General features: G+C 48.3%; 2 protein-coding genes across 3 annotated transcripts; one reads left to right on the top strand and one right to left on the bottom strand.

Annotated features, from left to right (window-relative positions):
• Positions 1 to 53,591: 53,591 nt before the first annotated feature.
• On the top strand, positions 53,592 to 130,912 carry FBN3 (fibrillin 3). Its single transcript, XM_037824424.1, has 64 exons — positions 53,592 to 53,611; positions 55,386 to 55,582; positions 55,703 to 55,785; positions 56,215 to 56,313; positions 56,456 to 56,551; positions 56,810 to 56,905; positions 58,552 to 58,749; positions 59,120 to 59,245; positions 61,490 to 61,642; positions 61,754 to 61,918; positions 62,263 to 62,406; positions 62,503 to 62,622; positions 62,727 to 62,852; positions 64,366 to 64,500; positions 64,762 to 65,037; positions 65,320 to 65,373; positions 66,295 to 66,420; positions 66,509 to 66,634; positions 68,136 to 68,255; positions 68,399 to 68,536; positions 68,720 to 68,770; positions 69,001 to 69,126; positions 71,684 to 71,908; positions 72,150 to 72,275; positions 72,596 to 72,724; positions 73,683 to 73,808; positions 74,466 to 74,591; positions 74,704 to 74,826; positions 74,950 to 75,075; positions 76,254 to 76,379; positions 77,447 to 77,569; positions 77,740 to 77,862; positions 78,378 to 78,503; positions 78,623 to 78,745; positions 79,413 to 79,535; positions 80,672 to 80,833; positions 81,833 to 81,901; positions 82,894 to 83,019; positions 93,749 to 93,874; positions 94,233 to 94,382; positions 95,842 to 95,913; positions 98,861 to 98,986; positions 99,304 to 99,429; positions 99,734 to 99,859; positions 100,220 to 100,336; positions 101,710 to 101,838; positions 102,333 to 102,452; positions 103,470 to 103,595; positions 104,543 to 104,695; positions 104,785 to 104,850; positions 105,039 to 105,164; positions 106,327 to 106,446; positions 106,562 to 106,684; positions 107,447 to 107,581; positions 107,732 to 107,857; positions 108,763 to 108,969; positions 121,649 to 121,774; positions 122,326 to 122,448; positions 122,691 to 122,807; positions 123,625 to 123,753; positions 123,848 to 123,967; positions 125,355 to 125,589; positions 126,309 to 126,459; positions 129,192 to 130,912. Exons 2-64 carry the CDS (start codon positions 55,395 to 55,397, stop codon positions 129,528 to 129,530), a joined length of 8,442 nt encoding a protein of 2,813 aa, XP_037680352.1. The 5' UTR covers positions 53,592 to 53,611; positions 55,386 to 55,394; the 3' UTR covers positions 129,531 to 130,912.
• Positions 130,913 to 131,534: 622 nt separating this feature from the next.
• Positions 131,535 to 135,333, bottom strand: CCL25 (C-C motif chemokine ligand 25). 2 transcript variants are annotated; one of them, XM_037824494.1, is made up of 6 exons: positions 135,234 to 135,333; positions 134,929 to 135,051; positions 132,892 to 133,009; positions 132,647 to 132,783; positions 132,230 to 132,348; positions 131,535 to 131,919 (listed from the first exon to the last, which is right to left on the bottom strand). In XM_037824494.1, the coding sequence occupies exons 2-5, from the start codon at positions 134,999 to 135,001 to the stop codon at positions 132,239 to 132,241; spliced, it is 438 nt and encodes a 145-aa protein (XP_037680422.1). In that variant the 5' UTR covers positions 135,002 to 135,051; positions 135,234 to 135,333; the 3' UTR covers positions 131,535 to 131,919; positions 132,230 to 132,238. The 2 variants fall into 2 exon arrangements, with proteins under 2 accessions (XP_037680422.1, XP_037680423.1); XM_037824495.1 differs by having other exon boundaries at positions 134,929 to 135,030; positions 135,234 to 135,263.
• Between the last annotated feature and the right edge of the window lie 7,288 nt (positions 135,334 to 142,621).

Genomic DNA, 142,621 nt, shown 5'->3' with positions numbered 1-142,621 from the left:
AGGTCCTTTCCATCCTTTGGGTGGAATAGTGATATAAATCGATTCATATAAGCTCTTTGAGTTTTAAAGAGGGACAAACCAGCACATTCCTTTCCTATTTCTTCCCCTGCTCTTCAGCTGAGAAAGAGCTTTGAAATCACAGAGATTTGAAACCCATTCCCTTCTATTTCCTTCTAGTTGTGTGGGGTGCATGGTTTGATTTGTAGATACTTAACTCTTAAAGCCACGTTGGATTTGGTGTTGATTGCTGCATAACAAATTACCCCCAAACTTAGCCATCAACGATTTACGACCTTTCCAGGGTTCTGCGGATCAGGAATTCAGGAGCAGTTTGAGCAGTTCCCGAAAAAGAATCTCATGAGGTTGGATGTCCACCTGGGCTGCAGGGTTTGCTTCCGAAGTGGCCACTCACATGGCTGGCAATTTGGTGGGAGGCTGTTAGTGGGAGGCCTTGGTTGTCAAATGGGGCTCTCTTCGGGGCTGTTTTTCCATCCTAGCAGCTGGACAAACAACACAAATAACATGGTGGCTGGCTTCTGCCAGAACAAGCAACCCAAGTGGCTTGGAGTTGTCAAACTATGGCCTGGGGGCCAAATCTGGCCTGCTCCCTGCTTTTTAAAATTTTTATTATGGTAACATAAACATACCATAAAATTTGTCATTTTAACCATTTTTAAGCATACAATTCAGTGGCATTAATTACACTTAAGTTAATTACATCCACAACCCAAACTTTTTCATTACCCAAAGCAGAAATTCTGTACCCATAAGGCAATAACTCCCCATCTCCCCATTCCTGGTAACCTGGAATTCACTTTCTGCCTCTATGAATTTGCTACCTGTTTTTGTAAATAAACTTTTATTGGAACAAAGCCACGCCCATTTGTTTACATACATCATCTGTGGCTGCTTTCATGCTACAAATGGCAGAGTTGAGTATTTGCGACAGAGGCCATATTGCCAGCAAAGCCTAAAATATTTACTATCTAGACCTTTACAGAAAATCTTTGCTGACCCCTGCAAAAGACCAGAGTGGAAGCTGCAGTATCTTTTAGGACCTAGTCTTGGAAGTCACATGCTTTCATTTCTACAGCATTCTATGAGTCATGTAGATCACCCCACCCCTGATTTAATGTGGGACAAAACTTCTGCAAGGGTGTAACTAAATATCAGGAGGTTAGGATCACTGGAGGCTGTCACGGAAGCTTGCCACCACACAACTGTAATTTGCAGATATTTTTGCAGAGATGCTTGGCTGTCCACCCAGTATTCTTTTTGTTCTCTTCATTTCTAAAGAGTGCTGATTTTTTATGAGGCTCAGTTTAAAACACAAATGTCCCCTAGATTTCCTTGTGGCTAGAAGTGGCCATGTGACCAGTACTGGCCAGTGAGATCAAGTGTTCATTTATGGTTGGGCTCCCTAAAAGTTATTGTTTACTTGAGTAGAAAGGAAAAACTGCCGGGCATTTTTTTTTTTTTTCACATCAGCTTTCTCTTTTCTTTCTGCCTGGAATGTGGTTGTGATGCCTGGAAATGTGGCAGCCATCTTGAGATGCTGAGGACAAAAAAAAAAAACACATGCTAAAGATAGTGATGCAAAAAGATGGAAGGAGCCTAGGTACCAGCAGGCACCATGGAGCCACTGCACCAGCACTGAGCTCCTTACTTTATGACCTCATGTTATATGAAGAATAGTAAAACCCCTACCTTTTTCAGTCACCATTAGTTAGATTATTTTGGGGAGTCATATTGCAACATGCAATCCCAAAGTAATTCAGATGTGGAATGAATTAAGTATCTATTTTTTTCCTCCCAAATAGTTAACTGTTTTATCATTTGTTGAAAAATTCTGATCTGTGATGCCAGGTTCATTATGCAAAAATTATACACATACCTGCAAGACTTTTCTGTCCATTGATTCTATCTCAACTTTTATTGCTGGGACCATACTGTTTTAATTTTTTGAGCTCTATGATGTGTTTTCATATCCATGAGCACTCCTTACTCCCTTAATTCTTTCTCCATCATCTTCACCTTTTTATTTTTCTATGATGAAGTATCTAGTTGATTAATCAATCCCCCCCCCACCTCCTTCCCACAATATCTCAAATTGGGGCTTAAGATTTAAGGAAAGCTTTTTATGTTATTAGGTGTAAGTCAGCGGTCTTCCAGGCCTTCCAAGAGCCTGGCCAAATCGCTTTCTTTCCTTGTTTTTATTTCCTAAGCTATTTATGAGGTCCTCACAGGATGAGTGCCAGGGCCATCCACCAATATCATTTCATCCACGCAGCCCTCTCTGGATGTAAGTACTATTATTCCTCCATTTGACAGATGAAGAAATCAAGGCACCTCATTCCACCCTTTAGGATGCAGCACAATTCTGCAATGATGAGAGGGGCTGCTAGTGGCTCTGCCGCTTCCAAGCTGGGTGCACTCGAGCCAGTTTCCTCATCTGTAAAGGCTGCTCCAAGCCTGGCTTCGTGGACCTGTGATCTGTGTAATCTGTGCTCACAATGGCCCCATGTTTGGTTCGATGCTCTGCGGCTACTATCTGGAAATTCTTAATAAATTTATTTTTGAACTTGTTTTGTATGTGAAATCTGATGGGAACAATGGAGCAGGTGTACGAGCAGAGGAGATATGTGTGTCCACTGTCCCTTGTCCCCACTGGCACCCAGTGATTGCCTTGTGAACACTGAATTCTGGTGGGGAACCACAAAGTGTGGGCGTCCAGCCAGACTCAAAGCCTGGGCAACATAAAGTCTCAAAGTGAGTACAAATTACATCTACCACTGAGAAAGCAGAGATACTGTCTGCAAATTCTGTTTTCCAAGCAAACCAAAATTTACTTCTAACTCTGCAAGGAAACAATGGCATTCTAAGAAATAAGAACAGCCCAGAAACCCTGTCATAGCCTTTCTTAGTCACGTCACTTCCCTGAATTAGCCATCATTACGATTCATGCTGAGAAGGATGGCAAGAAAGGAAAACTGGGAGTGTCTTTTCCTCTCCATCCTCCTGTACCCATCAGTAAGCTGAAGGCAGAGAGTGTTGGTAGTACGTGTGCGTATCAAAAAGTGAAATAAAAAGAGTTGTTAGTTTTGTGCAGCATTTCCACAGTTCTGGTAAGAACAAAATACATATGTATGTCTGAGCTACGAAATGTCAACTGTGTAATTTCCGTGATTGTCCCTATAAGCTCACTGTCCTATTTGCATTTAAAACTGGCATTGCACAATATAAAGGCGAGCGGTAAAATTCATGCTCATAATTTAAAATTTGAATTTTGTGTTACTTAGAATGACCTTAAATACCAAATAGAAAACACCATGACAAGTTCAGAGAGAGACTGTGGAAGAAAGGAAAACACTGTAATTTAGTCCCCTAAATGGGAACTTTTTCCTGCTTTTTGAACAAAGGGCCCCATGTTTTCATTTTGCACTAGACCCTGTAGGTTACCCATGCTGGGGTTATAAATGCACGTAAAGCACTTGACCCAAGCCTGGACAGAGCAGGGCTTCAGTAAAGGTAAGTTGCTATTGCCACCACCACTATCTGTCATTGTCATCATCACCAGCATCATCATCATCACCACCGTCACTTCTCACCCCAGCCTCTCTCTCTTCTGCTCAGAGGGGCACAGTCAGGGTCAACTGAGTCTCCGACCCTCTCTCTAGTCAGCTCCACTCACCTTCACTCACCCCATTGAACCCCCAGATCTCACCGTGCTCCTGTAGTCCCTCCCCAGACTTTTCCACCAAAGACCCAAACGCAAAAACCCTCCTCCAATCTGATATCTCGCTAGCTCTCCACACCCTCTTCCCTTAGCAGCCAGTCTTGAAATAATTTTCATTTAAATTCACAGGCAACAACCTTGTGCTCATTTCCCAGGAAGCCTCCAGTTGCGCCTCTGACCCCCAACCAGCCTCAGTGGACCTTGCCCAGGACCCCTGGTTTCCCCCAGTCTCCAGGCACTCTCTGGCCAGCAGCAGCTGACATCACTGACCCTCTGTGCTGTTGGAATTCCTCTTTTTTCCTTGTGACTCTGCTCTCCAATTTCCTTGCTTCTGCACCTTTTCTGTCTCAGGCCCTTGGTTACTTGCCCTGCTTTAAAGGGCGGTTGGTCTCTGTCCCCAGCCCCGGCAGATCTGAGCCATCACACCCATGCCCGTGGTTTCCTTCTCACCCCTCATCTCCGTCTGCAGCTCCCCACATGCCTCTCGTGGAGACTGGACCGATGCATCCATCCACCTGCTTCCAGGGCATGCCCTGATGGGTGTCCCCAGAACCCTTCTCAACATTGTTCCCCCAGTAAGGGGCCTGAGCCTTGTCCTGGATGTCACCTCCCATATCCCTTGCAGGTGGTCAACCACCCAGTCCTGACTGATGGTTTGAGTTCCTTAATATTTCTCAAAAACTTCCTTTGCCAATTTGGATATATTACGCCCCCCAAGAAAAAGCCATGATCTTTTAATCCAATCTCATGGGATATTGGGATTAGGTTGTTTCCATGGAGATGTAACCCACCCAATGGTGAGTGACCTTTGCTTAGGGTGTGACCTCTGATTGAATGTTTCCATGGAGGTGTGGCCCCGCCGATTCAGGGTGGGCCTTGATTAGTTCACTGGAGTCTTATAAAGGGGCTCCCAAACAAAAGGACCTGAGAGCAACTGAGAGTGACATTTTGGAGAGAAGCTGCAGCTGAGAGACACTTTGAAGGTAACTGTTGAAAGCTGACATTTTGGAGAATGCCATTTTGAAACGCAACCTGGGAGTAAGCAGACATCAGCCACGAGCCTTCCCAGCTAACAGAGGTTTTCCAGATGTCAATGACCTTTCTCCAGTGAAGGTACCCTATTGTTGATGCCTCACCTTGGACACTTTATGGCCTTAAGACTGTAATTTTGTAGCCAAATAAACCCCCTTTATAAAAGCCAATCCATTGCTGGTATTTTGTAAAACGGCAGCATTAGCAAACCAGAACACTCCCTCAGCTCTCCAGCCCCCAGTCCCCAGTCCCCATCTCTCCATTCATTCTCTCAACAAATGTTTGTCAGCCCCCAGCCAGCTTTGAGGGCTGCAGAAGCCGGGACAGACGTGATCGCCTGCCCAGGGAGCTCATGGTTTCTTTTAGTTTCCTGGCTGCTAAAACAAATACCCTGCAGTGGGTTGGCTTAAACAACAGGAATTCATTGGCTCACAGTTTTGAGGTAAGGAGAAATCCAAAATCAAGGTGTTAGCAAGGTGCCTGAAGATTGTGGCGTTCTGGGGCTGGGTGTCAGTGATCCTTGGTCCTTGGCTTCTCTATCACATGGCAATGCACATGGCGGCAACTTCTTTCTCTTCTGGGTTCCGTTGACTTCTGGCTGTGCCCCGTGGCTTCTTTCTGTGTCCAATTTCCTTTGCATCTAAGGACTTCAATCATGTTGGATGAAGGACCACCTCACTTGGTTTGGGCACACCTTAACTAATAACATCTTCAAAAGTCCTGTATACAAATGGGATCACACCCACAGGACCAGGAGTTGGGACCTGAACATGCCTTTTGTGGGGGGCATGATTCAGTCCCCAACAATGACCAAATGAAATTTATTCCAGGGATGTAAGTAACTGGTTCAATATTTGAAAATCAATGTAATCCACCATATTAACAGGCTCTTCTATCCTTGTGAAATTCACAGCAGGCTCAGACCTGTTGCTTTCATTTCTTGAATGTTCTCCTCCCTCCTCTTTGTCCCTAGATATGTCATCATAGGTGGGAACTTTAATGTCATCATCTTGTTGAATGAGTAGATTTATCTATATATCATTTCACAATGTTTGGCACACAAATAATGGGTGTCTTTCTCGGGTTACAAGATATCAGATAGGTCTATGTTATCTCTATGGTTTATGAGGAAACATTAATGGAACTGTTCTTTTTAAAAAGTTTAAAATTTTTTTTTAATTTAAAAATATATTTTATTATTAAGGTCTAGCTCTTGGACAAAATTCAGATCTTGTGTTTTGACAAAGGAACTGTATTTTTTTATTTTAAATTCAGTATTATTGAAATATATTCACATACCATGCAGTCATCCACAGTGTACAATCAGTTATTCACAGTAGCATCATATAGTTGTGCATTCATCACCCCAATCAATTTTTGAACATTTTCCTTACTCTAAAAAGAATAAAAATAAGAATAAAAATAAAAGTAGAAAAGAACACTCAAAACATTCCATCTCCCCATCCTACCCTATTATTCATTTAGTTTTTGTCTCCATTTTTCTACTCATCTGTCCATACACTGGATAAGGGGAGTGTGAGCCACAAGGTTTTCACGATCACACAATCATACAGCGTAAGCTACATAGTTATGCAGTTGTCTTCAAGAATCAAGGCTACTGGGTTGCATTATAAGGAACTATATTTTGTTTCTCTTTTCTAATCCAAGCAGATGCTTTCATAATTACTAAGCTTTGGGTGTATACATAGAAAAAAATTGCTCAAAGCTCCTTATTCATGGACACAAGATTACTCAGAGTCAAGGTCAATGATGCTTTCAGGCAGCAGATGAAAAGTATATTCCAGGCAAGCGCATCATATCAACTTCAACTATAAATTAAAAGGTTGCACTCTTTAGTAGCAAGGAACTGTCCTTTAAGCTCAAGACATATACTTGCAAGGTCTTGCCACTCAGAAACTGGAACCAGCATGTACTGCACATGGTCATACTGGAATAAGGCATGAGAAGTCTCACAGGGTCCCAGTGCAGCCACATCCAAGGTCATGAAGAGAAGGTCCCTCTGATTCTGGACCAGCTCATAGAGCTACTTTCAGAAATCGGCCACGGCCACAGCCATGGCAGCCAGACACCCAGCACTTGCAGTGGGATCGTGTTGCATCTATTGGTCAATTTAGAGAGACTTGATGTCTTAATCATAACAAGTCATCCAATATGTAAACAAAGTTTATATATGTTTCTGCTTTCTTTCATCACTGTTTTATAGTTTCAATCTATAGGACATTATATACACACATATATATATTCTTAAAGTTGTACATAAATATTTCCATTTTTGGTGCTAATGTAATGTGGAGACCCAGGGCCCAGCCTCCACCTACCCCCATAGTGAAAGTAAGTTATTGCACATAGCACCTGCTTGAACAGGACAGATGTTAACGGTCATCCATCAGACCTCCTGAGGGGGTGGTGGGGGGAGAATGTACAAATGGTATCATAACTAAAGCATTAAAACTCCCCTCCCCTGATCACTGTTGAAAACAAATCTCCACACCCCGTGTCACGAGACCCTGCGGAAACTCTCTTCTCACACCCTATGGCATGTCTTTGTCCTAACCCTTATAAACCAGCCCCTGGCACTCCTGCACTTTATGGGGCACTAACTTCCATTTTCCACATCTGGCTGCCACTGTGGAACCATCTCCTGTTTGTAAGTCCTAATTAAAATCATGTTTAACTCTGGGCCTGGTGTGTACTTTGGCTTGGGGGGAACCGACCCAAGCCCTTCAAGAGCTGGGTTGGAACATGTAATTACTGTTTTTTTTTTTAAATTTGCATATTCCAGTTGTTTATTGCTAATATATAAAAATAAAAATTTTTTTTTATATCAGCCATATATCCTGAGACCTTGCTAAACTCACTAATGTTAGGAGCTTGTATTAGTCAGGATTACCCAACATGATACATGAACCGACATGATATATGCATGTGTGTGTGTGTATATATATTTGTAAATATTATGAGATTTATTGTAGGAATTGGCTCATGCAACCATGGGGATTGGCAAATCCAAATTTCATTAGATATGCTGCAAGCTGGGAACTCTGATGAAGGTTTCAAAGAGTACTTTGGGAAAAGCTGGCTGGCAGAAGTAGAGCCGGAAATTGTTCTTTCTGACTGCTGAAATCATCAGTTCTCCCTTTAACACCTCCAACTGATTGGATGAGACCTCTCTCATTGCTGAAGGCAAGCTCCTTTGATGACTGTAGATGCAATTAGCCATAGATGCAATCAACTGACTGATGTTTTAAATCTATGCGATATCCCCACAGTAACCATTAGCTACTGCTTGCTTGACCAAATGACTGTCCACCTATCCTAACCAAGTTGACACATGAACTTAACCATCACTCAGTCCAGTGGAATCCACTCAGGATATCTAGTTCTAGGGTTGAACCTGCTTCTTGCCACCCAACTCCTGGCTCACCCTACCCCCACCCCACAACACACATGGGATACCATCACCCACCCCTGCAGAGTGCCCTGAAGAGATGCCGGGAAGAGGGCTCACACTTCTTACCTCGGAGAAGCAAGGTCCTCCCCAGCTGCTCCACGCTGGCGTTTTGAGATGAGAGTTCCTCATTCCCGCCTCATGGGAGTCGTGAATGTCCGTGCATCAAGCCGAGCCCTCACCAACTCCAGCACCAGCGCCTCCTCGTCTGACCCAAGGCCACCCCCCATGATCCTTCTTGGTATCAGATTGGCAAAGAGCAAATTTAGTGAGCACATAGTGTGGGCGGGCGGATGTGGGGACGCGCCCCCGGGAAGGGGCTCCAAGGAGGGCAATTAGATGACGCTACAAACACTGTAAAATACACAAACTCTGGACCTGGCATTCCCATTTCTGGGTATTTATCTTGAAGATAAACTTGCCCATGAACGAAAATTCACATGTGAAGGAATTCTATACTCCCTCCTTCAGGGTAGCAAAACCAAAATGTCTGTCAGTCGGGGAGGAGTGATATGAAAACGGGGTACATCCATTGCATAGGATGGATGGGAAGGCACAGGTCAAGACAAGGTGATAAAAACAGCTTCTGGGCCCCACCTGAATGTCACGTTCTGAGCTAAGAGCTTTACCGGTTTTTCTGCCTTTTCTTTTATGCATTGAAACACTCATGGCAAGGGGCCTGATTTTACAGACAAGGACAGTCACGGAGGCTGGCTGCACCGAGGGGTTAATCTCCCGAGCCAGGCGTGGGATCCGGGCAATCTGCAGAGCTAATCCACACGCTCCACGTTCTGCCACCGCCATTGGCGAGTTTGGGAAGATGTCCAAAATTGTGACTTTCAAAAGCAGGCTACATCCAATAAAACTTTAACATCAGGGGAAGCTGGGAGAAGAAAATTTGGAGACTCTCTCTTCTGTCTTTGCAACTTCTCTGTAAATCTAAAATTATTCCAAAGTAAAATGTTTATTAAAAAGAAAAAAGCAAGGTCAAGGGGTCTAGGGAGGGCTCTCTCTCTCTCTCTCTCTCTCTCTCTCTCTCTCTCTCACACACACACACACACACACACACACACACACAGAATATAAATTTCTGGGAAAATGGGCAACAGTGGTTTTTTAGAAAGAGGAATAGATAGCCTAGTAGTGAGGGGTTAGGGATCAGAGGGACTTTTTTTTAAGTTAGAGCAGTTATAGGTTTAGAGAAAAATCATGTAGATAGTACAGAGTTCCCATATATAGCCCCCCCCCCCCATACACACAGTTTTCCCCATTATTAACATTTTGCATTATTGTGGTACCTGTGCTGGTTTGGATCTATTACGTCCCCCAGAAAAGCCATGTTCTTTTAATCCAATCTTGTGCAGGAAGACCTATTGGTTAGGTTGCTTTCATGGAGATGTGACCCTGCCCATTCAAGGTGGGCCTTAGTTTATAGGAGTCCTTTAAGAAGCTGAGAGAGATGCGTAGGAAAAAAGACGCCAGACACATTTTGGAGATGGCTGTTGAAATCAGACATTTGGAGTTGCTAAGCTAAGTAAGAGATGAAGCCTAGAGTTTGCCCTAGAGAAGCTAAGTGAGAACCCAGAGATGCTTAAGGAGAAGCCACTGGAATCAAGCTGAAAGCAATGTAACCCGGGAGCAAAGGACCAGCAGACACCAGCCATGTGCCTTCCCAGCTGACAGAGGTGTTCCAGACACCATCAGCCTTTCTTTGGTGAAGGTATCCTCTTGTTGCTGCCTTAGTTTGGACACTTTTATGGCCTTAGAACTGTAAATTGTAATCTAGTAAACCCCCATTGTAAAAGCCAATCCATTTCTGGTATTTTGCATTCTGGCAGCTTGAGCAAACTAGAACACTACCTTTGTTATAATTGATGGAACAATATTATTATGATTACACTATTAACTATAGTTCATAGTTTACATGAGGGCTCACTCTTTGTGTTATACAGTTCTATAATAGTTTTTTTTACTATCTTTTAATTGTGAGAGAGAAATTTTCTCTTCCTTTAAACTCTCTACAGTGTTAAATTTTTTGAGTGCATGTGCTACTTTTAAGCAAATGTCTCACCTCCTCCTGGGAGTCCTGCCTAATTCTGCTGGGCCTTCCTTCCTGCCCTGTGCATCCTTCTTGCTTCCAGTCCTGATGACCCTGTGTCCCCATTTCCTGCCCATGTCCCCACCTGGGCCACCTGCCCTGTGTGAGTGCCACATAGAAGCCAGCTTGATTCTCAGGCCTGACACTTTTTCTACCTGCCCCTGCTGGGCACCTGGCTGGGAGCCCTGAGTGGCCCAGCCCATGCATCTTACAAGGGCATAGGATGGTGCCTCAAGGCCTGGCACCCAGATCAAATCCTTGCCCTGTCACCCTGAACACTGGAACCAGCCACCTCCCTTTGTGACCTCTTTGAAAAGAAGGTGGACTGGCTCAGAGAAGGGAAGTGACTGTCCAGGGTCACACAGCAAGCAGGGTAGGGAGTAGGGGCATCAGAACCAGGCAGAAACAGTCACAGAGGTTGGGGGGCAGTGCACAGGGAGTGGAAGGCCCAGGGAGTGAGCCCAGAGGTGGCTCCTGATTCAGCCTGGGATGGAGGCGAGCAGAGGTTAGGAGAGCTTCCAGGAGGGAAAAAAAGAACTGAGAGCTGAGCTGAAAGGGGACCTGAGTGGTGGGCTCAGCCTGGGCCCACTCCTTCCAGTCAGAGCTCTTTGCTCTTTTTCTGCATTCCGGGAAGACAGTTCCTTCTGTCCCTGCTCCCTTATATGTATGCCTCAAAACCCTGCTTTAGGCAGCAGCTTCTTTCTTAACCCACCAGGCTCTGAGGAGATTTGCAGGCCCCTGGCCTTCCTGTTTGAGGCCTGTGCCTGGACTGTTCACACAGGTAGTTTGGACTCTCCATGCGCATTCCATCGACTCAGCTCCCCAGCACAGGGATTTGACTTGCTAGGGCCTGAGGTCACTTGCTGGAGCCCCTCCTCTGCCCCCTTGGAAGATGGTGTTTGGAAAGCCAATGGCAACACGTATCAAAAAGCCTTTAAAGTGGCATTTGACCAAGAAATTCCAGTTCTAAAATTCAATCCTGTGGAGATTTGGAGCTGTATGTACCCCAGAAAAACATGTTCTTAAACTTAATCCATTCCTGCGGGGGTGAACCCATTGTAAGCAGGACCTTTTGATGAGGTGACTTCAGTTAAGGTGTGACCCACCTCAGTCAGGATGGGTCTTAATCTTACTACAGGAGTCCTTTATAAGAGATTGAAATTCAGACACACAGAGAGAGAGAGAGCCCCAGGAAGAGAGAAGCTGAAACGGAACCCGGAAGAGAAAGGAAAGACCAGGAGATGCTGCCATGTGCTTTGCCATGTGACAGCGCAGCCACGGATCGCTGGTGGCCCAGCATGCCACAGTCTTCTGGGAGAAAACATTGCCTTGAGGATGCCTTGATTTCAACGTTTTCCCAGCATCAGCCATGAGTGAATAAATTCCCGCTGTTTAAGTTGAATCATTTCATGGTATTTGCTTGAACAGCCTAGGAAACTAAAACAAATTCTATGGAAATAATTAAGGATGTAATCATCTCTGTATCTATATCCATAGCTCTATATCTATTATCTATATCATAACGTCTATATGTATGTCTATATCTAATACTGAGAAGTCAAAAGTAGTCTAAATGTCCAATAATAGAATCTTTGTTAAATAAATAATGCTACAGTCATGTGATGGAATACTATGTGGTCATTTAAAATAAAAAGATGGGCTAGGTCTATATTTATTGACATGGAAAAATGTCTACCACAATGAAACAAAAACAAGTGGTTAGAAAAAGAGTCAGTGAGAGACAAGGAAAGTTAATGAGAGGTGGAAAATATGGAAGGAACATTTTAAGGGACATGGAGGATAAATTTGGAGATTCAAATAGAGAAGGTCCCAGAAAGATCTGGAATAGTCAAGCTCCAAGTGGTATGAATTGTCTGATTTGTTCAGTGTTATGTCACCAGTACCTAGAATGACACTTGGCATATAGTAGGTGCTCAGTAAATAGCTGTTATTACTAAGGACTATTGGGAAGAAATAATATTTGAAGAAATATGGGTAGGAATTTCCTAATGGGTTGGAAGCTGATTCTCTGGAGAAATTAGCTCCTAACTGGGAGGTGCCAGTCATGGGAAGAAAGAGGTGCTGTGTTGAAAATAGGGGTGATCAGGTGGAGCTTCTATGTGCTGGTTTGAACCTGTTATGTACCCCAAAAAAGCCTAAGTTCTTTTAATCCAACTCCTGTGGGGGCAGACCTATTGTGGCTGGGATATTTTGATTAGGTTGTTTCCATGGAGATGTGACCCCGCTCATTCAAGGTGGGTCTTAATTAGTTTGCTGGAGTCTTTAACAGAGCTCAGGGAGTGAGAGAGAGAGAGAGAGACAGACAGAGAGACAGAGAGAGACAGAGAGAGCTCAAAGCCGACACAGACCCAGAAGCTTGGAGATGTGGAAAGAAAGATGTTTGGAGATGCTAAGCTAAGAGATGAAGCCCCGAGTTTGCCCTGGAGAAGCTAAGTGAGAACCCACAGATGCTTAAAGAGAAGCCACTGGAATCAGAAACTGAAAGCAATGTAACCTGGGAGCAAAGGACTAGCAGACGCCAGCCGCGTGCCTTCCCAGCTGACAGAGGTCAGCCTTTCTTTGGTGAAAGTATCCTCTTGTTGATGCCTTAGTTTGGACATTTTCATGACCTTAGAACTGTAAATTTGTAAACTAATAAAACCAAGAATTAGATTGTAAAAGCCAATCCAATTCTGGTATATTGCATTTAGGCAGCTTTAGCAAACCAAAACATTCCATATTGGAGAGTGAGGCTGTCCACTCCTTCCCCTGCTGGGCTGCAAGAAAGCAACCTGTCAAGCAACTCCCTTCACAAGCACAAGGCTGGGTGTCTTCTCTGGACATATTGAATGGCCCCAGACTGACCCATAAGAACTGACCTTTTGGGGAGCCCCTGGGAAAGGTCACCTGTAGGGAAACCCCTCAGTGACAAGAACCACCCCCAAATGTACACCTTTCAGCTCCTATATCTCACATTCAAATATAAGATTTAGGGAAGAAACCTCCAAAATAAAAGGCAGAAACCAGAACAAACTGGAGAAAAACAAAACAAAACAATTCAGAGGCAAACAATAAGGCACAGAGAAGAAAACAAAATCAACCCAGCCCCATAATTATCTTCAGAGAAAAAGCAGAAGACACTGATTGCATCAGTAAAACAGTAGAGTGTTTTCTTTTTAATTTAAAAAGGAATAATCAAGTTTATCACATCTTTATTTTGCTTAGTGGGAATTTGGAGGAACCTGGGGTCCAAATCTGGGGGAGTGGATGGAGAAACTGAGGCACATAAGCAAGGAGTCCTGAGCCTCACCACAGCCCAGAGGTGGAAACCAACCAAGTGTCCATCAACTGCTGAATGGATAATAAAATGTGGTCCATCCACACAATAAAATATTATTCAGCTATAAAAAGGAATTAAGCCCTGATCCATGCTACTGCATGGATGAACCTTGAAAACATCGTACCAAATGAAAGAAGCCAGACACCAAATGCTACCGATTGGATGATTCCATATATATGAAATATCCAGAATATGCAAATCCATAGAAACAGGAGGTAGATTAATGGTTGCCACGGTCTGGGGAAAGAGAATGGGGAAAGAACACCATTGGGCATGGGGTTTCTTTTTTAGGGTGATGAAATGTTCTGGAATAAGGTAGTGGTGATGGTTGCACAATCTTGTAAATATGGTAAAACCAACTGAGTTGAGCACTTTAAAATGGTGGATTTTCTGGTATGTGAATTATATCTCAATAAAAAATTGAGAAACGCAGATTCTGGTTCAAAACACTGAAAAAAAATTTCAAGGGGTATTTTGAATGAGTGAAACCATATGCACATAAAATAATGTGCATTTTTGCAGAAGCAGAAACAAAGAAAAAGATACACATGAAACTCCAGAAAGGATGCCTGGGGAGGGGGCTGATAAAGGGAACAAACAAGTAAAACAAAAGTGCCTTCCTGCCCTTGTTCCCTTCCCCTCCACAGGCCACAAATAACAAAGGGACCGATGACTTGGAAGTTAAAAATCTCTGTCCTAGATCATCCTGGTATGAAAGAGGAAGCCAAGAGGGAACTTGTAAATTATCCAAAAAACAGTGAAAAGGAGAATATTTTGTACTGAAATCCCTGAGGGACAGAGAAACTGAACTTGGAGAAATGTTTTGAGCCTTAATTATCCCCTTATTAGAGAAAGCAGAAATAAAGGAACTAAATATTGGTCTTAACAAAATAGACAAAATAGACAGTGGAGCAAAACAAATATAGGAAGATGGAATTTATAAAGATAAACATAGAAGTGACATGAAATGAAATAAGGAAGTGAGAGGGGGCGGAGTGGAAGGGAAATAGTAAACGGGGTAAGTAAAAGAGAGAATTGTTTGAAACGATGAATGAAACATGTGGTAGGGGAAAGTCCTAGTGCAACCTGCCTCCTGTCCCTGGAATCCACAAATGCATCCTGTGCTCAGGACCAGGTAGCTAAAACCCAGTCCCCTGGTAGGTGAGGGACTGCTGGGACATTCCTTCCCCTATTGTCCTGAGCAGGTGTAAACATTTGCTGAAACAGTCTGTGCTGGTTTGAATCTGTTATGTACCCCAGAAAAGCCATGTCTTTTTAATCTACTCTTGTGGGGACAGACCTTTCGTGGGTGGGCTCCTTGCTGGAGCCCTCTATGAGAGGGTAAAAGGCAGATGAAAATGTCCTTGAGAGCTATGGAAAAGTTGTCCTGGATTCATGCTTGGGACAAATTAAACAATTGTAGTCTGTTTTCCAGAGTTTGATAGTATGCTTTTGAGGTTGCTCAAAATTTTAGGATATTATGACAATGAAGAGATATTTTGAACCTCCAATGGGGTGGGGGTGGGGGTGGGGAATACAGCTGCAAATATTGCAGGGACAAAGCCTAATCCTTTTCCTGTTTTTGTGATGAATTTTGAACCGAACAAATACAATTTTATTTTACCTGTGTATGTTCCCCCTAAATTTATACAAGTTTACTGATAAAATAAGCTAGCACTATATTTATTAGATCTTTAAGATGGTGAAAAATGTGTGTGTTTAATGAAATTGTTATTACTTTGACAAACTTTATTTTAAAAATAACCGTGTTTCACAAAATGTTTGAGGACACTTGTTCTAGTTTGCTAATGCTGCTGGAATGCAAAACACTAGAGATGGATTGGCTTTCATAAAAGGGGGTTTATTTGGTTACACAATTACAGTCTTAAGGCGATAAAGTGTCCAAGGTAACACATCAGCAATTGGATACCTTCACTGAGGATGGACAATGGTGTCCGGAAAACCTGTGTTACCCAGGAAGGCACGTGGCTGGTGTCTGCTCCAGACTCCTGGTTTCAAAATGGCTTTCTCCCAAGACATTTCTCTCTATGCTGCAGTTCCTCAAAAATGTCTTAGTTGCACTTGGGATATTTGTCCTCTCTTAGCTTCTCGGGAGCAAGAGTCTGCTTTCAATGACCATCTTCAAACTGTCTCTCATCTGCAGTTCCTGTGCTTTCTTCAAAGTGTCCCTCTTGGCTGTAGCAAGCTCACTCCTTCTGTCTGGTCTTATATAGTGTGCCAATAATTTAATTCAGACCCACCCAATGCGTGGGCCAACACCTCCATGGAAATTATCCAGAGTCACCACCCACAATTGGGTGGGGCGCATCTCCATGGAAACACTCAAAGAATTGCAATCTAATTAACACTGATACCTCTGCCCACACAAGATTACATCAAAGGTAATGGCGTTTGGGAGGACATAATACATTCAAACTGGCACAACTATCAAAGATCTTTTTGGTAATGTGGGAAAGAATGCTGTACCTAAAAGAGAATAAGGCACACATGACTGTGGAGGAGAAAAGAATTTATTCATGATCTTGCAAGAGCAGATGCACAGCCAGAAACACAGCAGGTGCTCCGCGCAAAAGAAAACAGCAGTAGTTATACCTAATACGCAGGTCCCTCCCCTGTTTCCCCATTGGCTGGGTACTCCAGAGGTTACAGCCTATCAGAGAGAGTTAACTAGTTTAAATTTCTCACCAAGAGTTCCCACCTTTGATTATATCCCCACATACCTTTAGGAAACAGAACCCTGGTTATTTTTCCCATATAAGGAGTTGGCGCTGGTTCTAGGCTTACATCATGGATCTCTCTCCTTCCCTTTACCACAGAGCCAGTTTAGGCCAGTTCTGCCACCGAGACTCCATTTTCCCTACTCCATGTTGCCATTGTGTGAAAGCTAAAGTTAACCTTTTCTTACAGGTAACTTAAGGTATGTGGGTATGTAAAGTATACAAGATGTGCTTTGTTAAGCAAAAGAGTGTAGTTTTATCCTCAAGAATGTGTGGGACAAAGCCTGGATAAGTAGGGAAAGTTGAGGAAAGTTTTTGGAAGTGGATTTCCTTTACTGTAGTCAGTGCTGACTAGAATTTGATAAGCTTGTTTAAGGAAGGCTGGTTTTATCCTAAAATAAAACGCCTAGTTTTATTTTTTTATTATTATTTTTTTAAATCTTCATTTTATTGAGATATATTCACATACCATGCAGTCATACAAAACAAATCGTACATTCGATTGTTCACAGTACCATTACATAGTTGTACATTCATCACCTAAATCAATCCCTGACACCTTCATTAGCACACACACAAAAATAACAAGAATAATAATTAAAGTGAAAAAGAGCAATTGAAGTAAAAAAGAACACTGGGTACCTTTGTCTGTCTGTTTGTTTGTTTCCTTCCCCTATTTTTCTACTCATCCATCCACAAACTAGACAAAGTGGAGTGTGGTCCTTATGGCTTTCCCAATCCCATTGTCACCCCCCCCCCCATAAGCTACATTTTTATACAATTGTCTTCGAGATTCATGGGTTCTGGGTTGTAGTTTGATAGTTTCAGGTATCTACCACCAGCTACCCCAATTCTTTAGAACCTAAAAAGGATTGTTTATATTGTACGTAAGAGTGCCCACCAGAGTGACCTCTCGGCTCCTTTTGGAATCTCTCTGCCACTGAAGCTTATTTCATTTCCTTTCACATCCCCCTTTTGGTCAAGAAGATGTTCTCCATCCCGTGATGCCGGGTCTATATTCCTCCCCGGGAGTCATATTCCATGTTGCCAGGGAGATTCACTCCCCTGGGTGTCTGATCCCACGTAGGGGGGAGGGCAGTGATTTCACCTTTCAAGTTGGCTTAGCCAGAGAGAGAGGGCCACATCTGAGCAACAAAGAGGCATTCAGGAGGAGACTCTTAGGCACAAATATAGGGAGGCCTAGCCTCTCCTTTGCAGCAACCGTCTTCCCAAGGGTAAATCCTGTGGTAGAGGGCTCAACCCATCAAACCACCAGTCCCCTATGTCTGTGGTCATGTTAGCAATCATTGAGGTGGGGTAGGCCAATACCCCTGCATTCTCCACAGGCTCCTCAACGGGGCTCTTGTCTTACATATTAAAACTAGGTGTTTTAAATGGTTTATAATGTAGAATGTAGGGGAACTAGCAATAGAGAGCAATTAAGGAAGGGGGAACAATAATCCAAGAAGAACAGATAATCAACTGTATGAAAAATAAAAAAATAATTAAAAAAATACAATAAAAGAACATTTCAAAGATACCATAGCAAAGGAGTAAGAAAAAGACAACTAACCTAAGATAACTACTATACTTCCAACATGTTCCTACTCTACCCCAAGAAAGTTACCTAATACAGCAACATTTCTGTGAACTTGTTCCTACTATACCCATCAGAAATTAATAGACCATAGTCATTCCTGGGCATTCCCAGACCATTAAATTTACCCATGATAGCTTATCTGTTCTTCTTGGATTATTGTTCCCCCTTCCTTAATTGCTCTCTATTGCTAGTTCCCCTACATTCTACATTATAAACCATTTAAAACACCTAGTTTTAATATGTAAGACAAGACCTCAATGGATATGGAAAGTTATAGAGAGTTTTTGGAAGTGAATTTTATTTGTAGTAGTCAGTATGGACTAAAATTTGCTAGGCTTGTTCATAATATTTTTTGAAGAGCTTTTGAATCAAACTGTATATTCATGGAAAACTGGAATTTGGTTTTCTCTGTGTTAAAATAATGACATTTTCTCGGATTATTAGTGTGCTCTTAATAAGAGGTTATAAAAGTTTTTCTTAACTGCCTGTGTATTCTGCATATGTCTTATGAGAATTATATCCCCATGGATGTTTATGTTGACTTTATCCATTACTGGTTTTTGGAAGACAAGTCTCCTCACTTTTACAGGAGCTAAGTCTTCTTCTTACAATCATATGTACCCCTATTTTACTTTTGTTGTCACTTTGGTTAAATAGGAACCAAATATTGTTTCACACTAACCCCCTTTCCTGTTTAACATAATGTCCAAACCTGACAACTTTTGACATTTTGCATTCTCAAAAACCAAACCCTAAAGGATATCTTTTTATTTAGACTGTTGCGAAGGATTTCTTCTTTCGCCTTATAAAAACAGAGGTGCTAAAAATAGGCTCATTTAATATGTTATGAGTTGCATGGGGCATTATAAAAATTAAAAGGGATTTTTCTAACCTTCTTTTAGTTGAATTCATATGGGTGAAATGTTATTCATATAAATATTTTAAATTGTATAAAATTCCTAGAGACTTGACAGTGTTCTCACTGCCATGTTATATCCTGACACTGATCTGCATGATATTAGAGGATAGTGTGGGAAGCCAGAGCCTGGCCTCCTCCCCTCCATAATGAAATTGATTTATTGCATGTAGCTGCCTACTTGACTACTTGACCATGACAGACATTAAAGGTTATCAGATCTCCCCAGGGGGGAAAAGAAAGCAAACAAAGCATTAAAACTCCCCTTCCCTGGTCACTGTTGATAACAATCTCCACGCCCTGTATCACAGGACCCTGCCAAAACTCTGTTCTCACACCTTCTGGAATGTCTTTCTCCTAACCCTTATGGACCAGCCCCCCCCATCCCCTCTCCCCTCATTCTTGCCAAGCTCTAACTTCTATCTATCTTTCCTGGCGGGCCGCCGCCGTGGAACCATCTCCTGTCTGTAAGTCCCATTAAACTCATGTCTAACTCCATGCCTGGCATGTTCTTCAGTCTTGGGGCTGAGCTGGGTTGGAACAACAGTACGGTGTTATTAGTCATGGTTTTAGCTACGTTAAAAAAACTGTTATATGTCACAACCAAGTTTCCTTGTCTTTTACATTGTTTACTCTGATGCGTCTCTGAAAGTGCATGTGGCCAGCTCCAGGTTGAAACTTCATCTTCAGCAAAAAGGGATTTTAAAAGAGAAGCAAGGAAAATGTATAAATTATGTCCTACAACATAACCCTAGTGTGCCAGTTTGAATATATTGTGTTCCCCAAACGCTATTATCTTTGATGTAATCTTGTGTGGGCAGACGTTATCAGTGTTAATTAGATTGTAATTCTTTGAGTGTTTCCATGGAATGTGCCCCACCCAACTGTGGGTGATGACTCTGATTGGATATTTCCATAGAGGCATGGCCGCACGCATTCAGAGTGGACCTTGATCAGTGGAGCCATATCTGGGCTGACAAACAGAGGGAACTCAGTGCAGCTGTGAGTGACATTTTGAAGAGGAGCTACAGCCAAGAGGGACACTTTGAGGAAAGCACAGGAACTGCAGATGAAAGACCGTTTGAAGACAGCCGTTGAAAGCAGACTCTTGCCCCAGAGAAGCTGAGAGAGGACAAATGCCCCAAGAACAACTGCGAGTGACATTTTGAAGAGGAGCTGTGGCCTAGAGAGGAATGTCCTGGGAGAAAGCCATTTTGAAACCAGAACTTCGGAGCAGACACCAGCCATGTGCCTTCCCAGCTAACAGAGGTTTTCCAGACACCACTGGCCACCCTCCAGAGAAGGTACCCGATTGCTGATGTGTTACCTTGGACACTTTATGGCCTTAAGACTGTAACTGTGTAACCAAATAAACCCCCTTTTATAAAAGCCAGTCCATCTCTGGTGTTTTCCATTCTGGCAGCATTAGCAAACCAGAACACCTAGTAAAAAATGTAAGGATAAAAACAAAACACATCAGCTGCAGTCTATAATTAATGACCTCAAAATAAGTTAATTGTCAATTTTTTTAATTTCTAGAAATAACTTCATTAAAAAAAAAACACTCATAAGGGAATTAGGACTTACATTGTAAGCTCTTGCAGAGTGTGATGGTTAGGTTCATGTGTCAACTTGGCCAGGTGATGGTACCCAGCTATCTGGTCAAGCAAACACTGGCCTAACCATTGCTGCAAGGACATTTGTGGCTGCTTGATAAACCAGATGGCTGGTTTATTAAATCATCTGTCAAGTGGCTGCAGCTGTAACTGAAGATGTCAATGAAGGGCATGTCTTCCAAAATGAGAGAATGCAGTCAGCTGGATTTAATCCAATTAATCAGTTGAAGACTTTTAAGGAGACAGATAGAGGACCTTCACTTCTTCGGCTGACCAGCAAAGTGTTTCCTGAGGAGTTCGTCAAAATTGTCAGTTCATTTCCTGAAGAGTTCATTGAACATGTTCATCAAAGTTGCCAGTTCGTTTCCTGAGGAGTTCATCCAACATCTTCATTGGAGTTGCCAGTTTGCTGCTTGCCCTACAGAATTTGGACTTGTGCATCCCCACAGTTGCATGAGACACTTTTATAAATCTTATATTCATAGATATCTATCATTGATTGTTTCCCTAGAGAACCCTAATACACAGGGTCACATTTGTTTCTAAGCTTTAATTATTATTTCTAAATTCTGAGATGCTTTGCTTTGTGTGTAACCTAGTAGCTCCCTGGAACTTTAGGTGCTGGGTGATACCTGAGACTCACAGTTCAGGTTCTCCAGCTCTAAAAGTCCTAAAGAAGCATTATTAATTCTAAAAAGACAACTGCATACAACAATACTTAAAGTAGCTAAAGAATCAAACTTCAATTGAAGAGGTGAATGGAGCTAATCTAATTAAAGGATAAGGTGAGTCAGAATACAAGGTAAAAAGTAGTGTTAACTGTACTTTAAAACTTTATTTTCTGTGAAGAACCAAAAAAAGAAAAATGTTATTAAAAATGCTTAATTTTTCTATAGCACACAATCTAACTTAACCTGTCTAGTCAGTTCATTTAAACAACTGAACTCAGCTTGATTTAACAGAATCTAAGATAGAGAAAAATATCTTAATATTCTGTACAGGTTAATGTAATACACCACCGTGTACACCCCATCACAACAAGAAATTTGAGCCATGTGGTGGTTTGGATCTGTATGTACCCCAGAAAAACACATTCTTAAACTTAATCCATTCCTGTGATGGAACCCATTGTAAGTAGGACCTTTTGATGAGGCTGTGACCCATCTCAATTGAGATGGGTGTTAATCCTATTCTGGAGTCCTTTATAAGCAGAATGAAATTCAGATGTATAGAAAGAAAGCCACAGGAAGGAAGAAGCTGAAATCAAGGAAACCCAGAAAAGAAGAAAGAGACCAGGAGATATTACCATGTGACAAGCTAAGGCCCAGGGGTCGCCAGCAGCCAGCCCCTGAATGCCACGGTCTTGGGGAGAAAGCATCGCCTTGATGACATCTTGATTTGGACATTTTCCTGGCCTCAAAACTGTGAGCAAATAAACTCCCATTGTTTAGGCCAACTCATTTCACGGTGTTTGCTTAAGCAGCCTGGGAAACTAAAACAAGCCATATCCCTGGTGTGAGAATTAAATTAAGTTTAGCTTTCACACAGGGTGGGGCAGCTCAGGGGGATGGCAGAGGGTCAAGAAGCCAAACTGTAATCTGTGGTTTATCCTCCTGTTTATCCACCCACTATCCTTGGAAGGTGGAGACTCTGGGTTAGAGGTTCCTAACATAGCTTCCTAAATTGTTACCAAAACTAGCTCAGACTGGCTCTGCCGTTAAAGAACAAAGGAAAGAGGCCTGATAAGCATATAAGTGGTGTCAGTGCCTTATGGGCGGAACAATTATAGTCAGGGGTGGAGACTTGTTTCAAATGCTCCTTGTTTCAGGTAGGGGCAAGACTTTTTCAAATGTTTCCAATTTGCAGGGGCTGCATGTTTCAAATTTGCATGGGCTAGTTAGGCTTGTCAAATAGAATGTAACCTCTGAAGTATCTAGCCTCTGGAGAAACAGGGGAGGGACTTGCAGTTAGCCATAGGGAATAAATAGTGCTGGGTCTATTGTTTGGTGCACCAATCTCCCACATTTTGGTTGTGCACCCGTTCTTGCAAGATCGTGAATAAATTCTTTTCTTCTCCACAATTGGGTGACCGTTTATTCCTTTTTAGCTATAGTGCTGTTTCTCACACGTGTGTGTCCCTTCCCGCCCCCTCTCCACCACTGAAAGTTCAGAGACCATCCCCCCCACCTCCCACACTGGACTGTTAAGTAAAGTGGTACCATCCCACAGTCAGGGGGAAAACGACTTGACTTTATTGGTTCAGGGCTTGCTGCAGGCAAGAGTGTTCAAATCACCCTGTTGCGGTTTAACAGCCCAGGTTAGGAGCCTGGAGGCTGACAATAGATTCCTGCAGGTTAACTCCTCACCTGGCCTATGGTTCCCGTGGTACCTGATGTTGTCGCTGTCACCAAGGTGGTGGCAGCCCACACCGAGAACTGGCATGCCGTTATGGACCTGGCTATTTTTTTTCCCATCCTCCAGCATATTGGGGAAGGGGTGACTGATACAGCAGCGCTGGAGTTCCCCTGGTTTCTCCTGGGATGGGGATGAGATCATAGGTGACGAGAAATTTGTTCAGGATGTGACTTCCCTCCCTGGACCAAAAAAATCTGGGTGAAGTGACAAGGGCAATGGTCCTGCAGAAGTTTTGGCCTTGGGGTTTAAACGGGCAGCCTGGGTGCCCATCCCCAAATCAGGGTATTGGGCAAGAGCATCTTTGCTCCCGGGAGGTGAGGGGTGGGGAGGGGTTGTAATGTCATCTCTTTCTCTCCCCAGGACATCTCACAGGGATGGAAAATCTGCCTCCCCCGTCAGGACGTATACCTGGTGTGGCACGGACACCACTCTGTCGGCAAGAGTGGTCACCTCCACTGGATGTGGGAGACACCTTTCAAAGCCCACAGGCTCCCTGGAGGAAGTGCCCCAATTTTTTAATAGTTTTAATGAGATATATTCACATACCCTACAGTCATCCACAGTGTACAATCAGTTATTCACAGTCCCATCATATAGTTGTGCATTCATCACCACAATTAATTTTTGAACATTTTCATTCTGGAAAAAAATTAAAAATAAATAAGTAAAAAAAGGACACCTAAAACATTCCATCCCCCTCATCCCACCCTATTTTTCATTTAGTTTTTGTCCCCATTTTTGTACTCATCCATCCATACAGTGAATAAAGGGAGGGTGAGCCACAAAGTTTTCACAACCAGCTTACGTGGTGCTTACCGTGTAAGCTACATAGTTGTACAGTCATCTTTAAGAATCAAGGCTGCTGGGTTGCAGTTTGACAGTTTCAAGTATTTCTTTGTAGCTATTTCAATACACTAAAACCTAAAAAGAGATATCTATATAGTGCATAAAAATGCCCTCCAGAGAGACCTCTCGACTCCATTTGAAATCTCTCAGCCACTGAAACTTTATTTTGTTTCATTTTGCTTCCCCTTTTTGGTCAAGAAGATTTTCTCAATCCAGGTCCCCGGGAGTCATGTCCCATGTAGTGGGGAGACATGCCCCAATCTTGGAGGAGAACTTCTCCCTCTGGATTGAAAACATGAGCAGCCCTCAGGACCCTATCTGGGACAGGTTCCTAATGATGATGGTAACCAAATAATGTGATTTGGTTCTGAAAGCTCTAGAGCCTGAATTTAATGTTACTATGGCAACATGATTGCAGAATATGACAAGGCCGCCCAAGCCACGGTGATTGGTGCCTACGGCTGATGCACTGGAAAATCTAGTATGTGCAGTGCCCCTAGGGTATGCGCCACTGCAATGGTCCCCTAAGACAGGAACACTGCACAGATGCTTGGGTAGACCTTAAGCCTGGCCTCACCTGGCTGGCATTGGCAGCCCCTGATCTAGCTGCATGCCAGGAGGAGGGGCCTTCTCTAACACCTACACAGAAATGTGTACAGTTCAGACAAGGTAGTCAGATGGAGTTTTGGCTGAATGTCATGGGTATTGGTGATGTGCTGATGTTTACAAAGATAGAGATATCCACTCATCACCTAATTGGCGGGGGGGAAGGGAGGTCAGAGGGTTTACATCCACTCTGCATTAAGGGAAGCTGGGCTTTTTATTGTAGCTGAGGATCATTTGTAGAAGGCCTTTCCCCCACACTGGTGGGGGCGATGTGGTTAAGGACATGTGGTTCCCAATATCACTCCAGAAAAAACATAACATCTGTTCTAGTTTGCTAATGCTGAGGAATGCAAAACACCAGAGATGGATTGGCTTTTATAAAAAGGGGGTTTATTTGGTCACACAGTTACAGTCTTAAGGCCATAAAGTGTCCAAGGTAACACATCAGTAATCGGGTACCTTCACTGGAGAATGGCCAATGGCATCCGGAAAACCTCTGTTAGCTGGGAAGGCACGTGGCTGGCGTCTGCTCCAAAGTTCTGGTTTCAAAATGGCTTTCTCCCAGGATGTTCCTCTCTAGCAAGCTTGCTCCTCTTCAAAACGTCACTCACAGCTGCACTGAGTTCCTTCTCTTTGAGTCAGCTCATTTATATGGCTCCACTGATCAAGGCCCACCCTGAATGGGTGGGGCCATGCCTCCATGGGAATATCTCATCAGAGTCATCACCCACAACTGGGTGGGGCACATTCCAAGCAAATCTAATCAGCACCAAAAGGTCTGCCCCACAAGACTACATCAAAGATAATGGCGTTTGGGGGACACAATACATTCAGACTGGCACAACATCCCCTAAAATCCCCAACCTGGGCTCTTTTTTTTTAAACACAGTTTTATTCAGATACCATACAATCCATCCAAAGTGTATAATCACAAAGCTGGGCAATCAGCACCACAATCAGTTTTAGAACATTTTCGTTGCTACAAAAAGTAAAATTCCATACCTTAATACTCCCTATTGCTGACACTTAGCTTTGGTATGGTTCCTTTGTTACAATCGATGAAAGAATATTATAATATTACTGTAAACTATAGTTCATAGTTGGCATTAGGCATACATTTTCCCATTTACCACCCTATTATTAACACCTTGTAATAATGACATACATTTGTCCCAGTTAATGGAAGAACTTTCTTATATTTGTACCATTAACCATCTTCATGGTCCACAACACAGTTCATCGTGTTATAGAGTCCCCTGCTGCATCCTCTAGCTTTCCTTCTAGTGCCAATCATGACTCTAAACTTCCCCTTTCAACCATAATTACACCCATGATTCAGTGCTGTTAATTACACTCACGATAATGTGTTAACGATCGCCTCTATCCATTCCCAAACATTTATAATCAACCTTATTAAAAACTCAGCACAAATTAACAATCAGCTCCCCTTTCTCTACCCTCATTCTATTTCCTGGTAACCTATATTCTAGATACTAACTGCATGAGTTTGCTCATTATAATTAGTTCATGTTAGAGCATACAATATTTGTCCATTTGTGTCTGGCTTATTTCACTCAATACAATGCCCCCAAGGTTCATCTATGTTGTCACATGCATCAGAACTTCGTTCCTTCTTAGTGCTGAGTAATAGCCCACCGTATATATTTACCACATTTTGCTTATCCATTCGTCAATTGATGGGCACTTGGGTTATTTCCATCTTTGGGCGATTGTGAATAACGCTGCTCTGAACTTCGGTGTGCAAATGTCTGTTTGCATCCCTGCTTTCAGTTCTTCTAAGTATATAGTGGGATTACCAGGTCATATGGTAATTCTGTACTTAGCTTCCTGAGACACTGCCAAACTATCTTCCACGGGGGCTGCACCATTTTATGTTCCCACCAGCAGTGAATGAGTGATCCTGTTTCTCCATATCCCCTCCAACACTTGCAGAATCCTGTTTTTTTAAAATAGTGGCCTTTCTAGAAGGGGTGACATCCTGGGCACTTTTTCACACTGCAGCCATTGCACAACACATAACTCCCTCCTGCAACGCAGTGTGCCTTCCACCAGGCAGTGGCTGTCCTGATCCCCAGAACCGGGGTACATGAACAAGAAAAGGCTGCATATAACATGTCCACTGTTACAGAGAGGGGATTTGAGTCCGTTCTTGATTTGTTGGGACTACGCCAATGCGAACTAGACCATGCAGCCATCGCCCTCTAAAACTGCAGAATGCTGGACATTCTTATGGTGCAGACTGGGGGTGCAAGGGCTGTGCTAGGCGAGAAATGCTGCTTTCACATCAATGAATCTGGACTTGTAACAGAGAGGACATAAAAAGTGGAGTTCGAGTCCTCCGCCAGATCAGAGAAATACAATCCTTCGGCTTCTTCAGCTGGTTTGGGCTGGGCAGTGGGTGGGGTAGCTGGTTGTCCTCCCTCCTCCAAGCAGGCCTGAGCACCCCACTGGGGATTATCCTATTCGTAGCCTTCCTCAAATGTTGCCTAAAGATTTTAGAAAAATGGTGCACACAGGTGACATCAATCAGAGCTGTGACCCACTGTCCGAAATGGACCATAGGCATATGAATTTACGTTGTCTATTAGGGTCCCAAGGAAAGCTGGGGGATGCACTGTAATAGGGGGCAGTCCAAGAACAGCTTGCCGCCTTTTCCAGGGACCCACAAATACATCCTGTGCTCAGGACCAGGTGTGCTGCTAGGCAGGACAAAACCCAATCCCCGAGTGGGTGAGCGGACAGCTGTGACAGTCCTTCCCCTATTGTTCCCAGCAGATGTAAATATTCACTGGGAACAGTCTGACTCTGGCAGGCTTGTTTTAGGACATCCAGCTCACACTTCAGGGTTCTATCTGTCCCTGGTGGGGAGGGAGCTGGGTTCCTACACCATGGAACCCAAAAGCAAGAGAGGGGTGCTGTGCATAGAACAAGAACGAATTGAGACCTGCCGGCGCTTGGGAACCAAAGCCCAGTAGTGAAGATGATCCAGCTCCAGCTCTTTGTGTGAGTAAAACCTTTCTCCATCACAGCCTGTGTGATTCATGCTTTGGCTGACACCGGTATTGGAGTGGGTTGACAGCTTTAGATGTCTCCTTCTGATGGACAGATCACCCCTCTGAAGCCTGATTAGATTTAAAAAGAAAGAGCAAAATAAACAAGAAAAGGAATGGCAAAAGAAGTGTGGTTTCACAAAGCAGAGGTCAGAGAACCCAGAGGAAAGAGACGATTTCTGAGAAAATACACATTATTATAATGACCCAAGGGGAACATCTGACTAGATCAATTAACACAGAAGAATTAAAAGGGGATTAAAGAAAAGCCATTAAAAATGCTTTTTCTACACTAAAGCATCATATTAATAATTCCAAGTCATATGAACTATTCCATGGAAAAAAGCTCTCCCAATTCATTTTACGAATTCAATCTCATGACTTTAATTCCAAAACTTAAAAATGACATGACAGGAAAGTGTAGGTCAATTACACTTATGAATATAGATAGAAAAAATTATAAATATTAGCAAAGAGTACTCAGTCATGTACCAAAAGAAGAGCTGCAGTTTGGTACAGTTGGTTTTATTTCTAGAGTTCCAGGGTGGTCCCATATAAACAAGGCAATCAAATGAAATGAGAAAAACCACATGGTCATATTAATATATACTAAAAAAGCATTTGATAGAATTTTGCAGCCATTTCTGATCAAAGCTAAGTGAAATAAAACAGAGAAACAAATCAATTTACTGTAATGTAAGTGATTTTCCTTAAAACAGCGAAACACTGTCCTAAATGAAAATTAGGAAAGAGGCAATTTTTACTGTCATTACCTCACTTTGCCTTGGGAGTTAAACCGAATGCAGTAAACCATGGAAAGAATAAGCCATTAGCAAATAAGGTATGTCAAAAGCTAACCCTTTTTGCTGATTCTCAAAAACTCAAGTGCTTTCTTGGCAAGAATTTGGTGAGGCAGCTGGATATCCCAGAAATACTGTACAAAAAACAATTGCTTTTCTCTATTCTAGCAAAAAAGAGTATGAAATGGAAGTGAGAAAATACTCTATTCACCAATGACAAATTATGAATTACCTGTGAATAATTTAATGAGAACAGCACACAAAGAAAATTATAAGCTCTCATTGAAGGAGATGAAGTAGGATCTTAAGCCATGGAAAGATATACTATTTCTTGGATAGGAGTACATTAATAAAATTTAAGCTATCGACCAATAAATTTATAACTTTATGCAATTGCATTCAGTATTCCAAAAGGGAGATAGTAATGATTTGTTTTTTGAATTGGATAAAATATTGGAATTCATATGAAAGAATAGCCAAGACAGATATGAAAAAAATATATGGGGATAATTTAATCAACGTGGTGTTAAAATACAAATGGTCAAATTAGAGTGGAAGAAGAATAGAAATTCAGAAACACATCCCAGCATGTATGAAAATCTCTATATGACAAAGATGGCATCTTAATTCCCAGGGGAAAAGGTGTTTTTTTTTTTTTAAATGGTGCCGGTCCAACTTGACTATCTGTCTGAACAAATAGGTAGATCCTAATTTTATACAATAAACAAAAATAAATTTCCAGGTATAGTCAATATCAAATATAAAAGATTAAAATTCTTGGTAATAAATCTAAGTGAATACATGTACAGTCTAAGGATAGAAGAGATGCCCCCCTAACCAAAAGTCCGGAAACTCAAAGTTCTAACAGAAAAAAGAAAAAGGCCTTTCCCCCCTCTACTCTAAAATTTACAGTGTGCAGAAGAGTAAATCCAGGTCACTCAAACCATGTGAAAAGACACTCAAATGTGCTGGGGATTAGGAAAAGAAAATTAAGGAACAGCAAGGTACCACTTTTCCAAACTGGTAAAAATTTTAAAAAAGTGATAACGCTTATTGCTGGTGCTGTGTATGTGGGGAAAGGGCACTCGTGCATGACTAGTGGAAATGGGATCCCCCCCAAAAGCCTCGAATACCCCACCCTGGCAACACCTATTTTGGATGCAAGTCCTTTATTGGATACGTATTTTGCAAATATTTTCTCTCAGTCTGTGGCTGGTCTTTTTACTCTTTTAGTAGTGTCTTTCATGGAGCAGAAGTGTTTTTGTTTTGTTTTGTTTTGTTTTAAATGTGTTTTGTTTTTTGTTGTTTGTTTCTTTTGTTTTTTTTTTTTTTATTAACGGAATGAATTCTTTTCTATCACCGTGAAGAACATGGAGACTGGTCAAAGTGTCCCAGAAGCAAAGATGGTTTTGGGCATGAGATTGCAAATGATGATAGCAGAAGTTTTTTTGTTTTTTGCTTAAGTTTATTTCTCTTCCCTTTTTTTAAAAATTCATTTTTATTGAGATATATTCACATGCCGTGCAGTCATACAAAGCATGCATTCAGTTGTTCACAGTACCATTATACAGTTGTGCATTCATCACCAAAATTAATTTTTGAACATTTTCATTAACACACACACACAAATAATAAGAATAAAAATTAAAGTGAAAAAGAACAATTAAAATAAAAAAGAGACACAGCCAAGAGGGACACTTTAAAGAAAGCACAGGAGCTGCAGATGAGAGACAGTTTGAAGACGGCCGTTGAAAGCAGACTCTTGCTCCAGAGAAGCTGAGAGAAGACAAATACCCCAAGTGCAACTAAGAGTGACATTTTTGAGGAACTGCTGCCTAGAGAGGAATGTCCTGGGAGAAAGCCATTTTGAAACCAGAACTTTGGAGCAGACGCCAGCCACGTGCCTTCCCAGCTAACAGAGGTTTTCCAGACACTATTGGCCATCCTCTAGTGAAGGTATCCAATTGCTGATGTGTTACCTTGGGCACTTTATGGCCTTAAGACTGTAACTGTGTAACCAAATAAACCCCCCTTTATAAAAGCCAATCCGAAGATGGCAGACTGGTGAGCTGTATGTTTTAGTTACTCCTCCAGGAAAGTAGGTAAAAAGCCAGGAACTGCGTGGACTGGACACCACAGAGCAATCTGTCTTTGGGCATACTTCATACAACACTCATGAAAACGTGGAACTGCTGAGATCAGCGAAATCTGTAAGTTTTTGCGGCCAGGGGACCCGCGCCCCTCCCTGCCAGGCTCAGTCCCGGGGGAGGAGGGGCTGTCAGCTCCAGGAAGGAGAAGGGAGAATTGCAGTGGCTGCTCTTACCGGAAACTCATTCTACTGATTCAAACTCCAACCATAGATAGACTGAGGCCAGACACCAGAGACTCTGAGAGCAGCCAGCCCAGCAGAGAGGAGACAGGCATAGAAAAAAAACAACACGAAAAACTCCAAAATAAAAGCAGAGGATTTTTGGAGTTCTGGTGAACACAGAAAGGGGAAGGGCGGAGATCAGGCCTTGAGGCGCATATGCAAATCCCGAAGCAAGGCTGATCTCTCTGCCCTGGGCACCTTTCCTTAATGGCCCTGGTTGCTTTGTCTATTAGCATTTCAATAACCCATTAGATCTCTGAGGAGGGCCGTTTTTTTTTTTTTTTTTTTTAAACCCTTTTTGCTTTTTCTAAAACAATTACTCTAAGAAGCTCAATACAGAAAGCTTCAAAGAATTGAAATTTGGGCACGTCAAGTCAAGAGCAGAACTAAGAGAGCTCTGAGACAAAAGGCAATAATCCAGTGGCTGAGAAAATTCACTAAACAACACAACTTCCCAAGAAAAGGGGGGTGTCCGCTCACAGCCACCATCCTGGTGGACAGGAAACACTCCTGCCCATCGCCAGCCCCATAGCCCAGAGCTGCCCCAGACAACCCAGTGTGACGGAAGTGCTTCAAATAACAGGCACACACCATAAAACTGGGCGTGGACATTAGCCTTCCCTGCAACCTCAGCTGAATGTCCCAGAGCTGGGAAGGGGGAGCAGTGTGAATTAACAGAGCCCCATTCAGCCATCATTTGAGCAGACTGGGAGCCTCCCAACACAGCCCAGCAGCCCAGAACTGCCCTGGGGGGACGGCACTCACCTGCGACATAGCACAGTCATCCCTCAACAGAGGACCCGGGGTGCACAGCCTGGAAGAGGGGCCCACTTGCAAGTCTCAGGAGCCATACGCCAATACCAAAGACTTGTGGGTCAGTGGCAGAGACAAACTGTGGCAGGACTGAACTGAAGGATTAGACTATTGCAGTAGCTTTAAAACTCTAGGATCATCAGGGAGATTTGATTGTTAGGGCCACCCCCCCTCCCCGACTGCCCAGAAACACGCCCCACATACAGGGCAGGCAACACCAACTACACACGCAAGCTTGGGACACCAATTGGGCCCCACAAGACTCACTCCCCCACTCACCAAAAAGGCTAAGCAGGGGAGATCTGGCTTGTGGAGAACAGGTGGCTCGTGGACGCCACATGCTGGTTAGTTAGAGAAAGTGTACTCCACGAAGCTGTAGATCTGATAAATTAGAGATAAGGACTTCAACTGGTCTACAAACCCTAAAAGAACCCTATCAAGGTCAGCAAATGCCACGAGGCCAAAAACAACAGAAAATTATAAAGCATATGAAAAAACCAGACGATATGGATAACCCAAGCCCAAGCACCCAAATCAAAAGACCAGAAGAGACACACCTAGAGCAGCTACTCAAAGAACTAAAGATGAACAATGAGACCCTAGTACGGGATATGAAGGAAATCAAGAAGACCCTAGAAGAGCATAAAGAAGACATTGCAAGACTAAATAAAAAAATGGATGATCTTATGGAAATTAAAGAAACTGTTGACCAAATTAAAAAGATTCTGGACACTCATAGTACAAGACTAGAGGAAGTTGAACAACGAATCAGTGACCTGGAAGATGACAGAATGGAAAATGAAAGCATAAAAGAAAGAATGGGGAAAAAAATTGAAAAACTCGAAATGGACCTCAGGGATATGATAGATAATATGAAACGTCCGAATATAAGACTCATTGGTGTCCCAGAAGGGGAAGAAAAGGGTAAAGGTCTAGGAAGAGTATTCAAAGAAATTGTTGGGGAAAACTTCCCAAATCTTCTAAACAACATAAATACACAAATCATAAATGCTCAGCGAACTCCAAATAGAATAAATCCAAAAAAACCCACTCCGAGACATATACTGATCACACTGTCAAACATAGAAGAGAAGGAGCAAGTTCTGAAAGCAGCAAGAGAAAAGCAATTCACCACATACAAAGGAAACAGCATAAGACTAAGTAGTGACTACTCAGCAGCCACCATGGAGGCGAGAAGGCAGTGGCACGATATATTTAAAATTCTGAGTGAGAGGAATTTCCAGCCAAGAATACTTTATCCAGCAAAGCTCTCCTTCAAATTTGAGGGAGAGCTTAAATTTTTCACAGACAAAGAAATGCTGAGAGAATTTGCTAACAAGAGACCTGCCCTACTGGAGATACTAAAGGGAGCCCTACAGACAGAGAAACAAAGACAGGACAGAGAGACTTGGAGAAAGGTTCAGTACTAAAGAGATTCGGTATGGGTACAATAAAGGATATTAATAGAGAGAGGGAAAAATATGGCAAACATAATCCAAAGGATAAGATGGCCGATTCAAGAAATGCCTTCACGGTTTTAACGTTGAATGTAAATGGATTAAACTCCCCAATTAAAAGATATAGATTCGCAGAATGGATCAAAAAAAATGAACCATCAATATGTTGCATACAAGAGACTCATCTTAGACACAGGGACACAAAGAAACTGAAAGTGAAAGGATGGAAAAAAATATTTCATGCAAGCTACAGCCAAAAGAAAGCAGGTGTAGCAATATTAATCTCAGATAAAATAGACTTCAAATGCAGGGATGTTTTGAGAGACAAAGAAGGCCACTACATACTAATAAAAGGGGCAATTCAGCAAGAAGAAATAACAATAGTAAATGTCTATGCACCCAATCAAGGTGCCACAAAATACATGAGAGAAACATTGGCAAAACTAAAGGAAGCAATTGATGTTTCCACAATAATTGTGGGAGACTTCAACACATCACTCTCTCCTATAGATAGATCAACCAGACAGAAGACCAATAAGGAAATTGAAAACCTAAACAATCTGATAAATGAATTAGATTTAACAGACATCTACAGGACATTACATCCCAAATCAACAGGATACACATACTTTTCTAGTGCTCACGGAACTTTCTCCAGAATAGATCATATGCTGGGACATAAAACAAGCCTCAATAAATTTAAAAAGATTGAAATTATTCAAAGCACATTCTCTGACCACAATGGAATACAATTAGAAGTCAATAACCATCAGAGACTTAGAAAATTCACAAATACCTGGAGGTTAAACAACACACTCCTAAACAATCAGTGGGTTAAAGAAGAAATAGCAAGAGAAATTGCTAAATATATAGAGACGAATGATCCTCAACAAAATACTTGCAAATCGAATCCAAAGACACATTAAAAAAATCATACACCATGACCAAGTGGGGTTCATTCCAGGCATGCAAGGATGGTTCAACATAAGAAAAACAATCAATGTATTACAACACATTAAAAACTCTAAAGGGAAAAAAAAACAAAAAAAAACAAAAAAAAAAACAAAAAAAAAAATAAAAAAGAACACTGGGTGCCTTTTTTTTTTTTTTGCCCCCATTTTTCTACTCATCTATCCATACACTGGACAAAGGAGAGTGTGGTCCATATGGTTTTCCCAATCACACTGTCACCCCTTATAAGCTATGTTTTTATACAGTCGTCTTCAAAATTCATGGGTTCTGGGTTGTAGTTTGAAATAGCAGAAGTTTTTAATTTTAGTAAAATCCAACATCATATTTTTTCTTTCACAGATTATGCTTTTGGGGTTGCATCTGAAAACTCATTACCAAACCCAAAGTCACCTAGATTTCCTCCTACATTTTCTTCAAGAAGTTTTATTGTTTTGCATTTTACATTTAGATCTATAATTCATTTTGAGTTAATTTTTGCGCAAGGTGTAAGGTCTGTGTCTCCAATCCTTTTTTGTTTGTTTGCACTGGGACGTCCAAGTGTTTCAGCACCATTTGTTGAAAACTCTCTCCATTCTCCATTGAATTGCCTTTGCTCCTCGGTCAAAAATCAGGTGTCTGTTTTTCTGTGGGTCTTTTTTCAGACCCTCTATGCTGTTCCATTGAACTATGAGTCTCTTCTTTCACCAATACCAGGCTGAAATAGGAGTGTCAGCCTTTTGAATTTCTTCTTCAGTGGTGTGCTGGTTTGGATGTATTATGTCCTCCAAAATGCCATGTTTTTTAATGCAGTCTTGTGGGGGCTGACATGTTACTGTTGATTAGGTTGGAATCCTTTGATTGAGTGTTTCCATGGAGATGTGACTCAATCAACTGTGGGCAAGACCTTTGATTAGATCATTTCAATGAAGGTGTTACCCCACCCATTCAGGGTGGGTCTTGATTAAATCACTGGAGTCCTATAAAAAGAGTTCACAGACAGAAGGAGCTCAGAGCAGCTGAGAATGACATTTTGGGCTGCAGCCAGGAGAGACATTTTGGAGACAGCTGTTGAAAGTAGACTTTTGCTAGTCTAGAGTTTGCCTGGGAGAAACTAAGAGAATATCCCTAGACTCCTAGAGAGAAACCTCCTGGGAGAAAGCAGTTTTGAAACATAACCTGGGAGCAAAGGAAGAAGAGCTAACCACGTGCCTTCCCAGACAATGGAGGTGTTCCAGATGCCATTGGCCTTCCTTCAGTGGAGGCATAGTCATGTTGATGCCTTCATTTGGACATTTTCATGGCCTTCAGATTGTAGATTTGTAGCTAAATAACTCCCTTTATGAAAGCCAATCCATTTCTGGTGTTTGGCATAATGGCAGCATTAGCAAACCAGAACCAGTGGGGTGTTGGTTATTCTAGGTCCTTTGCCTCACCATGTAAACTTCAGAATTGTCTCTCTCTACAACCTGGCAAAAGGTATTAAAATTAAAAACACGTAGAAAGCCTGGTGGTTTGAAGCTCGAGGTGGAAGTGCTGTGGCTCTTTGACCAAGGAAGGGAGAGGAGTCTAGACTGGCTGGTCTGAGTTGCAAATCACCTCCCTTTTTTTAAAAAAAAAATGCAATTTTATTGAGATATATTCATACACCAAACAGACCATCCAAGGTATACAATCACTGGCTCACAGTGAAAGTTCCCTTCTTTTTTGGTGTTTTTTCCCTCTTTCACTTCAGCATTTGAGTAGCTTTTTTTCAGTCATTTTTTTCCCTCCAGAGTTCCAAGCAGGTGGGATTTGCCCTATTTTAAGTCATTTCTGAGAGGAAAGTTGGCTGGGATATCTTAGGTTACCACCTTGATGATGTCATCCTCAGTGTTAAGTTTCCTGAACTGGATAACTGCACTTAAGATGATTATATAAGTGAATGTCTTTGTAGGAAATGTACATGGAAGTAGTATGTTTTCCAGGAGTATGATGTGTGCAACCTGCTCTTGAATGTTCAGGAAATACATAAATAAATAGATGGATGATAGAATGATACAATAAACGTGGAAAAATGTTAAAATTGGTGGATCTGGGTATCTGCAGGGAAGTGAGGGATATGTTGGATTTTTTCATCTGGGTTTGTATTATTTTTGCAACTGTCCTGTAAGTTTGAAATTCTTTCAAAATGAAAGTTAGAAAAATTTAACATATGTAAATCCTTCACCCAACAATCTCCCTTCTGGAAATCTATCCCTTAGAAATAGAATAATGAGTACATGCAGGTATAGGTTTAAAAATACGTATTGCAGCTTTTGTTGTAGTTGGTGTTTGCAGCAGAGGAATAAAACCTGTAAACCAAGTGAAAAGCCATCAGTGGGAATGTGGGTGAACAAATTATGACTCAACCACACAAGGAAGGTTAGCCATTAAAAAGAGTGAATTAGCAGTTTTCATGAGATACATTGAGTAAAAAAGCAATGAAGCCATGTATATCCCATGTGATTCCATAGTTATAAAACAATTGACCCCAATCCTCTACTTTTTGTCTATATGTTTATTACATCAGCCTTTATTTATTAAGCAAGGAAAATAACCTTTTAGGGAACACAAGAGATGGTTAATTGGAAGGATGACCAATATACAAAACTAAAAACAGGGTTGTACATCCCCTAATGACTGATGAAAATAGCAATTCCTCTCTCAAAACCAGCTCCATCTCATTGAAATATAATGAAGACCATATATAATCTTAACTTTTTGGAAGCCACATTTATTGATATATATTCACATAGCACACAATCATCCATAGTGTATAATCAACTGTTCACGGTACCATCATATAGTCGTGCATTCATCACCCCAATCTATTTTTTTTTATTTTATTTTGAAATAAATTCAAAGTTACAGGAACAGTTGCAAAAACAACACAAACCCTATATACAGCATACCCTGACCCCCTCCCCCAATACCCTGATCCACCAACTTTAACATGCTGTCACACCGCCATTTCTTTCTTTCCCTCCCTCCCTCCCTCCCTCCCTCCCTGTCTATCATCCATCATCTATTGCTCTGTCTTCTGAACATATGAGAGCAAGCTGCACACATCCTTGAACAAACAATATAATTCACATATACAATTCCCATGAACAAGAACATTCTTTTATGCAATCCCATTAAGCACAGCTAAGAAGTTCAAGAAATTCAACATTGATACAAAGCTTATATTCTATATTTCCTTTTTTTTTTCCTTATGTCCCAACTGTGTCCCTTTGAGCCTCCTGTCCTCCATCCTCAGAACCCATCCAGGATAATCCTTGGCATTCAATTGCCATCTATTTAGACTTTTTTTTTTTCCAATTATGGAAACATTTATACAGCCTAAATCTATCCATTCCACCCCCTCCCTGGCATTCCATTAGTGGGATTAATCACATTTAGAATGTTACAATGCTATCACCTTCCCACCATCCATTACTAGAAATTTCCCTTCACCTCAAACAGCAACCCTACACTCATTTCTTAACTCCTCATTGCCCCTTCCCCCACTTCTCGTAACCCATACTCTACTTTTCATCTCTATGGTCATATTCTCTGATAATTTCTTTGTGTTTACTGTGGGGCTTAAATTTAACCCCTTAAATCCATTACAATCTTGGTTTTCTTTGATACCAACTTAACTTCAATAGGACACATAAACTACGTTCCTATACTCCTCCATTCCCCCATCTTTATACAGTTCTTGTCAAAAATTACATGTTTTACATTGAGTCCAAAATCACTGATTTGTCATTAGAGTTTATGTATTTTATATCCTGTAGGAAGTAAATAGTGGAGTTACAAATCAAAAATTATTGACTCTATTTGTATTCCATTGTGGTCAGAGAATGTGCTTTGAATATATTCAATTGTGTGTGTGTGTGTTTTTTTTTTTAAGTTTATTGAGGCTTGTTTTATGTCCCAGCATATGGTCTATTCTGGAGAAAGATCCGTGATCACTAGAGAAAAATGTGTGTCCTGGTGATTTGGGATGTAAGGTTCTATACATGTCTGTTAAAATTCTATATATCTCTCTCTCTTTTCTTTGTTTCTCTGTCAGTAGGGCTCCCTTTAGTATCTGAAGTGGGGAAGGTCTTTTATTAGCAAAATCTCTCAGCATTTGTTTGTCTGTGAAAAATTTAAGCTCTCCCTCAAATTTGAAGGAGAGTTTTGCTGGATAAAGTATTCTTGGTTGGAAATTTTTCTCTCTCAGAATTTTAAATATGTCATGCCACTGCCTTCTCGCCTCCATGGTGGCCACTGAGTAATCACTACTTAGTCTTAGGTTGTTTCCTTTGTATGTGGTGAATTGCTTTTCTCTTGCTGCTTTCAGAACTTGCTCCTTCTCTTCAGTATTTGAGAGTCTGATCAGAATATGTCTCGGAGTGGGTTTATTTAGATTTATTCTGTTTGGAGTTCGCTGGGCATTTATGCTTTGTGTATTTATATTGTGTAGAAGGTTTGGGAAGTTTTCCCCAACAATTTCTTTGAATATTCTTTCTAGACCTTTACCCTTCTCTTCCTCTTCTGGGACACTGATGAGTCTTAAATTTGGACATTTTATTTTATCATATCCCTGAGATCCATTTAGATTTTTTCAATTTTTTTTCTCCATTCTTTCTTTTGTTCTTTCATTTTCTATTCTGTGGTCCTCTAGGACACTGAGTCATTGTTGAACTTCCTCTAATCTTTTATTATGAGTATCCAGAGTCTTTTTAATTTGGCCAACAGTTTCTTTTATTTCCATAAGATCTTCTATTTTTTAATTTACTCTTGCAATTTCTTCTTTATGTTCTTCTGGGGTCTTCTTCATGTCCTTTATATCCTGTGCCATGTTCTTCTTCATGTCCTTTATATCCTGTGCCATGCTCTCATTCTTCGACTACAGTTCTTTGATTAATTGCACCAAGTACTGTGTCTCTTCTGATCGTTTGATTTGGGTGTTTGGGATTGGGTTCTCCATATCGTCTGGTTTTATCATATGCTTTAAGATTTTCTGTTGTTTTTGGCCTCTTGGCATTTGCTTTGCTTGATAGGGTCCTTTCAAGTTATAAAAAATACCAGTCTAATTTTTCAGATCTACAACTTGGTGGCGTACACTTTCTCTAACTAACCAGCAGATGGTGTCTGTGAGTCACCTATTCCCCTCAAGTCACTTCTCAACTTTGTCTTTGTGGTGTGTGGGAAAATGATTCTTGTGGGGTTCAATTGGTGCACTCAGTTTGGGTGTGTTGGTGCTGTCCACTCTGAATGTGGGGCGTGTGTCTGGGTGGTTAGGCAGGCAGGGCAGCTTTAATATTCAAACCTCCCATGTGTTCCTGGAGATTCAAGGCTGTTGCAAGAGTCTAAGCCTTCATTTCAGTCTTGCCACAGATTTTCTCTGCCGCTGACCCAGAAGTCCCCGGCTTTGATGTAGGGTCTCTGGGATTTCCGAGCGGGCCCCCCTTTTCAGATGTGATCTTCCAAGACCTCTGCTGAGGGAAGGCTGTGCTACGTCAGAAGTATGCACCGTCCCTCAAGGGAAGCCTTGGGCTGCCGGGCCATGCAGGGGCGTTCCCAGCCTGATGCAAAAATGGCTGAATGGGGCGTCTCAACCCTCCCCCTCCTTTCACACAGCTCCACCTTCCCAGCTCCAGGACAACTAGCTGTGGGTGCACCCAAGGCCATTGTCCATGGCCAATACTGTGGCGTGTGCGTGGTGCCGTGGGATACACTCCCCGTCAGACTGGGTTTCCTGGTGCGGCTCTGGGCTGTGGGTCTGGCCCCAGGCAGGAGTGTCGCCAGCACGCTGGGGAGCCAGCTGCAAGCAGCGCGGTTTCATTCTCCTTTTGGCTCTTCCCTCTGCCCCCCAGCCCTGAGGCAATCAGCAGCGGGCTATCCTCCATGCCAGACACTGAGAGGTTGGCACAGCCAGCTCCTGCCGTGCTTCACTGTGCAGTTCTCACCATCGTTAACTGCAGCTGCTCCTGGGTTTTTGTTTTTTTTTTTTAAATAACTAGTCCATCTCCAAACGCCAACCCCTGGTTTCCCCACACTGCAGCATGGCCGTGGGACTTTCAGCCGGCTCACTCACTCATTTCAGAATGCAGACTCCCAGTTTCACCAAGTGCACGGTCTCTGTGGTTTTAGCAGACCTTGTCCAGCTGGTGCATCGCTGGAACTGGTGTTCTGGGTTACTTTCTGGTTTTTATCTAGTATTTTTCACGGAGGTGTTTTTTTGCCCTGTCTCACCTAGCTGCCATCTTAGGTTCTCCCCCCAATCTATTTTTGAACATTTCCTTATACCAGAAAGAATCAGAATAAGAAAAAAAATAAAAAATAAAAAAGAACAACCAAATCATCCCCCCATCCCACCCTATTTTTCATTTAGTTTTTGTCCCCATTTTTCTACTCATCCATCCATACACTGGATAAAGGGAGTGCGACCCCCAGATTTTCACAATCACTGTGTTACCCTTTGTAATCTACATTGTTATACAATCGTCCTCAAGAGTCAAGGCTACTGGGCTGGAGTTTGGTAGTTTCAGGTATCTATCTCTAGCTATTCCAATACATTAAAACCTAAAAAGTTTTATATGTACAGTGAGTTAGATTGTCCACAAGAGTGACCTTTCAACTCCATTTGAAATCTCTCAGCCGCTGAAGCTTTATTTCTTTTCATTTCACATCCCCCTTTTGTTCAAGAAGATGTTCTCAATCCCACGATGTTGGGTCCAGATTCATCCCTGGGAGTCATATCCTGTGTTGCCAGGAGATTTACACCCCTGGGAGTCCAGTCCCACGTAGTGGGGAGGGCAGTGAGATCACCTGCCACGGTCGCTTAGTTAGACAGAGAGGGCCACATCTGAGCAACTAAGAGGCACTCAGGGGGAGACTCTTAGGCATAATGATAAGCAGCTTTAGCCTCTCCTTTGCAGTAACAAGTGGAAGCCACATTTTAAAAGGAAAGGTAACAGATGAAATTTTAATGATTATTTGTTTAGCCCTAATTATTCAGAATATTTCAGTGTGTAATCAATATTTTTAAAAGCATTAATAAGGCATACTACATTCTTTATTTTCATATAAATCTTCAGAATCTGATGTGCGTTTTCCGCTTTCATCTTAACTGAGACTGGCCACGTTTCATGTCAGCCATGAAGACAATCTCTGGGAAGACTTGAGTGACCTCTAGCGACAGACTCAGTTAACTCCACCCCACTTGGCAACTAAGTCCTCAAACAAGAATCAAATAGCCATGGATCCTTGTCTAAAATCCTCCATGGCTCCCTACTGCCGTGGCACATCCAGCTTCCCCAGCCTGGTTTTCAAGACCCCTCCCAATCTGACTCCTGCTCACCTCTCCAATTCCTGGGTTTGTTGAAATATTTAAAATGTTTAGGCAGGGCTGGCTTCATGAGTGTGTGACTGTGCAGTTGCACAGGACCCATGCTCAGAAGAGAACCTGCTAGATTTAATGCTCCGTGCTGCCGTCTTGAAATTCATAATGAATTCTGGACAAGGGGGTCTGCATTTTTGTTTTGCACTGGACCCTGCAAATTCTGTAGCCAGTTCTGGGTTTAGTTCCCTTCAGTGGCACTCTGCAGTTTCAAGAGCCCTCCCTTATCACAGATCAATCCATCACTAGCCATTAGGAATTTTTTTTTTCAAAACAGCTTTATTGATATAACTCACCTACTATAAAGTTCACACATTAATGGCTTCTAGTATATTTGCAGAGTTATGTAACCCCCGCCACAATCAACTGTAGAACATTTCCATCACCCCAGAAAAAAAAATCTACACCCATAAGTAATTACACCCCATTTACCCCAGAAAGAAATATGTTCTTAAACTTCATCCATTCCTGTGGGTGTGAACCCTTATAAATAGGATCTTTTGATGAGGGTACTTCAGTTAAGATATGGCCCAGAAATGCTTATTGTGATGGTCCCTAGATTGTAAGCTCTTACAGCAGTCACATCTAAACCTGAGTTATAATGATTATCTCTAAATCCTGAGATGCTGAGTTCCTTGTGTATAACCTGGTGAGTCTCTGGAACTTTGGGTATCTGTGTGACACATGAGACTCAGAGCTAGAACTTGGCAGCTATGAATGTCAGCATTACCCCATACGACAGCTGTTGAAAGAGCTGAAAAAGAATTCGGACTTTAATTAAAGATATGAATGAAGAGCATCTGGTTAGGACTAAGGCAAATCATGCCCAAGGGTAAAAGATGATACTGACTTGGTTTTAAAACTACAGCTTATGTGTGAGACCAAGGGAGGAGATGTTTATGTGGTGCAGGATCTATATTTTCTGTAGCACACTAGATATTTTAACTTGTATGATCAGTTTATTTGAACACCATAGGTGCATGGAGCTTTGAATGGGAAGTGGAATTTGGTGAGTTAGTACAGGCTGGGGTGAAATCCTGACACATCCCGGTGTGATATGGGCAGAGAGTAAAAGTGTATTTGTACAACCACAATCCCCCCCAATCCAGGAGCTAGGGAGAAATGCAGAAGTGTTGAACTTCCTCACCTGGGCTATTGCTGATTTTCCTGCAAACATTTAGGACTGCCAATTTAATGGGCTGAACCCTTGATCAGGGGGCTTTCCCCTGTAAGGCTAGTTGCTACAAGGGAGAGGCTAAGCCCACTTATAATTGTGCCTAGGAGTCTCCCCCCAGAGAGCCTCTTTGTTACTCAGATGTGGTTCTCTCTCTCACTAAGTCCATACAGCAGGTAAACTCATTGCCCTCCCCACTAAGTGGGAAGTGACACCCAGGGGTGTAAATCCCCCTGGCAACACTGGAAATGACTCCTGGAGATGAGCTTGGACTGAGAACTGTGGGATTGAGAGGACCTTCTTGACAAAAAGGGGGAAGAGAGATGAAACAAAATAAGGTTCCAGTGGCTGAGAGATTTCAAATGGAGTCAAGAGGTCACTCTGGAGGGTATTCTTATGCACTATATAAATATCACCTTTTAGTTTTTAGTGTGCTGGAATGGCTAGAGGGAAATACCTGAAGCTGTCAAACTGCAACCCAGTGACCTTGATTCTTTTTTTTAATTTTTATTTTTTTTTTATTAATTTTTGAGCATTTTCATTACCACACACACAAAAGTAGTAATAATAAAAATTAAAGTGAAAAAGAACAATTAAAGTAAAAAAGAACACTGGGTGCCTTTTTAAAATTTTATTTTTTATTTTTTTTGACCTTGATTCTTGAAGACGATTGTATAACTACGTAGCTTGCATAGTGTGACTGTGTGACTGTGAAAACCTTGTGGCTCACACTCCCTTTATCCAGTGTATGGACAGATGAGTGGAAAAATGGGGACAAAAATTTGACTAGGGTGGGATGGAAGGGATGGAAAGAGTTAGGGGTTCTTTTTTGCTTTTATTTTTATTTTGGAGTAAGGAAAAAGTTCAAAAATTGATTCTGGTGATGAATGTACAACTGTGTGATGGTGCTGTGAATAATTGTACATTGTGGATGAGCATAGGGTGTGTGAATATATTTCAATTAAACTGTATTAAAAAAAGTAAGTGAACAATGGGGGGAGGAGGGGAATGGGATGTTTGGGATGTTCTTTTTTATTTTAATATTTATTTTATTTTTTGGATAATGAAAATGTTCAAAGTTTGTTGTGATGAAAGCACAACTATATGATGATACATTTCAATTAAACTGTATTAAAAAAAGTAAGTGAACAATGGGGGGAGGAGGGGAATGGGATGTTTGGGATGTTCTTTTTTATTTTAATCTTTATTTTATTTTTTGGATAATGAAAATGTTCAAAGTTTGTTGTGATGAAAGCACAACTATATGATGATACTGTGAGCAACTGATTGTACACTTTGAATGATTGTATCTTATGTGATTATATCTCAATAAAATTGCATTAAAAAAAAAAGATATGTCCCAGGATGGGTCGCAATCCTATTACTGAAGGCCTTTTAGGGAAGGCACAAAGACAGAAAAAAGCCAGAGAGGGAGCATCCAGAAGCTGCCAACGTGAAAAAGAATGAGCAGAGGGCCCAGAGGGCAGACTGTTATAGAATGAGCTAGGTTCCCCAAAATATATGTTGACGTCCTAATCCCTAGCACCTCGCAGTGTGAACTTATTTGGAAATAGGGTCATTACAAATGGAATTAGGCAAGTTAAAATGAGCTCGCACTGGAGCTGGGTGGGTCTTTTATCTAAGATGGTTAGTGTCCTTGTAAGAAAAGGACATTTGGTATATTTACAGCCTCCCCCTCCCCAGCCCCGAGGATCTGGGGGAAGGTGTGGATGTGTTGGACATCCTCACCTGGACTGGTGTTGATGTTGTCACAAACATTGGGACTGGCAGTTTGATGTGCTGAGCCCTCGATCATGGGACTTGCCCTTATGAAGCTCATTACCACAAAGGAGAGTCTGAAGTTGTATGTAATGGTGCCTAAGAGTCTCCCCCTGAGTACCTCTTTGTTGCTCAGATGTGGCCCTCTCTCTCTCTAACTGAGCCATCTCGACAGGTGAACTCGCTGCCCTCCCCTCTACGTGGGACCCAACTCCAAGGGGTGTAAATCTCCCTGGCAACGCAGAGTATGACTCCCGGGGATGAATGTGGACCCGGCATCGTGGGACTGAGAGTATCTTCTTGACCAAAAGGGGGATGCAAAATGAGACGAAATGGTTTCAGTGGCTGAGAGATTCCAAATGGAGTCGAGAGGTCACTCTGGTGGACATTCTTATGCACTATATAGATAACACCTCTTAGGCTTTAATGTATTGGAATAGCTAGAAGTAAATACCTGAAACTACCAACTCCAACCCAGCAGTCTGGACTCCTGAAGACAATTATATAATAATGTAGATTACAAGGGGTGACAGTGTGATTGTGAAGACCTTGTGGATCACACCCCCTTTATCTAGTGTATGGATGAGTAGAAAAATGGGGATAAAAACTAAAGGACAAATGGGGTGGGATGGGGGGATGATTTGGGTGTTCTTTTTTCACTTTTATGTTTTATTCTTGTTCTGTTTCTTTCTGATGTAAGGAAAATGTTCAGAGATAGATTGTGGTGATGAACGCATAACTATGTTATCATACTGTGGACAATGGATTGTATACCATAGATGATTGTAGGGTGTGTGAATGTATTTCAATAAAACTGAATTTAATAAAAAAAAAAAAAGTCACACACGTCAAAACAAAAAACAAAAAAACACAAAAAAATAAAAGGACATTTGGACACAGACAGAGGGAAGAATGTCATTTAATGATTAAGGCAGAGAACACCATGGATTGCCGGCCAGCAGCAGAAGGCGGAAGCATGGAACAGATTTGTGATAGTTAGGTTCATGTGTCAACTTGGCCAGGTGATGGTGCCCAGGTGTTTGTTTAAGCAAGCACTGGCCTAGCCTTTATGCAAGGATATTTGTGGCTGGTTAATAAACCAGAAGGTGGGTTTATTAAATCATCAGTCAATTAATTGCATCTGTGCCTGATTACATCCATGATCAACTAAGGGAGTGTCTTCTGCAATGAGAGAATACAATCAGTTGGATTTAATCCAATGAGTTGAAGGCTTTTAAGGGAGAAGAGAGAGAACCTTCGTTTCTTCCTCTTCAGCCAGCCAGCCTCTCCTGGGGAGTTCATTGACGACCAGCTCACAGTGTGCCCTACAGAATTTGGACTCATGCATCCCCATCGTAGCATGAAATATTTTTATAAAATCTCATATTTACAGATATCTCCTGTTGGTTCTGTTTTCCTAGAGATCCCTGACTAATATAAGATTCTTCCCTACATGCTTTAGACCTCTAGCCTCCAGAACTGCAAGACAATAAATTATTGTTGTTTTAAGCCTCCTGATTTGTGGTCCTTTGTTATAGCAGCCTTAGGAAACTAGGATCCAGAAACTGATGCAGAAATATTGCCAAGATGTACTAAGAAGGGAAAAAAAGCCAGCACAGAACAACATATATAGGTGTTCATATTTGAGTTTATTTTTAAAGAAACAAGAATCTTGATGTATGTATCAGAGATGGACAGAATTTCCCCATCTTCTTCTGCCCAGGAGACCAAGAGGGGTGTGGGGCGGTGGTGAGAGACCCAGCGGACTTGGTAAACATTTGTGGCCTCGGCTCAGATCTGCCTGTGCACTTTACTGGCTGTGGGGGGTGGGGGGGAGGTGAGTGACTTGGTATCTCCATGCCTTGATTTCCTCATTTGTGTAGTAGGGGTTGTGGGGGTTTGGAGCTGTATATATCCCCCAAAAACATGTTCTTAAACTTAATTCACTCCTGTGGGAGTGGACCCACTGTAAGTAGGACCATTTGATGAGGTGACTTTCATTAAGGCATGGCCCAGCTCAGTCAGGATGGATCTTAACCCCATGACTGGAGTCCTCTATAAGTGGAATGAAATTCAGACACACACACAAAGAAAGCCATAGGATGCAATAAGCTGAAGATACATGGAACCCAAAGGGGAACAGAAAGGTTGCAATGTGCATTGCCATGTGACAGAGGATCCCAAGACCAAGGATTGCCAGCAGTCAGCCCCAGAACTCCAGTGTTTGGGAAGAAAGCATCACCTTGATTTGGGCTCTTTTAGCCCCTAAACCGTCAGCCAATAAATCTCCATTGTTTAAGCCAACCCATTCCACGGTATTTGCTTGAGCAGACCAGGAATCTAAAACAGGTGTGTTCCAGTTTGCTAATGCTGCTGGAATGCGAAACACCAGAGATGGATTGGCTTTTATAAAAGGGGGTTTATTTGGTTACACAGTTACAGTCTTAAGGCCATAAACTGTCCAAGGTAACACATCAGCAGTTGGGTACCTTCTGTGGAGGATGGCCAATGGTGTCCAGAAAACTTCTGTTAGCTGGGAAGGCATGTGGCTGGTGTCTGCTCCAAAGTTCTGTTTTCAAAATGGCTTTCTCCCAGGACATTCCTCTCTAGGCTGCAGTTTCTGAAAAATGTCACTCTTAGTTGCTCTTGGGGTATTTGTCTTCTCTTACCTTCTCCAGAGCAAGAGTCTGCTTTCAATGGCTGCCTTCAAACCGTCTCTCATCTGCAGCTCCTCTCTCAGCTCCTGGGCATTCTTCAGAGTGCCCCTCTTGGCTGTAGCAAGCTCACTCCTTCTGTCTGAGCTTACATAGTGCTCCAGTAAACTAATCAAGGCCCATGCTGGATGGGTAGGGCCACACCTCCATGGAAATTATTCAGCGAAAGATTTTGCCCTCAGTTGAGTGATCACATCTCCAAGGAAACATTGAATCAAAAGTCTTAAACACAATCAACACCAATATGTTTCCTGCCCACACAAGACTGCATCAAAGACAATGGTGTTTTGGAGGACATAATACATCCAAACCAGCCAAGGGGTGATAGCAGAGCCTGCCTGGAGATGGGGGGCCCATTGTGAGGATTCAGCCTGGTGCAGAGTTAGTATCCCGTGAATGGGTGTCGTGGTCCTGTCCTCACGGCGAACTGGACGGGGACTTCTCTGCCCGCCCCTCCCCGACCCTGGCCTGACCTCCTTGAGGACTGCTCTGGACCACGTCCCCACCCCCACCCCAGCCTCATTCCCAGGCATCCAGCCAAACTCCTGGCCCATGTGCTCAATCCTTCCCGCGCCCAGCTGCTTCCTGAGCTCAGACAAAGAGGGCTCTGTCCCCGGGCCACCCCACACTCACACCACAGACCGCAGGCTGCCCTTCCACCCCCAACACATCTCTTTGTCTCCGGCCCTGACCCTGTGCTTCCCAACCCCCTCTTCTAGCTGGTGTTAATGGACCTCTGAGGGTCTCCCATCCTGAGCAGACAGTGGAGTCCTGTCTACAAAAGCGGGCTCCGGGGCTGCACAGAAAGTCAGGGCAGTTGAGGGGGTGGGTGTTGCGGGGCTGGAATGACTCAGTGCAGTGGGATAGTCACAGGATCACGGCAGCAGGTGTCTCCGGGGGACATGAACAGAGTAGTGAGGAGACAGTGACAGATGACAATGAGGAGACTGTGAAAGCGGCAGGTGGACCATGTCACAGGGACTGGGGGGGATTTGGAGACAGCGTGACAGCAACAGGTTGACACTAATGAGATAGCATGGCAATGAGTGACATTGTAATAAACACTAAGGTCTGGTGTGAGAATGGTAGGGAGATCGTATCATGGTGACAAATGCAAGGGGACAGTATATGCCATCCCTCGGTGACAGTGGGTAGATAGTGTTGCAGTGAGAGAAGACAAGGAGTAGACAATCTATGATAGCAATGGGTGGCAGCAGGGACACATAACAGCGGCACAGCATAAAGGACCTTGGTCATCTTTTTTGGCCATCAGGTGACTCAATGCATTCCCTATGTCCCTTTCATGAGGTAGATCCCAGCTCCCACGACAGAACCTCAACATGCCAGATCCCCACTTTCCCAGAGGCCCTTGCAGCCAGGAGGAACACATGCCCCATACTCCACCTTGGACTTTAATGGATGCTGGGGTCAGAAATGGGACACCCCCACCTCAGAGTCCGTAAGTCGAGGGTGGCCCTGGTTCCTGGTGCCGGGGATCAGCAAGCAGCACCTGAGCTCGGGGAGTAGAGCGGGATTGGATGGTGCCTTCTCAGGACCAGGTCAGTGGGTCATTAGGGGCAATTTTGCTGCCTGCAGAACCTCCAGGCTTGCTTCTCGGAGCCTCCCAGGAATCTGCACATGACCAAGTGCCCTTTCTGGCAAGACTTGGCCAGTGCTGATTTCTGTCACTCACAGTTTAAGAATCCCGAGTGACAAGTGTTCAGAAATGGATTAATAGACAGAAAAATCAATAGAAAGATAGGCAGACAGATACATAGTTAGGTAGATGAATGGATTGGTAGATTCATGGATACATAAATAGAATGACATGACAAATGTGGCAAAATGCTGAAACTGGTGGATCTAGGTATCTGAGGGGATTGGGGTATGCTGGAGTTCTCTTTAGGGGGTTGTCTGTTTTAGTAACTGTCCATCCTGTAAGTTTGAAAGTATTTCAAAATAAAAGGTTAAGAAAAAAAATATGTGCGACTTGGGATGGTGGGACGATTGTTAACAGGTCACAAGGTGAAGCAACAAGGTGAAGATGTAAAAGTGACAGGTGACGAGAATATCATAGGCAATGGAGTAGCCAGGAAAACAGCAGGTATCACATTGAGAGATGACAAGGAGGAGAGAGGGTGACGGCAACAGGGGACAGTGATGGGTGACCTGGCTGGCACTGCTGAGCTGACCTGCGGGGAGAGAGAGCCTCCATGTCCCTTCATGACAGTGTGAAGTAATGGGTGAGACAGCTTAGGTGACAACCGTCAGTGTGGCCACATCAGAACTAGCCAGCAATGTGACAGCCCAGGGCAGTGGTAGCACTGAAATGCCGGAACTGCCGAGGGCCGGCCTCAGCAACTGTCAGGGTCCTGATAGGGGGCTGGAGTCGGCGAAGGAAGGAGACAGACACCTTGTCGTGTCTGGGTACGAAGATGACATCTCCGACCAAGCAGAGCATCAGAGCTTTATTTTTATAATTCTTTGTAACATACGCACTAGCATTCAGGCATGCAATACTAGAATAGTTTGGCTAAATTTCAGACATTATTTATTTTTACACAATGATCAATGGGCTAGCAGGGACAGACTCCCTGGAGCGTAGCAAGACACAGTGTTTTCAGCACAGGTATAGCAGTTCCTGTTATTTAGTACCAAGCAACATATAACTTTTTTTTTTTTTTTTTTTTAAGATTCGAGGTCAAGATTTAATATTTTTTAATGCTGCATCAACGGCATTCTTTTTTTTTTTTAATTCAGCTTTATTGAAATACATTCACACACCATACAATCATCCATGATATACAATCCTGTCCACAGTATGATAACATAGTTACGCATTCATCACCACAATCTATCTCTGAACATTTTCCTTACATCAGAAAGAACCAGAACAAGAATAAAAAATAAAAGTGAAAAAAGAACACCCAAATCATCCCCCCATCCCACCCCATTTGTCCTTTAGTTTTTATCCCCATTCCTCCACTCATCCATACACTAGATAAAGGGGGTGTGATCCACAAGGTCTTCACAATCACACTGTCACCCCTTGTGATCTACATTATTATATAATTGTCTTCAGGAGTCCAGACTGCTGGGTTGGAGTTTGGTAGTTTCAGGTATTTACTTCTAGCTATTCCAAAACTTTAAAGCCTAAGAGGTGTTATCTATATAGTGCATAAGAATGTCCACCAGAGTGACCTCTCGACTCCACTTGGAATCTCTCAGCCACTGAAACTACTTTGTCTCATTTTGCATCCCCCTTTTGGTCAAGAAGATACTCAGTCCCACGATGCCGGGTCCACATTCATCCCCGGGAATCATACTCTGTGTTGCCAGGGAGATTTACACCCCTTGGAGTCGGGTCCCACGTAGGGGGGAGGGCAGCGAGTTCACCTGTCGAGATGGCTCAGTTAGAGAGAGAGAGGGCCACATCTGAGCAACAAAGAGGTACTCAGGGGGAGACTCTTAGGCACCATTACATACAACTTTAGACTCTCCTTTGTGGTAATGAGCTTCATAAGGGCAAGTCCCTTGCTCGAGGGCTCAGCACATCAAACCGCCAGTCCCAATGTTTGTGACAACATCAACACCAGTCCAGGTGAGGATGTCCAACACATCCGCACCTTCCCCCAGATCCTCGGGGCTGGGGAGGGGGAGGCTTTAAATATGTTTTTTATTATCTGCCCAAATTACTCTAGGATGTGTCACTATTTCAGTCCAGCCTATACTAACCTACCGTATCTCACTTCCTATTCAAATATAACTATTTTTTGTGTTCATGTTTTTGAATCTGCTAATCATTACCTTTTTGTTTCTTCTAGCTAACTCTTTCAAAGCTTGGGAAGGGGATTACCGCCTAGTTGACAGGTGGCCAGTGGGAGTGAGCAGAAAGGGTGACCTATTGTCTTCTAAGAAAGGAGCAGGCGTTGTCACTTACGCTGAAGCTAATGCAGGGTAAGCTGCTGGCTCATTAATGTAGCTAGGTGTGGGAGCATTTCACCACCACAGAGCCCAAAAGACGCTAAATGAGAAAAAGAGGCAGTATGAATATAAGAAACAGCAGCAAGAAACAAACTTCTTTTAGACAGGAGTCATAGGTGCCACTTGATGCTCCGCCTTGCGGAACGGTCACCACGACATGTACTGAAGGCCCAAGGACCGTGCCACTAGGCCGACTGCCGGGTGCTGAATGGGCTGCCCACACCGGAACCATGGTGGGGTGGGGGCACAGTAACAATTCAAAGTGCCAACTCTCTGCTTTCATTGAGTATTTCGGGATGCGAGAACTTCTAAGAGCTCACACCTCCTATTGTGCAATTCCCTCTGTCTGCTCCAAAGAGAGCAGGTAGGGAGGCTTCTAGAAATGCATGAAGCCTGGTCCACCCCTCCTCCAGGAAACCCTTCTTCCAGGCATTGCAGAGCAGCATTGTCATGCTGTGTCCCTGATATGGAATCTTGCTGCCACCCCCCACCCACCTTCTGCACATACCCTGGGCTGTTTCCGGGGCACATGTGGCCTGTCCTCGTGCTGCCCGGCAAGATACACATGTTGTCTGAAGAACGGGCCAGGGTGAATCTTAGCAAAGATTAAGGGTGTGAAGGAGGTGCTAGGGGAGTTGCAATGGAGGCTGGGAAGGGGTGGCAGAGGCGTCCTGGGAAGCTGGCCCTTCCAGGACTTCCCCTGGGCTCTCCCACACTTGAACCCTACCTCTATCCAACATGACCCTGGAGTTCAAGGGGTAGATCCTGCCCTCCCCCTCCCCTTACTCCCCCACCCCTCCTCACCCTTCTCCTAGGCCCCAGAGACCCTGCCCCATCAACCAAGATGTCCTGAATCTTGTCCCTGCCATCCTCCCTCTGCCTCACCCACCCCCAGCCACTGAAGTCCCTCCTTATGGTGAGCCCAACAGGGTTCCTGGGTGCTTCTGGCCTCTGCTCACCCTTCTAGCCTTCCTCTTGCCCCCTCATCCTCTCTCCTCCCCCAAAGCTTCAGCCGTACTAAATTCTGGCATGTTCCATGCTCTCTGTGCTGCTGCTTTTCTGATTTCTTCCTTTATGCTGAGCCTTTGAGGCTGCTACCCCCAGGCAGAGTGCTCCTTCCCACCCCTCTCCCTGGGTCCCTTCTCCTGGCCTGGGAGGGCTGGAGTTTAGGTCTGACTCTCATCACTCTCTCCTGCCCCCTCCACACATGCACATTTTGGGAGATCCTTGGTGCTGGGCCAAATCTTCACCAACCAGGGCAGGACCTGACCTTCACGGGGCTGTGTGTGGGTGGGAGGGTGGGAGCAGAGCTGGGCAGGGGTCAGGGTATCTCATTCTGGGGAGCCCACCTCCCAGCAAATCCCCCTCTCAAAGATCCTCCACAGACCCTGGTGGTCCTTTCCCCACAGTGCAGCTCCCCAAGCACCCACCTCCCTGCCCTACAAGGAGATGGGCTCCTGGGAGCCTGCAGAACAACGGGCACCGGTCTAGCGAGGATTACAGTCCCAGACACACCTGGGTTTGAATTCCAGCTCTGCCCCTGACAAGCTTCATGTTTTTGGACAATGATGGTAAGCTCCGTATGCCTCAATTCACTCATCTGTAGAGCGGGGGTTATGAGAGTATCTCCTTCATAGAGTTGTCAGGGGATTAAACACGATGAAATATATGAAATCATTAGCATCAAGCCCCGCACGCCATAAACACCCAATAAATATTAGCTTTAATTGTTATGTGCTATTTATTTTTTACATTACAGAAGTGCTGTGATGGAGACACAATCAGTACCATCAGCTTTGAGAATTCAATAGGGTAAACTAACAATTCGGGGGTGCAGAGAGTATTTTTGAATTGGGCTTTGCCAGGTGCATAGGAGTTTGCTGGGTGGAGTTAACAGCAATCCCTGATTAAGGGTCACTTGTGCTATTTCTTCCCCAAGGTGGGAAAGTGATGAGGGAGCTTAACAATTTTTGCCTCCAGTTGGGACCCCAGACCGGGAGGTGAAATTCTCACAGGTGGAGAAACTGAGGCCCAGACATATTTGGAAATCTACTCCTTTTGGATTCCTAATCTCCATTTTGAGAATCAGATGAAAAAAACGTGGCCTACTGCTCCAGGAAACGCTTCTTTGACCAAAGTTTCGCCTACAGTTTTAGGTAACTGCAGATTAAAAACACCAGTCCAGCGAAGGAAGCAGGCTCCGGCAACCAGGTGTTTCCACCTTCACCCACGGAATTCTCCTCGCCCGAGGGAGGGGGGCGGCGGCGGACCTGAGAGCACGTCGGCCTCCTGGTGCTGGCTCCAGTCCAGGCCGCCCCAAATCCGAACCCCAGCTCAGGGCCAGTCTCAGCCCAACTCTCCTCGGAAAACCCAGACCCCCACAGCCCCTGCTCGGAGCGCCCCCAGCCCGGAGGCCCCACCCCACCCCAATCCCCGTCTCATTCCCCTTCCTCCCCGCCCGCGTGCGTTTCACCCGGAGCCCCAGGCCCTCCCCCAGCTCCAGCCCCTCCCTCAGCCACGGCTCGGAGGCCCCCGCCCCCCGCGCCCGGAGCTTGGAGGTGCAAACACTCCTCCCCCCACCCCCACCCCCGGAGTGGCCGCTCTCCGCTGGGAAGGCGGCGGGGTCAGCCTCTCCGCCCCGCCTTCCCGCCCCGGCCCTCTCCCGCGGAGCCCGCGCGTCCGCTCGCAGGTAGGTGGAGGCGCGGGGCGCGCAGCAGGGCGGGAAGGGGTGGGGGAGCAGGGGGAAGGGGAGAGAGGGGCCGGGGGAAGGGGGGGAGGGAGTTCCTTTGTCTGCAGCCCCGCCGCCCTGCACCCGGCCCCTCCCTTCCCCGCGTTCCCCTCGGCACCCAGCGGGGCGCGCCGTCCCGGCGGGGTGTGTGTGGAGGCGTTGGGCCGCGCTGGGGTCGGCCCCGGGCCCTGACCCGCAGGTGAGAGCGCAGCAGGACAGGGTCGCTCGCAGCCCAGGGGCCTGCGCCCTCGGCCCTGCCCGGCGGAGAACGCGACCCACGGGCCCGGGGTGCGGACCGCGGGGCCCCTTCCCGGCCGGCGGCGCCTGGGCCCCCAGCTCCCCGGCCGTGCTCGCGCGCGCGGGCGCCGCTCATTCATTCGACCGTCTCCGGGGCGCAGCCGGCGGAGGGACGCACAGCAAGGCGGGCGGAGGAGGTCGGGCTGGAGACCCCCGAGGCGGGCCGGGGCGGGGAGAAGGAGACTCCCGCGGGCCCGGACGCTGCCTGGAGAAAGTCGGAGAAAGCGTCCTCAGAGCCGCACGCCCCGCCCTGACCGGACCCACTCTCCCCCGCCTCTCCAGAGCTGACAAGGGTCTTTTCCTTCCCGGGGTATCTTGGGAGCTCCCCGGTCAGGCTGTCACGGTACTTCAAGGCCCAGAGAGGGACAGCCATGGACCCAAGAACACACAGCATGCCCCGAGGCCCTGTTCCTCCCTGGAAGGGAAAGTGGACCGCGAAGGGCACTTGGTTTGACTTCTCTCCCCTAAGTATTCTGTTCCATTCACCTTCCAAACCTTTGCCTGGGTCATCCCCTCCACCAGGAGCGGCCCTGTTCCTAAATTCCCCCACCCCTCTTTCCTGGTCCACCCTCTGGGGAAACTGCCTCTGATCCTCTTTCCGTCCCTCCCCTCCTCTTGGGCTTCAGCTCCACTCAGCCCCTCACTAAGGAGGGCCTGATGGCCTCGGTTTGCTCTTCTGTGAAGTGGGCAGAAAGCTGTCACTTCCCTGCTGGGCGCAGGGTTGCATCCTGCATTGGGAAACTCCACCCTCTCCCTGGTACCCCTGCCTCCCACAGACTCACCACCTACCTACTAACCCTTCCCTCCCCTATATCAGGGAAATATCCCACCCTCCTCCCCACTCTGCCCAGCCCCTGCCCCCACTAGAATTCTGGGAGTCTCCGCCATCCATGCCTCCCTCCCACCTCCCATCTGGTCAGGCTCCAGCTTCTGCTGCTTCTACACCCCCATTATCCCTGGAATCTCTTCCTTCCTCACCCCTTCTCTCTCCTGGAGGTTTGCCCCAGCCTCCTCACCTGCCTGCCCCTTCCCATTTCCACAGCCCTTTGTACCTTTTCCCTTTAGACCCTTCAAGGGCCCTCCATCACCCTTGAGATAAAAGTGTTAGCTCCGTGACACACTTCCCCACTCCTGCAAAATCCCAGCCTTGCTTGCTTCTCTCACAGCTTCCCTCAACACTCCACACGCTTCTGCCTCTCTTTTCCCTGTATTTGCACCCTCTGCTCCAGCACCTCTCTCTTGTCTAGCTCCATCTCTGTTACATCATGCCTCCTCCAGGAAGCCACCTCTGATTTGCTCACCTTCTCCCAGGTTGGGGGCCTCCCTGCACTTCCCCAGCAGGACACTTGTCCATCCCACTGTTCCTGGTTCTGTGGGTACCCCGTGGTACCCTGAGGACTGGGTTTGCCTGGGGCTGACACCCGCTTCCTCTCCGCAGGGACACGTCATGGCTCTGGAGGGGCTGTGCTCGGCGAGGAAAAGGGCCCTGGCCCAGGGTCCCCTGGCTTGGCTCCTGCTGGCCTGGATGGTTCTTTTGTGCATGGCAGGTGGCCAGGGCCGCTGGGATGGGGCAGCAGAGCCTGCGGTTCCTGGACGTTTGCGGAGGCGTGGTGGTAGCCCGGGCATTCTGCAGGGGTGTGTTTCCTTGGGGTGTGGGCTGGGCTGGCCTGTCTGTGTGTGTGTGTGTGTGGGGGGAGCAACCATGGGATGCCCAGCCTGGTAGGGTCTCACTGGCCATGGCATTTCTCCCCAAAGGCCAAATGTGTGCGGCTCCCGCTTCCAGGCTTACTGCTGCCCCGGCTGGAGGACGCTGCCTGGTGGGAACCACTGCGTCGTGCGTGAGTGCCGCTGCCTCCTGCTGGGGTGGGGGTGGGAGTTCGGACGCTCTTACCCGCTGGCAAATCCAGCCCTATTTTCAGCAGAACTTGGCCAGGGGGCCTGGCCAAAGCCTGGGGATGGCCCTTGCATCAGGTTCCCAGGCCACTTGCCACATTTATTTAAGCCTTCCCTTCTCTCTCGGTCCTCTCGGTCTCTGGACTCTTGACTCTGATTCCAGGAGGCTTCCCCTGGGCACTGATCTGGGGCTCCAGTTCTTTCGGCTTTGTCTCCCAATGGCTCAAGCAGAAGCCCGGAGACTCACCCACGTAAAACAGGGCTGCTGCGTGCCGAGTGGCGCCCGTGGACCCCCAGCAGCGTCTACCTGAGCTGCTCCGAGCCTGGAGCTACCTGGCTGGCGTGGTGACCATCCCCTGCTCTGCCTGTTTCAGCCGTCTGTAGGCACTCCTGCGGCCAGGGCTTCTGCTCCCAACCCAACCTGTGCACCTGTGTGGACGGCAGGCTGGCCCCCAGCTGCGGGGGGAGCCCAGGTGAGCCGCAGGAGTCCCCGGGGTGGGAGGAGAAGCTGACAGGCTTCCAGATGCCCCCAGGGCAGCTCTTAGTCCATGTCACTCTTAGTCTACACCCACGGCTCTGTCCCCTCTGACCGTGTATTCCTCTTCTTGTCCCCAGGGTCAGGGTGCAGCGTCAGCTGCATGAATGGGGGCAGCTGCAGAGGGGCATCCTGCCTGTGCCAGAGAGGCTACACGGGCACTGTGTGTGGGCAGCGTGAGTCCCCCGCAAGATCCCACCACGCATACCTCCTCCCACCCTTGGGCCCGGGGCGGGGGGGGGTCACGGATGGGAGGTCACTGCTCTTCCCTGCCCACAGTTCACTCTTCCTGGACCAGGGATGGCCCATTGCCACTGTTTTATCATTCAGTTGGGGCCAGACTGTGGGGATTGCTGGGTGAAGTTGGGTTTGGTGAGTCCTGGGCTCCCTCTGCTGCTGGGGGGCCTCAGGCCACCTCCCCTGTCCCTCCACAGCCATCTGTGACCACGGCTGCTACAACGGCGGCCGCTGCATCGGACCCAACCGTTGCGCCTGTGTGTACGGCTTCAGGGGACCTCAGTGTGAGAGAGGTACAAACCCCGGGGTGGGAGAGGCTAGGAGAAGGGCAGGCAGATTTCCTGGAAGCCCCCTGAACACGGCCAGGCCCTGGAGGGCTCCACTGGCTTCCTTACTATCCCCCCCCATTCCCCTCCTGCTGGGGCAGATGGGACATTTCTTTCTTTTGCTGGAAAAATATCTGCTACTCACTGGCCCTGAGCGAGACCCTATGTTAATGCCAGAGAGAGGAGAGAGAAGGGTGCAGGCCTTGTCAGTGGATATCCAGTCTAGCGGGTGGGAAAGAAACTCCAGGGACAGAAAATAGCAACTTAGGGGCTTCACTATAACAACAAGGGGCATCCTGGGGGCCGTGAAGGTCCAAGGAACCTCCTGCTCCAGGGAAGGATCAGGGAGGGCTTCCTGGAGGAAGGGACGTCTTAGCGGAATCTCCCAGGAGACGCAGGTGACCAGATGGACAAGTCCTCTTGATTGCACCCTTTACTTTTTTTTTTTTTTTAATTATTCATTTTATTGAGATATATGCACCCTTTACTTTTAAAACTGTCCCCAGGCTGAGGTGGGTGGGGTCATCTGTGGGGAGGCTGTGGCCAAAACTAAGGCATTGCCCAGGCTGGTGGTTGATTGGGATATGGGAGCCCTTGGGATGTCAAGGAAGGCAGAGATGGATGGGTCCCTGACTCACTCAGTGGTGGGTGGTGTTGGGTTGGGGGCAAGGGGTACATCGTGGCCAAAGCCAGTTGGAGAAGGCAGAAGATGAATCAAAAGGTGGAGGGGCTATGGGGTTACCTAGGATTGAGGGTGGGCTTCTGGAAACAACTTTGACAACAAAGTAGCATTGGAATTTCGGCTCTCAGGGGTGGAGCAAGCTTGGGGGTGAACAGCCGTGGGGAAGGATGAGACAGGTGGCCAGGGATGGGTGCAGACGGAAAGACTCAGGAGAGAGGCTGGGCTGGTGCCAAGGTGAGTGGGGTTCCAGAGTTTGGGGCATATAGGTGAGGTTTTGGGAAGTCCTTGGGACCAAGTTGGAACCACCAGGGTTGCTAACTTAGGAGGGGCCTGGAGGGCCTCCTGTCCCTTCCCCCTCTGGGAGGGGCTTCCCTTGGTTAAAATCCAGCTTCTTTGTTGGAAACATCTGGAGAATGGAGACAGGGAGGGCATAGCTGGGCCCCACCCGGTGGTGGTAGGGGGGACCCATAGGGCCACCTCTGGCCAGGCATGGAGATCGGGGATGGGGTGTTCGGAGCCCAGAGGATTTTGGCTGTTGCAGGGCCCCCCCTCCCAAAATCTGGGAGATTTGGCAGGCCAGGCATTCCTGGTTCTCTGTTCGGGTATGTAGGGAGTGTGGGCCTGGGGGTGTGTGGGATGGGGGTGTTGCTCTCCAGATATATCCTGGGTTTTGTGGGCTTGGTGGTCCTGGCCCCACCTTGGAGGTTGTTTGTGGCATGCTTTGGAGAGAAAGTTTTGAAGGGTGAATAGGAGTTCGTCAGCAAAAGGGAGGAGATGTATCCCAGGAAGGGGTACTGTCTGAGTAAAGTCCTGTCATTAGGAAAAAGCATGGTGGGAAGGAGGCTGGGAAGGTGGCTGCTTCAGGGGTGAGGAAGGTAGAGTACTGAGCAGTAGCTGTTTGGGGGCTACCCATATCCACTTTGCCCTGCAGACTACCGACTGGGGCCCTGCTTCGGCCAAGTCGGCCCCAAGGGGTGCTGGCGTCACCTGCCAGGCCTGGTCTGCACCAAGGCTCTCTGCTGTGCCACCGTCGGCCGGGCTTGGGGCCTCCCGTGTGAACTCTGCCCTGCCCAGCCGCTCCCCTGTCGCCGCGGCCTCGTCCCCAACATCCACACAGGGGCTTGCCAAGGTGGGTGAGGTGTGGTCAGGGAGTGGGGGCAGATGCCCCGGGGGGACCCAGGGTGAAGTGGAGCTCTAGGCAGCCTTGGTTCCTTCCTCCGACGGGCGTCTCACCCCCTTGCCAGGCTTTGCAAGGGGTGGTTGAGTGCCAGGCTGTACCAGGCCTGTGCCAGGGAGGCAGCTTTGTCAACACTGTGGGCTCCTTCGAGTGCCACTGTCTGGCTGGACACCGGCTCAGTGAGAGTGGTGTGAAGTGTGAAGGTGGAGGATGGGAGCAGCCTGGGACTTTCTCTGTGTCCTGGGCTTCTCAGGCTCCCCTGCAGGGAGGAAGAGGGGTGGGGGGTGGGGCGGGACTCTGATCAGGGTTTATGTCTCTGCAGATGTGGATGAGTGTCGCCACGTGCCAGGCCTCTGCTCTGGGGGCGACTGCACCAACACAGTTGGGAGTTACATGTGCACCTGCCCCCCTGGTTTTGCCATCAGCCTGGATGGCACCCGCTGCCTGGGTAAGGCGGGGACCCTAGGGGGCCTGAGAGGTCGAGAGCAGATCAGAGACAGACTGATCTGCTCTCAGTCTGACAGACAGATCCCTTGTTCATTTACTTCTGCAACACCTTGGCACTCGGGCCCCTCCAGCCCTCCAATTTCTATGTCCTGTCTTTCTGGACTCCAGTTTCCATCCCCTCTGGCATTCTGACTCAATACCCCTTGACCTCTCTTTTCTTGTGGACCCCAGCCTGTGAGCCCCTCTGCCCCTTGGACTCGGTGCTTTTCTGGCTCACTAGCTTCGGGCTTTCTTGTTTTACTGGCCCCTTTTCTCTAGGCTCCTCTGACCCTCTAGCTTTCAGCTCTGTGCTTCTCTGACCCTCTAGCCCCTATCTCTACACTCTCACCCTACCCCCAAAGACATTTTAAGAGTACCTCATCCCCCTTTGGTTTTGAAATGGAGAAACTGAGGCCCAGAGAGGGGAGGTTTGCTTGAGCCAACTCATCAAGCCCAGGCTGGGGTTCTCTGGGCTGGTGCCTCCCCTGGATGCCCCCCCCACAGCCGGAGGCCCAGATCCTAGATTACCCCCTGCATGGCTGGAGGCCCCTTGGGCTCTCCCTCCCTTTCTTGAGCTGGTCCCCAGGCCTTGGAAGTTGCCCCCGTGGTCAACAGGGCTGGCCAGGAATATGAGCTCTGGTGGGGGTGGGGTGAGCCGCGTGTTGATTTGGGGATGGGGGAGGGGGCTCGGCAGCTCTCCAGAGCCACCCCGGCTCCTCAGGCTGGGCCTCTACCAGGCAGGGCTGGTAATGTGTCTGGAGTGCTGCCAACTCCAGAGTTTCTAGGCCCCTTCCCTCTCGGGGGCCCGTCGTGGCCGGCATGGAAGCTTCCTCTAGACCCCCCCAACACCCCTGCTAACAGCAGAGACCCCAGATTTGGACCAAGGCCAGGTTGCTTCTGAACAGGGGTTTTGGATTTTAGCAGTCCTGGGTCCAAATTGCTGGATGAGCTGCTTGCCAACTCCGTGTTCTTGGGCAAGTGGCTTAACCTCTCTGTGCCTCTGTTTCCCGCATCTGAAAAATGGGGTAACAATTGCAACCCTGTGGCGTTGTGGTGAGAATTCAAGAAAGTAAAAGTTGAGATGGGATTTGCCTAGGGTTGGTACGTTGTAGGCAGCCAACCCGAAGGTGAGGAGGACAGAAGGCACTGAGGCTGTGAGTTCGTAGCAAGGCCTGGCTCACGGGGTGCTTAGTGTGACAACGGAGCCATTAGTTAGGATTCTTACATTCTGTCTCTTCTCTACTTGAGAGGCAGCTGCTTGGTAAATCCCCTGGGGTTGTGGGGATCTGGTTTCCCCTCCCCCCTTAGCAGCTGTGTGACCTTGAACTGGTGGGTTGACCTCTCTGGCCTCTGTCTCCTGTCTGGGCAGGTTCACCCCCTCTCCCCCACTGCGGGGCCATGTCTCCCCTACCTGCTCCTGGTCCAGGTGGGGGTTCCCCAGGTGCACGGGACAGGACCTTGGCAGTGGAGACCTTTGCCTATTTTCCCAGCCTGGGGCAGGGCAGGGGCGGAATTTCCAGCCAGTGGAAGGAATTGCTCCACTGTGGGCCCCCAGCCAGGGTTTGTGGGTTTTTAAACCTGAAGATACATTCTTTGAGTTGGGGCCTGAGAAATTTGATCACCACTTTGAGCCAAGGGCACAGTGGGAAGCAGGAGAGTGTCCATGGGTGTCATACCCGGGTGCCTCTGCCCCAGTCTCCCCAGGAGCCGTGGATCGTCACTCTACCACCTTGCTTCTCAGGGCCCTTCCTCATGTTGGCAACCCCAGTTCCTGGCATCCCCACTCGAGCGTCCGGCCTGTCCTTCCACCTGGGCAGCAACCGCACCAATGAGTCTTCCTAACTGTGGTTGAATACCTGCAGTGACGGGGAGCTTACTACCAGTGTTAGCTTTGGTGTTGGGACACTTATGCTTGGAATGATCCCAGAGCTACCTCTCTGAACTTATGGGTGCGTCTTCGTATTGGGCATTGGCCTTGAGCCAGGCGCTTGAGTGCTTTTCAGGAATGAGGTGGGTGCTCCTGGTGAAGTGGGTGTTCTAAGTATCCTGCTTCCACGGATGAGGAAGCTGAGGCACAGAGAGGCAAAGAAACCTGCCTCCCAGGCATTCCTGGTGGCGCTGGGTTTGCAATCCAGGTTCGAGATCTTCTGCTCTTTACCCCCAGCCGCCCCCGATCTCACTGGGCCTGCCCTCTGCTCTCCGGCAGACCACCGGACTGGTACCTGCTTCTCGGTGCTGATCGGGGGCCTCTGTGCCCGAGATCTCGCCGGCCACTACACTCGCAGGCAGTGCTGCTGCGGCACGGGCAGGTGCTGGGCGGCGGGCCCCATGCCTGAGCTGTGTCCTCCACGGGCTTCTGGTGAGTGGCCTGGGGGCTGTCCCGCTCGTCTGCCACTGACCCCAGAACTTGCTGGGGGTGGGGATCCTGGGGCAGGACTGAGAGCCTGACCTCAAACCCGCTTCCCTGCAGATGAATTCCAACGCCTGTGTGCCCAGGGGCTCCCGCTGGTGCCTTCCTACCCCTTCCCCGTCCTCCCAGGCTTCGGGCCCAAAGGCGTGGGTCCTGGCCTTGGTGGGCTGCCACAGCACCACCCCCATGTCTCCAACGGCCCTGGGGTCCCCAACTCCAACATTGGTGAGGCCTGGGACTTGGAAGGAGGGTTCCAAGCCCAGATGCGGGCCTGGGTCTCTGGGGAGGGCCCAGGGCTGGGGGAGAGGGTCTAGGCCTCAGGGTTAGGGTTAGGGCTTTGGGGTGGGGGCCCTGGCCTGGACTGCAGTCTGGGGGGGTCACAGTTTGGGTCTTGGTAGGGGTATGTGGGCCCAGGGTAAGGTGAGTCTACAGTAGACTCTGGCTTTAGTGGGAGAGTCTGAAGCTTTGGGGGAAGGGGGCACTCTGAGCCAGGGCAGGACCCCAGTCTCAGAGTGGGTGTCCGGCCCCAGGGCTTAGGCCCCCCACCCCTCGCTGGCCCCTGCCTGCAGGCACAGCCACGCTGAACCAGACCATCGACCTCTGTCTACACTTCACCAACCTGTGTCTCCACGGGCGCTGCCGGACCACCCCTTCCAGCTACCACTGCGAGTGCAACCTGGGCTTCAGGCAGGACGTGCGGGGGGAGTGCATTGGTGAGGGCCGGCCGGCCGGCGGCGGGGCATGGGGAAGGGGACATGGGGGGGTGTCCTGCCGGCTTGGGGCTCACCGCCCTCTGCCACCATCCGCAGACCTGGATGAGTGCTCCAGCAGCCCCTGTCACCACGGAGACTGCATCAACACCCCCGGCTCCTACCACTGCCGGTGCCACGAGGGCTTCCAGGCCACGGTCGCCAAGCAGGCGTGTGTGGGTAAGGCCGTCTGTAGGGCAGCAGGGGTACGGATGTCCCGTCCAGAGGATGCAAGAGCCTGGGGTGGCACCTCCTGACCACCCGCCATGTCCTCCGCTCCCCAGATGTGGACGAGTGCGTCATCAGCGGTCAGCTCTGCCGCCACGGCCGCTGTGTCAACACTGAGGGCAGCTTCCAGTGCGTCTGCAACGCGGGCTTCGAGCTCACGCCTGACGGCAAGAACTGCGTGGGTGAGTAGGGGGCAGGTGGGTGGGGGGTTTCCGGTTCCCACTCACAGAACTTTTCCTTTTTTTAACTTCTTATTTTGAGATAATTTCAAACTTACAGAATGGTTGTAAAAATAATACAAAACCTACACAGAGAACTTTGATATACCCCTGTGATACCAGATCCACCGGTTTTGACATTTTACCACATTTGCCATGTTTTTATATCTGTCTCTATCTATTGATGTATCGATCTCATCTGTCGATCTGTCTATCCCATCTATCCATTATCCTTCTGTCTGTGCACCCGTCTGTCCATCTGTCTGCTCTGTCATCTGTGTCTTTCTATCTGCCTGCCTGCCTCCCTATCTATCTTATCTATCTATCTGATCCATCCATCCATCCGTCTATATCTACCTGTGTATCCCTCTATCATCCATGGATCTGTCTGTCTATCTATCCATCTAATTCTACCTATATTTCTCACCTGTTGACCTATTTTCCATCATCTATCTGTCCATCTATCTGTCCATCTATCCAATATATCATCTATCTATCTGCCTGCCTGCCTACCTATCTATCCATCTCATCTATTTATCTATCTGTCCTACCCATCCATCGTGCATGCATGCATTCATCTGTCTGCCTGTTATCTGCCTATATCTATCAGTCTATCTATTATTTACCTGTCCATCCATCCATCCATCCATCTGTTTATTTTCTAAACATTTGACAGTTGATCATATGCATTCTGCTTTCCTGGCTTTTATAGCCACCTCAAACCTTTGCTCTTGCTCCGTCACTACCGTCCCTCCTTATTCTGTGACCTCAGCTTGCCTGCCTGGGCTCAGCAGCCCACTGCATATTCTTTTTGCCCCCTGGCTACTCCCCCACTCACTTCTTCGTTCCTAGTTCACATATTCATCCTGTGAGTCCCAGGAAAGGGCCTTAAGGGCATGACCACACCCTCAGGACACCCCAGGAGCTGCCTGATCCTGTCTCTTCCTGTCTCAGGACCAAGTTGGGGCCACAGAGCCCTAGGAGAGGCTGGCTATGAAGTGGGGTGGGATCAGGACCTTGGAGAGCTCCCGGCCTGCAGCCTCCTTGTGGGGTAGGGGTGGGTCAGCCAAGCTTGTCTAGCCGCAGCTTGTGGCGGCCACTGGGGACCCCCTTTATTCTCTTCCATCACCCTCTCTTCCCTCATCAGGAAAGAATTCCTCTTTTCTGCTTTTATTCAACTTTTTACAACTATTGCCGTTCGCCAGGACCAAAGTTGCAGCTCTAAGCAAACCAGCTCTGGTCCTGCCTCCTGGAGCTTATATTCCCTCAGACAGGCTTGTGAACAAGCAAACAGCATCCCAGACAGCACCTTGTCGTCTGGTGTTGTCTGGCTCCTACACCCAGGGAGGGGTCCCTCGGGCTGAGCCCTTGTCCCTAGAGAGGATAGGCAGGAGGGCTCGTTGACAGGGCAAGGCTGACCCAGGGGGACCCGGCGCCCGCCTCGCCTGCCTGGACCAGCCCCTCCCAGTGCCCGCAGATCACAACGAGTGTGCCGCCACCACCTTGTGCCTCCATGGGGTGTGTCTCAATGTGGAAGGCAGCTTCAGGTGCCTCTGCAAACCCGGCTTCCTGCTGGCGCCTGGGGGTCAAGACTGTCTGGATGAGACCTGGGGCTGGGGGAGGGAGAGGGGAGATGCAAGTGGGAAAGTGGGGAGAGGAGGAGAGGCATGGGGCTGGGGAGGAGATCGGTAATAGGACAGGAGGCAGCAAGGAGGAGACAAGGGAAAAGGAGAAAGAGACAGGAGGTGCAAAAGGAAGGAGAGGAGAAGAGAAGGGTGGGCTGGGAGGATGGGAGGGCAGGGAGGTGGGAAGGACTGGTGGGGGCTGAGGAGGGTACAGCTGGGAACTGTCTCGGTGCCACCACTGCCTGTAGACATCGACGAGTGCCAGTTGCCCGGCATCTGCGTGAACGGCCAGTGCTCCAACACTGAGGGTTCCTTCCACTGCCGCTGCCCCGGGGGGCTGGCGGTGGACACGGATGGCCACATTTGTATGGACACCCACGTGCGCAGTACATGTTACGGGACTGTCGAGAAGGGCTCCTGTGCCCGCCCCCTCCCTGGCGCCGTCACCAAATCCGAGTGCTGCTGTGCCAGCCCCGACCATGGCTTTGGGGAGCCGTGCCAGCTGTGTCCTGCCAAGAGCTCCGGTGAGCGGCCGGCTGCCCACACCCACCCGCCTCTTTGGCTCGGTGCATCTTTAGTCCTTGCTCCCAGTTCACAATCCTCAGGCCTGAAGGTGGCTGGGGTCTTGGCTCCCACAGGGTAGGGGCTTCACTACTCTGGCACATCTCCCCGAGAAGAGGCTGGAGGAGGTTGCTCTACCGCATGGGAGGATGACAGACTCAGGCTGTTGCCCAGTGTTAAAGGGTTGTGCTGTCTGGCCAGGCTCCTTGACTTCTCTCACCTGCTCGTTTTCCCACCACCCACAGCCAAGTTCCAGGCCCTCTGCAGCAGTGGTCTCGGCATCACCGCAGATGGCCAAGGTGAGTGGGGACCCACACCCTCCAAATGGGGGCCTGCGAGGGTGGATATTCTAGCACGTCCCCTCTCCCGATCCCACCCCCTCCATCCCCTTCCCTCCTGAGTTCTGATTTCATGCACACTTACTCTGCAGCCCCCAATGTGATTCTCCCAGTTCCCCTGGGAACGGAGCTTCCCTCCCCACCCCCCAGCTTTGGGGATCCCTGGCCCATCTGCGGCCACCAGGTCTCAGCCCAAAGTGCCTGATCTGTAAAGGTGAAACTTGAAACGAAGTTCCCCGTGCTTGTGCCTCTCTTCTGCTGATCAAACACAGGCACAGATAGACACACACACATGCACACAGCATCACTTCGTGAACAGTCTTTCTGCCTGAGTAGAAATCAAAGGACTCAGAGTACAGTCAAGTTTTCTATCTCTGCTACTCCCTGCCCGCCCCCCCCGAGACTCTGGAGCCAGGCTGCCTGGGTTTGATCCCAGCTCTGCCCTTTACTAATTGAATTACCTTGGGCAACTTATGTCTCCGCTCAGTGCCTCAGCTTCCCTATCTGTAAAGTAGGGATAAGAATAGGACTCATTTCAGGGGTGTTGGCATGAAACGATAAGCACCCTATAAGTGTCAGCAACTGCGATTGCTTTTTAAATCATTGTCATGCTCGTGCTGGACAAATGCCCGCCCTACAGGTTTTCAGTTTTGCCCTCTGATGGACATTGGGCAATGTCTGGAGACATTTTCTGGTTGTCACAGCTGGGACAGTGCTACTGGCATCGTGGGAGTAGAGGCCAGGGATGCTGTTTAATGTCCCCCAAGGCACAGGGTGGCCCCAAGCAGGACTCAGCCAGCTCCAGATGAGGTGGGACCAGCGCTGGTGTCTGGCAGTTCCTGGCAAGGTGGGGCAGACGTTGACGCCCTCCCCCCACCTCAGACATCAACGAGTGTGCCCTGGACCCAGACGTCTGTGCAAATGGCACGTGTGAGAACCTGCGAGGCAGCTACCGGTGCATCTGCAGTCTGGGTTACGAGGCAGGCGTGGCAGGCAGGGACTGTGTGGGTGAGCACGCTGGGTGGGTGTGTGGGCCAGCAGGCGGGGCCACCCCTGCGCAGACTCCTCACCCTGCTCTCCTCCCTCCACCTGGCAGACGTGGATGAGTGTGCCCACAACAGTCTGCTGTGTGACAACGGATGGTGCCAGAACAGCCCAGGCAGCTACAGCTGCTCCTGTCCCCGGGGCTTCAGCTTCCGCCAGGACACGGAGACCTGTGAAGGTACAAGGTCCTGGGCATGCTGTGTGTGTATGTACACACAGGCACACACAACCCCTCAGAAGTACTGCACGCGAGGGTGTACCTGCATCCATACACATTCACACTCAGAGCTATGTGTTAATACACATTCAAAGGCACTTAAATGTGGTACCTGCATCCACACATGCTCATACATTTGCAGTTACACACTCTCAGAGGTGCTTGCACACATGCGTACCTATACCCATGCACTCATGTTCACACTTATTTTCATCCCCTCTCAGAGGTGCTTGCACATGTGTGCCTACACCTATGCACTCATTCACCCTCACAGTTACACACGTGCACCACACAGAAGCTTGCACACATGTATACCTGAGTCCACATACTCATTTTCATATTCACACATACTCACTCTCAGACACCCACACATGTGTAAGCCTGTCCACACACTCATGCATTCACAAACACAAAGACTCACACTCATGCATTTAAAATCAGATACACACAAACACACACGTAGCCACATTTACATGCTCGTGCATTCTCACACTTGTGATCACGGTCCCACAGTTATATGCAGGCACACATACTCGTGTGCACACGGAAGGCACGCTCAAAGACATGCCCACACGGTTACAGACGCACATTCATACACTCACAGGTACACACAGGCCTTTCTCACTCATATGTTCACAAACATGGTCACAGTAACACACACAATTCCATGCACTTGTAGGCACACACACACACACTCTCCCAGTCCATGCACTTGTGTGTTCATGCTCACACACCCACACACACAGGAATGGTTGCCCGTCCCCACTCACACTCATACACATTCATGCCTTGACCCACCACTCTCACACATCACACACACACACACACACACACTAGTGCACCCATGCCAGGGCATGTGCACATCCCCTGTGGCAATGTCTTTTCCCATCATGCAGCCCCACACACACACCCACTTGCACAGATCTGGACTCATACAATAGCGTGACCCACAGACTTCCCTGGTGACCCCACCTCTCCTCTCAGCCCCCTGTCCTCTTTCCTTCCTCTCTCCTCCTCACAGCCAGAGTTCTCCAAAGCACTGTCCTTACCCCCATCCCTGTGTGACACTGTCACCAGGGTCACTAGTGCCCTCCATGTGTCCCTGCTGGGACCCTCTCCTGTTGAACCCCTGTGGCAGCTCGGGATGGCCCCCTGCTTCTCCTGCTTGCCTCTACAGGTTTCCTTCCCATGTGTCCCTCTCAGCCTCGCTCATAGGCACCACCCTCTACTGAGTCCCTGTTCCCCTCTGTGCTTTTCACCCGGGCGTGCTCATGTGGACCCTGCACGTTGGCACACACATGTGGGCACGCATGGCTTGGCATGACCAGACCTGTGCACATGCTTGCCCTGCTGAGCCTGTGTCCGTCCGACTCCCACGTGCTGCACACACATGGACCTGCAGGCCCTCGCGGCTGGGGCTCACCCTCCTGCTGTTGAGGGCCCGGTGGGGTTGTCCTCACAGACGTCGACGAGTGCCTCTCCAGCCCGTGTGTGAGTGGCGTGTGCCGGAACCTGGCTGGCGCCTTTGCCTGCGAATGTGCCCCCGGCAGCTGGCTGGGGCCCTCCGGCACCGTGTGCCTAGGTGAGAGCCCCCCCCAGCCCCTGAGTGTTCCAGGGACCCCCGCCCTGTGGCCTGCCCGGGGAAGGCCCGGCCTCTGGGGGTTGGTGCACAGGCGTGGGCCCAGCTGGGCCTGGCAGGTGAGTCTGGTGGCCTGCTCCCCCCAGACAGCACCAAGGGCACCTGCTGGCTGAAGGTCCAAGAAGGCCGCTGCGAGGAGAACCTCCACGGAGCTTCCCTGCGTTCCGAGTGCTGTGCCACCCTCGGGGCTGCCTGGGGGAGCCCTTGTGAGCCCTGCAAGATGGGTAAGGCCCTGGGACCTCCCCGGTGGCGAGGGAGAGGGGGGAGCACGGAGACCACCGTGCCACTGGGGCCTGCCCCTGCACCCATGCCAGAGAACCAGCCGAGAGGGGGTGCTGGAACAGAGCAGGTCCCCTGAGTCTAGACAGAGGGTGACTCTTCTCCCATTTCTGTTCTCCCAACCACAGACCCAGCCTGTGCTCGTGGCTTTGCCCGCGTGAAGGGTCTCACCTGCGACGGTAACTCCCTGCCCCATTGCAGCTCTCCCCTGAAGCTCTGGGAATTGAGATGCAGATCCCTGCTTCCTGGTACCTGGGTCATTGCCGCAAGTCCCCAGGCCCCCTGCCACCATCCATCTGCCCCCTCCCCAATGACAACTTGGGTTTCCAGGACCCTGGGATCCCAGCCAGTCCCTGCCACTCCTGGGAGCCCCCAGCCCTGCCCTTTCCTCTTTGCTGCCCCTCCCCAGACGTGAACGAATGTGAAGCCTTCCCTGGGGTCTGTCCCAATGGGCGCTGCCTCAACACTGCTGGCTCCTTCCGCTGTGAGTGTCCCGAGGGCTTGACGCTGGATGCCAAGGCCCGGCTGTGTGTGGGTGAGTCTGCCAGGTCCCCACGGGGGCCACGTGTCCTGCCTTTGTTGCCTTGACAACAAAGTTGATGTTTGCTAAAGTTGACGAAATGCAACATACCAGAAACGGGTTGGCTTTTACAGTGGGGATTTATTAACTTACAAGTTTACTGCTCGGAGCCGTGAAGAATGTCCAATCACGAGTGGTGCTTTCTCCCCAAAGACCTGCTACCGGCGATCTTCAGCTTTTCTCTGGCATGGCCAGGCGCACAGTGATGTATGTCCACTGGTCTCTCCCTTTTCTCTCGGGTTTCGTTTCCAGTTCTGGCTTCTGCGGCTTTTTTCCTCTTTGAGCTTCTGTGCGTGTTTCTCTGAGTTTCGTCTCTTAGCTTCTCTGGGGCTTTTTTCTGTCTAGCCTCTGTCTTTTATTCTCCAATAAGAGGATTGAGACCCACCCTGAATGAGGTGGGTCATGTCTCAACTCAAGATCCTTCTCACCCAAAGATCCTATTTAAATGCTGGGTCCACATCTGCAGGGATGGGTCAAATCTACAAACATGATCTTTTCTGGGGTACGTACAACTTCAAACCATCACAACCCCCGTCCTAGGAGAACCCCTCCTAAGGGGTTTAGGGGCCATCTGGGACCCTCTCCTTGCCCATTTCCTGCCTACATGTGTCGAAAGATGTTTGTGTCTCAGTTTTTGCCCCTGGGGCATCCTTTGTCATTCTCCAAGAATTTAATGGCAATGTGGGCTTGTTGGAAATGGTTAAACCTTGTTTAATCATATCTGCAACTAATGAACTTCTGCTTATTTTTTCTTGTTATACCAAATATGGTTTATGCAGGGTGGAGTTGAGGACAGAGCCCCCCTAGCTCCTTGCTGCGAATCTCACTCAGTTGCAAGGGGTCAAAGGCTCACCCTTAATGGCTTGGCATCAAACTCAAAGGCTCTGAAATATTATTCCCCTATATCAGAGTTTCTGGACCTTGGCACGACTGCCATCTTGAGCTGAATAATTCTTTTGTGTGTATGTGTGTGTGCGTTGGGGGGTTTGTCCTGTGACTTGTAGGATGTTGGGCATTGTCTTTGGCCTCTACCCACGAGATGCCACTAGCAACCCCTCCGCTCATTCATAACTGTCATCCCAATAGTCCCAGCAGTGGTGGGGGTGGGGGGCGGCGCAAAATTGCTGCTGCAGGTTGGAAACTGCTTTCCTAGATGTTGGCTCTTTCTCCGTTCTCTGGGTGGAATCTTTTATCTTCCTGTTAAGAGATATTTTCTTAATTTGGGAGCCAGAAGAAGCAGGGCATCTGGTTATCTTAGTTTCCTGTGGCTGCCGTAACAAACTGGGTGGCTGAAAATAGGAGAAATTTATTCTGTCACAGTTCAGGAGTCCAGAAGTTCAGAGTCAAGGTATTGGCAGGGTTGGCGCCTTCCGGGGGCTCAGAATCCGTGCCGTGCCCTTCTCCTGGCTGCTGGTGTTTGATGAGCTTGACGTTCCTTTGCTTGTAGGTGCATCGCTCCACATCGTGCAGCCTTCTCCCCTGCGTGCCTCTGCGTCTCTGTGTGTCCTCTCCTCTTTTAAGGACACAAGTCACTGGATTCAGGGTCCACCCTAATCCAGTATGACCTCATCCTAATTTAGCTAATTGCATCTGCGAAGAGCTTATTTCCAAATAAGGTCAAATTCTGAGGTTCCAGGTTGATGTGCTTTGTGTGGGGGGGGGACACTGTTGAACCCAGGATGCTGATCCACACACGGTGCAAGAGGACATGAGGCACTTCTGTTTATTCTAGAGATTCTATAACAAGCTCTCGCCTTCACATTCACCTGGTTAAACTTAGGGTACTTTTGCACAGAGAGATAAGTGGTTCTGGAGCAGAGTTCAGCAAACCTTCCCTATAAAGGGCCAGAGAGTAAATATTTTCAGCTTCATGGGCCACCCAGGCTCTGTCATAATTACTCAACTTTGCCATGTATTGCAAAAGCCACCACAGACGATATGGGAACAGATGGACAAGCTGTGTTCCAATAAAACTTTATTTATGCAGCCAGGCACCCAGCCCTCGGGCTGTAGTGGCCCAGCCTCTGTGCTGGCTCCGCATCCCTGGTGCTGAAGAGGAGCTGGCTGTTTCCAGATTGTTCTGAGGGAGTTTAAGGGATTAGGTACACGGTGAACTCTGGAGCCAAATGGCCTGCTTTGAACCCTGGCTCTCCCTTTTACTAACCTTTGTGACCTCAGGCAGGTTACTTAACCCCTTTGTGCCTCTGTTTATCTTGCCTGCAGAATGGGCACGATAATAGTATTTTCCTCTGGGCATTATTTTGAGGATGAAAGGTGTGGATGAACTGATGAGTTGACAACAGTGCTTGGCACCCAGAAAGCACTGTAGTGGCAGGAGTTCTTATTGTTAAAACATTTCTATTGAAGACATCAAATCACCGTGTGCCAGTGTCACTCCCACTCCACTCTCCCACCTGTCCCACTGTGCTGGGGAGAAAGTTCCAGATGGGTGCTGCTGTGTCTTTTGCAACTGGCTCACACCGGGCACTGTGTGGCTGTCCCCTCTGCTCAGATGTGCGGCTGGAGCCGTGTTTCCCACATGGGGGCGAGGACGCGTGCAGGGCTCCCCTACCTGGGAAGTACCGGCTGGACGTCTGCTGCTGCTCCATCGGGGCTGCTTGGGGAGCTGCGTGCAAGGCGTGCCCGGAGCCTGCGTCCCCGGCGTTTGCCAGGCTGTGCCCTCGGGGGCTGGGCTTTGCCAGCCGGGACGTCCTGTTGGGCCAGCCCTTCTATAAAGGTGTGGGTGGGGAGGGGAGCCTGGAAGGCCGGTGGGGGGTGGGGTGGGGCACTGTGTGGTCCAAGGCCTGGGAGGGGGAGTGTGGGAAACTGCACGCCACCTGCAGTCAGGAAGAGGGGGTGCGAGAATGCTCTGCAGCCAGGAGCCCAGGGAGGAGCTCATATACGGCTCTGAGCTGGGGGGAAGCTCGTGGCGTTTTGTCTGATGCCCTATATGATGCTTTATATTCCCCACCCCCCAGATGTGAACGAGTGCAAAGCCTTCCCAGGCCTCTGCTCCCACGGTACCTGCCGCAACACCGTGGGCAGCTTCCGCTGTTCCTGTGCTGGGGGCTTCGCCCTGGACACCCGGGGGAGGAACTGCACGGGTAAGCGCTGCCTCCGCTTCTCCCCAGGGAAGGGGCTTGGGCCTGACGTGGAGGCACAGCCTTCTTTAGGCAGCTCTGCTCCTCCCCTCCTGCCTTCTGTGCCACCCAGGGGAGGCCAGCTCCCTCTCTGGGCTTCAGGGACCCCGGCTGTAAGAGGAGGGCTTGGCAGCGGTGACCTCCAGTGGCCTTTGAGCTCCGGAGGATGGTGGCTGCAAGGAAACTCCATGCCTTTGTCCCAGTGTTCAGTGAAGGCTCCTCCACTTTCATGGTTTGGCAGCTTGGGGCTCCCAGGCGCCCCCCTCGTGTCCCTCTCTCTGCAGACATTGACGAGTGCCGCATCTCCCCAGACCTTTGCGGCCGGGGTGCCTGCGTCAACACCCCTGGCAGCTTCGAGTGCGAGTGCATCCGCGGCTATGAGGGCGGCTTCCTGTTGATGAAGACCTGCGTGGGTAGGGTTGGCGGGGCCGGGGAGAGAGGCGCCCAGACAGGGTGGGGAGCCGGTGATCCCGGGGAGGGAGTAGCAGGGCAGGTGCCTGGTCTGGGGCAGGTGGGAGAGGCTGGTGGGAATATGGCTGTGAAGTTGGGGGATGGAGGGGGCAGGCCTGGTTCTCCCGCAGTGGGTTTGAGGGCCTTGGGGAGTTGTCCCAAGGTGGCTGGACGCCACGTCTGGGGACTGAGATTTGGGGGTGGCCAGCACGTCCTGGATAGGTGAGGTTTCCCCGGGAGGATAAAATGTGAGAAGAGGAGAGGCTCGGGAGAGAGAAATCTGGGAGTCACCAGCATTTAAGGAGCCTTCATCACCCCCCCATCCTTTGCTTTTTTACTCATTTAAACAACGTTTTTTGTGCATCTGCCGAGCAGAGAGCTTGTGAGTGGACGTTGATGAAATAAAACCCCAAAGGAATATGAAGTGGGTGCTGCTAGAGGCACTTGAAAGGGCTGTGAGGCCCTGGGGGATATACCCCATTCTGTGGGGCTCGAGGAGGTCCTGGCCGAACAGAGTAGAGTCAACGGGGCAAATAGAGGGCTGGAAGAGCGGCCTGGAGAGGGAACAGCATGTGCAAAGGCCCTGGGGTGGGAGCTGGAGGGGTGGAAGGAGGCGCCTGGGGCTGGAGGGTGAGGTGGGGCTGGGCCTCAGCTTCCTGCTGTGCTCTGTGGGGCTTCTTGGCTTCCTTCAGTAACACCAGGAGTGTGGGCTTTATAGTCCTGATTCTTTTAGAAATTCCAGCTTCCCTCCTGACTTGTCCCTGCTCCTCGGCCTCTGCCCCCAGGGTCACTGAGTGTGAGCCTCCAGGCCTGCCTGCCTTCAGCAGGGGATTGGGGCTGGGGAGAGGGGGCTCTCACAAGCCACATCACCTCACCCTGGGCCCATATCTTCACACCGGCTCTCCCTCTCCACATACCCAGACGTGGACGAGTGTGTGCGGGACTCACAGCTCTGCCAGGGAGGCACGTGCATCAACACAGACGGGAGCTACGAGTGCCAGTGTCCCCTTGGACACATGCTGACAGCCGATGGCACTGCCTGTGAGGGTGAGCGTGCAAGCAGGCATGCCTGGGTGTGAATGGGGGAGCAAGCGTGAGTGTGACTCAGTAGGGATGTGTGCTGATTTGTGTCTGAGTGTGACTGAAAGTGTGCATTTGTGTGTCTGTGTACCTGCACACAAGTGTGCAAGCATGAGTGCATCTGGTTGCGAGTGTGTGAGTGGTTGCGTGAACCTATCCATGTGGGAGTGTGTTTCTGTGTGTGTTTTCAGTGTGTGTGTCCAAGTGGGGAAGCAAGTATGTGAGTGTGGGTCAGTGTGTAGCTATGTGTGAAGTGTGAGAAGGCGTGGGAGTCAGTGGGAGTGTGTGTGTGCATGAGGCTGTGAGCGTGCAAGTGCCTGAGCATGTATGCGGATGTGTATCTCCACAAGGGTGAGGGTGTCTGCATGTGAGTAGGTACAAAGGTTTGTGTCTGTGTGAGTGCAAGAGGGTTTGTGTATGTGTGTGTCTGTTTACCAAGGGCAAGTGTTCGCGTGGGAGTGGGTGTGAAGGTGTGTTTGTGAGTGAGCAGACCCGCACACCTGGGGGTTTGAGCTCATCAGCGTGGATGTGTGACTGAGCATCTCACAGCCATGCAGATGGCAAATAGGAGGACAGGCCCGTCCCTCCCACGGGCCCCCAACTCTGGGCTTCCCCCACCCGCAGATGTCGATGAATGCTCCCTGAGTGACAGCTTGTGCCCCCATGGCCAGTGTGTCAATGTCATCGGCACCTTCCAGTGCTCCTGCCACGTCGGCTTCCAGAACACGCCCGACCGCCAGGGCTGCATGGGTGAGATGCACGGCCCCTGGCTCCACCCCACCAGCCCCTGCCTCCGACCACAGCCCCAGATCCACCCCAACCAGGGTCCAGCCCCGCTACGTCTCTGCCTTGCCCCCTGCAGACATCAACGAGTGCCGAGTGGGGAATGGTGGGTGTGGCACACACTGCATTAACACCGAGGGGAGCTACCGCTGCAGCTGTGCACAGGGTTACTCGTTGACGCCCGATGGGCGGGCATGTGCAGGTGGGTGGGCTGCAGCCCCTCCTTGCTTCTTGGGGTGGGAAGGAGGCAGAGACCCAGTGGGTGGGACCCTGGGCTCCCCCTCCTCTGGGCCACCTGCAGCACAGCCCGTCCGTGCCTTCCCAGACGTGGATGAGTGTGAAGAGACCCCAGGTGTGTGCAACAGGGGCCAGTGCACAAACGTGCCTGGGGGGCACCGCTGCTTTTGCTACAACGGCTTCGTGGCCATGCCAGACCTGAGGACGTGTGTTGGTGAGGAGCTGGGCTGTGGGGGGCAGCCGGGACAAGCACTGAATCCCCTCCTTCCCTGTCTGTCACAGGGAAGGGAGGGGGAGCTTGGCAGCTGCACTTCATCAAATGTCTTCAGGTTTCCAGCTGGTGGTCGGCCTGGGTGGGCCCTCTGGCGCGCTGAGCCTGTGCCCCAAAGCCTGCGGGATCTCTTTCACAGAAGAGCCCCCAAACCTTGCTGTTTGAAACTATGAACACTCACTCCATACTCAGAACATTCTAGAAGGTGGTACCCTGTTCTGAAAGCTGTACTTGCAGATCAGTGTAGACAGTGGTTTTATGCAGATGATCAAGGTGGGAAAGAGACATGGAACCCTGAACCTTGTTCTCTGAGCCCTGCTCGAAAACCCCAGGCTGGTTGGGGAGGGGGTGGTCAGTGCCCTTCTGTGGCCATAGGTGTTAGGGGCCTGGGCAGCAGCTGTGTGTCGACTGCACTGTCAGGGCAGGGCTAAGGCCAGAGTAGGGGAGGTTCTAGGATGTCAAATTTTAACTCCCTCCAAAGAAGAATTGTCCAGACTGGAGTTGTCTTAGAAAGTTCCAGGGGAGAGGGGAAGAGGGAGTTAGGGCTTAACTAGGGTGCAGAGTATCTGCTTGAGGTGATGAAAAAGTTGGGGTAACGGATGGTGGTGACGGTCGCCCAATATTGTGAATGTAATTGACGACACCAAATTGTACACTAGAAGTGGGGAATTTTGAGTTGTATATAAGCTACTGCAATACAAAGTTAAAAAAAGTCCTGCGTCACTTTGGTGGACATGCTGAGTGCTAACTGGAAGCACTTAGGAAAAGTATAACCTAATACATTTAAGAAGTGCTGTTGGCTCCGTGTCCATCTTGCAGATTCAGTGTGTGCATTAAAGGTTCTGATAAGTCCTGCAGTTAAACAACCACTGGTTAGTTTTGTTTAACCCAGTGCTTCCTAAATTGATTTGACAATAAAACCCTTTGGGGGGACCCATGCTGAGTGTGTTCCACAGAATATGCACTGTGAGATGCTGACATGACACTCCTAGCTTCTTGGTTGTGGAACTGCAGGGAGCCCCCCACACCTCGAGGCGTGCAAGCAGAAACCTCAGCAGAGGGGATCCCCGTGCCCCTCCTCCACCCGCTTCCTCTCCCTTCATGTCCTCTCCCCACTGCAGACGTGAATGAGTGTGACCTGAATCCCCACATCTGCCTCCACGGGGACTGCGAGAACACCAAGGGCTCTTTTGTCTGCCATTGCCGGCGGGGCTACGTCGTCAGAAAGGGGGCCACGGGCTGCTCTGGTGAGCTGGCGGTCAGTGGGCAGTGGTGCAGATGAGGGGAGAGGGCCAGTGTGGGGGTCACGGGGATGCTCACCGCCCCCCAACCCCAGCCAGACAGCATTCTTAACAGATTTTGTTGAGTGGGGCCCTTGTGGGGCTCCCCTCACAAATGGCTCGGCAGGGTGAACTGATTTAAAAATTCCGATGGTTCTGTAGTTAATCTTAATGTGGTGTACTAAGAGCAAATGTTACCGAGAAGAGCACCAGAGCTTTGAAGGCTTCAATCTTGTTGGTGTTGATACAAGGTTTTCCTTTAAAATATGTTCATTTAAGTAAAAACAGGAAGACCATTTATAGTTATTAATTAGTAGCTCACTTTGATGGCATCCGAACATGTTAGAAATTGGAAAGGTGATACAAAATCAATGCTGGATTGGAAATGCTGGGGTTAGAGGGAAACCCTTGTTTAGATGTGGCTGGCTCATTAGGACATAGTTACTCTTTTTTGTTTGTTTATTTTATATTTTGACATAATGTCAAACTGTATACAGGGCAGTAGCAAAAATAATACAAACCAATACAGAGAACTCCAATATACCTCCTACCCAGATTTCCTGGCTTTCAACGTTTTGCCTCTTTTGTTTGTCTCATTCTGTCTTTGTCTTTCCTACCATCTCTCTGTCCATCCACCCATCCATCCATTTGATATTTCTAAATATTTGAGAGTAGGTTGTATACATTGTGCTCTTTGAACTCTTAAGACCTGTGTGTATATCCCCTGAAGGACAGAGTTGCTCTTGGTGTCTACCCTAAGTCTCTCATGCTGCTGTTTTGGACCATTTCTGAGGGCTTTTGGGGGTCTTGCCCGTCCAGGTTTCCTCCTGGGCTCTGGGTAAAGGCAGATGTTCTCAAATGGGATGGCGGGGGGCGGCTTCTGCTATCGACCCCCTCCCAGGCCTCTGCTCCACGCCTCCACACCCCACACCTGAAGCCGTATTTCTTTCGGGCCTGGGATTCCTGGGGGAAGAGACCCTGTGTTCTCCCACTGCCCTGCTGATCCCTGTACCACACCCTCCCTCTGCTCTCAGATGTGGACGAGTGCGAGTTTGGGGCACACAGCTGTGATCATCACGCCTTCTGCCTTAACGTTCCCGGGAGTTTCAGCTGCAGGTGCCAGCCGGGCTGGGTGGGAGACGGCTTCGAATGCCGCGGTGAGTGCTGGGGGCAGGGGCCCGGGCGGGGACGGGTGGCAGGGTGGGGAGGTGGGTTCAGAAGGGTGTCTGCCGGGGGCGTCCATGGCTGTGGTGGGGTGGGTCTGCCTCGCTGCAGCCCCCCTCCCCCATGCCCCCGTGCTGTGGGTCCCGGGCTCCGTCCCCTGCAGACCTGGACGAGTGTGCCTTCCATGAGCACCGGTGCAGCCTGCAAGCCCACTGTCTCAACTTCCCCGGCTCTTATCGCTGTGCCTGCCTCCGTGGCTTCACCGGGGATGGCTTCTCTTGTAATGGTGAGATCCGGGTGGCAGGGCCATGGGCAGAGAGGTCCAAGGGGGACACCCACAGTCTGTGGTTGCTGGGGAGGTGTGTTCAGCCCGTAGGGCTGCCCTCTGCCTGCCACAGCCCCAGCCCAGAGCCACTGGAGCTGTCATTCCCCAGGACTCGAAATGCCTGGAGCTTTCTGGCTGGGCTTACCTCCTGGTCCCGCTGCCTGGAGTCTGAGCAAGCAGGAACCTGCATCTACTCCCTGGGGCCCGGAGGGACCAGGCCTCTCTCTGTCCCCCAATCCTGGCTCGACTCTGGGCAGGCAGGGTACCTGTCCACTTCCCGGACCCCTGAGTGGGGTCCACGTGTCCAGGGGTGCCTCCCTGGTGCCAGGTGCTGACTTGCTCACCTGTCTAGCTGACAGGTGGGGTGTGAGTTCCCAGCACTACTTCCCTGGGTGAGGGTGGGGGGCTCGAGGGCCAGGGCACAGTGACCTGGTGCCCAGCCAGCCCACAGCCCTCTGCCCCGTGGGGCCCCTCAGACCGGGACGAGTGTGCGGAGGACGTGGGGCTCTGCAAGAACGGGCAGTGCCTCAATGCCCCCGGCGGGTTCCGCTGCGAGTGTGAAATGGGCTTCAGCCCCACTGAGGACCACCGGGCCTGCCAGGGTGAGGCCTGCGGCTGGGGTAGGGGGCTGGGGGCCAGGTCCCAGGGGCCAGCCTCGCCCAGGGCAGCCGGGGTGGACAGTCCAGGCTGCATGGGGCATACTGACTGAGGTTCCCCACAGATGTGGACGAGTGTGCTCTTGGGACCCTCTGTGTGTTCGGGAGCTGCGAAAACCTACCTGGCATGTTCCGCTGCATCTGTGACGACGGCTATGAGCTGCATCACAGTGGGGACAACTGTACAGGTGGGGGTCGGCGAGGATTGGGGAGAAGGAGTGGGGGTGGGCACAGCTTGCCCCTCGCTGCGCTCAGAACCTCTTAATACCCTGCCCTCACCCCCAAATCTGGAATAGCACCCCCCCCATCCCTCCTTCTCTGTCCTGCTTTGTTTTCCTCTTCTCACCCCCTGAATAAACCATGACCACCAAAAGGCTCTCCCACCTGTTTGATTCAAACAGGAGCCAGCAAATTTTTTTAAGTAAAGGGCCAAATAGTAAATATTTGCAGCTCTGTGGACCATGTGGTGTCTGTCACAGTGACCTGTTATAGCACCAAACAGCTGTAGACCACTTGGAAACAATGGGCATGGCCGTGTGTCAATAAAGCTTTATTTGTAGAAACAGGCGGGGGGCCAGATATTACTGACTTCTGGTTTAAATGCATTTTCTAAATGTTGGCGTGGCCCGTGTTAAGGTGGACCCCGGGGCAGGGAGAGCTTTCAGGGTGCAAACCTCCTTGCCAGGTAGAGCCAGCTAGGGGATGGAGTGAGACAAGGGCAGGGAAGATTCTGGAGCAGGGAAGACCTGGAGGCTCCCGTCCTTCTGGGATGAAGACAAGTGCCCCAAAGCCCATGAAGCTGGGAGGCAAGCGGGCCGAGGAGGTCTCCCTGCTGACGGTATCCTCTTCCCACAGATGTCAACGAGTGTGCAGACCCCGTGAACTGCATCAACGGCCTGTGTGTCAACACCCCTGGCAGCTACCTCTGCAACTGCCCCCAGGATTTTGAGCAGAACCCCAGCAGGGTGGGCTGCGTGGGTGAGTGAATGCTTCACTCTGGGCTGGGATTCCGGGTTCAGGGAGAGCTGGGCCATGCCATGGTTGTGTCAGCTGGCCTGTCTGCCTGTTCAAATGCTCCAGCTCCTGATATTGGGCCTTTGGCTGGCCCCCAGCCAGAGCAGTGGTCCCTGTCTGCTGGGGCAGACACCCTTCCGCTCCTGTCACATGCACATCATCCCTGCCTGGCCTCTGGGTGGTTACACCTGTCTACCACAAGCACACGGAAACCCACAGTTACACACTCACACAGAGACCCACGTGTGTGCACTGTCACATGCATACTCAGAAACACATGTGAAGTCCAAAGCACACACACACACAGATGTGCACAGTCACCTACAGAGGCACACACAGTCACACCTGCACACACAGTCATGTACAGTCACACACACTCAGACAAGAGTCACACAGTCTCACACACACACAGTCACACACATGCACACACACATGGAAACCCACAGTTCCACACTCAGAGACACGTGTACAGAGTTGCATGCATACTCAGAAGCACACATGTGAAGTCAAAAACACAGACACACACAGTCACATACAGAGGCACACAGCCACACCTGCACACTATGTACAGTCACAGTCTCACACAGTCTCACACAGCCGCACATGTGCATATGTGTGCATGCACAGTCACACATGTAGTCACGTGTCTGCGCAGAAACAGTCTCTCACACAGTCATGCACACGTTCACACAGTCAAGAGTCATACAGAGTCATACAGAATCATGCACACGTGGAGTCTCACACAGCACACACAGGGTCACACACATAGAGTCTCACACAAAGTAACCACAAACATGCACATACAAACAGCTGCACACAGTCTCACACCCACACAGAGTCATACACAGACACACAGTCACACACACTGGGTCACACACAGAACCACACACAAATATTCATGTACACACAGTCACATACACAGAGTCACGCACAGTCACACAAACACACATGCCCACAGAGACTTGCACACGTAGACACAGAATCATGTACAGCCACACATGGAGTCACACATAGGGTCACACATGTGCACACGCACAGACACACACAGACACACACAGCTTCTCCCCTGCCTTGCCCACCACGCCTCTCTACCTCTTCAGACACCCGAGTCGGGAACTGTTTCCTGGACACGCATGACCGAGGGGATGGTGGCATTTCCTGTGGTGCCGAGATTGGGGTCGGCGTCCCCCGAGCCTCCTGCTGTTGCTCCCTGGGCCGGGCCTGGGGCAACCCCTGTGAGCCGTGCCCGACGGCCAACACCTGTGAGTCCCCATGGGGAGAGGGGCGTGGAGCTCATATGCCCTGTGGCCTGAGCCAGGGAGTTCTCACGCCAGCCCAGGCCTCCCTGGGGCTTAGGATGTCATCGCTGCTAAGGGAGGGCCTTGGGTGGCAGGAAAACAGACCCAGAGAGGGCGAGGGACCCGTCCGGGTCACACAGCATGTTCTTAGCAGCTCACTGGCTGGGTGTCTCTCCAGGGTCCCATTCTGCCATTCCTTGCTCCAGATTCATCTGTGTTTTGTGTTCACTTGCTCACTCAGTCAGCAAACATTTCAAGGCTCCTCATGCTGCATGCCTGGGGCTGGACCCAGAGAAGGAGGAGCCACAGCCACTGCACACTGCATCTTACCATAAACCAGCGGTCCCAGGACTGGGAGAGCAGTTATCCAAAGTGTCAGTTTGAGGCCCGGTGATGGTGTGGGAGAAAGCCAGGGTGAGGAAGGGGTTAAGGAAGCCTTCCCAGGGGAAGAGGCCTAAATAACATTTTGCAGGATGAGTAGGAGCTTTCCAGGCAGAGTAAGGGGAAGGGTGTGTGGTGCAGTGGGAACAGCATGTGCAAAGGCCTCAGGTGTGAAACAGGGAGGCACGTGTCCACCCGTTCCGCTGTGTATGTGTGACCGTCCATGGTCTTCTTTTCAAGGGGGAAGCCTGCAGACACACCAAGGCCTGGTCTGGGATCTGAGGGAATCATCGTCTTTTTTTCCTGTTCCCAGACACTACCACACAATACATATGCTCACTTGTTGCATGAGTGCTTGCACACATACACACACACAGATACTGGATCCCCTGGCATCTCCAGGACTGGCCAAAGTTTCTTAGCCCTTAGAGGCCAGGGAGACGGGGAGAGGAAGAGGATGCAGGTGTGGCAGAAGATCTGGGACCCACTCTTGGGCCCCTCTTGGCAGTGGGGGGGCTCCCTTTCCCTGCTTTCCCTGACGTCTGCACTCCAGCCCCTCCCAGGAGCCTGTTTTCCTTGCAGCTGAGTACAGAACCCTGTGCCCGGGTGGTGAGGGCTTCCGGCCCAACCCCGTCACTGTCATTCTGGAAGGTGAGTCCCTGGCAGGCCTTCTACCCACCCAATGGTTGACCTTTCATTCCTGCTTCACCAGCTGCAGAACTGGGCAGTTTTGAGTGGGATGGGAAGACCCAGCTCCTCCTGTCTGGGGGCCAGGCAGCAGAATCAGACTCTTTTCAGTCATTTCTTCTTCTGCCTGCTGGTGTATTGATCCATCCTTCCATTCATGCATCTATTTATCCATCTGTCCATCCATCCATCCATCCATCCATCTATGCATTCATCCATCCATCTATCCATCTATGCATCCATCCACCCATCCACTCATCTATGCATTCGTTTGTCCATGCATCCATGAATCCATTCATCTATCTTCGCATCCATTCATCTATCTATCCCTTTATCCACCCAAACATCCATCCACTCATCCATCTTCTCATCCATTCACACACTTGCTTATTTGCCCATCCACTACTTTCATATCCATCCATCCATTCACCTTTCCATCCTTCCATCCATCCTCCCAATTGTCCGTCTACCTATCCATCCACCCTGCAATCCACTCATTCACTCATCTGTCCATCATCCATCTTCTTATCCATTCACCTTTGTGCCTATTCATCTACCCACCACTTTTCAAATCCATACATCCACTCATTCATCTGTCCATCTTCTCATCCATCCATCCATCCTTTTATCCATAGGCAGTGATGAGATTGGAGAAGACATTCCATTCAGAGGGAACTATATGATGGATGGATGGATGGATGGATGGATGGATGGATGGATAGGAGGACAGACTGTCAGATGAGGGGGAAGGGCATAGATTCAGGGTAACATTGACCCAAGAGAGTCCAGCCTCCAAGCTAGGTTTGGGCCTGAGCCCTACAAATGCTCACTAACCATGGGATAGCCCTCGGGGATCCTTGAAGGAGCAGGGCTGGCTACTCTAGGGCCCTGGAGAGCCCAGGACAGCCCTCTGCTTGGGTTTAGCCTAGAAGCAAGGCTCCCTCATTTCCTGATAGACATTGACGAGTGCCAGGAGCTGCCGGGCCTGTGCCAGGGGGGCGACTGTGTCAACACCTTTGGCAGCTTCCAGTGCGAGTGTCCACCTGGCTACCACCTCAACGAGGACACCCGCACCTGTGAGGGTGAGTATGGACCCTCTCTGGGCTGGACCAGGTGCCTTGTCTGCCTTGCTTTGCTCACCTGCCTTGCTGTCTGGAGCCCATTGGCAGGGACAAGGAAGGGAAGGTCTTATTGGAATGTATTTGTCTGCCCTTGGCTCTGTTGCCTTCTCCTCCCCCTTGTCTGACCTCTGGCCCTCCTACTCCTCCAAGCAGCTCAGAAGTGATCTGGCTTTACAAGGGCAGCCATGCCCTTCCTCCCTTGGGCAAAAGCTGACCAAGGCCCAGACCTCCGAATGGGAAGGAAAAGTCAGGGAAGGAACTGCTCCACCTTTCCTTCAGGCACCTCTTCTCCTGCATCCCTGTTGTTCTCATTTGAGCCTCATGGTGATGGCCAACAGCTAACTAGTGTCTGCGGAGTGCCCTCTGGAGGGACGTGTGCCTATTAGGGTCCCCATTTTCCAGATGCAGAAACTAAGGCTTGGGAAGTGTTCTGGTTTGCTAATGCTGCCAGAATGCAAAATACCAGAAATGGATTGGCTTTTATAAAAGGGTGTTTATTTGGTTACACAGTTAGGTAAAGTCTTAAGGCCATAAAGTGTCCATCAACAAAGGGTACCTTCACTGGAGGATGGCCAGTGGTGTCTGGAAAATCTCTGTTAGCTGGGAAGGCACGTGGCTGGTGTCTGCTCCAAAGTTCTGGCTTTCTCCCAGGATGTTCATCTCTAGGCTGCAGTTCCTCAAAAATGTCACTCTTAGTTGCTCTTGGGGTGTTTGTCCTTCCTTAGCTTCTCTGGAGCAATAGTCTGCTTTCAATGACTGTCTTCAAAATGTCTCTGTAAACTGCAGTTCCTCTCTCAGCTTCTGTGCATTCTTCAAAGTGTCCCTCTTGGCTGTAGCAAGCTTGCTCCGTCTGAGCTTATATAGTGCTCCAGTAATTTAATTCAGACCCACCCTGAATGGGTGGGGCAACACCTCCATGGAATTTATCCAACCAAAGGTCTTGTCCACAGTTGCTTGAATCACATCACCACGGAAATACCCAAAGGATTCCAAAATCTAATCAACACAAATATGTCTGCCCACACAAGATTGCGTCAAAGATAATAGCGTTTTGGGAGACATAATACATCGAACTGGCACAGGAAGATTAAGTGACTTGGCCTGGGGCACCCAGCTAGCAAGTGATGGGACCTGCCTCTGAGCTCAGCTATGCTGGCTCTTCAGTCCGAGTCCTTTCGATGCAATGTATCAAATCCATCTAGTCAGTTCATCATCTCATCTATTATTTTATTAAAAATTTTTTTAATTTGAAATAATTTCTATACTTACAGAGCAGTTGAAGGAATGGTACAAAGCCCACACAGAGAACTCCAACATAACCCCCATCCAGTTAGTTACCCAGACCCACCAACTTTTAACAAATTCCCACATTTGCCATTCCTTCCTTTCCTTCCTCCCTCCCTCCTTTTCTTCTTTCTCTTTCCTTCTTTCTCTTTTTCTTTATTTCTCTTTCTTTTTCCCTCCTTTCCATCCTTTCTTTCATTTATCTTTGTTTCTACCCATCCATCCACCTACCCACCTATCTGTTTGTCTTCTGTCTTATCTATTTTCTAAACATTTGAGAGTAGATTGTACACATCCTGCTCCTTGAACACTTAGTATTTCTATGTATACTTACTAAGAAGAAGGATATTCACTTATGTAACCACCTTATCAAGTTCAAGAAATCTAACTTTGATATAAAGCTTATAGTCTGTGTTTCAAATTTTCATATGTCCCAGGAATGTTCTTTTGGATATTTTCTCTTTCATCATTAGATCCAGTCCAGGACCTAATGATGAAAGACAAATGTATTGCATTTGTCATTGTCTCTTTAGACTCAGCCTCTCTCATTCTCTCCCTCATTCTCTCAAATTTTGGAAACATATACAATATAAACTTTCCCATCTCAACCACTTCCAAGCATAAAATTCAGGGGGATTGATCACATTCATAATGTTGCGCTACCCTCACCACCATCCATTACCAGACCTTTCTCATGAATCAAAACAGAATGCCCCTGCATTTCTGTGCATTAACACCATCCATTCTTTTCCTTCCTTTCAACCCGTATTCACTGAGCAGACACTTGCAGCCAGACACCAGACTCAGTTCACAAGGACAAACTATCTTTTACTCTGAGCAGCACTGCCTAGAAACTCAAGGAAACAGTGAAGGAAGGGAGAAATCGAGAATCTAAACACCAATTTTCTTTGTGTGTGGAGGTGGGAAACCTCAGAGGTTAATGAGTGCTATCCAAAGCAGAATCAGAGCCCCAAATGCTTGGAAAAGACTGTCGGGGAAAAGAGAACAGTCCTGTCAACCGACAGGCTGATGTGCTGCATTTCTTGACCATCACAGGGTGGGGAGACTTCACTGTGAAAGTCGATCTTGTATGTGGAGCCTGCCCAGGGCCAGTTCATACACTTCAGCCCTTTCCAGCAGTTAAACTCAGGAGTGTGTAGCTTGTGCAATCACACAGAGCTCTGCATCCAGCTCAGCCCCACAATTGGTTTAATGCTCTGCTTTTGAGTTCTTGAAATTAATATATTTTGAACACGGTGCCCCAATTTTCATTTTACACAGGATCCCACAAACGCAGTAGCCAGTCCTGATCAAACAGTTTTCCTTAGTCCAGGCATTGCTGGTGTATATGGTAATCTGTGATTGACTTTTTGAGGAACTCCCAAACTTTTCCATAGTGCTGGCACCATTTTACATTCCCACCAGAAAATGCTCCAATTTCTCTGCATCCTTACCATACCTTTTATTTACAGTTTTTTTAAAATCATAGCTACCCTAGTGAGTGTCGAGTGGTATCTCACTGTGGTTTTGATATGCATTTCCCTAATGACTAATGATGTTAAGCACAGGTGTCTTAGACTTTGTTCATTTTTCTTCATTTTTTTCTCTTTCTGCTCCTCTGGCTGGACTTTTGCTGTTTCTTTCTTCTGGCTGATCAAATCTGCTGTTGAACCATTCTGGTGAATTTTTCATTTCAGTTATTGTACTTCTCAGCCGCAGAATTTTATTTGGATCCTTTTAGAGACTTCTGTCTCTTATTGATGTACTCTATTTGATGAGACATCATTTGCCTGGTTTCCTTCATTATTCATCCATGATTTCCTTTAGCTCTTTGGCAATAGTTTAGACAGTTGATTTAAAGGCTCTGTCTAAAGTACAATGCCTGGGCTTCCTCATGGACAGATCCTATTAATTTCTTTTTTTTTGGTGAATGGGTCATACTTTCTTGTTCCTTTGCATGCCTCATAATTTTTTTAATTGAAAATTGGACATTTAAAATATTTTTAATGTGGCAACTGTGAAAATCAGATTCTAACGTCTTCCCAGGGCTAGTTGTTGCTGATTGTGTTGGGTTGTTGTTTGCTTCTTTAGTGACTTAAAAACATTTTTTTTTTTAATTGGAGCAGTTGTAAGTTTACAGAAATCAGGCAGAAAGTACAGGGTTCTGATATTCCCTCACACACATGGTTTCTCTATTAGCATTTTGCACTAGCATGGTACCTTTGTTACAATTGATGAAACATTATTATTATAATAATATTAGCTACAGTTCATAGTTTACATTAGGGTTCATTCTTTGTGTTGTAAAGTTTACGAGTTTTAAAAAATATTCTGGTTACATATATACAACCTAAAATTTCCCATTTTAACCACTTCCTATTATACAATTCAGTGGTATTATGATCACAGTATTGTGCTACTATCACCACCATTCTTTTTCAGAACTTTTCTGTCACCCCAACAGAAACTATGTACCAATTAAACATTAACCCCCCATTCCCTCTCCCCACTCCTGCCCCTGGTAATCTACATTCTAATTTATGACTTTGAATTTGCCCGTTAATTATTTCATATAAGTGAGATAATGAAATATTTGTCCTTTTGTGTCTGGTTTATTTCACTCCACATGATGTCTTCAAGGTTCATCCATTTTGCCACATGTATCATTATTCAGTCATTACTTTCAACAACTGAATAATATTCCATTATATGTATCTACCACATTTTGTTATCCATTCTTCTGTTGATGAACACTTGGGTTGCTTCCATCTTTAGGGAATTGTAAATAATGCTGCTATGAACATTTGTGTGCATATATATGTGTTTGAGCCCCTGTTTTCAATATTGGGGTATAAATCTAGAAGTGGGATTGTCAGGTCATATGGTAATTCTATACTTAACTTTATGGAAAACCACCAAACTGTTTTCCACAGTGACTGCACCATTTTACATTCCCACCAGCAACGAATCAATGAATTTCTCCACGTACTCACCAATACTTGTTATTTACCATTTTTAAAATAGTAGAAATACTAGCCATACTAGTGGGTGTGAAATAGTATCTCATTATGGTTTTCATTTGCAGTTCCATAATGGCTAATGATTGAACATCTTTCCATGTGTTCATTCTTCATTTGCATTTTTCATTTGTTACTCTTCATTTGCATAGCTTCTTTGGAGAAAGGTCTATTGAAGTCCTTTGCCCATTTTAAAATTGAATTGTTTGTCTTTTTGTTGTTCAGTTGTATAGTTCTTTATGAATTCTGGACATTAAACCCTTATCAGATAAATGGTTCCCAAATACGTTCTCCCATTGAATAGGTTGTTTTTACTTTCTTGATAATGTCCTTTTTTTTTTTTTTATTAAATTCGGTTTTATTGAAATATATTCATATACCATACAATCATCCATGGTATATAATCCACTGTCCACAATATGATAACATAGTTATGTGTTCATCACCACAATCTATCTCTGAACATTTTCCTTATATCAGAAAGAACCAGAACAAGAATAAAACATAAAAGTGAAAAAAGAACACCCAAATCATCCCCCCATCCCACCCCATTTGTCCTTTAGTTTTTATCCCCATTCCTCCATTCATCCATACACTAGATAAAGGGGGTGTGATCCACAAGGTCTTAATCACACTGTCACCCCTTGTAATCTACATTATTATATAATTGTCTTCAGGAGTCCAGACTGCTGGGTTGGAGTTTGGTAGTTTCAGGTATTTACTTCTAGCTATTCCAATACATTAAAGCCTAAGAGGTGTTATCTGTATAGTGCATAAGAATGTCCACCAGAGTGACCTCTCGACTCAATTTGAAATCTCTCAGCCACTGAAACTATTTTGTCTCATTTTGCATCCCCCTTTTGGTCAAGAAGATACTCTCAGTCCCACGATGCCGGGTCCACATTCATCCCCGGGAGTCATATTCTGCATTGCCAGGGAGATTTACACCCCTGGGAGTCGGGTCCCACGTAGGGGGGAGGGCAGTGAGTTCACCTGTCAAGATGGCTCAGTTAGAGAGAGAGAGGGCCGCATCTGAGCAACAAAGAGGTAATCAGGGAGAGACTCTTAGGCACCTTGATAATGTCCTTTTAATACACAAAGGTTTTTAATTTTGTTGTCTGTTTTTTCTTTTGTTGCTCATTCTTTTGGTATAAAGTCTAAGAAACAATTGCCTAACACAAGGTCCTAAAGATATTCCTTTTTCTGCTAAGAGTTTTATGCTTTTAGTTCTTATGTTTAGGTTTTTGATCCATTTTGAGTTAACTTTTGTGTATGATATGAGGTAGGTGTCCACTTTTCATTCTTTTGCATGTGGATATCCAGTTTTCCCAGTACCATTTGTTGAAAAGTATTCTTTCCCCTTTGAGTGGACTTGGCACCCTTGCCAAAAATCAGTTGGCCATAGATGTGAGAGTTTACTTCTTAACTCTCAGTTTTATTCCATTAGTCTGTGTCTGTCTCTTGTACCATACCATGCTGTTTTGACTACTGTAGTTTTGTAATAAGTTTTAAAACCATGGTGTGTAAGGCCTCCTACTTAATTCTTCTTTTTCAAGATGGTTTTTGGCTATTTGGGGCCCTTTACATTTCCATATGAATTTGATGATTAGCTTTTCCATTTCTGTTAAGAAGGCTGTTGGAATTTTTACTGCGATTGCATTGAATCTGTAAATCGCTTTGAGTAGGATTGATGTCTTAACAATATTGAGTCTTTGAATCCGTGGACACAGAATGTCCTTCCATTTATTTAAGTCTTCTTTAATTTCTTCCAACAGTATTTTGTAGTTTCTGTCTACAAGTCCCATATATCCTTGGTTAAATTTTTCCCTAGTTATTTTATTCTTTTGGATGCCATTGTAAATAGAATATTTTTCTTGATTTCCTTTTCAGATTGTCCATTACAAGTGTATAGAAATACCATTGAGTTTTGTGTGTTTATCTTGTACCCCGCCACTTTGATGAATTCATTGGTTAGCTCTGGTGGCTTTGTTTTGGATTTTCTGGGCTTTTCTATATATAGGATCATGTCATCTGCAAATAAGGAGAGCTTTACTTCTTCCTTTCCTACTTGGAAGCCTTTTATTTCTTTCTTGCCTAATTGCTCTAGCTAGAACTTCCAGCACAATGTTGAATAACAGTGGTGACAGTGGGCATCCTTGTCTTGTTCCTGATCTTAGAGGGAAAGTTTTCAGTCTTTCACCGTTGACTATGATGTTGGTGGTGGGTTTTTCATATGTATTCCTTATCATGTTGAGGGAGTTTCCTTCTATTCATAGTTTTCTGAGTGTTTTTATCAAGAAGGGGAGCTGAATTTTGTCAAATGCCTCTTCTGCATCAATTGAAATGATTATGTGTTTTTTTCCCTTTGTTCTATTAATGTGCTATCTTAATTTTAATTGATTTTCTTGTGTTGAACCAACCTTGTGTTCCTGATGTAAATCCCACTTTATCATATTGTATGATCTTTTAATGGTCTATTAGATTCAATTTGCTAGTATTTTGTTGAGGATTTTTGCATCTATATTCATAAGGAATAATCATATAGTATTTTCTTTTTCTTGTGTAAAATCTTTACCTGGCTTTGGTATTAGGGTGAGTTAGAAGTGTTCCCTCCTCTTAAGTATTTTGGAAGAGTTTGAGCAGGATTGGTGTCAATTTTTCTTTGAATGTTTGGTAAAATTTATCAGTAAAGCCATCTGATCCTGAACTTTTCTTTGTTGGAAGGTTTTTGATTGCTGATTCAGTCTCTTTACTTGTTATTGGTCTGTCTGAATCTTCTCTTTCTTCTTCAGCCACTATAGGTAGTTTGAGTGCTTCTAGGAATTGTTCATCTAGATTATCTAATTTGTGTTGTTATACAATTGTTTGTAATATCCTCTTATTGTCCCTTCTATTTCTGTGAGGTCAGTAGTAATGTTTTCCCTTTCATTTCCAACTTTAGTTATTTGTGTCCTCTCTTTTTTCCTTTGTAGTCTAGCTAAAGGTTTGTTAATTTTATTGATCTTTTCCAGGAATCACCTTTTGGTTTTGTTGATTCTGTTTTAAAAAATCTTATTTCATATATCTCTGCTCTAATCTTTATTATTTCCTTCCATCTGCTAGCATTGGGTTTAATTTGCTCTTCTTTTCCTCTTCCAGGTATGAGGTTAGGTCACTGATTTGAGATCTTTCTTTTTTAATGTAAGTATTTAGAGCTATAAATTTTCCTTTCAGCACCACCTTTGCTACATCCCATAAGTTTTGGTACATTGTGGCTTCATTTTCATTTACCTCCAGCTATTTCCTAATTTCCCTTGTGATTTCTTTTTTGACCCCTTGGTTAAGTGTACATTGTTTAATTTCCACATATTTGTGAATTTTCTAGTTCTCCCTCTGTTATTCTATTGATTCTATCTCCATTCCATTGTGGTTGGGGAAGATACATTGTATGGTTTTCATCTTTTTAAATTTATTTAGACTCATTTTGTGGCCTAACATGTAGCCTTTCCTGGAAAATGATCCATGTGACTAGAAAAGGATGTGTATTCTGCTGCTGTTGGGTGAATTGTTTTATATATGTCTATTAGGTTTAGTTGATTTATAGTATCATTCAAGTCTTCTGTTTCCTTGTTGATCATCTGTCTAATGTTCTATCCGTTATTGAAATGGTATATTGAAGTCTCCTTGTGTTAATCTAGAATCTACTGTTTTCCTTTCAAATCTGTCAATATTTGCTTCATATATTTTGGGGCTCTACTGTTAGGTGCATATATATTCATAATTGTTTTATCTTCTTATTAAATTGACCCCTTTATCAGCATATAGAGTCCTTTTTTGTCTTGTGTAACAGTTTTTGACTTAAAGTCTGTTTTATCTGGTAACATAGCTACCCCAGCTCTCTTCTGGTTACTATTTGGATGGAATATTTTTTCCATTCTTTCTCTTTCAATGTACTTATGTCTTTGAGTTTAGGTGAGCCTCTTGTAAACATATATAATTGGAGCATGTATTTTTTTAACCATTCTGCCAATCCCTGCCTTTTGATTGGACAGTTTGATCCATTTACATTTAAAGTAACAACTGATAATGTAGCACCACCTTCTACCATTTTATTCTTTATTTTTTGTAAGTTTTATACCATTTTTTTCCCTCAATTATTTCATTAATGTCTATTTTTTCCTTTAGTTGATCTTTTGTAATGAATCCTTTAGAATCTGTTTCTTATATCCTTCTGTGCATATTTTTCCAATATTTTCTTTGTGGCTAACATGGGGATTAAATTTAACATCCTAAATCTGTAACAATCTCATTTGATTTGATACCAACTTTACTATATACAAACTGTGTTCCTATGTCTTTCCCTCCCTCCAGCTTTTGGTTCTGGTCACAAATTACATCTTTATACACTGTGTTCAAAACCATAGATTTATTGCTACTTTTTGTGCATTTGCATTTTAGATCCTGTAAGAAGTAAAAAGTGGAGTTACATACCAGATATATAATACATTAATACTGGCATTTATAACTACCCACCTGGTTACCTTTACTAGAGATATTTATTTTTTTATGCTGTTTCAACCTACTGTCTAGTGTCCCTTCCTTTCACTCTGAAGAGCTCCCTTTAGTATAGCTTGGAGAACAGTTCTAATTATGATGAACTCCCTTAGTTCTTGTTTATCTAGAAATGTCTTAACTCTCCATTTTTCTGAAAGACAGTTTTACTGGATATGAAATTCTTGGTTGGCAATTATTTTCTTTTAGCACTTTAAAAATTCCGTTCCACTTCCCTCTTGCTTCCATGGTTTCTGATGAGAAATTGGCACTTAATCTTACTGAGGTTCCCATGTACATAACATGTTGTTTCTCTCTCGCAGCTTTCAAGATTCTCTTTCTTTGGCATTTGACAGGTCTGGGTATGGATCTCTTCAAATTTATCCTGTTTGGGGTTCATTGGGATTCTTGGATTTGTATATTCATGTCTTCCATTAAATTTGGGTGGTTTCCAGCCACTGATGCTATCCCACAGGTCTCTTAGGCCCTGATAACTTTTTTCATTTTTTTTTCTTTCTGCGCCTCAGCCTAAACCATTTCAATTTTCTTATCTTCAAGTTCATTGATTATTTCTTCTGCCAGCTCCATTCTAATATTGAAACCCTCTAGGGATTTTTTTAAAATTTCAGGTATTATGAACTTCAGCTTGATTTGGTTCCCTTTCAATATTTCTTTCTTTCATCTGTTTTATCTGTTGTTGGACTTTTGAGTTGTTTCTGGCTATTATGAGTAAAGTTGCTGTGAGCACCTGAATACAAGTCTTTGGGTGTACATATGTTTTATTTTTTTCTTTATTAGAGAAGTTGTGGGTTTATAGCACAATCTTGAATAAAATACAGAATTCCCACATACCACCCTATTATTAACACCTTGCATTCATGTTTATGTTCATTCCAATTGATGTAATATAATTAGTAATATAATTGTACTATTAACTGTAGTCCTTGGTTTAACTTAAAGTTGACTCTATATTGTAGTTCCATGGATTTTTAAAAATTTTTATTCTGTTACCATATATACAACCTAACATTTCCCCTTTGAACCACGTTCAGATATTACCTTAACAGTGTTGTGCTACCATCACCATCATCCATTACCAAAACATTTCCATTGTTCCAAACAGGAACCTGTACATTTTAAGCCTTAACTTCTCATTCCCTGTTCCAACCCCATCCCCTGGTAACCTATATCTAGATTCTGACTCTATGAGTTTGCTTATTCTAACTCTTTCATATCAGTGAGATATTACAATATTTGTCCTTTCTTGTCTGGCTTATTTCACTCAACATGATGTCTTCATCATCCATGTTGTTGCATAAATCAGAACCCCATTCCTTTTTAATGCTGAATAATATTCCATTCTTTGTATATACCACATTTTGTTGATCCAACCATTGATTGATGGACACTTGGGGTGCTTCCATCTTTCGGCAATTGTGAATAATGCCGCTAAGAACATCAGTGTATCTATCTCTTTACTGATACTTTCTTTGTGTTCATCTATCATTTTCCTTATTTCTTTTAGTTCTTTGTCCATGTTTTCCTTTAGCTCTTTGAGCATGTTTCTGGTCATTTGCTTAAACCTTTGTCTGGTATGTCCAAAGTCTGGTCGTCTTCATTGATGTTTTCTGATATTTTATCTTGTTCCTTTGGATGAACCATCCTTTCCTGTTTTTTTTTTTCAGTTAATTCCATATTGTACCTTTCTATGTCACTAAAATGTCTGTACATTTTAAGTTGATTTTGAAATGAAACTCAGTCCCATGGTGAAGTGACTCCACCAGATCTGGGGTAGGGAGTTGTCATCCAGACAATTCACAGATGCCACCCATCTCCCCATACCCCTCCCTCCCCTGCAGACATTGATGAATGCTCTGCACACTCGGACATCTGTGGCCCTGGCACCTGCTATAACACCCTGGGGAACTACACCTGTGTCTGCCCGGTGGAGTACCTGCAAGTCAACGGCGGCAACAACTGCATGGGTAGGAAGTATGATGACCAGGGGAATGGGAGTGACTGAGTCTTAGAAGATTGTGGAGAGGTGTATTTGGGGAGGATAGAGAGGGAGGCCTTGGATGTAATTAAAGTGCTTGGATGCAGCAGAGAACAAGAAAGGCGAGGCTGCAGGACTCAGGGATGCAGGGCTGCCATAAATGGCTGCCCAGGTTGTGCACTGCCCAACAAAGACTGAAATGTGAAGAATGCCTCCAGGTATCTTGGGGGAGAGACTCAAGCCAGTAATTTCCAAATGGATCTGTGAATGTGTTCCTGTCTGTCTGACGCTCTCTTTCTCTGGCTTGGGAGACCCTGACCCAATCCTCTCTCTGACTCCAACTGCAGACATGAGAAAAAGTGTCTGCTTCCGGCACTATAATGGCACGTGTCAGAATGAGCTGGCCTTCAACATGACTCGAAAGATGTGCTGCTGCTCCTACAACATCGGTCAGGCCTGGAACAGACCCTGTGAGCCCTGCCCCACCCCCACCAGCTGTGAGTGCCCCTCCTCCACCTCCTTACCAGCCTGGCCCTTCTTAACCCAGTGTTGACAGAAGCACTTAGGGTTCCCAGGTTAGTCCTGTTTGTTATGTTGAGAGCTCAAGAGTCAAAGTTATGTCCCAGTGCATGGAAATCAATAATTTTCAGGGTGAGAAAAGCATTCCTTCCATTTTGCAGATTTTGAGAACTTGGGAACTGGTCCATCAGGGTTCATTTGTTGGGAGAGCCCTTGAAGACTCACAGGGCAGTGTGGGGATTGGTGTGCTAGTGGGTGCCTGGCAGAAGCAGGGACCGTTGGGCTAGGGAAGGGGCAGACATGGGGAAGCTCACAGGAGGCTGGCGACCTTGACAGGAATGGAAGTTAGTATAAGGGAGGGCACTCCGGGCAGGGGAGCAGCACAAGCACAGGCCTGGAGGCAGGAGGAGCAGGGCATATTGGCAGCTGGCACAAGACCTGTGGGGATGGTCTAGCAGCCAGCCTCAGGGTCAACAGGCTGCAGAAATGGGGCATGTAAAGCCTTCTGGTCCAACAGGGAAGGGTGATGATTGAGCATCTCTGGGTGCCCGAGTCTTGTGCTGGGTTCTAGGAAACAAGGATAAAGAAGACCCTGGGCCACCTCCCAAGCGATGCAGGCTGGAGGAAGATGCAAACCAACGATTCTGGTCATGGGATTGTCAAGACGGGTCACATGTAGCCGACAGGTTCCATGCTGGGACTTAGGGATGGCCCCTGAACTTGGGTGATCCGAAGGGCAGGTTGAAAAGAGGACAGGACAGAAGTCCATGCCAGCAAAGGGGCTGGCTGAGATCAGTCTGTCTCATCACAGTGCAGTAGAGGGAGAGCATGAGGGCTAGGGCCAGGTGGCGAGGGTGCCACCAAACCCCTGCACACAACGGATGGTTCCGTGGGTCCAGGGAGTCCCGTCCTTTCTGGGGATCCATCTCAGGGTGGAGGGTTGGGTAAGGGAGGCTTTACTGAAGGTGCTGGCTGAGGCCTTGAGGTTGAAGTGGGGTTCTCTAGAGAAGGGAAGGGGGAGCAGGGAACAGCATATGCAAAGGTTTAGAGATGTGATGGAACGTGTGAGTAGATTGGAGTGGCCGGAGTCTAGCAGTTATAGTTGGAGGAACGGTGGGGGCAGGAGATGGAGGTCTTGAGGTCTAAACTTGAGGGCCGTGGGGAATGGTTGAAGATGCTTAGGCCGGCGAGGGATGGGGTAGGTCGGGTCTGTGAGTTGGAAAAGGACAGTGCCCGGGTCACAGCTTTTATCCCTCCTCCCAGTGCTAGTCAAATGGATGGAGAGAGGGAGGGGACAAGGAGACCTGGTAGAAGAGGCTGGGCCAGGACTGGGTGGTCCAGAGGGAGGGATGGAGTGATTGCATAGGTGTGGAGGAGGGGTCCTCGGGGGAGGTCCGGCCTGCAGCCCCCAGCCCCGCTCTGTTCTCCTTTGCCCAGTGGACTATCAGATCCTGTGTGGGAACCAGGTTCCTGGATTTGTCATTGACGTCCACACGGGGAAGCCCCTTGGTGAGTGACTGCCAGCCCCTGTGCATGGTGCCAGGACCCTCTGCCACCATCCTCTCCCCGCTCTCAGTTCCCTTTCCAGCCCTCCCCCAGCACCTCCAACCCACCCCCACCCCAGGCCTGGCCAGGAATCCCAGAAACACTTCCTTTTCAAGTTACATGTGGTTTTGCAGAATTGACTACCTCAGTGCCAAACTTCAAGTATGTGGCATTTAATCGCTGAACCCACTTTTCATTGTTTCAACCCCATGGATGTATTCTCCTTATTAAAAAAGAAAGGGGGATTCGTGACAGATAAGACACACTTTGCCTTTATTCACCTCCCAAAATCATCCCCAGAGGGGCCCAAGGCTTTATGCTTGGAGTAGTTCTTTCTTTCTAGTTCGTTTTTTTCACCCCTGCATTTAAATACATGTATAGGTCCTCCATTGAAAATGTGGTGGTATTTTCTGGGGATTTTTATGTAAATTACATGATACCGTACGTACATGGTCTGCAACTTGCTCTTTTCACCCGGCAGCAGCGTCTTGAAGAAGCAGCCATGCTTTTATAAGCAGTGTTTCTCATTCTTCTGCCCCACTGCGTAGTTTTCCCTGGTGCTACATCCCAGTGGTGAGCTCTCAGTGATGGACGCTTAGGTTGTTTCCAGGTTCTTACAAAAAAAAGAAAAACAAAACAGTCTTACTGAGTTGCAATCCGCATAGCATACCCTTCACCCATTTGAAGTGTACGATTTAGTGGTATTTAGTATATTAGTATATTCACAGAGTGATGTAGCCGTCTCCTCAATCTAAGTTTGAAGCATTCTCATCACCCCAGAAAGAAACCTCATACCCATTAGCCTCCATCCCCCATTCCCCACTCCCTCCAGTTCCAGCTGCCACTGATCTACTTACTATCTCCATGGATTTGCCTCTTTTAGACATTTCATATAAATGGAGTCTACAGTATGTGGCCTCTTATGACTGCTTCTGTCACCTTAGCATCATGCTTTTGAGGTTCATCCATGTTGTAGCATCTATCAGTACCTCACTCCCTTTTTATCAGCTGTGTATATATATATATATATATATATATATATATATATATATATGCCATTTTAGCCTTTTTAAATAGTCATTCAATTCAATGGCATTAATTACTTACGCAGTGTTGTGCTACCATCATCACGGTCCATTATTAAAACTTTTTCATCCCCCTGCCACGGGTTCATCTCTTTATGCCTTAAACCTATGATCTCCATTAGAAAAGGCCAGAGTCTAACCAGATAGTGATTCAATGGGTTTGGGCTTCTTTCAAGCAACCTCCCGCTCAATTAAGAGTATAAGGACAGACAGTAGTTTAAAAGTAAAGAGTAGTCAAGACAAGAATTCACCTTTAACACATTTTTACTAAAGGAGCACTTAAGGTAAAAGGAACAAGTTTACAATGTAAAGATTAATTGATACATTACCAAGCCTGGGAGCCCCCACTCCTCTAGATGCAGCTGGACATGAGATCAGAGAGAGCTCCCCCTTGTCTCAGTTACAGAAAATTTATAGCCCTTGATTTAGAGTAACTTTAAGTTATATTCTATTTTTGCATTAAATGATGCTTCATGAACATGAATGTCTCGTGAAGTGAAGCATCTCAACCCATGAGCTGTTCAAGATCAAAGAAGGCATCCACATTACCAGAGACTTAGCCTTGAAGGCCCATAAAACTCTACTGATAATATTTTTACTAAGCTGCGATTTCTGTAAGAGCAATATAACATGCTTTTACTTGTATAAAAATTAGAAATGAGATTACTTTTACTTGTCTCTAACTTGTTAATACAGTTTTTCTTATTCTATTCTATTGATTAGTTTAGCCATTACCTCATATTGATAAACATACATTTGATTTGGACTGTATTCAACCTTGCTACATTATTTATGATTTCTCTGTGATAAAGTAACAGTTGCAGCCCATCCTGTTTTCACAGAGGACTAAATGATTGCATGTTATCTGTATCTAAGAAGGTTAAGAGGGTCTTTCTGCTTTCTTGAAAAATATTCACAGCTCTTTTAACTGTTTAGCTTGTCCTTCAGTATAATTTTCTAATATGGGATTTGAAGGATATGAACCATCTGTTCCAGTTATGATAGTAAGGCCTTTCCACTTTTTATCATTTGGAAATTGTACTTGAGTGTTTTTAGGTAAAAGTTCTGTTAAATAAGCTTCTGTATCAGAAGGAATAACTGCTTCCTCACTGTCAGAATGGAAAACATCAGGTGGTATATGAGAGCAGCATAGAGAAAAAGAGTTAGCATCCTCATTATCACATTCCTCAGCAGAGATATTATCCTGTGACACCCCCAAACAGAAGCTCTGCAACCACTAAGCAATAACTCCCTGTTCACTCTCCTCCTAGCCCCCTAACCTCTAATCTATTTTCTGTCTGTTTGAATTTGCTTATTCTAGATATTTCATCAAAGTGAAGTCAGACAGTAGTTGTTCTTTTGTGCCTGGCTTTTCACCTAGCATGATGTCTTTGAGGTTCATCCATGTTGTAGCATGGATCAGAGCATCTTTCCTTTTTAGGACTGAATAATATTCCATTGTATGGACACGTGCATTTCCTTTATCTATTCTTCAGTTGACTTTGCCTGTTTCTTGCTATACATTGTCCCAGGACCTCCTGAGACAACTCTGCTTGCTCATGCATGTTGCTGCTTCTTTGCAGTAGGACTCTGCAAGGCAGGGTTACTAGGTCCCAGGAAATGTGTGTTTTTAATTGAGAAAAAATGCACTTCCCCTGCTTTTGTCTCTCTCCCACTTCCCAATCTCTTTCTGCTATGAGTGGATGTATTTGTGCCACATCAGGGCTGGGTCCTCTCCCAGACTGCAGTGCCAGCCAGGACCTTAGCTCAGGGTCCCCAGAATTTCCCTGAGGCCAGGCTGCCCCTGATGCTGATGCCCTTCCCAGACATTGATGAGTGTGGGGAGATTCCTGCCATCTGTGCCCACGGCATCTGCATCAACCAGATCGGGAGGTTCCACTGCGAGTGCCCCACGGGTTTCGACTACAACAGTGTCCTGCTGCTCTGTGAAGGTGCTGTGGCCCCCTACCCTGCCCCCAAGATTTGTCCCAGTCGCCACTGGGGTCTGGGTGGAATCCTAACCCCCCACTGCACTCTCTGGGATAGTCACTTAAACTCTGTGAGCCTCAGTTTTGCCATCTTTATAATGGAGCTCAGACCTTCCTAAGGCTCTCCATCCTTATAACCACCCTCACTCCAGTTCTGACTGCTTCTAGAGGGATCACCCACTCCAAAATCAGGAGCTAGGCTGGGAGTTTAGTTCTGGCAGGAAAGCCTCCTTCCCTCCCACCCCCGACTCCTGCCACTCCATTCATTGTTTTCCCTCCAGATGTGGATGAGTGTGCAAGCAGGGGCAGCCCCTGCCAGCAGAATGCTGACTGCGTCAACATCCCTGGAAGCTTCCGCTGCGAGTGCACCCGAGGATACAAGCTGTCACCAGGCGGGGCCTGCATGGGTGAATGGGGCCCCATGGGTGGGCAGGGAAGTGAAGGGGTGGAATGCAGGACAAAGCCTGGCCCTGCCACCCTGTGTTACTTGGGTGGGCACTGCTCTGTCCAGGCCTGTGTCCTTGTCTGTTCTATGGCGGGGGTGGTGGGATGCCGAGAGCGCCTGATGATAGGATGCCAGCAGCCTGGGGCGAGGAGGGGTACTGCCAGGCAGGGTCTCACTTCCCCCACTGCAGCATCAGGAGGACTCAGGGAGGCACTGGGAGGATGGGAGGGCCTGGTGACCCCATATTGCCTGCCAACCCCCTCCAGGATGGAATGAGTGCCAAGAGATCCCAAATGTCTGTCACCATGGCAACTGCGTGGACACGGAAGGCAGCTACAAATGCCTGTGTCACCGTGGCTTCTGGGCCTCAGCAGAGCAGACTGTGTGCATGGGTGAGACCCCCTCCCTCAGCCTCCTCCTGCCAGTCTAAGCTGTCAAGGGCAAGCGGCCTGGACCTGTACCTTCTGTGGTATGGGGAGGGTGGTGCTGCTGTCCATCCTAGTAAACAGACTGATCCACGTTTGAGTCCTTGGTGAAATGACTTATTTGCCTCCTCGTGCCTCAGTTTCGCCATCTGTAAAATGGGGGTGATGCATAGTCTCAGGGGTGCTTTCCAGCCATCACCCTCATGACTTTCCATCCATCTGAGCAGGGCCAGGTGCTGGGGAGGTGGGTCCAGCCCTTCCTTCAATCCCCAAGCCACCTGATGCCCTCGGTGAGCTGAGTGGGGGTCTGGGGCTTTGCTCGGTTAGACGTCGACGAGTGTGACCAACAGCCTTGTGGAAACGGGACCTGCAGGAACAGCGTCGGCTCCTACAACTGCCTCTGCTTCCCCGGCTTCACGCTGATGCACAGCAGGAATTGTGTGGGTGAGCTGGCTGGGCCAGCGGGCAGACCTTAGTGTTCTCCACTGAAAAATTGGTTCTTGGCCTGAGGGCATTCCTCTGAAATAAAGGATATTGCCCTGGAGTTCCCACTGGAAAAATAAGCTCAGGGGTTGGGGTTTTCCTGGAAAATGAATCAGCCACAAAGTTCTCTACACTCCTTCAGTTGCCAGGTGTCAGTGAGGGTGCTTGCAGGGAGGTCCCCTCTAGAACTTACACTGCAGTCATTGGTAATGAGATGGGTAGTGCAGAGACAGAAATGAAGAAATGAAGGCCAGAGCTGAGTGATTGGCACAGGTAGTTTACTGCTATGTTAAAAGCATGAACTCTGAGGTCAGATGGCTTGAGTTCAAATCTGAGTTTTGTCAGCTACCCGCTGTGTGACTCTAGATGAGTCACTTAACCTCTCTGTGCTCCAGTTTCCTCATGTATAAGAAAGGGGCTAACAGCATCTTGCCCATATCAATATCAGACCAAGTAGACTTCTAAACAAGGACTGTTGCCATGCATTGAGAGAGATATTGTATAATGATTAAGGGGCTAGTTCTCCAAGGTAACATAGCAGTCATAAATACATATGCTACTAATAACGGTGCTTCAAAATATATAAAGCAAAATCAATAGAAATGGAAAGAGGAATAAACAAATCTACCATTATCATTAGAAACTTCAACACTCCCTTCTCAGTAATGGAACAAGTAGACAGAAAATCAGTAAATCAGTAAGGATATGGAAGACCTGAAAATCACCATCAGCTATGTAGTCTAAGTTGATTATGTATAGCAGTATTAGTATTTATAGAACATTCTATCCAACAACAGCAGAATTTACATTCTTCCCAACCGCAAAAGGACATTCATCAAGAGGGACCATATTCTATGCCATAAAACAAACCTTAAAAAATCTCAAAGAATTGAATTCATGAAAAGTAGGTTCTCAGATAGCCATGGAATTAAACTAGAAGTGAATCACAGAAGGATATCCAGAAAATCCCCAGATACTTCGAAATTAAGCAACATACTTCTAAATAATACATAGATCACGGAGGAAATCATAAGGGAAATGCAAAAATATTTTGAATTAAACAAAAATGAAAACACAAACATACCAAAATTTGTGGGATGCAGCTAAGGGAGTTCTTAGAGGCAAATTCATAGCACTATGTGCTTTTATTAGAAAATATCAGTGCCTACCTCACAGGATAGTTGGACAGATAATATGCAGAAACTGGCTCATGAGGGCTCAGTAAGGTGATGTCGCTGCCATCAACTCATCTTCTTGGTGGACAGAATCAGAAAGGAGGCTCTGTCGCCTCTCAGGCTCTGGGTGACCCCATCTTGCCCATCTCCTTTTTGCAGATGTGGATGAGTGTGCCACCCTGGTGGGACAGGTATGCCAATTTGGCCAGTGCCTCAACACGGCGGGCTCCTTCCGCTGCCTTTGCCAGGATGGCTTCAAGCTAACAGCTGATGGGAAGAACTGTGTGGGTAAGTCTCCCTGCAATTCTGGGATCTGTCTTAGCCAGCTCCTGCTCCAAATTTACCTGTGACTGGAATGGCTGAGGCAGCATGGTTCAATTTAATAGTCATGCATTTATTTTAAGGTGTAAGAAAAAAAATAAAATAAAACCAGCACATCACACCCACATATTTGCAGGTCTTTTGCTTTGGGGTACGGTTGGAAATCCTAAATTCTGTGGTAAGGAGTAGTAGAGATGCTAAGTGGATGCTACTTAGCTTAACAAGGGACTTTCCTCCTTCTTCTCTTTGCCCACCCCTGGACATCATCTGTCTCCACCTCTGTTTCCCACTTGGGTCCAGATAACCTTTCCCCAGCCACCTTGTTGTCCTGAGTCTCAGCCCTTCCCCTGGATCCTGAATGGCCACCAGGAAGGCTTTGTTCTGGGACCCTTGGCCAGTACACAATGTCTACAGATGTTGGTCCTGGTCTGAGGCTGCTGGGACCCCCTTCCTTTCCACAGACATCAACGAGTGTCTCAGCCTCACGGGAACCTGCCTACCAGGGACTTGCCAGAACCTTGAGGGTTCTTTCCGCTGCATCTGCCCACCTGGCTTCCAGGTGCAGAGTGAACACTGCGTTGGTGAGTTTCTGGCTGGACCTTCCAGTTCTGGGGCCAGGAAGGTGCCTCTGGGCCTCTCTTTCCCCATTTGTAAAATGAGATTACCAACACTGGGGTCATGGGCGAGGGTGGAGATGCTTTTAGCACAGAGCCGAGCACAGCTCCACGTACTATTATTGTTTTATTCTGATTGCTTTTGGATAACCAGGACAGGGCTCTCTCTCCAGAGCCTGTGGGCTTTCTTGTGAATCCTGGTAAATGGCCAGGGCTGTGGGTCCCATAGCCTCGCTGAGCACCGAGACGTGGAACTCCTCGCTCACTCAGTGATGGTTGAGGTTTTGAGAGATGCAATCTGGAAGAATGTCTTCCACCTCTGTTTGTGCAACCTTGGGTCACTGTCAGCCTCTTTTTCATCCTGGTCTACAGTGGGGCTGCTGACGACTTGCCATGGATAACATGCAACCTGGGCTAACCTGGACCAGCCCAGCCTGCTCTCCTCTGGTCTAATCATCCATCTGAGCTAGCCTTTTAAAGCCTGCGTTAACCTAGAGCAGCCTGGCTTCACTTCCTGTGATCTGGTCTTCCATCTGGGCTAGGCTTGTACAGTCTGGGCTAACCTGGACCATCCTGGTCTGGTCTTCTCTGGTCTAATCTATGTGGTCTAACCTGAGCTAACTTCACCCAGTGGAGGTGAAATTTATCAGGTCTCAGTTATCTTTGTACAATTTTAGTCCCTAAAGATGAACTTTTTCTGACCATCACCCCTGCCCTGCTATCTCCTTCAGAGAAAGACCCCCCCCAACACACACACACACACACACACACGCACACACACGCACACACTCCACCCCCCAGTGCTCAGGCAGGTACCGAGCCCTGGGGGCCCTGCCCCCACTTCAGTCCTCGTACCCTCCTGGGCTGGGCCCCCACTCCGCCGGTCCCTTCTCCCAGCTGAGGCCACTTACCCCGGCAGAGGTCCTGCTTGCACCTGCTGAGGAAGCTATGGCCCCACCCAGCTCACGTTCCTGCCCCCCTCAGATGTCGACGAGTGCTCAGAAGAGCCCAGCTTATGCCTCTTTGGCACCTGCACCAACAGCCCTGGAAGCTTTCAGTGCCTCTGCCCACCCGGCTTTGTTCTTTCTGACAGTGGGCACCGTTGCTTTGGTGAGTCTGGAGCTCAGAGGCTTAGGGAGGAGGGTGGGAGGTGGGTGGTAAAGAGTCAGGGTTAGGAACCCCCTGAAAAGGGGGCTGAAGTTCTTTTTATGCAATTCCAGGAGCCCTCCCAGGGAGAGGTGCTTTTCTGCATCAGTAGGGGTCAATCTCGGGCAAGAAACCCTTTACCCAGACAGCTCACCTCTACCCACGGCTAAGCTGGTCCATTCTGGGCTGGCCTGGCCCACTGGGGCTCAGGTTGTCCTGTAAGGGCTGCCATGGCCCTTTCTGAACTGTTTTTTTCCAGCCTGGGCTGCTGTGGGCTGGGCCTACCACAGCTAGGTTAGCCCTGTCCGGTGTGGGCTAGCCTTACCCAGCCTGAGCTAGCCTCTTCTCTCACAAATTAGGGGAATCTGGGGGGTGAGGGGAGATCCTGCAGCTCAGTTCAGCCATTATTTGTTGTTCTGGTAGCCAGAGAACCCACCAGTCAACCAAATTCTAACTCCATGAGGACTTCACAGGTGGCTGGGAGTCCAGAGCCAAGGGCTGGGGGTCAGCAATGAGAATTTGGGGTCTGAAGTCCGGGATCCTCTGGGTCTCTGGCATCTGTGGCTTTGCCTCTCCAGGAAGGGGCTTCTGATCCAGGAATACCCTGGCTGAGTTTGAACCTTCTCCCTGGCCCAGGGATAAATCCCCAGCAGTGAAGGTGGGGTGGGATGATGCTGGAAGGGATTCCCAGTGGTAAAGCTGTCAGTGTCCCAGAGCGGGTCACGTGTCCATCCTCGACTGCAGCCACTATGGCCAGGGTCTGGTGTGTCCTAATTGGCCGCTAGGAGGGTCAGCGTTGGCCCATTCACGGGACCGCACTGGGGGAGGCATACTGGGCCGGTGGACATCCCTGACGGCCTAACAGAATTTCTCTGGGGTATCACGGTAACGGGGAACCCCCCACCCCACAGACACACGGCCAAGTTTCTGCTTCACCCGGTTTGAGGCTGGAAAGTGCTCAGTGCCCAAAGCTTTCAACACCACCAAAATCCAGTGCTGCTGCAGCCAGAGGTCTGGCAAGGGTTGGGGTGACCCTTGTGAGCTGTGTCCTCAGGAGGGCAGCGGTGAGCACCCCCGTCTGCGCCCCCTTTGCCGCATCCTTCCCACAGCCCTGTACCTGGTCTCCGACCACCTCCCCTTCCCCTGTGTCTAGCTGCTTTTCAGGAGTTGTGTCCTTTTGGCCATGGGGCAGTCCCAGGTCTGGATGATTCTCAGGAAGGTGAGGCCCCACTCGGATCTCCCTGTGCCTCTAAGTCCCAAGCTTCTGTCGGGACCAATAAGGGCGGGGGGCTCCCAAGGCGGCCTGGAGCCTGGGCTGTGGTTCCCCAGGAAGGGAGAGGCCAGGCTCCCCAGGGTGGCCTGGGTGCTGGGCCCGCCAGGTAAGTGACAGCCTTCTGCCACCCGCAGACGTGAACGAGTGTGTGGAGACCCCCGGTGTCTGCATCAACGGCCTCTGCATCAACACCGATGGCTCCTTCCGCTGCCAGTGTCCCTCCGGCTACAGCCTGGACTTCACAGGCATCAACTGTGTGGGTGAGGGACGGGGCCCGGCCCAGCCCCCTCCCAGGGAGGACGGAGGGAGGGCACCCAGCAGTCACCAGCCAAGTCATTCACCCTCGCTGGCCCTTTCACTTGTACCTTCTCTCCTGTGGCCACTCACTCATCTACTCACTCACTCACCCATTCACTCATTCACTCACTCGTTCACTCATCCACTCACTCACTCATCCATTCACTCACCCACTCACCCAGTCACTCACTCATTCACTCATCTACTCATCCACCCATTTGCTCACTCATTTACCCATCCACCCATTTGCTCACTCATCCACTCACTCATCCACTCAGTCATCCACTCACTCATCCACCCACTCACTCACACATTCACTCATCTACTCATCCTCCCATTTGCTCACTCATCCGCTCACTCATCCACTCACTCGTCCACCCACTCACTCATCCACCCACTCACTCATCCACTCATTCACTCACTCACTCACCCATTCACTCACACATTTACCCATTCACTCATCCACTTACTCACCCATTCACTTATCCATTCATTGATCCACTTATTCATTTACTCACTCATCCACACATTCATTCATTCACTCACTCATCTACTCACTTGCTCACTCATTTATTCACTCATTCATTTACTTGCTCATCTACTCATTCATTCACTCAATTCTTATTCATTTATTCATCCATTCACTTATTTCTTTTATTTGTTCAACTCATTCATTCACTTTTTCCCTCACTCATTAACTCATCCTCTCACTCATTCGACTCACTCATCCACTCATTCACTTGCTCATCTGTTCACTTATCCATTCACTCATTTGTTCATTTACTAACTCATTCACTCACTCATCCAGTCATGTATTAACTCATTCACTTATTCTTTTCTAATTCATTTATTCACTAACTCATTTATTTACTCATTTCTTCTCTTTTTCATTCATTAACCCATTCATTCTCTTGTTCACTCACTCATTCACCCCCTCATTCACTCATTCACTCACTGATTCATTCAGTTATTGAACATGTCCTGGTATGTCTGCCCTACTTCCAGCCTAGAGATGTATCAGATTGGGCCCTGTCTGGTCTGTAGTGGTCAACAGAGAGGCAGACAGGATAGTACTGAGGATAGGGGCTCTCCAAAAGCACTGACTGCCCCCTACTCCCACCCCAGACACAGATGAGTGCTCCGTCGGGCATCCCTGTGGGGAAGGCACGTGCACCAATGTCATTGGAGGCTTCAAATGTGCCTGTGCTGATGGCTTTGAGCCTGGCCCCACGATGACCTGCATGGGTATGACCTGCCCATGGGCCCTGGCCTCTGTGATGGGGGTGCCTGGGGCTGGCCTGAGGAGGAGTGGGGTCCCACAGGCAGACCCTACCCAGCAGCACTTCCCTTGGTCTCCCAGACATCGACGAATGCAGCCTTAACCCCCTGCTCTGTGCCTTCCGCTGCCGCAATACTGAGGGCTCCTACATGTGCACGTGCCCTGCTGGCTACGCCCTGCGGGAGGATGGAGCCATGTGCCGAGGTAGGGCCCACGTGGCAGGCAGGGACACCGTTTGTTGGAACATCGTGGGCCCTGGCATGACACAGACTTGGGGCTCACTATAAAATGGGGGTGCAAGAGTTTGTGCCTCCAAGGGTGGGAGTGATCCACAAATGAGATAACACAAGGGGAGAGCATGCAGTAGATGCTCTGTTATGAGCAGCGATTCTGCTTCTATTGATTACTGTGTTACTGTTATTAAAATGGGGTACAATCATCTCTCTGGGATCAGCCTAATGGGACATTGGGGTGCATGTGGCAGCCTCTTCCATGGTAGTTGGGCCCTCCCCGATGGAATAGGACACTGGTCCTCACCTGAGGTTCTGTCCCCTATGCAGGGGACATTCGATGATGTGTGGAGACTTTTTATTGTCACAACTGGGGTAGGGGCTGCTACTGGCATCTAGTGGGTAGAGATCAACGATGCTGCTCAATACCCCACAATGCACTGAATGTCCCCACCACAGAGTTATCCGGTCCCAAATGTCTACAGTGCCAAGGGTGGGAAACCCTAGGATGGGCCTTGGGCCCTCAAGGGCTATTTCAGCTTAAATGTTCCAGAAGTCATGATGACAAGCCTGACCCCCTCAGCTTCTCAGAAGAGATGAGCACCTGGCAGTGCCGAAGGGGTCTCTCTCTGGTCCCAGTGGAGCCACCAGGAGGTGGGATCCAGGCCCCCACAGCTTGGGGCCAGGCCGTGGGGCACTTGGCCTTGGCCACCCACCTGCCCGTGGTTGTCCGCAGACGTGGATGAGTGTGCAGACGGCCAACAGGACTGCCATATCCGGGGTATGATGTGCAAGAACCTCATCGGCACTTTCGTGTGTGTCTGCCCTCTTGGCACACGGCCCCAGCCTGGCTCCGGAGAAGGCTGCACAGGTATGGGTTGGCAGGGGTGCTTCATGGGTGCAGGTGAAGCAAGAGGGCACAGACCAACCCAAGGAAGACCATCTGGGCTGTGGAGAAAGTGGGCTGGGGGCTCTGGCCCCCACTGTCCAGCTTCTCCCCTCCCCCTTCTTCCAACCACAGATGATGACGAATGCCATACCCAGCCCAGCCTCTGTGCCAATGGCCACTGCATCAACACGGTGGGCAGCTTCCGCTGCGACTGCAACGAGGGCTTCCAGCCCAGCCCCTCCCTCACCGAGTGCCGCGGTGAGTGAGGCCAGCACAAGGTGTGGTGGACGCAACCCCTAACCATGCAGCCTGGCCTGGGAGCATTAAGGGTTACAGAAGAGCCCACTTAGCCTATCTGTACCCAGTTCTCCATGTGCACACCTGCTATTCTCTTTGACCATGCCCCCTGGCCCAGATGCCACAGCTCCTCCAACCCCAGGAGTTTCACCTCTGCCCTCATCATGCCCAGCAACAGGCCGTCCTCAACTTCAGCACCTTGGGGAGATAAGCCTAGCGAGCAATGCTGGGTGCCTGATGACTTGTCCATCCCTGCACCCACATCTCAGTCCTGGCTGCTCTCCTCTTCTTCCTTTTCTCCCCATCCCACCTGTACCACACCCCCCACCCAGACGCAGCTCACTTCAAAGCAAGCTCGGCCTTTTTGTCCCCAAACCCCATGTTGGTGGGACCCCCAGAGCCCCCAAGACACACACCCAAAGACCTTATTCACCTTGCTCCAACATCCAGTCTCTACATCTGTCCTCTCTGTGTGCCACATGTCTCTGGACGTCCCCCCTAGCTCTGTCTCCAGTGGTCCAGGGTACCCCCACCTCTTGCCTTGTCCTCCCAGCATCCTCTGGCCGCCATGCCGCCCCCTGACCCTCCCTTCTCTCCAGGGCCTTTGCCCTCAGGAAGAAGTCCACCCTCCCTACCCTGGAGGCCTCCCACTGATCTCTCAGGCTGCTGTCCCTCCACCCCTCCCAGAGATGGCCTTCACGGTGTAAGACGAGCGATGGATTGAAAGGTTTCGCCCCGTGTGCACTTGCACACATGTCCAGGATGTCTGCAAGCCCACCTGCAGGCTCACAAAGTGCCAGGAGCCGCGGGGAGGGGTGCTATGTGCACCATTTCTCACACCTGCCAACCCCACCTGTTCTCCCCAGACGTCCGGCAGGGGCCCTGCTTTTCCGAGGTGCTGCAGGCTGTGTGCCAGGCTCAGGCGAGCAGCGGTGAGGATGTCACCAGGGCGGAGTGCTGTTGCTCGGGGGGCCGTGGCTGGGGGCCCCGCTGCGAGCTCTGCCCCCTGCCCGGCACCCCCGCCTACCAGAAGCTGTGTCCCCATGGCTCAGGCTACACCGCTGAGGGCCGAGGTGGGCACCCTGCTCCTCAGGATGCTGATGGGGTTGGGGTGAGGGGCATCTGTTCCCAGTCACGTGTGAGCCGCTGTGGTGTGTGTGTGTGTGTTGGGTGTATGCGAGCTCGTTAGTCAGTGTGTGCCTGGGTGACCTGGTGCAGGTGTGTGACCTGGTACGTGTGTTCCGTATGTGTGCAGGAACTCAATGGTGAGCATGGGGTTGGGTGTGGCAGGTATGCAAGCCCAGGTATGTGTGTTCTGTGCATGTGTGAACTAGTTAACGTGTTCATGTCTGTACCACCGAGTGGGTGAAATTCTGCTAGCCAGTGTGATCCCTCTGTGTGTGCAAGCTTGTTAGAGTGTGTGCTAGTGAACGTGTGAACCAGTGTACAAGCCAAGCCAACATTGGTGTGTTCTATGTGTGAGCTTGTTAATGACTTTGTGTGCTAGAATGTGTATTTAAGTGTGAGCCAGTGTGTTTCTTCTGTGTGTGGGGGCTTGTTAATGAGTATATGTGTGCTAGTGAACGTGTGAAAGTGTGAGAGCTATTGTGAAACACTTTCAGACTTAAAGAACAGTTGCAAATATAATACGAAACCTGTACAAAGAACTCCAACACTCCCGCCAGATGCCCAGATCCACCAATTTTAACATTTTGCCACATTTTCTGTATCATTGTATCTCACCATCTATCTGTCAATCCATCCACCTATTTGTCTGTGTGTCTGGCTATCATTCCATTTTCTGAACATTTGAGAGTAGGTTGTAGACATTGTGCCATTTGAACACTTCGTACTACCATGTACATTTCCTACAGACAAGGATATTCACCTATATAACCACCGTAAGTGCAGTTATCAAGTTCAAGAAACTTAACATTGGTATATAGTCTATGTTCCAGTGTTTTTATATGCCCCAATATTGTCTCTTTGAGCCTTATCTCCTGCCTTGTTAGATCCTGCTCAGGATCATATATTGCATTTAATTATCATTGTCTCTTCAGTTGCTCTTTTTTTTTTTTTTTTTTTTTGTGAGAACATGTACACAGCATAAACTTTTTCATCTCAACCACTCCCGAGCACACCATTCAGGGGAATTAATCACACTTGCATTGTTGCAGTGCCATCACCACCTTCCATTCCTAAAACTTTCTCATCTCCCCAAACAGAAACCCTATACCCATCAGGCATTAACTCCCCATTGTCCCTGCTGCCCCTGGCAACCTGTACTGTATTTTCTCTCTCTATGATTTTGCGTATTCTGATACTTTCTTTGTAGTTACCATGGAGTTTAAATTTAACACCCTAAATATACAATAACCTCATTGGCTTGGATACCAACTTTAAGAGCATACGCATACCGTGTTCCAATACCCTCTGTCCCCCCGCTTTTATGTAGTTGTCAAAATTACATATTTAGACATTATGAGACCAAAACCACTGATCTATTATTATATTTTATACATTTGTCATTTAGATCCTGTAGGAAGTAAAAGGCGGAGTTACAAACCAAAACACACTAAATACTAGCATTTACTTTTACCCATGTTATTACCGTTACTGGAAATCTTCACTTCTTCATATGGCTTTGATCCTTTATCTATTGTCCTTTCCTTTCAACCTGCAGAACTCTTTAGCAATTCTTGTAGGGCTGGGCTACTGGTAATGAACTCCCTCAGTTTCGTTTAATTGGGAATGTCTTAATTCACCCTCATTTTTTTTTTTTTTTTTTTTTAATCATCATTTTATTGAGATACATTAACATACCACGCAGTCATACAAAACAAATTGTACTTTCGATTGTTTACAGTACCATTACATAGTTGTACATTCATCACCTAAATCTATCCCTGACACCTTCATTAGCACACACACAAAAATAACAAGAATAATAATTAGAGTGAAAAAGAGCAATTGAAGTAAAAAAGAACACTAGGTACCTTTGTCTGTTTGTTTGCTTCCCCTACTTTTCTACACATCGATCCATAAACTAGACAAAGTGGAGTTTGGTCCTTATGGCATTCCCAATCCCACTGTCACCCCTCATAAGCTACATTTTTATACAACTGTCTTCGAGATTCATGGGTTCTGGGTTGTAGTTTAATAGTTTCAGGTATCCACCACCAGCTACCCCAATTCTTTAGAACCTAAAAAAGGTTGTCTAAAGTGTGCGTAAGAGTGCCCACCAGAGTGATCTCTCGGCTCATTTTGGAATCTCTCTGCCACTGAAGCTTATTTCATTTCCTTTCACATCCCCCTTTTGGTCAAGAAGATGTTCTCCATCCCACGATGCCGGGTCTACATTCCTCCCCGGGAGTCATATTCCACGTTGCCAGGGAGATTCACTTCCCTGGGTGTCTGATCCCACGTAGGGGGGAGGGCAGTGATTTCACCTTTCAAGTTGGCTTAGCCAGAGAGAGAGGGCCACATCTGAGCAACAAAGAGGCATTCAGGAGGAGACTCTTAGGCACAAATACAGGGAGGCCTAGCCTCTCCTTTGCAGCAACCGTCTTCCCAAGGGTAAAACTTATGGTAGAGGGCTCAACCCATCAAACCACCAGTCCCCTATGTCTGTGGTCATGTTAGCAACCATGGAGGTGGGGTAGGCGAATACCCCTGCATTCTCCACAGGCTCCTCAAGGGGGCACTACATCTTTTTTTTTTTTTTTTTTTTTTTTCCTTGTTTGTCTTTTTTCTTTTTTTTTTTTTTTAACTTTCCCTTCTTTTTCAAATCAACTGTATGAAAAAAAAAGTTAAAAAGAAAACAAACATACAATAAAAGAACATTTCAAAGAGACCATAGCAAGGGAGTAAGAAAAAGACAACTAACCTAAGATAACTGCTTAACTTCCAACATGTTCCTACTTTACCCCAAGAAAGTTACATACTATAGCAACATTTCAGTGAACTTGTTCCTACTACATCCATCAGAAATTAACAGACCATAGTCATTTCTGGGCATCCCCAGAACGTTAAATAGCTTATCTGTTCTTCTTGGATTATTGTTCCCCCTTCCTTAATTGCTCTCTACTGCTAGTTCCCCTACATTCTACATTATAAACCATTTGTTTTACATTTTTCAAAGTTCACATTAGTGGTAGCATATAATATTTCTCTTTTTGTGCCTGGCTTATTTCGCTCAGCATTATGTCTTCAAGGTTCATCCATGTTGTCATATGTTTCACCAGATCGTTCCTTCTTACTGCCGCGTAGTATTCCATCGTGTGTATATACCACATTTTATTTGTCCACTCATCTGTTGATGGACATTTGGGTTGTTTCCATCTCTTGGCAATTGTGAATAATGCTGCTATGAACATTGGCGTGCAGATATCTGTTCGTGTCACTGCTTTCCGATCTTCCGGGTATATCCCGAGAAGTGCAATCGCTGGATCGAATGGTAGCTCTATCTCTAGTTTTCTAAGGAACTGCCAGACTGACTTCCAGAGTGGCTGAACCATTATACAGTCCCACCAACAATGAATAAGAGTTCCAATTTCTCCACATCCCCTCCAGCATTTGTAGTTTCCTGTTTGTTTAATGGCAGCCATTCTAACCGGTGTTAGATGGTATCTCATTGTGGTCTTAATTTGCATCTCTCTAATAGCTAGTGAAGCTGAACATTTTTTCATGTGTTTCTTGGCCATTTGTATTTCCTCTTCAGAGAACTGTCTTTTCATATCTTTTGCCCATTTTATAATTGGGCTGTCTGTACTATTGTCATTGAGTTGTAGGATTTCTTTGTATATGCAAGATATCAGTCTTTTGTCAGATACATGGTTTCCAAAAATTTTTTCCCATTGAGTTGGCTGCCTCTTTACCTTTTTGAGAAATTCCTTTGAGGTGCAGAAACTTCTAAGCTTGAGGAGTTCCCATTTATCTATTTTCTCTTTTGTTGCTTGTGCTTTGGGTGTAAAGTCTAGGAAGTGGCCTCCTAATACAAGGTCTTGAAGATGTTTTCCTACATTATCTTCTAGGAGTTTAATGGTACTTTCTTTTATATTGAGATCTTTGGTCCATTTGAGTTAATTTTTGTGTAGGGGGTGAGGTAGGGGTCCTCTTTCATTCTTTTGGATATGGATATCCAACTCTCCCAGCCCCATTTGTTGAAAAGACCATTATGGCTCAGTTCGGTGACTTTGGGGGCCTTATCAAAGATCAGTCGGCCATAGATCTGAGGGTCTATCTCTGAATTCTCAATTCGATTCCATTGATCTATATGTCTATCTTTGTGCCAGTACCATGCTGTTTTGGCAACTGTGGCTTTATAATAAGCTTCAAAGTCAGGGAGTGTAAGTCCTCCCACTTCGTTTTTCTTTTTTAAAGTGTCTTTAGCAATTCGAGGCATCTTCCCTTTCCAAATAAATTTGATAACTAGCTTTTCCAAGTCTGCAAAGTAGGTTGTTGGAATTTTGATTGGGATTGCATTGAATCTGTAGATGAGTTTGGGTAGAATTGACATCTTAATGACATTTAGCCTTCCTATCCATGAACATGGAATATTTTTCCATCTTTTAAGGTCCCCTTCTATTTCTTTTAGTAGAGTTATGTAGTTTTCTTTGTATAGGTCTTTTACATCTTTGGTTAAGTTTATTCCTAGGTACTTGATTTTTTTAGTTGCTATTGAAATGGTATCTTTTTCTTGAGTGTCTCTTCAGTTTGTTCATTTCTAGCATATAGAAACATTACTGACTTATGTGCATTAATCTTGTATCCCGCTACTTTGCTAAATTTGTTATTAGCTCTAGTAGGTGTATCGTCGATTTCTCAGGGTTTTCTAGATATAAGATCATATCATCTGCAAACAATGACAGTTTTACTTCTTCTTTTCCAATTTGGATGCCTTTTATTTCTTTGTCTTGCCGGATTGCCCTGGCTAGCACTTCCAGCACAATGTTGAATAACAGTGGTGACAGCGGGCATCCTTGTCTTGTTCCTGATCTTAGAGGGAAGGCTTTCAGTCTCTCACCATTGAGTACTATGCTGGCTGTGGGTTTTCATATATGCTCTTTATCATGTTGAGGAAGTTTCCTTCAATTCCTACCTTTTGAAGTGTTTTTATCAAAAACGGATGTTGGATTTTGTCAAATGCTTTTTCAGCATCTATTGAGATGATCAATTGATTTTTCCCTTTCGAGTTTTTAATGTGTTGTAATACATTGATTGTTTTTCTTATGTTGAACCATCCTTGCATGCCTGGAATGAACCCCACTTGGTCATGGTGTATGATTTTTTTAATGTGTCTTTGGATTCGATTTGCAAGTATTTTGTTGAGGATTTTTGCATCTATATTCATTAGGGAGATTGGCCGGTAGTTTTCCTTTTTTGTAGCATCTTTGCCTGGTTTTGGTATTAGATTGATGTTAGCTTCATAAAATGAATTAGGTAGTGTTCCATTTTTTTCAATGTTTTGAAAGAGTTTGAGTAAGATTGGTGTCAGTTCTTTCTGGAAAGTTTGGTAGAATTCCCCTGTGAAGCCATCTGGCCCTGGGCATTTATTTGTGGGAAGATTTTTGATGACTGATTGGATCTCTTTGCTTGTGATGGGTTGGTTGAGGACTTCTATTTCTTCTCTGGTCAGTCTAGGTTGTTCATATGTTTCCAGGAAATTGTCCATTTCTTCTACATTATCCAGTTTGTTGCCATACAGTTGTTCATAATATCCTCTTATAATTTTTTTAATTTCTTCAGGATCTGCAGTTATGTCACCTTTTTCATTCATTATTTTGTTTATATGGGTCTTCTCCCTTTTTGATTTTGTCAGTCTAGCTAGGGGCTTGTCAATCTTGTTGATCTTCTCAAAGAACCAACTTTTGGTGATATTTATCCTTTCTATTGTTTTTTTGTTCTCTATGTCATTTATTTCTGCTTTAATCCTTGTTATTTCTTTTCTTGTACTTGGTTTAGGATTGGTTTGCTGTTCATTTTCTAGCTTCTTCAGTTGATCCATTAGTTCTTTGATTTTGGCTCTTTCTTCCTTTTTAATATATGCGTTTAGTGCTATAAATTTCCCCCTTAGCACTGCTTTTGCTGCATCCCATAGGTTTTGGTATGTTGTGTTCTCATTTTCATTCGTCTCTATATATTTAGCAATTTCTCTTGCTATTTCTTCTTTAACCCACTGATTGTTTAGGAGTGTGTTGTTTAACCTCCAGGTATTTGTGAATTTTCTAAGTCTCTGATGGTTATTGACTTCTAATTGTATTCCATTGTGGTCAGAGAATGTGCTTTGAATAATTTCAATCTTTTTAAATTTATTGAGGCTTGTTTTATGTCCCAGCATATGATCTATTCTGGAGAAAGTTCCGTGAGCACTAGAAAAGTATGTGTATCCTGGTGATTTGGGATGTAATGTCCTGTAGATGTCTGTTAAATCTAATTCATTTATCAGATTGTTTAGGTTTTCAATTTCCTTATTGGTCTTCTGTCTGGTTGATCTATCTATAGGAGAGAGTGATGTGTTGAAGTCTCCCACAATTATTGTGGAAACATCAATTGCTTCCTTTAGTTTTGCCAATGTTTCTCTCATGTATTTTGTGGCACCTTGATTGGGTGCATAGACATTTACGATTGTTATTTCTTCTTGCTGAATTGCCCCTTTTATTAGTATGTAGTGGCCTTCTTTGTCTCTCAAAACATCCCTGCATTTGAAGTCTATTTTATCTGAGATTAATATTGCTACACCTGCTTTCTTTTGGCTGTAGCTTGCATGGAATATTTTTTTCCATCCTTTCACTTTCAGTTTCTTTGTGTCCCTGTGTCTAAGATGAGTCTCTTGTATGCAACATATTGATGGTTCATTTTTTTTGATCCATTCTGCGAATCTATATCTTTTAATTGGGGAGTTTAATCCATTTACATTCAACGTTAAAACCGTGAAGGCATTTCTTGAATCGGCCATCTTATCCTTTGGATTATGTTTGCCATATTTTTCCCTCTCTCTATTAATATCCTTTATTGTACCCGTACCGAATCTCTTTAGTACTGAACCTTTCTCCAAGTCTCTCTGTCCTGTCTTTGTTTCTCTGTCTGTAGGGCTCCCTTTAGTATCTCCAGTAGGGCAGGTCTCTTGTTAGCAAATTCTCTCAGCATTTGTTTGTCTGTGAAAAATTTAAGCTCTCCCTCAAATTTGAAGGAGAGCTTTGCTGGGTAAAGTATTCTTGGCTGGAAATTCCTCTCACTCAGAATTTTAAATATATCGTGCCACTGCCTTCTCGCCTCCATGGTGGCTGCTGAGTAGTCACTACTTAGTCTTATGCTGTTTCCTTTGTATGTGGTGAATTGCTTTTCTCTTGCTGCTTTCAGAACTTGCTCCTTCTCTTCTATGTTTGACAGTGTGATCAGTATATGTCTCGGAGTGGGTTTTTTTGGATTTATTCTATTTGGAGTTCGCTGAGCATTTATGATTTGTGTATTTATGTTGTTTAGAAGATTTGGGAAGTTTTCCCCAACAATTTCTTTGAATACTCTTCCTAGACCTTTACCCTTTTCTTCCCCTTCTGGGACACCAATGAGTCTTATATTCGGACGTTTCATATTATCTATCATATCCCTGAGGTCCATTTCGAGTTTTTCAATTTTTTTCCCCATTCTTTCTTTTATGTTTTCATTTTCCATTTTGTCATCTTCCAGGTCACTGATTCGTTGTTCAACTTCCTCTAGTCTTGTACTATGAGTGTCCAGAATCTTTTTAATTTGGTCAACAGTTTCTTTAATTTCCATAAGATCATCCATTTTTTATTTAGTCTTGCAATGTCTTCTTTATGCTCTTCTAGGGTCTTCTTGATTTCCTTCATATCCCGTACTAGGGTCTCATTGTTCATCTTTAGTTCTTTGAGTAGCTGCTCTAGGTGTGTCTCTTCTGGTCTTTTGATTTGGGTGCTTGGGCTTGGGTTATCCATATCGTCTGGTTTTTTTCATATGCTTTATAATTTTCTGTTGTTTTTGGCCTCGTGGCATTTGCTGACCTTGATAGGGTTCTTTTAGGGTTTGTAGACCAGTTGAAGTCCTTATCTCTAATTTATCAGATCTACAGGTTCGTGGAGTACACTTTCTCTAACTAACCAGCAGGTGGCGTCCACGAGACACCTGTTCTCCACAAGCCAGATCTCCCCTGCTTAGCCTTTTTGGTGAGTGGGGGAGTGAGTCTTGTGGGGCCCAATTGGTGTCCCAAGCTTGCGTGTGTAGTTGGTGTTGCCTGCCCTGTATGTGGGGCGTGTTTCTGGGCAGTCGGGGAGGGGGGGTGGCCCTAACAATCAAATCTCCCTGATGATCCTAGAGTTTTAAAGCTACTGCAATAGTCTAATCCTTCAGTTCAGTCCTGCCACAGTTTGTCTCTGCCACTGACCCACAAGTCTTTGGTATTGGCGTATGGCTCCTGAGACTTGCAAGTGGGCCCCTCTTCCAGGCTGTGCACCCCGGGTCCTCTGTTGAGGGATGACTGTGCTATGTCGCAGGTGGGTGCCGTCCCCCCAGGGCAGTTCTGGGCTGCTGGGCTGTGTTGGGAGGCTCCCAGTCTGCTCAAATGATGGCTGAATGGGGCTCTGTTAATTCACACTGCTCCCCCTTCCCAGCTCTGGGACATTCAGCTGAGGTTGCAGGGAAGGCTAATGTCCACGCCCAGTTTTGTGGTGTGTGCCTGTTATTTGAAGCACTTCCGTCACACTGGGTTGTCTGGGGCAGCTCTGGGCTATGGGGCTGGCGATGGGCAGGAGTGTTTCCTGTCCACCAGGATGGTGGCTGTGAGCGGACACCCCCCTTTTCTTGGGAAGTTGTGTTGTTTAGTGAATTTTCTCAGCCACTGGATTATTGCCTTTTGTCTCAGAGCTCTCTTAGTTCTGCTCTTGACTTGACGTGCCCAAATTTCAATTCTTTGAAGCTTTCTGTATTGAGCTTCTTAGAGTAATTGTTTTAGAAAAAGCAAAAAGGATTTAAAAAAAAAAAAAAAAAAAAAACCTAAAAAAAAAAAAACGGCCCTCCTCAGAGATCTAATGGGTTATTGAAATGCTAATAGACAAAGCAACCAGGGCCATTAAGGAAAAGTGCCCAGGGCAGAGAGATCAGCCTTGCTTCGGGATTTGCATATGCGCCTCAAGGCCTGATCTCCGCCCTTCCCCTTTCTGTGTTCACCAGAACTCCAAAAATCCTCTGCTTTTATTTTGGAGTTTTTCGTGTTGTTTTTTTTTCTATGCCTGTCTCCTCTCTGCTGGGCTGGCTGCTCTCAGAGTCTCTGGTGTCTGGCCTCAGTCTATCTATGGTTGGAGTTTGAATCAGTAGAATGAGTTTCCGGTAAGAGCAGCCACTGCAATTCTCCCTTCTCCTTCCTGGAGCTGACAGCCCCTCCTCCCCCGGGACTGAGCCCGGCAGGGAGGGGCGCGGGTCCCCTGGCCGCAAAAACTTACAGATTTCGCTGATCTCAGCAGTTCCACGTTTTCATGAGTGTTGTATGAAGTATGCCCAAAGACAGATTGCTCTGTGGTGTCCAGTCCACGCAGTTCCTGGCTTTTTACCTACTTTCCTGGAGGAGTAACTAAAACATACAGCTCACCAGTCTGCCATCTTGCCCCGCCTCCCACATTCCACCCTCATTTTTGAAAGAGTTTGCTGGATAAGAATTCTTGGGTGGCAGTATTTCGCTTTCGGCACTTTAAATATGTCATCCCACTGTCTTTTTGTCTCCATGGTTTCCAAAGAGAAATCAGCACTTAATCTTATTGAGGCTCCCCTGCATGTCACACATGGCTTATCTCTTGTTGCTCCCATAATTCACTCTTTCTCTTCGGCATTCAACAGTTTGATTATGTCTTGGTGTGGGTCTTTGGGTTTATCCTATTTGGAGTTCATTGAGCTTCTTGGATGTGTAGATTCTTGTCTTTCCTTACATTTGAGAAGTTTTTAGCCATTATTTATTTGAACAGTCTCTCTGTCCCTTTCTCTTTTTTCCACCTAGGAGTCCCATAACGTGTATATTGATATCCCACAGGTTCCTCTGGCTCTGTTCACTTTTCTTTGTTCTTTCTTCCTTCTACTCCTCAGACTGCATAATTTTAATGGTCTTATCTTCAAGTTCTCTGATTCTTTCTTCTTCCAGCTCCAATCTGCTATTGCACCCCTCTAGGGAATTTTTAATTTCTGTAACTGTGGTTTTCAACTTTATTTGGTTTCTTCTGAAAATTTCCATCTCTCCAGTATTTTCTTTGGGTTCATCTCTGGTTTTCCTGATTTCTCATAGTTCTTCATCATATTTTCTTTTTAGCTCTTTGAGCATAATTAGGACCTTATTTAAAACAATTTTTTTTTAATCTAGTGTGTCCCAGGTCTGGTATCTTCTCCTTTGCCTGGGCTATTGCTTCCTGTTTCTTTGTTGAAACCTGAACATTTTGATATTTTAATGTGTTATTTCTAGAATTTAGACTCTGAGGCATCTGTTCCTTAAGCTTGTATCTAACTAGTGTTATGACAGAGTGTTTCCCAAATGCCAGGAGCTACCAAAAAAGAAAGAAAGGAAGGAAATAAGAAAGAAACAAAGGAAGGAAGGAAGGAAGGAAGGAAGAGGAGGTAGGAGGGAGGAAGGAATGAAGTGGGAGGGAGGGAGAGAGAAGGAAGGGAGGAAGGAAAGAACACCTCTAGTCTTTGCAGATTATCCTGTGTGAGTTCTGTCCTTCAGAGCTTATACATACAATGAGTTTAGAGAATATATCGAGACCAAAACAAATCTTGTCTTGGGCAAGCCAGCCCTAGGAATTCCCCCATTTTCAGGGATACAAATATCCCCTCTTCCTTAGGAAACAATTTCCTCACAGTTCTGGGCATTGCACTATAGGTCCCACTGCCAGCAATTCCTTACTCCAGGCAGCTGTGACTTGACTGCTGTCCCACAATGTTCAGTAGCAGAGCTCTGTAAGCCACCTTCTGCATGCAGGGCAAGTTGTGGGACAGCGAGCCTGCGATGAGTATCCTGGTTCAGTCCCCAGGCTGCCACCAGACACTGGGCTGGACATACATGCTCCCAGTATGTGCATAAGGGTCCCTTTGCTTTCTCCAGAACCAGGTCCAGGCTTCCATGCCGGGAGTGTGGGCCAGCTCCATGCCAAGCTGGGGAGGGGTCAGCCAGTGCACCATGAGCTCCTGCCACTTTTAAGTTGCCTTTATCTTGATTCGGCACTCGCCCTATTACTGTAGTCTTTTAACTGTTCCCTGGAGCATTTAGAAAGATGTTTCTGGCTGTTCTTAGTTGTTGTTCAAAGCTCCTATGGGAGGTGGACTCCAAAACCTCATTCCATCATCTTGATCAGGGCAGGGCCTGGCCTGTGTTTTTATGGGCAGGAGCTGCATGTGTTTGTATGGATGTGTTCTGGTTTGCTAATGCTGCTATGATGCATAATACCGGAAATAGATCAGCTTTTATAAAGGGGGTTTATTAAGTTACAAATATACAGTTCTGAGGCCATAAAAGCATCCAAAGTAAAGCATCCAGAAGATGATACCTTCACTGAAGCATGGCTGATGGCATCCGGAACACTTCTGTCAGCTGAGAAGGCATGTGGCTGGCATCTGCTGTTCCTTTGCTTCCAGGTTGCATTTCAAAATGGCTTTCCCCAAAATGTCTCTGGGTCTGTCTTAGCTTCTTCATCTTCTGTGCATCTAAGCGTTGGGGTCCTCTCTTAGCTTTCCCAGAGCAAACTCTGGGCTAGCATCTCCAGACGTCTCCAAGGATCTCCAAGTATTAGCGTCAGTGTCAGCTCTTAGCTTCTCTCCGAAATGTCCCTCTCATCTGCTCTGAGCTCCTTCTGCTTGTGAGCAAGTGGTTAAATCAAGACCCATCCTGAATGGGTGGGGTCAATATCTCCATGGAAATAATTTAATCAAATGTTTCGTCCACAGTTGATTGAGTCACATCTCCATGGAAACATTCAATCAAAAGATTCCAACCTAATCAACACTAATACATCTGCCCCCCACAAGACTGCATTAAAGAATATGGCTTTTGGAGGGACATAATATATCCAACCTGGCAAAGTATGTTAGCTTGTTAACGAGCATGTGTCTGTGTGCCATCAAGCGTGTGGCAGTGTGTGACTCAGTGTGTGTTCTGTGTGGGTGAGCTGGATGACGGGTCCACGACATCCCTCTGGGTACTGGAGGATGGGTGAGAGAGCAGATGAGCTGATTCTGCATTCCCGAGATTGTGAAGATAGGTGTGAGTGTGCATGTGCATGTGTAGGAGGGAGTGTGAGTATATCTGTGTGTGAGCGTGTCTCAAGTGTGTCAATGAAGCTAAGAAGAGTAATCCCATATGAACAGCTGGGACACCCATGGCTGCCAAGGAGGGGGTGATTGCAAGAGTGTGTCTGGGGGCAGAGGAGCCATGAGTGTGTGTGATTCCACAGGAGCATCTGAGTGTGTGGCTGATGTGTGAAACCTGGGTGCTAGGAGTCCCTGTCTGTGCTCCCATTTGTGTTGCTGGCAAGGCCGTAGGGGTGAGGGCTCAGTGGGAGGAGCCTCAGTGGTCCCTCCTATCTGGCTGAGGTCCAATCCGCAGCTGGAGGAGGGGGGTCCACGTGCACCAGACGCCAACTCGGGTGCATCAGGGAGGCTGGACTTGCCTCTGGAGAGGGCTGATGAACAGAAGGGAGCAGATGCACCCCGGTGTCCAAGGCGGCCAGCCCCCCACAACCAAGCCTTGCTTGTCCCCAGATGTCGACGAGTGCCGCGTGCTTGCTCATCTCTGCCCCCGTGGCGAGTGCATCAACAGCCTGGGCTCCTTCCACTGCCACTGCCAGGCTGGGTATGCACCAGATGCCACTGCCATCACCTGCCTGGGTGAGCCCCAGCCCTCGCTCGCCAGCTCCCCGGCCCAGCCAGACCCCTGCCCAGCAGCTGGCCCGTGCCTTCTGTGGGGCCTTTCGGTTAGCAAGACTGGGTTTTCATCGAGAGAGTGGTGCCTGCACCATAAAGAAAATCGAGGAAACAGACAAGAAGTAAAATTGTCCCCAGGTCCTCCCTATTTCCCATTCTGGTTTCCTTTCTCCCGGGACTATGCATATTCTGAGGTTTTCAATTTCACTTGGAATTGCAGGTATTTGTCTAAGTGGTCAGCAAACTACGGCCCTTCACCATATCTGTTAAAAAAATTATTTTTCGGCACATGGCCACGCGTATGTGTTTACTCGTAGCTTCGGTGCCAAGAAGGTGGAGTTCACTAGTTGAAACTGAGACCACATAGCCCGCAAAGCCGACAGTATTTACTGTCCGGCTTTTGATGTTTGCTGACCCCTGGTGTAAGTCTGCACATTCCGGGTGGCTGGGGTCTGGGAAGGAGGCGGACTCCTCCAGGAATGTCTGATCCCCCTTCATGTCACTGTTCCCTCTAGATGTGGACGAGTGCAGCCAGGTCCCCAAGCCGTGCACCTTCCTCTGCAAAAACACAGAGGGCAGCTTCCTGTGCGCCTGTCCCCGCGGCTACCTGCTGGAGGAGGATGGCAGGGCCTGCAGAGGTGACTGCCCGCCCCCCACTCCCGATGGCGTCCCATCCCTGTCCCTCCAGGGCTGCCCCCGGCTTCTCTCCTTCAGACACAACCCTCCGCCCTGCACAGACGCCCTCTGGGAGCCAGGCGCCATCTCCAGGGCCTTTCTCCCACTGTCCCCTCTGTCCGGAGATGGCGGGAGCAGCCCCTGGAAAGCCCTCGGCTCCCACCTGGCCCTGCCCTGAGCTCTTTGGGGACCATCTGTGCCACAGACCTGGATGAGTGTTCCTCCAAGCAGCACAACTGCCAGTTCCTCTGCGTCAACACCGTCGGCGCTTTCACCTGCCGCTGTCCCCCCGGCTTCACCCAGCACCACCAGGCCTGCTTTGGTGAGCGCCAGTTGCAGCTGGTGTAGCAGTGGGCCTGCAAGCCCTGCCTTCACTCATTTGTGCAACAAATGAGGATCAAGCACTCGGTGTTTGCCAGGCAATGGGAGTGTAGGGGTGATTGGAGCAGAGTCCTTGCTTTCTAGTCCTGTTGGTGTCTAGAGCCTTGATCTTCTTTCTCAGGGCAGCTGCCTTCATCCCTGAAATTTCTCTGCTGGGTCTCTCTCCTAGGGCCTCCCCAGAGAGCTCCCGAAAACCTGGGGCCTCACTCAGTCCAAAGGGGATGTTGGTTCAAAAACTAAAGCTGCAAAAGTATCTGTCACTGCCATGTTCTTTTGTGTCTAGTGGCCCCAAGAGAGAACCAGACCTCCCCAAGGGCTGAGCTCAGCCAGGGGTGGTCCCGTTCAGTCCCTGACTAACCCATTCAGTTAGCACCTACTGCGTACCAGGCGGTGTGTCTAGACCAGGCATTGGCAAAGTCCGGCCCCCTACTGCCTTTCATTAATAAAAGTTTATTGGAACAGAGCCACGGCCATTCACTTATGTATTGTCTGTGCTGTAATGGCAGAGTTGAGTAGTTGGAACAGACTTGAACAGCCCAAAAAGTTGAAAATATTTGCAATCTGGCCCTTTACAGCATTTCTACAAGGTAGGAACTGTATGGATGGGGATGGGTCTGTAGAGGGGAAACTGAGGTACAGAGAGGTTCAGGGACTTGCCTGAAGCCGCACAGTGGTTTGGGTGGTAGGCCCAGAGCTGTGGTCCCCGATGTGGATCCTTGAGCCACCAGGCGACCCTGCCCATTCTCTGCCCTCTGCAGACAAGGACGAGTGCTTGGCCTGGCCCGACCCATGTGGTACCCAGGGGCGCTGCCACAATGCCCCAGGTGGCTTCCGCTGTGAGTGCCATCCGGGCTTCACTCCGGACAGTTCAGGCCGTGGCTGCCAAGGTAGCATCGGGTACCGGGGTGGGGCTGAGGAACGGAGAGTGGAGTCTGAGGACCGTGGGGTGAGCCCTTACTCCCCTCTCCCTCTGCCTCTCAGATGTGGATGAGTGCACTGGGCCTCACCGATGCCAGCACGGCTGTCAGAACGAGCTGGGAGGCTACCGCTGTGGCTGCCGCCAGGGCTTCACCCCACACTCCCGGTGGGACCAGTGTGTGGGTGAGTGGCAGGGGCTGGGAGGGAGCCAGGCCCCTGTACTGGAATAATTCCAGAGCAGGAACTGCCGTTCTGCAGGAAGGCCTTGAACTCCCCATTGCTGGGGAGGCTGGGAGTCGGGGGGCTGCAAACCAGGGCTGCAAAGCTGTCATGTCCACTTTGTGGGGCGTGATCCTCAGCAGTGCAGATGGCTGGGAAAATGTGCTGTGATTGATTAGTGATGTCTGCCTCAGGTGTGGGAAGCAGAAGTTGGGCATGTGTGCTGCCTGTCTGCCCCAGCTGTTGCAGAGACCCTCCTTTGGGGGCAAGCCTGCTGTCCCAAGCCTTCCCTGCCTCTCACTTCTCTTTGCTACTCCTAATGATAAGAACAGCCTCGTCCTCTCCCTGTTTCGTTCCTCCCCTGCAGTTTGATTTTCACCCTCTGCCCTTGTCGGGACCTACTCTCCGGCAACCCTCTCCGCCACCTCCCCTCAGCCCTCACCCTCAACCTCTGCTGCTCTGAGCTCGGCTGCTGCCCCTCCTGGACTCTGTCTCCTCCCGCAGCCTCAGTGATGCAGCTGTCCCTGCTCGCCCGTGGCCTCGCTGATGCAGCCTTCCTCTCTCTGTCTTCTCCAGCTGCTCCCCCTGCCCTCGTCTTGGATCCTCAGCTAAGTTCTCCATCTTCCCTCCCCACTCCCTGGGATTGCACAGACTGTTAGCCTCTGCTGTCCGTTCCTCATTCACAGCCCATCACCTCCTCCGTGTACTTAACTCCTTCATTCCTTCAGCCTTTGTTATCTGAGGACCTGCCCTGTGCTCACTGGGCCTCGGGGACCACCCTGCCCAGGTGTTGGGGCTCGTGGGCGGAGGGGAGACAGGCATCAATTAGAGCAGTGGTTTTTAACGGGGGACCTTTCTTGCCCATTAGGGGACTTTTCCAAGTGTCTTGGAGACACTTTTGATTGCCACAACTGGGACGGGGTTTCTTACTGGCATCTGTTGGGAAGAGGCAGGGATGCTGCTAAGTCTCATACAACACCCAGGGTGGTCCCGATAGCAAAGAACTCTCCATCCCCAAATGTCAACACTTCTGAGGCTGAGAAACCTTGTTCTATATCATTCCATGTTTCAGGATTTATGTGAAGTTTTGAGAAGTGCTTCAAGGGAGAACCACAGGGCCAGGGTGGCGGGGTGGGTGGGATGTGAAGGAGCATAAAGGGGAGGCCGTGGAGGGGGGACGGGACGGTGAGCTTGCGGGAGGCTCTGACGGTCGGCCTGGGCTCAGGAAGAGGAGCCAGAGCTGGCCGGGCCCAGTAGGGAGGGGGAGTGCCCCCAGATGGAAGGTGCTGGGTGTGCAAAGTCCACCACCCCCTGCCATCCCCTGTCCTCCCTTCCCTCTTCTGGACCCCAGATGAGAACGAGTGTGTGCTGTCACCCGTGGCCTGCGGCAGCGCCACCTGCCACAACACTCTGGGCAGCTTCCGCTGTGTCTGCCCCTCGGGCTTCGACTTCGACCAGGCCCTGGGGGGCTGCCAGGACGTGGATGAGTGTGCTGTGCGGGGCGGACCCTGTAGCTATGGCTGTGCCAACACCCCTGGCGGCTTCCTCTGCGGCTGCCCCCAAGGCTACTTCCGGGCTGGGCAAGGGTGAGAGGCTCAAGCAGGGCGGACAGGGGCAGGCTGCACACAGGTCTTGTGCACACACTGAGGCCTCAACTGGGAGGAGCTCTCACTGTGTGGACACACAGACTTGCACACACATGTGCACAGAGAGCCAGGACGCGCGACGTCAGCAGCACCCATGTCTGTGCATGTAGTCCCCAACCTGGGAGCACACAGTTTCACACGCCACTACCCTGTAGCCATCCCCACTGTGCTCCTGTCCACCTGCTGTCCACAGAGGTATGTGCCACCTCCTGGTGGATCCATATGCACAAGAATTCACGCAGGCACACTTCCTGGTATGCACACACGTGCACACATGCGCCATCCTCCCTGAGTGCATGCGTGTTCATGTACATGTCATCACTCCTATGTGCACCCCATGCACACGTCCCTGGAAGTCTTAGGCACGTACCCATGCACATTTGCACATTCTGGTGTACACATGTGCACACCCATGCCATCATTCCTCGGTGCCTGCAGGCTCACACCTGTGCCAAGGTAAATCCAGTGATGTACAAATACGTGCACACTCGCTGCACATGGAACCACACTGGCCTGAAGGGGAAGGCACATTTGCACACCAGCATTTGCACCCCACCTCAGCAGCCTGGCTCAGAGTGGTATCCTGGGGGGGATGGTGGTTGGCTGGGAGGTCTGCCCAGGCAGCCCCTGAAGGCCCTGCCTCCCCCACTCTGCCTTAGGCACTGTGTCTCTGGCCTGGGCTTCAGCCCAGGAACCCAGGAGGTGGGAGATGAGGAGGAGCTCCTGTCTCCTGAAGCCTGCTATGAGTGCAAGATCAACGGCCTCTCCCCACGGGACCGGCCACGGCGCAGCGCCAACGGGGACCACCAGGTACCATGGAACTGTGCTGGGCATGGGGTGTGGGCAGTAGGAGGGGGCAGCCAGGGGATGGGAAGGAGGCTGTGGTCCTGCCTGGGCCTCCTGAATTCCCTCAGTCCTGGGATTGCTCTCAGGGACCCTTAGGGGACACAGGCTCCTGAGCAGCCCACCCTCTCCTCCTGGGGTAAATCAGGCAGCCCCCGCATGGACTCTGAGAGGGCTGGGTTGCTTCTAGTGGGGTCCTTCCATGGCACTCCAAATTAGGAGCAATCCTAGGTACCCCCAGCCCTGCCTGCACCCCATTGCCTAGGCACCCAGCCTTACCTGTACCCCTAGTGCCTAGGTACCCCCAACCCATGCCCCAGAGATGTCACCCCTCACCTGGCTGGCAAAGCCCTCCCTGGGAGCCCTTGACCTCTGGATTTAGGGCCAGTAGAGCCCAGAGCACCAGCTTAACAGCCCCTTACTTCTTTCCTCCTTCAGACCCTCTGCTTCTGCCCACTCGTCACCCTGTCCCTGATTCCCCGCCTCCCCTCCCGGCAACAACCCCCATGGGCACCCATCTGGTTCCCAGCCCAGGGCAAGCCCAAGCTCCCTTCCTGCATGACCTTTGGGGAAATGAGTCCTTTATCTCAGGGCCCCAGGAGAGGTAGGTCCCAACCTGGCACACCCTACCCCCTTCTTGGGCCCGTGACACTCCTAGAGCTGTGCTCCAGCCCCCATACCCACCTTGTCTCTAAAAGCTGCAGGAGTCCTCCCCATGTCCCTCAGCCCCGCAGTGACAGCAGAGCGTGCCTGCGGCTCTGTCACCTGCCATCCCTGGCCATTCCAGCCGGGACCCTGACCACCAGGGTTTGCAGGGAGAGTGGTTTTGCTGCAGACTTGGCCTGGTTGCCCTTCAGTCAGAGAGCCGGAGCCCACTGCTCGTTGGTCCTGCCACCATCAACCAGTGGTTCTGAAGGCCAAGCATTTATTAAGCACCTACTGGGTACAGGCACGACTCAATGCATTTTTCTTTCACAAACTCTCAATCCATACGACAACTCTGGGAGGTGTTGATGCCACCGTTAGCCCCATTTTACAAATTGGGAAACTGAGGTTCAGAGAGGTTTGGTCCTAGGCCCAAGTTACAGAACTTGAAAAGAGGAGAGCAGGGATTCTATGGCTACATCATAAGCCTTTTCTTTCACCAGTGGCCTTAGTCTTCACGGCCTGACATCCTAGGCACCCTATGGTTACCATCTTCTGAGGCTATCACTTTCTGTTGTTTCCAAAAAACATTGTCACTTGAGCATGGAAGCCATTATTCCAGGCTCAGCCCCCTGCAGACAGCTCCTGGGACCAAATTCATTCATAGGTTTTACTGAACACATACTATGCCTTGTACACCGTAACAGGTATGGGGGATACAGCAATAAACAAGAAAGACACAAATCCCTACCCTCCTGGGGCTGCTATTCCAGCAGGAGAGGCAGACAATGAGTAAAATGCATAGTATTTCAAAACACATGGAAAATATAATGCACGATAAGTGCTATGGGGAAAAATAAAGCCAGAAGTGAAAAATAAAGCCAGAAGTGGGATGGGGGCTTGCCATATTAGGTTAATTCAATGTGGATTATCTCTTTGTGCTCTTTTTCCCTTCTGTTTCTTTTTTTAACCCCTCTTTTTGCTGGGAAAAACTGCAACTGCATATATGATTCCCTAGTAGCTGTGTCGGTTTTGTAAGCTGTTGGTACTTAATACGGGTGGAGTAGTTCTCAGAGGACAGCTTCTGGGAGGGGCATGAGCAAATCTGGGCCAATGGTCTTTGCCTGCAATACCCCTAATGGCCAGCAGGTGACAGTAAGAGCACACGTCTGAGCCACAGTCCTGGGACGCTCTGAAATCTCCGGAACCCAGGGGCTGGGGAACAGAAATAGCTTTCACTTTAACACAACCTTAAAACACTCCATCTGCATGTAAATTAGCCAAAACAGGACACAGCCCTGCCCAGAGCAAAGGATAAGAAAACACAGATAAACTCCTGTGTGATTGGATACATCACCCAGCCCTGCCATTGAGGCTCACTGTCTTATTCAGGGCCCTGTCCAGCTGCCAGGATCGGGAACGAGCCCAGAGGAGCTCGGATAAAGGGGGGTTTGTCATCTGCACACAAGGGGCTCTCCAGGAGCCCAGATGCAGGAAGTGCAGCCGGCTTCCTGGGAACCGGAAAGCTGTTGGGTGGCTCTTCTCCCTGGCACTCATTCGCTCTCCTCTCTGGGGCAGCCGGATCTTAGGTTTGGTTTCTCTTGGTGGGTCTGCTTCGGCATTCTCTCTGGGGCTGGCTTCTGCTGCAAGGCTCTTGACCGTTACACCAGCCTCCTTGGGCTGCCTCTGAGTGACCTTGGGGATCTGGGGTCTTGTGCCATCTGCTTGACCCCCTCTGGATATCTAAACCAAATCTTCGATTCCCTCGGTCTAGGATGGCAGGGTCTGAGCAAGATCCATCACCTGAGACTAGGAGTCTGGAGTCAGCGTGGGTAAAAGCGGCCACCCGTGTGCCTTTCTTTGCACAGATGTGACAGGCATACTTTTCTAGCAAGACCAGCCTCAGCCTTCCTGCCTCAGTGTCTATACCTTCAGCTAAACCTTTTCTTCAACTTCAGATATTGTCTAAAATCTCCTCTTTGACCCCACCCCCATCCTCAGGCCCACCTTCCCCACTGCATCCCACTTCTCCCTGACCTAGTCTTCCTCCCCAGGTGAGCCTGGCCAGCCTGGACTCAGAGGCCCCGCTGACCTTGGGCTTGAACCTCTCATGCCTGGGCCAGGCTGAGCACATCCTGGAGCTGCGGCCAGCACTGCAGAGTCTGGGCGGCCGGGTCCGCTATGTCATTGCCCGCGGCAACAACCAAGGCTTCTTCCGAATGCATCACCTCCGTGGTCTCAGCTCTCTGCAGCTGGGGCATCGGAGACCAGGTCCTGGAACCTACCAGCTGGAGGTTGTGAGCGTGGCAAGGCCCTGGGGCACCCATTTAGAGGGGTGGCCTGGGTCTGGGGGTCAGGCCTTGCGGCTGAAGGTGCAGCTGCAGCTGCTCTAGTTGAGAGGAGCCCAAACCTCCCTCCTGGCCCAGAACCCTTCTGTAACCCCAAGCAGGGTGACAGCCCCCTCTGCAACCGCACTGCATGGGCACTGCCCAGCTCGGCCTGTTTCCATGGGAGAGTGGGAAACTCCACAGTGTTGTGGGAAACTCTGATGTCACTGCTCGCTGCACACCATGGGGAGACCCTGGTTATGAGCTGTCACCTCAATGGGCCCCAGGGTCCCCATCTCAACCTCCACCCCAGAAATGGGACACTCAGACGCTGGGAAGGATTGATCCCAGCAGCCTGCAGCCATGGCTGATCAGGTCAAACCTCAGAACTCAGGAGAAGTGAAACTCGATGACCTCGGGCGAGCCAGCCCCTGCCTAGTCCTCTGTGTGTGCCTGGGGGACCCCAACACTCAGCTTTTCCTGGAGATGGCTGGAAGTCGCGGCTTGCACCCTCCACCCCCTGCAACCAGGGTCAGGGAGGGGTCCTCACTCACTGTATCTTCTATACTGCACTGTGGCTCGCCCAGGGTGGTCGGCCAGGGGAGACGGGGAGCTGGGGTGGGAGTGGAGCACTTCTCTCAGAGCAGAAGGGCTACGGGGCCCCAAGGCCACCAGAATTGGGGGCACACATTTGCATCCTTGTTTGTCCCACCACCCCCCACCTTGGGAGGCTGGGTAGGGTCCTGAAGATGCTTTTATGTAAGAAACAAAGATAACAGTAAAGTTATTTTGGGTTAAACCTGTCACCTGGCAAGTTCTCTTGGCCTGGCCAGGCAAGGCTCATGCATGGAGCAGCTGGAGGTCCAGCCTAGGCCCTGAGGAGAAAGCTTAGGTGAGAGATGGATGATGGGAAAGACTGGCCACCACTTGGGTTGGGGGACACAATCCCAGTGTGCATTTGAGCTCTGCCGAGTTTGGACCTCAGATTGTTGCAAAGCCAGAGCCGGCTATGAGTGGTGGCCATTGGGCGTCCTCGTGGGTTCACTGACAGTCATAGTGGCTAACACTTCCTGACCCCATGCTGCATGCCTTGTGCCAGTTGGAGTGTTTTATAAGTGTTGGCCCTCACTACAACCCCAGGAAATAGAGACGGTTATTCTCATCCCTGTTTCACAGATGGGAAAACTGAGGCTCAGAAAGATTGACACTTGCCCAAGCCACACCAGCTTGTAGGTGGCAGAGCCAGGTTCAAAGTCAGGCAGTTGTGCCAGCGTCCATACTGTTAACTACTGTGCCATCCCACCTGGCTGTTTTGGGTCAGATCTACCGAATATCCTTTTACAAAGTCTGTATGCTAATGGCCGGATACTCTTAACATTAACAGCTAACAGTGACTGTGTATTGTGTGTGTGCGTGTCAAAGCACATTTAGTGTCAATAAATCCCCTATGAGATGGGCACTGTGTCATCATCCCCATTTGATAGAGGGAAACCGAGGCTTAGACATACTGTGTGGTGGGGCCTGACGTCTCTCATGTTTCTCTGAGTCTACACCCTGGCCCCAAACTGCCTCTTGTAGAGACGGTGCACAGGGTTTTCATCCAGAACTCTGTCATTATGGAAACTGCAGCATATGAGGCCCTCAGTCAGGTGAGTGTCCCCAGGGGGTCCCTGATGCATAGATCTGCCCCGCCCGCAGCGCTGTTGCTGGTGCCTGGCCACGAGCCCTCTGCGCAGAGCTGGCAGAGGGCAGTTCTGTCCATCAGCGGGCCTCACCACGGCCCTGGCATCCAGGCAGAGTGAGCCTGGCAACCCCGATTGCACAGATGCAAAAAAAGAGGCCCTGGAAGAGTGAGCAAATTTGCCCACAGCCACCATCTGGGACGTGCAGGAGGCAACGTCTTTGATGGATGGGGAACAGATCTTGAGGCAGCATTGGTGGGGTGGGGCTGAGGATCATGTGGGATCCACCACATCTCAGCAGAGTGGGGCAGCAACCAGCACCCCAACATGAAATGGGACAAGGACAGAAAAGATTTCTACCCAAAAGTTTATTTAAAAGTTATGGGAAAGCACAGCCTGGGAGGGGGTCCTTGTACAAACGGGAGATTTTTAAGGACCCAGAGGGATGCGGGCAGCTGTGGTCCAGGGTGGGTAGCTGAGGCTGCTGGGGGGTGACTCAGGAGTCTTCTCTATAAAATCCATTCCCCAGAGGCAACTCTGGTCCCTGGATCAGGGGAGGAGCTTCAAACCAGGGCAGGTCCCTTCTTCTAGCCACCCACGGGGCAGGAGGTGGCAGGGTAGAGGACAGGAACTACGCAGGTGCTGGGATTGAGATTTGGCCTTGAAGGATGGGGAGGGACTGGGACAACCAGGACCACAGGGCGTTGCTCGTGCCAGAGAAAGTTCTGTGCCTCTTGTGCTCACTGGTTCAGGAGATGGCGGGGGTCATAGTCCTGCAGGAGAGAAAGGAGAGAAGGGCTCGTGATGGGGGCTGGAATGGAGCGGGGAGCCCTGCAGCTCTTGATCTCCCATCTGTCTTTTCATTTCAGCACTTGCCAAGGCCCCTGTGGGCTGGGCGACTTGGTCAGGGTGGGGGGCACCTACCAAAGGCCCTCCCAGGTGAACCTGCGGGGCTGACCACAGCAGCCGGCCCTCCTTGGTCCCAGAGACAAATGCCCTGACCCAGTCTGTGCTGAAAAAAGGCCCTGATCCCCCAGGAGAGATAATGGGTGCATGGAGGGACCCATGATCCAGACTCCTTGCCTGGATTAGCTAAGGCAGAAGGGAGGAGTTCCTCTTGCTGCTTTTGCTGGGGCCATTATACTTGAAGAATGGAAGCCTGGAGGTTTCAGAAGTCAACTTCTTCTGCCCCAAGTGAGAGCCTGTCCAAGAGATAGAGAGCTATGTAAGAGCTCTGCCAATGCCTTTGAGCCCCTGGAACCAGCCAGACCTGAAACTGATGCACCAGTTATTTCAGCCAATGCATTCCCCGTTCGAGTCTCCATCTCTGGCTGAAAGACTGGACAATTCGTCAGTTGGTTATTTGCTCAGCCCCTGCCCCACACCAGCAGCTAGCCCCCTTAGGGGCAGGAGCAGCTGTCAGGACGCCAGGCTCCAATTCCCTCCCCCAGGGGCTGAAGCACAGGGGCCTGCAGACAGGGAGGCTGTGGTCTCATCTACCCTGCAAGGTCTTCCAGCTGTTCTTGGGGACCTTTGAGGAGATCTTGCTCCGTGCATCCAGGCGCCTCATCCCATTCCGCACCCACATGTCCTGTGGATTCCCGCACACCATCTTATGTCTCCGGGGGAAGAAGAAACTGGTGGGTGGAGATGGGGTGCCCAGGTTAGTGTGGAAGGGGGAAATGGGGAGTGAAATTGTGTGTGAGCCCCTCCCCGCCCCCCGTAGCCCCCCAGGCCCCACTCACATCACAGCAGGCAGGTTGCAGCTCCCGCTCACCTCCTGGCGTGTGTAGCCCTGGGCATGCCGGAGCACAGCCCACCGAGCGTGGGGGTGGTAGGCCAGGCAGCAGTCTTCGGAGGGGCCTGCAACCAGCCCACACGTGTGCATTGTGTGCCTGTCTGTGTGTGCACCTCTGTGCACACTTTGCAAGGCAGCTGTCACTCACAAGGCCATAGGCGTGATACTGATGCACACAGGTGCGCATCCCCACAGGTACGTACCATGACCCTCCCAGGCCCTCCGACGCTATGGAAGCAGCCAGGCTGGTCCTTGACCTAGGGGCAGCTGGCAGGAGTTAGAAAGGGCCCTCTGGCCCTGGGGTAGGAATGGCCCAATGAATGGGAGACGGGGCCTCTTCTGGTCCCCCCCCCCCATTCCCTAAAATGAGCAGGTCTGGTTGGCTGCTCCTAAAGTCCCCTGCTTCTGCGCCAGCCTGTCCCTTCCCACAAACACCATGACAACTCCAATCACCCCGCCAGAAACCAGGAGTTCCAGGCTTATTTCTCTATTTGTCTTCCTAAATCGTTTAAAAAGCCCCCACTTGACGCCAAGCGTCTAGACAAACACGAGGGTGGATGGGAAGTTCTGTTGCCTTTGGGGAGCTCACAGCCTCTGGGGAAACAGGGAAATTGATCCCAGCTGGGAGAGGGAAGCACATGGGCTGGAGCTGCCTGGAGGAGGAGGAGAAGGTGAGGCTGGAGGGGTCAGGGAGGATGGGAAGTTGGGATAAGCATGGGATGTGCTGATGGGGGTGGGGGGCAGAAGCAAGCTTCTCGGCTTGAGCGTCTCGCTCTTCTGCAGTCCCCTCTCTGCCCGACCCTCGCCCCTACACGAGTCTGAGTCCTCGTGTAGCCCAGTGGAGTGGTGATGGGGTGAAGGGGAGACTGAGCTTTCCCAGCATCCGCTGACCTCGGCCCCAGAGGTTGAGGGGCAGTGGATTCAGACCGTGGGCTGCAGGGCCCAGCAGGCAGTTCTCAGGGCTGGGGGCCCCTTTCCCCCTGGATCAAAGGGCCAGGGTTGGGCCTGCCTCCTGGAATCTGCTTTTGATAGTGGGACATGGGAACAAAGCCAGGTTTCTTCCCGGGCAAAGGCTAAGTGCAGCCAGGGGCAGGGCTTGGGCCTCTTGGACCCAGGGGAGAGGGAAGAGATGGGGGTGGGGTGGGGGGTGGTGCAGGTGGGCGGGGGGGGGCCTCAGTTTGAGCCAGGAGCCCTGCTTTGCTGGCTGCGGGGACTCAGAGGCCTCCGTGGACCCACAGGGATGAAGGATCATGACTTCATGGACGCTGGACGCTGCCCATGCAGAACCAGCCTATGTGTTCCCTCAAGCCCTCCAGTCCCTGCTATGGGGGGAAGGCTTCCCATGCATGGAGACATGGAATCAGATATATTGTTATTACCAATGGTTGTTGTTGCCTGGCATTGGGCAAAGAGTTTTACAGGCATTAGCTCCTTCGATCCTCATGTCCGGTCTCTGCAGTGGGAATCAGGGATTCCCTCTTTGCAGAGAAGGAAACTGAGGCTTGTAAAGTTTGAGTCACAACTCTCTGCTGGGACCGCACAGGCAGCCGGGGAAAAGCTGGGGTTGGAGTCCCTGTGGTTGCTCCCTAGAGCTGTGCTCTTTCATCCCACCCTGGTTCTGGGTCAGGACATTGCAACGTGCTCCTGGAGACCTCCTTCTAGAAGCCACCGCCCCTGCTTCCCTAGGCCAGCTGGATTCTCGGGGGGTGGGGGGGAACCCTGGTTCATGGATTGTAGAGCCAATATGGGGTGCTGGAATAAGGGACAGGGGACCCTGTGCCTCTCAGGGAGCTCGCCTGCCCCTGCCTTCTCCAGGCAGACTCCCCAGGTGCCAGGAGCTCCCTTCTGCATCCCAGAGAGAGGAGCTCTTGGAGAATTCAATGTGGGGGTGTGATCAGCAGAGCACCTTGGGAGAAGGGAGGGGTGGGATTGTTGGGAGTCTGGGGACTCCAGAGGGCTGGGGCGGGCAGGGCCCAGACAGTACCTTGGGAGTGGACAACAGGGGCCCAGGCCCCCACAAAGCAAGCCACCAGGCAGGCCAGGAGCAAAGGGTTCATGGCGTAGTGTGGTCCTCTTCCCTGAGCACCTGGAGGGATGGTGGGGTCACCTAGGGAGTTGGGGGTGGGGAGAGTGAGAACCTGAGGTGCATAGCCGCTGGCACTGGAAGCACCCCCATCTCCAGCCAGGCCCCAGGGCCCTCAGGAAGGGAGGCAGGTGGCACAGGCTGCGGACAAGCCATGCTGGAGAGACCAGCTGCCGGTCTCAGCTATGGTCAGGGGAGCGACTCACCAAAGCCTGCTGGACCCAGTCCCGGAGCCGGTGCCCGCTGCCCCGTCTGCCGGGGTATCCGCCAAGCTCTCCTGCCTGCTGGAGCTTCAGCCTTTATAGGTGGAGCCCCACCCTGCTGCCATCTGCCCTCCCTCCACCCTCCCTCCTTCTCCCCACCCACTCTCTACCCTGGATGCATCTCCCTGTCCCTTCGCTCAGCTCCCTGTTTCTCTTTCTTGCTCCTCTCCCAGGTGGCACCTCAGTCACTAGGGTGACTGAGGACAAGAGGCCCAGAAGCAAAGAGATAGTGGGGCAGAAAGAACTCCCTCCACTGACCACTGGGATGAGGCAGGCAGGGGGTGGCTTCCTTGATGATGAGACGAGCACAGACACAGATGGATGGACAGAGCTCTGAGCCCAACCGGGCTGCCCTGTGACTGCCATCCCCACCCCCAACCTGGGGCTCTTGTCTGGCACCCCTGCTCTCCCACCCAGGGGCCCATCTCCTCCCTTCTCCCATCCCCACTCCTGCTGCACAGGGCGCAGCCTCCTAGTGGACAGACGACAGGCTGCCTAGAGCCCGGAGGCGCCGTCAGCCCTGCTCCCCACTCCTGGCCACCCATTCCTGGGGGCCCTGGACTTCACCCCAGTCCTCTCTTTCCACGCAACGGGCTCACTTATCACCTCACAGAATTGCAGTGCCCTGGTTTTCAGAACAGGCAAATCCATAGAAACAGAAAGTGAATTAGCAGTTGCTAGGGCCTCCCAGAAGGAGGGTGGAATAAGGTGGAATAAAGGGCTCAGGGTTTCTTTTGGGGGTGATGGAAATGTTCCGAAATTAGATAGTGCTGATGGTGGCACAACTCTGTGCAGATGCGAAAATCCACGGAAAGGTAAACTTTAAATGGGTGAATTGGATGGCATGTGGATGATAGCTCAATAAAGCTGTTACTAAAAAAAAACAACAGAGATGGGTTGGGAAGAAAAGCACGGAGCCCCAGGTAACCATGCCGGCAGGAAGCGAAGCACAACCCATCCAGAAGGCAGACTAGATGTCAGTGATGGTAACAAGATATTGGGAATATATTTAATACTATTGAATTGTACACCGGAATGTGGTTAGAACGGGAAATGTGCTTTATATCGGTTATTGCAATACAAAGTTAAAAAAAAAAATCTGAAAGGCATTTGCTTTTTACCTGGGTCAGGGTGACCCACCTGGAACAGGTGCGCCGGCTACCTGACGATGGAGTGGCTGGGCTTGTCAGCGGAGGCGCAGGGGGTGATGGTGGTGTGGCGGGGTGGGGACGACCGGCGCGGCCCGGTGGGCGGGACTTAGAGCCGGGGGCGGAGCTTACGGGCTCCGCCCCGCCCCCCTGCGCCTCTCAGTCTCTCGGCAGTAGCCGTGGCAGCTCCCGGGCTCGGGGTGGGCCGGGACGCGGGTCCGCGTGGCTGCAGGCGTGGGGACGCGGCGTGGCGGGCCAGGGCCAGCCTCCCCGCTACGGCCCAGTGAGCCCTGCCTGTCCCGCCGGCGGGTAGCGGCCGAGACTTGTCGTTACCCAGACTTATTGGAGACCACCCGCCCCTTATTGTCCGCCCCACCTGCAGCCTTAAGGAGGAGGAAGGGTCTGAGCGAGGGGGCCTCTCGAGCGACCAGGACGCGGGGCGATGGGGTGGGAGGGGGATCTCTGTACCCGACAGTGACTTGTACTGGCTCTTGGACCCGGCTGGCCACCCAGCAAGCTGAGAATGAGGAGCAGATATTTTTGGTCTGGGCCAAACTGGATGAGACTGAGGCCTCTTCAGTTCCTACAGCCCTGGAAGTTTTGAGGTCAAGCTGCTACCAGTTGGGGACCTTCTATCCGCATCTGCAAAATAGCCTTGGATGGAAGATGCAAGCCACCCCCACACCCAGTCACCTCTCTGATGCCCTGGGGAAGGGAGAGCGGAGGGGGGTCCTCCAGCCAGTAGCTCAGTCAGGCTCAAGGACTGACCACAGCCTAGGGCCTGCCGTGCCCAGGTGCAGTCCGAGGCTGTTCACACCTGGTAGTGAGAGCAGTGGGAGCTCAGCTCTAGGTGCTCAGCTCTGATGTGGAGGCAGCAGCCCTCAGGAGAGTTTGGTCTCGTGGGTGCACTCAGAAAGCACAACGAGCAAGGGGGCTCTGCGGGGAAATACGAAATGCTCCCTTTGGAGTGAACTCCTCGCAAGGGTGCACTCATTCATCTTTGTAGAAGGACCCTGCCAGGTGCACAACATTGGCCCACATTACAGATGAAGAGATGGAGGGTCAGGGAGGCCAGACAATTATTTATTTGGCTAGGAAAACCTGATTTTTATTTCTTAAATACTGTGAGGAAAGAGGTGGGGGATGGTCCTCCATTGGGGAAGGAGGTCCCCGGGGAGTGCTGCAGGCTGATGTTGGGGTCCTTCTGCAGTCAGCCCTCCTGAACTGATGCCTCCAGGTCTGGGGCAGCTCAGTCTTGGGTCGGGCTCTGAGCTCCATCATCTTGTATCCTGTGGTGGTCAGGCGAGGCCCCAGGTGCCCTGACCGCTGGGCCTGGACTCCTGTCGTACCAAGCTGCCTCTTTCTCGGGCCCAGATGCCCAGTGGTTGCTGGGCAACTGGAAGAGGGGAGGAAGTGTGTGTGTGTGTGTGTGTGTGTGTGTGTGTGGTGGTGGTGATGGTGGTGGGGGTTCCAGGATGCTTTGCAAAGTCTCTGGCCGGGCTTTTGGGGACTGAGTTAGGGGCTATTCTGTGTGGCCTCTTTCGTGGCCTTCAGGGTTCTGGCCATGAGCGGCTTCCCTCATCAGGCAGACCAAAGGCCGCTGTGTTTCAGGGAGCGCCTGTAACAGTGAGCTGTGTGGGGGTGCTGTGGCCCTCCAGACGGGTTTGAGATACCAGCAGTGCGGCAGCAATATCTCCCTGAGGCACTGGGTGGAGGGGGGACAGGGGTGGCCTTGGCCTCAGTCCTTGAGCTGCTGCTGCTGCCCCTGGGCATATGGGAGCTGGACTGGGCGCCAGCTGGGAACAGTGAGTTCCTGGTGCCAGCCCTGCCAGCCTGGGGCTGGAGCAAGAGTGGCAGGGGAAGGGAGGGTGGCAGGCCCTGAGGTCAGTGTCCCTGAGGATTGCGACTCCCTCTTCTAAGCTCCTGGGCTCCATTCACCCCTTCTACCCAGAGTTGGGAACATCTCTTACATACCAGTCATGTGCTGGGCTCTGGGGTGATGGCTGTGGGCAAGCAGATGTTTCCCGGCCCTCCAAGATGACAGAATTGTAGGTACCTCCAATAAAGGATGGCCAATGGCATCCGGAAAACTTCTGTTAGCTCTGAAGGCATGTGGCTGGCGTCTGCTTGCTCTCAGGTTGCGTTTCAAAATGGCGAGCTCCAAAATGTTGCTCTTGGGGCATTTTGTCCTCTCTTAACTGCAGCTGCTCTTCAAAATATCGTTTGGGACCTTTTGCTACCTCATTCATTCAACACTTAGTGAGTGCCTACTGTTTACAGGCCCTAGGCTGGGTGCTGGGGACAAGCCGTGGGCAAGACAGATGCGGTCCAGTGCCTCCAGCCTAGTGGCGGAGTAGGCAAAACAGCGAGTAATGAAGCAAGACATGGCGAGATTATGGTCACTGTTAGGGGGCCTGGTGTGATAGGGAGAGATGGGGACAGTGAGCTCCATTAAAGAGTCTGACTTGAGGGGACAGAAACACTAGAAGATTAGTATTTGTCCCCACTTTACAACAACAAATGGAGGCGCAGACCCAGAATCCAAACCTGGATCCGCCTCTTTCATTTGGTGTGGTCTGGTGTTGAGTGGGACACTGGGAGCTGGGGGCAGAAGGGCAGATAACAGCCACCCACTTCCTGTGTGGGGCTTACAGCCAGTGAGGGGGATGTTCGTGAGGGAAGGGCTGTATGATCAGTGATACAGGGGGAAGTAGAGGGCTCCCCCAAAGGTCTCCTGGGGGATACTGAATCTGAATCAAGTCCTGAAGGATGAGCCGGGACCAGAGGGACTGTCTAAGAACAGATCAATAGGGGCAGGAGATGGAGGCAGTGGAGAGCAAGGAGGTGGGGTGGGTCACCAGGGTTCTGGGGCACTGCTGAAGTTCTAGCCCGGAGAGGCTTGTGGTTAGGCCTGTGTCTGAGGATTCTGGAAGTTGGAGGTTATGTGGAAGAGGGACTGGAGAGAACAGGGCTAAGGCAGGGAGTCCTCAGGGAAGGCTGCCTGCTACCAGGCTGTAGCAGGTGGTAGATGGGACCTCAAGGTCAGAGGTGGGCAGACCCCAGAGGTGGGTTCCCTCTCTGTGATGGGGAGAGTTTGGGCTGCCTCCTCAACCCCGAGGAGAATCAGGCGAGCTTCCTGCTGCCATCCGCTTTTTGTTTTTTATGAAACTTTTTATTCTGGAATCATTTCAAACTTACAGGACAGCTGCAAAATAATACAAAACCCATACAGAGAACTCCAACATAACGTCCACCCAGATCCACCAACCTTTAACATTCTGCCACATTTGCTGTATCATTCTGTTCTTCTGTATCTATCTATCTATCTATCTATCTATCTATCTATCTGTCATCTATCTATATCTATCTATATCTATCCATCTATCTATATCTGTCATCTATCATCTATCTATCTATCTATCTAACTATCTATCTATCTATCATCTATCTATATCTATCCATCTATCTATATCATCATCTATCTATCTATCTATCTATCTATCTATCTATCTATCTATCTATCTATCTATCTACCTATCTATCTATCTACCTACCTACCTACCTATCTATCTCTGCATCTATTTGTCTGTCCATTTGAGAGTAGGTTGTGGACATCATGCTCCTTGAACACTTAATATGGCCATGTACATTCCTAAGAACAAGGAAATTCACTTACGTAACCCCCTTAAGTGCAGTTATCAAGTTCAAGAAATGTAACATTGATATAACGCTTACAGTCTATATTCTGAATTTTTCATATTTTGCAATAATGTCCCTTTGGTCATTTTCTCCTCCCTTGTTAGATTCAGTCCAGGATCATGTATTGCATTTAATTATCATTGTCTCTTTACTTGCTCTTTTTTCTTATTTGTGGGAACATATACACAACTTAAACTCCCCCATCTCAACCACTTCCGAGCCTATCATGCAGTGGCGTGAATCACATTCTCAGTGTTGTGCCACCTACTTTTCAGGGTGGGGCCCTGGCAGTGCAGTGGAAAGGGACCCCAGGATGCTGACATGCCCCTAGGTTTAGGGAGGATGGAGGGCCTTACATCTGTCCATCCTCTCACCTGTGGTGTCCAACCCCCAGCTCCTGCACAGTGGTGGGGATCTTCAGGGTGCCAACCCAGGCCTGGGTGGGGGGGGGGGCGGTGGCGCATGCTGGAGAAGATGCCCAGGAGGGAGGGTCAGGTCACTCTCGGTGTGGTTCCTCTTTCCTGCCTCTCCTCCCACTGGAGCTGTTGCTCCCCCAGGTGTCCTGCCACAAATTACCTTTCTCCCAGTCTTTGACCAAGCAGGACCCTCTGTCTGTAATTAGTTTTTGGCTTCTGAGCTCCTGCTGCCCTGGTGGCCTGGGCTGCGTGTTGGGACTTCAGCCTGCCCTGCCCTGTCTCTGCCTGTCTGGCTCTGAAATCCTTTCTTGCATCTGCCTCGGCTTCGTGGCTATTGGGTGTCATGGAACAGATGTACTTCCATCTTCTCCTTTGCCTGTGGGCCTCCACCCACCCACCCACCCATCAAGAGCTTCTTCAGGCTTCCCTCAAGGGCCTGAGGGAGTTTCCCCCACTCCAGAGGACCCACTGTCCCCACCTCTCACCTCTTGTTGTGAACCCAGAACATCTGGCTCCCAATTTAAGTTCAAGGGCTGCTCCTTGACCCTCAGGGCCCCTGACCATTCCTTTACCAGGACTCTGGGCCTCCTTTGGCTTCATAGACATGACCCTCTTTGTATCTTTCTGTCTCCTCTCCTTTCTGTCACTTCTGAGACAAGTGTATTCACTCAGGCTTCTGTCCCCATCTCCTTCTCTGGGATCAGGCTGAAGGCCTGGGAGGGCTGCAGTGATGCAAACCCTCTCTGTATTTTAGTAGCTGATGGAAAGACTAGAGGTGCTATGTGGGCCATTTGACAGTGAGGTGAATTTCTGTGGTTGTAAAAATCAAAGGTGTGCTCTTCCAGAGGGGGAAGAAAGAATTGGCTCAGGACATACTGAAGACCGTGGCAAGCCTTTCAAAGTGAGCCACATGAAGCAAAGACTAGGGCTTTCTGATCTTTAGTTGCATGCTTGATTCCATTTTAATTTGGGAAGAGAATGTTTCATTTTGTCTGCTTCTCCATCTCCCTGACAAGGCTCTTAAGCCTTGGTATTAAGTCTGGGAAAATCTGGTCCACCAAATCCTGACTCACCAACCTTTGCATGCCCCCTTTCATAGATTGAGTCCTTCCCATCAAGCGGGGACACACAATGCAGATGAGGCTCGTGCAAGAGAAGCAGACACCAGCCCTACTGTACGGCTGCCCTCACTGATACAGGCTTCGGAGGAGACCTGTGTAGGAGTCTCCCATGGCTGCTATAACAAATCACCACAAATGCGGTGGCTTAAAATGACACAAATGTGGTAACTTGCAGTTCTGGAAGTCAGAAGTCCTGAAATCAAGGCATTGGCAGTGCTGTGTTCCTTCTGGAGGTCCTGGGGAACATGGGTTTCCTTGCTTTTTCCAGCTTCCAGAGGCTGCCCACATTCCTTGGCTCGTGGTGTCTGGCTTCTCCGAAGCCAGCAGAATAGCAGCTTCAGCTCTCTCTCTGCCCTGTGCGTCCACTGTCACCTCCCCTTCTCTGACTCTGACCCTCCTGCCTCCCTCTTATAAGGACTCTTTTGATTCCATTGGGGTCACCAGGATAACCTCCCCAGCTCATGGCCGTTTATTTAGTCACACCTGCAAAGTCTCGTTTGCCACATTCAGTAAGATTCACAAGTTATGGAGGTTAGGACATGGACTTCTTGGAGTCGGGTGTGTGTGCTGGTTTGAAGCTGTTATTTACCCCAGAAAAGACTATATTCTTTAATCCATTTTTGTGGGGGCAGACCTATTGTGGGTTGGACCTTTTGATTAGATTCTTTCCATGGAGATGTGATTCAGCCCATTAAAGGTGGGTCTTAATCTCCTTGCTGGAGTCTTCTATGAGAGGATAAAAGGCAGACAAAACTCAGAGAGCTCAGAGAAGCTAAGAAAGAAATGCCAAGAGACATTTTGGAAAGAGATAGCCATATTGAAACCAGATCTCAGGAGCGAAGGACCAGCAGACACCCGCCATGTGCTTTCCCCTGTGACGGAGGAACCCCATTGGCCTTTCTTCTGAGAAGGTATCGTCCTGTAGATGCCTTAATTTAGATATTTTC

The sequence above is a fragment of the Choloepus didactylus genome (genome assembly GCF_015220235.1).
Source record: "Choloepus didactylus isolate mChoDid1 chromosome 25 unlocalized genomic scaffold, mChoDid1.pri SUPER_25_unloc2, whole genome shotgun sequence".
Taxonomy (NCBI): domain Eukaryota; kingdom Metazoa; phylum Chordata; class Mammalia; order Pilosa; family Megalonychidae; genus Choloepus; species Choloepus didactylus.
Note: the sequence above shows the minus strand (reverse complement) of the source record. Positions and strands in the feature narration are given on the sequence as shown.

What these genes read in the sequence shown, in the direction of transcription:
- FBN3 (XM_037824424.1), top strand. Translation starts at nt 55,395, where the DNA reads ATGGCTCTGGAGGGGCTGTGCTCGGCGAGGAAAAGGGCCCTGGCCCAG. An exon ending in GGGCCAGCCCTTCTATAAAG is followed by an intron (nt 71,909 to 72,149) that starts GTGTGGGTGGGG and finishes CCCACCCCCCAG; the next exon opens with ATGTGAACGAGTGCAAAGCC. An exon ending in AGACCTGAGGACGTGTGTTG is followed by an intron (nt 75,076 to 76,253) that starts GTGAGGAGCTGG and finishes TCCCCACTGCAG; the next exon opens with ACGTGAATGAGTGTGACCTG.
- CCL25 (XM_037824494.1), bottom strand. Translation starts at nt 135,001, where the DNA reads ATGAACCCTTTGCTCCTGGCCTGCCTGGTGGCTTGCTTTGTGGGGGCC. An exon ending in CCCTGTTGTCCACTCCCAAG is followed by an intron (nt 133,010 to 134,928) that starts GTACTGTCTGGG and finishes GGCTGGTTGCAG; the next exon opens with GCCCCTCCGAAGACTGCTGC. An exon ending in CAGCTGGAAGACCTTGCAGG is followed by an intron (nt 132,349 to 132,646) that starts GTAGATGAGACC and finishes TCTCTTGGACAG; the next exon opens with GCTCTCACTTGGGGCAGAAG.